This window comes from Columba livia, chromosome Z, assembly GCF_036013475.1.
Source record: "Columba livia isolate bColLiv1 breed racing homer chromosome Z, bColLiv1.pat.W.v2, whole genome shotgun sequence".
Taxonomy (NCBI): Eukaryota; Metazoa; Chordata; class Aves; order Columbiformes; family Columbidae; genus Columba; species Columba livia.
In genome coordinates, this window is record NC_088642.1 from 48,122,891 (window position 1) to 48,267,069 (window position 144,179).

Below are 144,179 nucleotides of genomic sequence, written 5' to 3' on the forward strand. Positions count from 1 at the left end.
CAGCAGTTCCCTGTCCTTCTGGAACTGAGGGGCCCAGAACTGGACACAATATTCCAGATGTGGTCTCACCAGGGCAGAGTAGAGTGGAAGGAGTACCTCTCTCGATCTACTAGCCACCCGCCTTCTAATACACCCCAGGATGCCATTGGCCTTCCTGGCCACAAGGGCATAGTGCTGGCTCATGGTCATCCTGTTGTCCACCAGGACCCCCAGGTCCCTTTCCCCTACACTGCTCTCTAATATGTAATTTCCCAACCTATACTGGAACCTGGGGTTGTTCCTGCCCGGATGCAGGACTCTACACTTTCCCTTGTTAAATTTCATTATGTTATTCCCCGCCCAACTCTCCAACCTGTCCAGGTCCCGCTGGATGGCAGCACAGCCTTCTGGCGTGTCAGCCACTCCTCCCAGCTTAGTGTCATCAGCAAACTTGCTAATAGTACACTCTATTCCCTCATCCAAATCGTTAATGAATATATTGACTAATATTGGCCCCAGTACTGACCCCTGAGGCACTCCACTAGATACTGGCCTCCAACTAGACTCCGCACCATTGACTACCACTCTCTGGCTTCTCTCCTTAAGCCAGTTTGCAACCCACCTCACTACTCTATTGTCCAGACCACACCTCCTCAACTTAGCTGTGAGGATGCTGTGGGAGACTGTGTCAAAGGCTTTACTGAAGTCAAGGTAGACCACATCCACCGCTCTGCCATCATCCATCCACCTTGTTACATTCTCATAAAAGGCTATGAGGTTGGTCAAGCATGACTTACCCTTGGTAAAGCCATGCTGACTGCCCCTAATAACTCTCTTATCCTCGATATGCCCTGAGATGGCACCAAGGATAAGCTATTCCATTACTTTCCCAGGGACAGAGGTGAGGCTGACCGGTCTATAATTACCCAGGTCCTCCCTGCTGCCCTTTTTGCTTTCTTCCAATCTTCGGGCACCTCTCCCGTTTCCCAAGACTTGGCAAAGATGATGGAGAGCGGTCTAGCAATGACTTCAGCCAGCTCCCTTGTGACGCTAACTCTTTACATATTTATAAACATTAATGAGGTCACCCCTCAGTCTCCTCCAAGCTAAGGAGACCCAGCTCCTTCAGCCTTTCCTCATAAGGGAGGTGCTCCACTCCCTTAATCATCTTTGTTGCCCTGTGGTGGTCTCTCTCCAGCAGTTCCCTGTCCTTCTCAAACTGAGGGGCCCAGAACTGGACACAATATTCCAGACGTGAAGTTGATTAGAATAAATGCCAAGTAAAAAAAAATTAAATAGATTATGAAAATTAAATATGTGCTTCTGGTGACTGATATGTGATTCTTTTCCTTTTCCTTACTTACCTCCCTTCCTACCATAAGGTACCTTAATAAGACCTAGCTTGCATGATGGAAAAGTTACAGCTTTTGTTACTTGAGAAAAGACTGGCAGTTCTTTATCAGAAGCATGGGAACTGGAACATCAGTTGGATGGTTCTTGGGAACAAAGTTGTGGAGGGAACGCAAAGAAAAGAGAAGAGTGAGTCAAGGAAGCCAGAGAGACAGGGGAGATTTGGGAGAGTGACAAGTACCTCTTCCTAGTATCAACCTCTACTTCTAACCCTAAATGTTCCCCAAACTCTTGTATGCTTCTCGAGAAAATTTCCAAATCAAAAGTCTAATTGCATATATCCTAAAAACTATGTTCATTTTGGAGACTCAAAAAAAATTACCTAAGGCAATTTTAATAAATTAAATTTCTGGGGGAAAAAAAGCTTATATTTTTACTTTAGTTTTAACTATTCTCTGCCAGTTTAGTATATGACATCTGCTAACAACATTAAATTTTAAATGGATCTACAAAGCTATGATGCAAGCAATTTTTGCAATAAAGTGACTATAGGCCTCCACTACTATAAAAATGCAAAGCAGTAATGGCCAGCCAGCTGCATAATCCCTCAGGTCAGACCAGGGCTGTGGTTCCATTCTTTTTACTGTGCCAAGTTCAGCAAGGCCCTGGCAGTAAAACCTCTTGTGAAGAGAGTTGCAAAGCTTCTTTGTAAAATGTTAATGAGTGAGCTTGGAAAGTATTGCCATTCTCAATTTACAGGTGGAGAAACAGACACACAGAGGTTAAGTGGTTTATCAAAAGTCTTAGAGAAAGCAGGTGGCAGAGCTGAGAGTGTGAGTCCAGGAGACTAAGTCTTGTGACCTTGATCTAAGTGACACTTTCTCTGGAAGACATCTCATTATTCACGTCTGGTTTTTTGTATAATAGAGATACTTAATTCCAGTAACAGGAAAGGAGAACTATAAGAAATGGTCAATTATGAGAATGAGGCTAAAATCACTAGTGAAACAGAGGAGGAAGTTTACTGCTGAGAGAAGTACAATGTTGAGCAAGTTGGGAGCATGAACACTATTAGTTCTGACTCCTATAAGCAGACTTTGTTAAATTGGCAATTGGCACAGGAGATCCTTTGCTGCTTTTCCAGATATGGGCTTAGTTTCCCCAGGGCTGTTTTCCATGCATTCATGTTTTAAACCATATAAACTATGACTTCCTGAAAATAAAAATAGCTTTGTCATGCTTAGACTTTCAATAAACTATGTCAGATTACATGAGACAGAAAAAGTATTTTTTTTGCATAATTAAAGTTTCTTGCTAGTAACAAGACATTTTTAGACTTAAAATCTATGCAATGTCTTGAGCATCCTCTGATGTTCCATAGTTTAACTCTGAATGGAATGAATGTTACTTCTCTCCACACCTACCTTTCTTCTCACACTGAAGCTTTTAACAACAAAAACCTAAACCCTACATCTGAATTCTCTGTCAGAGCAGCAAAACAATTTAGAGCAGCATTGGCATTTCATATTTTCTTCTCCATGCACAGCAGGACTTCAATCTACATGCAAATTCGTGAGCAGTCTCAATGAAGGCTATCAAACTGTTCCCATACAATGGGATAAAGAAGAAGAATCCATCTTTTTTGCCTGTGAGGCATATGCCATTGTAGAGACATCCATGGGTTACATGTTTGGTGAAATTGCAGATCTGGAGGCTGACTGCCAAGCCATGTAGGCAGGGTTTAACTGCTGGACCACCTGCACTCCCTTCAGACAATGCGCTCAGCAAGGACAGGCAGCACAAGGTAGAACCCTGTGACAGGGAACGCCAGATATTAATAGCTTTGCATTTTCAAATATGCTGAATGAATGAGACGACTCATCTGTATTAACTTTGACATGGGTGTGTGACATGGTTGTGTGAAGGGCTAAGGCCTTCATAATGTATTAGTTATTGCAATGATATTTTCAGGGAATAATTAAAAAGAAAAGCTAAATCCTACAGAAGTCTCCTGAGATACAAACATAAGCAACATGCTATATCATCTTCCTGAGTTTATTTGAAGGCCTAAATCACAGGAGAATGCTTGGAGTGTATTTTGTCTGTTCCCTGCAACCTGTGTTTCAAGTGAGTTGGGGAATGTGATTTTTATTACCTTTTTGTGATTAAAAAGGGACCCTTTGCATCACCAAAGACCAGGTGTTCATTCAGTGTAGATCAGCGAAAAGAACAAGACAGGGAGATTATTTCATTTCTTCCATGGGTACTTTCTGCAGCACCTTGCTGCCAGCCTAAGGAGAAATTATAAAGCTACACAAACCAATTTCTGCAATAGTTTTTTTATCTCGGGTCACAGAAACATGAAGTGAGAGAAAGTCAGCTTGCATAATTAGCAGCCTTTCAGTGTTAGCATCTTGTAGCCATATAAAGACAGCAATCTCTAAAATTGCTTCAGTTTTTTCTCCCAGATAGTACCACTGGCAATGACTCAAGAATACAAAACGAATTACAGCAGAACCACTGATACAAAAAGAAATAAAGAAAAACAATGGGGATGTTTTTAATGAACCACTTCTCCTGGGTCCTGTTATAGACAGTTCTCAAAAGCTATTTTTAAGATTAGTTTATATTTATACACTGTTATTAGCAAATCTGCTCTTGCTAGTACACACCAGTGACTCAGTCTGTAAGGCATTTCTCCATTTTTTATGCCCTCACAGGAGTTTATGGTTGTTGGAGACTCGTGGAACTGCTTCTCTCTTTCTGTGAACCACACATACATGCATGTCTGTTTGATGTAAATATTTATTAATTTTCTATAGAGAATACAAGTACAACAGTTAAACCATCTTTGAATGGCCAGGATCTGACAGTCTAATTTGTGAACAATATGGAAGTGAAATGTTCTATGCCCAGCTGTTGAATTTACATCTTTTGTTGTACGCCAGTGAATTCAGATGGCATAAGTTAATTTTTAGGGCACTTCTATATTTTGAGGTGTCTCTGACAAAATAGGCTTATCTGAAACTTAAACAAGTATATATGAATTCGGTTTTCTCTTCTGTATTGCCAAATGAAGATCCGGCAGTTATCTTTTTTGAACTAGTAAAATAGAAAATAGACAAATATCCTATGTCCAGTGTGCGATTGTAAGATCTCCTGAGTACAGGTTGAGAAGCCAACAGTCCTGAGTTCTGAGACAGATTAGAAGTCACTTTCAAACTTGGATGACAAAGTTACAAATGTAAATCCATACTTACGCATTATAATAGGGTACACAGTATGTCAGGGCTGCTTAGAAGAGCCAGAATGTCTGATCCACTCCGGCTAAATTTTATCCATGGGTTGCTACAGTCTGCTGCGTGATGTGCTTACTCTAAATCTGAAATAGTTCAGAAAGACTGTACGTGAGCAAGTAGCACGGTGCAGCAGCAGCAGCGCAGAGAGCAAAGCACTCAGTGCAGAGAACCAAATGTCTACACTTCACACATTTCCAAGGTTTTGGAAGACAAATGCAGGTGTGAACTAATTGGAAATTCCTAAATCCTCAGTACTTTCAAGGAAAAATAATTATAAGCAAAAAAAAAAAAAAAAAAAAAACTGCTGGAAAATATGTCTGTGGCCAAATTTTGTTCCTTTTTTTTTTTGTTTATTGTTTTTGTTGGGTTTTTTTTTAATTATTTTCTCTTTAGATTATAGTTCTGTATGGACTCAGCACCAGCAAAGACATTGTTTTCTGTGTCAAACTGGGTTGAAACAGACCATCTTGATAAAAACCTAGGGAGAAAGATTTGTCTCTCAGTGGGCAGCCTGGAACTGTCAGAATGATAGAAGGCCACCCAACTGGTTCTTTAACCATCCTCATCTCCTCCTTCATGATTGTTTCTTAGTTTTACTTCCTCTGTCTTGTTCTCCAAATTGACTGTGAACTCCTCAAGGCAGGATCTATTCCTACATATGTGAGAACTTTCTTGTGTTGCTTTTAAATATGATATAGTGAGGCTTTTGGATGCTGGCTCAAGCCAAGCAGTAAACAGCAACAAAACTAACATCAATAATATTTAATATCCTGAGCTTCCATTACATTTCCAGCCTGTTCTTCCTCCCTATTTTCAAAGCAGTTGACCACCTTGGGAAATTAATGAACACATGGCCATTTCTAGCTCCTGTAGATTCAATTTGCTGTGCTTGTAAAAATTGTATATGTAGAGGTCATATATAGATGAACTCCAGATGGACAGAAAAACCAAAGAAACTGGTACCTTATTCAGACACAGACATATCAGTAGTTATAAAATTTGAACTGATATTTGACAGTTGTGAGATTTTCTAGTATGGGACAAATAGGCCGTGTCTTCACTGTGGGGTAAGTGTGCTTTGTGGCACATCTCATATTCTGGTCCACCACGATGCTGAACATAGGAACTGCTGGAGCACATTGCAAGTCCCCAACAGGCTGCTAGTCCTGGTTAGCTCTGTATAACCAGCCAGGTGCAACCAGGAACTAGAGGCAGGTATGGTGTGTTCCCATATCTCTGGCTGTATCCCAGCTTTACCCTGGCATAAGTGTGCACTCCCAGGTTGAGACACTGTAAAGACAGTCATGACCCAGTTGGAATACATGAAATGCAGGTAATTGATGGTGACACGTAAATGTGACATTCTCAGCAAAGCTGTGACACTTCCTGAAACGTAATCTCACCTGTTCCTGGGTTATAAATTTGTGTGTGTGGAAGAACTGTTTGATAGAGAGGGAGATTTGGGGAAAGAGAGAGGAATTTTATTGCTTCAAGAGGAGGATTTGAGGTTTCGGGGGTTTGCATGTGTATGTGTGCATGTGTCTGTCTGTGTGTCTATGTGCAAGGAAAAGAAGAGCATATTTCATTGTTCTGTTCCCACACTATATTGTCTAGGCATAATAAACGGAACATGAGCTCCATGTCTCTAATTTGATACTAGGAAAGTCCCTCATTCTCTTTTTGCCCAAGGCAGACATCTATTCTCCTATTAAAGTTTCTCCAAAAGTAACTAAGCCTAATCCACCTTCCACTGAAGTCAGTGGGAATTTCTAAAATGATTTCACTGGGAACAGAAATAGGCCTCTATGATGCATCCTTGTATTATCACTTTTTTTTTTTTTTTTTTTTTACCCTACATTCTTGAGGAAGTGGTAAAGTTTCACTTCCCAGGAAATTTCTCAGTTTTTTCCAAAGCTAGACTGAGTTGGGGAAAAAAACTGGAACACCACTCCAAACTTGTCCTATGATCCATTTTTTTTGGTTCAAAGTCCTATTGACATATGCCTATATATTAAACTCAGTTTGTCACTACAAGTATCTTATGGATAAAGTATTTTACAGTACCAATCTGCAAACTTTTGCTAGAGCCCACCAAAAGTTTTTTTGGCAAAAATTTCCAACCATTTCTGAGTGAGGGGAATCTCCTGATGCAACATTACAGAGAAAGCTCTGGCAGCTACGTGCAATGGGTTTGAGAAGCACTGGTGGCCAGCAGCAAGTCTTTGCTCTTGCTCCCACTTGTTATCAACATTACTGAAGTTGCCCTTTAAATACCTTTAAACAAAAGCTTAATTCTTGAGTGGGTTTAAATGTTTTTTAAATGTGACCACACATTGCATGGGTAAATCGTGCTGGTAACTTTCCAGCAAGATTTTGGTTTAAACCCAGATCTGGCTATCAGCACTTGAACTGCCTTAGGCAGAGGGCCTCAGAATAGAACTACTATATATAACGAGATGGTGACAAACCCGTAAATATTCGGGGGAGTCACGAAGCAGGATGTTATTCCCAGTCCTCCACATACCAAAGCAAGTCACTTGCTTTTGGTGTCCTATAGACCTTCTTCTACCCAATAAAGCTACCAAAATAAGGCCCATAACAATGGCCTGTGTGATGCACTGGTGTTACTCCCTGGTCTGAACTCCTTGCTCCCTGGATAGGGCGATGCAGTGTGTTAACAACAAGGATGTCTCAGCTGGTTCTGGTTTTGTCACACAGGTGGGCTGCATATGGTCTCAGCAAAACAAGTGGTAGTTAACTTGCTTTCAAATGTGGATTTGGACCAACAAAGCTGAAAATACAGAAACTGGAAGGGAAGCAATCCTGTGGTGGACACAAAGCACCAAAGTACATACTGACTTTTCAAAATTACACACCCTTATATCCTCCACGGCACAGTCCTGTTTAGGTATCATTGCCAGGTACAGCTCAGCTGTGGGGTTTTTTCAGGAAAAGACCCTTTATGGTTTCAGTGAGGTATTCACCATATAAATCCTTGGAATGTTTTCCTAAATATATAAATGGGCAGGACATTTTATATAGTTTTTCCCTGCTGCTATCCTCCACATTTTCACTAGAGATTTTTATTTATTATTTTCTTCTTTATTATTTATACACACTGTAGTCAGTCTCTTTGTCAGGGGTTTTCATGGTGGAAAACAATTCATCAACATTTTGCTTGAACTATTTTGGGGATGTTGGAAAAGTAACAGATTATTTAGCAAAGGGGAGCCTGTCAAATTCCTGAATCTGGTGTGGTACCATGCTTGCTTTGCTTAAGAATATTACCTACATTAGAGTGCTTTGTTTACAAAATGAACCTTTTTTTTTTTTTTTGGCAATTACCCAGAATCCACCAAACTCTACTAAAATTGCAGGACATCCTATGCCAATTAGCAGTAGCTGAATGATGCTATTTACAGGATGAAAGCAGGTGCGTGTTCTTGGCATTTTTCACAGAAACTTACTTGTATGAATTGGTATGGCTGTTTTATTGCTGTCACCTCAAACATTTTCTTTACACAGACCCATAACATGATAGAGGTAAGACTTGGGTACAAGTGGTGAATTCTGATTGGCCCAAGATTTCTTTGAATAATTGCAAGTGAAGGTGTTTCTCCACACTGCCATTGCCTCCAGCTGTGCTACCATAGCTGTCCCACAAAAAGGAGGTTCCAGGAGTATGTGATATAGAATCATAGAATCATTTCAGTTGGAAGAGACCTTCAGCATCATTGAGTTCAACCATAGCCTAACTCCAGAACTGAACCATGTCCCTAAGAACCTCGTCTAAACACCTTTTAAATCCCTCCAGGGATGGTGACTCCACCACTTCCCTGGGCAGCCTGTTCCAATGCCTGGCAACCCTTTCCATGAAGAATTTCTTCCTAATATCCAATCTGAACCTGATGCAACTTGAGGCCATTTCCTCTCATTCTATCACTTGCTGCTTGGGAGAAGAGACCAACACCCTCCATACTACAACCTCCTTTCAGGTAGTTGTAGGCAGCAATAAGGCCTCCCCTCAGCCTCCTTTTCTCCAAGCTAAACAGCCCCAGCTCCCTCAGCTGCTCCTCATCAGGCTTGTGCTCCAGACCCCTCACCAGCTCTGTTGCCCTTCTCTGCACTCTCTCCAGCACATCAATGTCCTTCTTACAACGGGGGGCCCAAAATGACCACAGGATTCAAGGTGCGGCCTCAACAGTGCTGAGTAGAGTGGCATAATCACTCTCTAAATACAACACAGAGCAAGAAACCTCAGTTAAAACTACTTTCAGTGCTACGCCAAGCGTTGGTTACCATAATAAAGACCATCTAAGGTCTTGTTGCACTGAATGGAGGCTTGACACCAATACCGCTACAATACACAAGCACCATCCTACTGCACTGGCCCTGCCACTCACTGCCAGGTAATGGCAACAAGGTGCTTACAGTGAGGGCTCATGCTTCTGAAACTGCTGCTTGTGACTCTTCTCAGAAAGCCACACCTCAAAATCTTTTAGTTTGAAACTTACTGATAAATCCATACAAGTGAATCTTTTTCTTTTTTTTTTCTTTTTTTTTTTTTTTAAACACGACTTCCGAGGCCTTAAATCCCCTTACTGTGGAAATATATGTATATTTACTTTTGGCTTTGGATATAGCAGGGTTGTATTTAATTCAGGTTAGATATCCCAGTGCTCTGTCTGATATGTTAGACAGCAACATTGCTACAGAGAGCTCAACAGTTACATCTGAGGAAAGTTTCCTGTGTTTTGTGAGGAAAGGAAATAAATCAAGATTAAATATAGATTAGTAAATGGAAAGAAAATGGCTGATTAAATGCTGTTTTCTCAATTTCATGCCATAGTGAAGAAAACTATGTCACTCAAGACAGGGAAGAGATAGAGTTTCAGAGCATATTTTGATTTACAGTGTGATTAGCTGGCAGAACTTATTGCCACCACATATTGCTAAAGGCATAAAGCTGGAAAAAATGTATCCTGGCTGTATATGGCAGCTATGATTTTCATCACTTCAGTTGGGTAATTGGATGGTCCCATTTTCAAGGCCAATTCTCCCAAATACATAAATGTGAAAATCTGAGATTTCTCTAAAGCTATTTTCCTGTTATTCGAGTTGCTCTCTCTTTCAGTTTTGTGCCAGAGTTTCTCTTTTTTTGTGTGTTTGTGTAAAGAAGGTTCTTCTTACCTTAGTTCAAGTTGTGTATGCTGTGTATATCTGTATGTTTGTCATAAGAAGGTTAAGTCCCACCTTTGTAAGTCCCTACAAGTTGTGCTAAAGGAGGTAGCCCAAGAGATAGGAGAAACCCTGCCTAGAAGATGGAAAACTACAGAATATTATTTTCCTTTCTTATACTGTGGAGAAATCACACAGAAGAGGCTTTGTGAATATCTCCACTGTGAGAAAAACTTTGGTCATTTGACTTTTTATGAGACCTAGGAAACTAGAATTTACAGGTTCAAGCATTCATGGAAGCTCATACTATTCTCTTCCTGTTAGTGCATCTTTAGTCATATTTCAACCTGTACGCATACTTTTGCCCTTTTCTTTTGAAGTTTTTGCAGAGATTGAAATTTCACTTCCCATTGAAAATCTTAGACTAGAATTCAGAATGGATGTTATCATCCATTTACACTTCAGGAGAACATTCTACTGAATACTATAGGCAACATCCACGTGACTTGTACCTCATCATCAACGTTATTTTCTACATTGGTGGGCTTGTTCAATTCAGGAATGAAAAGGCAGGTGTTTGGGCCCACTCCTGTTCAATCACCCATGCCCTGTTGTTGCAAACTCTGTCTGGCAGTGCATGCAGCTGGATGTGCAAAACTGCACCTTCTCCAAGAATGAATCAGTGCGGCTGATGGCATGGTGATAAAAAAACCTTTAAACTCACACATGCATTTTCTGTGGCATGGATAGCATTTGAGTTTAATTTTGGATGCAAATTCATATATACCCTGCCTCTGGCTTGACCTGACAGTTTTGTGAAAAGCTCAGCACGTTTTTCCTAGCATATCATCTTGTTCTCTTCTGAGCCCCACCTCTTTTGACTGGTACTGTGGACACAAAATAAACGCCAATACTTAATGATAGTACTGTCTGAAATCCCAGTTGCAAGCTCAAAGAGCGTATGCTGCAGGGCACACACAGTCACTGTTCAGATGCTGAGGAAGGTTGTTTTCTTCTCATGAATATGAATGTCCTGTTCAAAACAAATATCGTCAATTTTTGGCGGCCTAGGACTGAAGGCAATTCCGAACTAATCCAGCAGGTTGGCAAGAAGTCAAAAATACCAACAGTATATGAGTTGATGCAACTTACTGCCAGTTATATAAACAAGGAAGGCATCGTAATGGAGTAGCTGATGGCACAGCCAAGTGCTGCTGCAAGCAGGCTTTTAGCACTGCTTATCAGCTGAGTAAGATTCTGTTCACTTGCTTAAAATTAAATGATTAAATTAAACTAGCTACAATAAACTCTGTACAATGTAGAGTTGAAAAAAAAAATAAAAAGGCAATGGAAAAGATACACAGAAAATTATAAGGTGGAACTGAATATGAAAGCTTCTGGTATAAAGAGAAAAGACCCAGACACACCAAGCACTGTGTTACAAAGCTGAGCATGCAAGGTAAAAAATTGTTCTCAATAAAGACAGTGGCATGTCATTCATGCTAAGGTCAGCATCAGTTTGAGGTACTTCCCTGTGTTTAGGAACCAAGAGAATATTTCATAGAGAGGACAAGATTCACCTTAGAATCACAAAATACCCCTGATACTGGATACAGCATCCTATTGTGCTTGTGGTGTTGGGTTTTTGTTTCTTTGTTTTTTAAAGTCACAAATAGAATTATTTTGAAAGTATTAGAAATGCTATTTTCCTTCTAATTTGTTTTTGGCTTTTTTTGGGGGGTGGACGACGGAGGAGGGGAGAGGCAAAATGGGTTTGAACATGTTAAAGTAAGAAAAAAGCAATGGGAATTTATATTGAGATGAAGAGTTGCCATCTTGTCACCATTCTTCAGTTATATTGAGCTGGTTCTGCTGCAGAGACAGGGAGGTTAATAGCAGCGACAATACGAGTCCACCTGATTTGCCACTTGGAACAGGGCTGGCACAGCACAGTCGAATTCAAAACACAGCAAGCATTAATTTGCAATGGAAGTGGCAATTACAAAAACAACAACAAAAAACTCTTAAAGAACAAAAGTAAGGGAGTAAAGTCAGCTTTCAAAGGGCTGGCTGGATGCTAGGAGGAATGATCGTAAATGGTTTAGAGACCTAATAAGTCACCCACAGGTCTTTCTGACTTCGGAGGACCTTTTCCCTGATTAATAAAAACTTCCTAGGAAAATACTTCAACCTAGCCAGCAGCACTAACAAGATAAGTCTGCAAAACTCTACATGCCATTAGCAAGGCATCTAGGAATATTAGCAGCAATGGGGAGAAAAATCAGACATTAGAGAGGAATCCAGGGGGTTTCCTTCCGTTCCTGGACCTTTCTACCCAGTTTTACAGTAGCATGTTGCAAAGCCCGTGAAAGACAAATCCTGCTTTATACAGTACCTAATGGAATGCCTCTGACCTCTGGTAAAACCAGTAAAATTGTATTTTCATAAACAGGAAAACAAAGTTAATCCCTAGAGCTTCTGAAATAATAATGAATTTTAAAAGTGTAGAATTATTGTTTGTATCACAATAGCAAGCAGAGAAGCCAAACAAATTGAGAGTTGCTTAATACCGGGCAATGTGGAAACATTGCACAAATGCAACAGAAGTATGCAACCTAGACAGACCAGACAGCCAGAGGGTGAGAGAGGAAACAGAGATGCATGTTAAATAATTATGACTTTCCAAAGCCACATACATGCATAGAATGAAAACTAACAGAAACTACAGAAAATATATTAGAAACCTAATTACCAGCCCTGGTTCTTGCAAGTGTTAAAACCCACTATTGTTTGTGGAGTTGCACTTCCATCAGAAAAAAAGGACAATGAATGAAGGTGTCATACAGATATTTCACTGCAGGCTCACGATAAAACAACTATATCCCTGCAACTATTTAGCGAAGTTCCTTTCTCATAGAAAGAGTACTATTAGCTATATTATATTAACAGTACTATTAGTACTATTAGTACTATCCCTTTGGATTTTCACTTGGTGAACTTATTTTGTTCAAGGATCTCTTTATTATGTAGAAAAGCTCTGATTTACTTTGCCAAGTTCAGGTCTTTACATGTTGAGTGAGAAGTGACTGAGTCAAGAGGACACACATTCTTTTCCATTCTCCCCACACTTTCTTGGTGAGTGGTAAATCTGCTTCATGTGACTTGGTGAAAAAATGAAACTTCTTTAAGACAGAGCATCTCAGCTTGCATTTCAGGCATCTGCATCTAATTCAGAAAACAGTATATCTTATAAAGCCATGAGGGAGCAGGCATGGTGAATCAGCTTCCACATGGATAGTTACTAGGTCATGTAGAGGGCCTTGTAATCCAAAATGCATCCAAAGTCAGAGAGTTTGCTGTGACTTGCAAGTGAAACTTCTGCCTCTTCTGGAAAAAGCAAGTTTTCCCCTTATCTGGACCCACTCATTGGCCTGAGCTTGTCTTAAACCTTGTGGTTATGACTAGACTCGCCTTCAGCATTGATCACGAACAGACCCTTGCAACCGATGGAAGGAGCAGAGCACACACGTTGCCTCTTGGTAGCTGAAACGCATTAGCAGACGGTACTGCTGGTTCCTTGCCTGTAGCAACTGCAAAACAAAACCTATTTGCCTAGACTGCTGTGGTGAAGGTACACAGTTGTCACAGATAACGAATGCAGGTCTGGTCAGCTAGCACAGTGCAGTGAATAGCTGCCTTAACTACTGGTAAGTGCTGGTCCACACCTTCACTGACTTGCATATGGCTACACTAGAAGTAGAGGAATCCCATGCTGTTCATGTTACACCCACACACTGCTATTTAGTCACAGCTAACATGTTCATTTTATTGTTCATTTGAAAAAGGGAACAATGCATTGTTAAATTTGGAATTGCAAAGTAATTTTTCCCTTTTAAAAAGCAATTCTTCCCCTCTCCCCCACCAGACATGAGCAAAGCCAGCAGTGATGGATTTCTATTTGTTGTCTTTGCTATGCTAATTAGCATGTATTCTGACGTACAGGGTGAGAAGAATGTAATTTATCATCAAAGGTTCACATAAATATTGAGTTAATTCTGCCTGACTATTTTTGTCATGCTTCAGCATAGGGCACTGAGGACCTACAGGAGAGGAAAAAAGTTTTTGAAAGATAACATTCTTGCCTAACACTGGGTGTGGAAGAAGCAACTAGTAAAAGCAGTCAGTAACATAGGCAAGACTGTCACCGGGGAAAGAAATCAGGAAAACGGTCAGAATTTACTCAGGACACAAGAGAGATACTTGGAAAGTGGTGAAGACAGTATGACTGTGCTTTTGAGGAACTAACCGTACTGAAGCAGAGTACAAACTGTTGGTCAGAGCACATTTGTCCAACTCCGTTCAATCTCTTGAAGGCTTAATTGAGTTTATTTGCAAGCATGGCTGGCTCTGTGCCCAGTTTGTTCTCTCACACAACATGATTAGTAGTCTGTTAGTAACTACAGAAGCTGAATACGTACCATTGCTGACAGAAGCAGCCTGGCACATGACTGTCTTCTGACAAGTATTTAGCACATGCTTTCATGATGGAGATGAATCTCCTGACTCTGCTGCTGGACCCAGTTTGGAGAGGTTCGCTTCTTATAGGTTTACGCTACTGGGCTGTACAATGTGCCTTTGGGCATCCTAGTGTCTGATGAGGCACATGGCAGGGGAGATGCCCAGAACTCTGATGACGTACTGGAACCATCTAACACAGATGACTGTGGATGCATGCACTTGACACATCTTTGTTCCTTGGAAAGGAATTGCTGTGGGGAGCAGTTCAAACCATGTGTTACCACAGGATCCGATGAAAATGCCACAACTCTTCAGAAAACAGTTGTACTCGTAATGTGGGCAGTCCTTCCTGGCAATCATTAATGCATTAGCAGCTTTGGCCCAAGATTCCTGTCGTGTTCCTGTGAGTCACTTGCTGCTGCATGAAATTTGGCCAATAAAAGCCAGGAATTATTACTTATATCACAGGTCTTACATGCACAATATTGAAGCAACGTGTTAACATGGTGTTCCCCTTCTTGGTTCGTACACTTACCAAACAAGTCTCATGTTTTTGCAAAAGATTTTCTGTGCCTACTTGCAACATCTCCACTTAATGACACTTTTTTTGCATGAGCTCTACAGTAGTTCTATCAGTGTGTCTTTTTCAATATTTCTTTGCTCCTTCTCCTAAGAAGTTTTCAGGTGGGGAGTCCTAAGAAACAGAGCTTGAAAAAGAAAACTTGTGGTTAAACTTACTTTATCTACACCCAAACTCTGGATTAAGTTTCTGGTTTTACTACATACTATATGTATGACCTGAGGCAAGATATACTGCTTATTAATGCTGCAATTTCTCATCTTGAAAGTGGGGATGATAATAGTACTTTCTCTATATCACAGGATTCTTATGAAGTAAAGTCCATTAACAGTAATGAGAAGCTTAAACAGAATGGAAGGAACCATTGCAGCTGTTCTTTGCAGGCATCAGATAGGGATGTTCATCATCTAAACACACACAGATGAACCACCATTGATGGGGTGCTGGGCCAGGACTGGTTTTCAGTGCCTCTGATTGTGCAATGGGAGATGAGTAGCTGGGTGTGCCTAGACGCAGACACCCCCCCCTCACACCGTGTCCTTCCAAAGGCAAATTAGATATAACCACATCTGGTAGCTCAGTGGGCACAAATAAAGACCTCTTAGAAAAATGTCCAAAATAATTAAAAAAGAGCCTGGAAAAAATAATAGAAACCAATCATGTTGCCAGTTGATGTATGTCTTATCAATAACAAGAAATCTGTATTGTTAGTAAGTGTAAACGTCAGGGATTCATACAGACTAAAAACAGAGATCAAAAGTTTTTGAAAGTTTTTTTTACAGGCTTGATATCTTTTTTGGACAGTTCTATAACAGTTTGTGGATTTAGGCATAGACAAGGAATTATCCATTCTAAAATTGCTCTCTCCAGTCTCTTTCTTTCTTGTCACTGGGTAGAGCTGCTAGCTGTACTTGCAAGGAACACCTCATTTCACATTTATCATCTTTCACATTTGAGTCATGCTTTTCACCTTTAGGTTTTTTTCCCCCTTTTTTGTTTTTTAAAAGATAATACATAGTCCAGTGGAACGGATTGAGCTCTCTTTTAGAGTCGCAATGGCACCATACCTATTGTGAATCAGTAAATCAGTTATGGGTGTGGAGCACCTGTGACAAGCAACCACCTCTTTGCAAGGTCAGGTTCATATTGCTGTCGTGGACTGAAGTGACTGAGGTGGGACGGCTGCAGGATGGCGCAGCTCACCAACACGCAGCCGGGGGTTGGGAGACTGAGACCCTTCTCTTTTCCTGGATGTCCGACCCCAACCACACCAGCTTTCCTGACCTGCTTTCCGCACCTCTGCGAGTCCCCTGCAATGCCAGCACAGGACTCTGGGCAGCCTGCTAATGAAGACTCAGCCATTTGCGCTGACAGCCCGGGGCGTGCTGCCTCCCCGCAGAGCCACGGCAGGAGAAGCGTCTGAGAAGGTGAGACGACCTCGCCGGCTTCGGAGAATTGCGGGCCGCTGCCTCCGCCCGCCTCCGGACAGGCAGAGCCCATGCCAGAAGCCACGCTGGCGCCAGCCCCGTGTGCCCCCCGGGGTGCGCAGCAGAGCCCCGCGGTCCGCTCCGTCCCGCTCGGCTCCCAGCGCCCGGGCGCGGCGGCCGCTGTCAGGGCGCGGGGCGGGCAGGGGGCGCTGCGGCGCCGGCCCCGACGGCTGTTTGGAGGCGCGGAGGAGGAGCGGGCGGCACATCGATAGCGCTGACGGGCAGCGGCAGCCGACTCGCCGCCGCCCGGCCTCCTTTGTCCCCTCCTCTCCCCGCCGCGCCCAGCCCAGCCGGCAGCGCGGAGCGGAGCGGGCCGGCCCGGGGATCCCCTCCCCGCGCCGCTGAGGTCGCCATCTTCACCCCCAGCCCGCCTCAGAACCTGCCGGCCGGGCTCCCGGGAGGGCGGGAGGGGGCCTGCGCCGCGCCCGCCCGCTGCATGTGACCGCCGGGAGGCAGCGGCCTCCTCCGCGGATCTCGTCTGCGTCCTCCTCCGCCCCCCAGCGCGGCGGGGAGGGGGCGCGGGGGTGCCCGGCAGCTGGGAACGGAGGTGCCGGGGCGCGGCGGGCAGACAAAGGAGCGGGCACCGCCGTGGGCAGCGGTGAGTGGCGGGGGCAGGGTGCGGGGGTCCCGGTTCTCGCCGCCTCTCTTCCGTGGCGTGTCCGCACGGCAGGTACCTGCCGGCGGGCCGGGCTGTGTCGCGGCCGCTCCCTTCACCGGGGGTCGCGGGGGCTCGGGCCGCTGCTGGCGGAGGAGGGGGCTGCCGCCTCTCCGCCGCCTCCGCTTGAGACCGCCGGTGTTTTCCCCACCGTCAGCCCCGCGGCGGGCAGTGGCGAGCGAGGTGCGCGGGAGCGGCGGGGGCCGGGCCGGGCCGGGCGGGGGCGTTGTAGGGGCAGCCTCCGGCCCTGCCGCCGCGGAGCGGGGCTGGCCAGTGCCGGGGGCGCGGCGGGCGATGCTCAGCGGTAATGCCGCCTGAGACTCGGACAAAAAGGAGTAAGCAACAGATTTTCTGGTGGGCGATGAAAAATTTCCGCCCCCCGCTTCCTTGGCAAGGCGTGTGGCGGGCGGGCAGGTGCCGCGGTGAGCGAGTGGGTGGGCACCGGGCGGCGGGGCCTGTGCCGGGGGTGCCGAGGCGCCTCCGTGTCCCCCGCGCCGCGGCCACGCGTGTCCCTGAGCGCCGTGGGGAGCCCCGCACAGCGGCGGGATGGCCGGGAGGCCGCTCTGGGAGGGGCGCTGGGGTGTAGCAGCTGTGACTGCCTTGCATATCCACAGAGGTGAAGCTGTATTTAATGGGATTGTTTGAAATGTGGTGCTTGTCTTCTGGGTTAAGTGTTTGGTGTTCAGGCAGTTATTCAGTGTGTGCAACCTTGTGCTCTTACCGAAATTATAAATCTTTTGTAGGTCAGGATAACATAAGCTCCTGCAACTTTTAACTCTGAAGTTGGATGTGCATTAAACTGTAAGTCTTCTGATTTTGTTTTTGAACTTGGATAGATGTATGGAATGACTATTTCACGTTTGTGAGACAAAAACTTCAGAAGTAATTTAAATGAAACCCCAAGCAGACTTTTCCTATGCACATTGCAAATATATCGATAACATCTCTCTTGGACTGTGATAACTGGTTAAAAAAATAGAAAAGAAAGAAAATCTGAAAAGCCCAGGGCGGGAGTTGCCTTAAGCTCCTTTTTTTTTAGTTTGTTGGGGGTTTTTTTTTTGTGATGTATCTTATCTTAACCCTCAAGGGCAGACAGTCACCTTTTAATTTCAAATCAATGTACAGGAAGCACCTGTAAGTGTAATACTAGTACATTTCTTTGTATTTGAGTTGAGATTGTATGGTCCTTTCTCCTCACTCATGAAGAATGCTTAGTCAATTAATTTGCCTAGGTAATCTGGTTAGTAATAGCTCAGTGAAGATACAGACATTTTTCTGAAAGCTGGTTTTATATTGTTGAAATATAGATGTAATTTTGAAAGATGTAAAAAAATACTAGATTTCATTGTAGTAATTTTTGAAGGATGAAAGAGACTGTTGTAGATGAAATTGTATGAAGTGATCAAGTGATTATGACCTCAGATAAGCAATTAGATAATTCATTGTATAAATTTTAGTATGGCTCTAAATCTAATTGTGTGTCAATAGGTGCATCATTGTTCTCTTAAATTTAATTTTTCCTGTTAGCTTGGGTGAGAAGCTAGAATATAGCTGTCCAAATATCTAAAATTAATTTGCTAATGGATAATACTTTCTACATGCTTTCTACTTTGAGAATCAGTTTTTCTATGTTCAAGGAACTTCTTGATGAAATTACTGTGTATTGAGACCAAAATTGTATATATCAGATTATAAAACATAATGTGTTTGTACACTAGAGGTGTGAAGAACTCCGAAACTGTTGTTAGATGTAGCTTATTGAGAAATGTTACAGCTGTTTCATATGTTGTCCTTGATTTAAAGGCTATTTTGCTGAAGAATAATGGACAATTTACTTGTTCTGTCATATAACCAGAAATAATAAGTTGTTTTGAAGCTTGCTAGTAATTCTAACCTTCCTGTTAGAAGTTCTGTGGTGGTTTGCAGCGTGGTGGTGTGTGGGAAGCCTTGTGGACATTGGCTTGTCACGATAGGGACAAGACAAATATTTTTAACATCCCATCGTAGTTTGTGCTGTCCAATAAGTAAGTTGAGTTGATTTAGAAACAGAAGAGAAATTAAGTGTGTGTTCCAAGTGTCTTTCTAAGTATTTTACTGTGACTTTTTTACTCAGGTATCAGAGCTTCTGTTGCAGTGATAAAACCTTAACTCTAGAGTAGTGTTGAGAAATCATATCGTGTGCTATGGAGGCATTACAGTAAACAAGAAGTATTAAATTTCTCATTTCATATTTTTTCCCCAGCAAGAAATGTAATCAGTACTCTCTTACATGTCTAGATGGAGTAGTGGTTTGTGGTGGTGAAATAACATTAATCAGCAGTTGCTGCTATAATTCATTGTTCACCAGGGTGGAGTCCCTGTAACACCTGGTAACTTGAGTAAGGCTTTTAGGGCAAACTTGCACAAACTCTTTAGATGTTTGTGCCAGACCTTTTGACCCTCAGAGGTGGGGTGTGAAGGGTTTTATATTTTTGTTGCTCTGGTTAGGATTTTCTGCTAGAATTACAGTATGCCATTAGGAAAATATTTTTTGTTTACAATATCGATATACGAATTACAAGGAAAATGAATTTCATTCTGTGGTATGTGAGATAGCAGGTTCTTGAAGTTCAAGTTTGAGGTTTTTTTAAACTATTAATAATAGCATTGAGACATTTATTTTGCTTAATGTGATTTATAGACCAACCTTTAAGCATGAAGCATAATGTCAAATCAAGTTACTCAGTAATGTACAAAGAAAAAGTACTTCCTGAAAGTACCTTGCTTTCAGGTCTTTTTTTTGTTTGCTTCACTTTTGGTGAACTTGGCTTATTGTGAAGTGGCAAATTACATGGAAGCTTGGCATACGCTATAGCTAAAGAAAATCTACTGGTCTGTTTTGAAAACTCTGTTGTGATTTATGTTAGCTCTATGTGCAGAAGCCCACTGGGTTCTGGTCAGTGTCACTGAGTACTTGCGTGTAACTAAAATATGACTAGCTTTCACTTACTTTTGAGTAATAGTTTGACTATTCAAATTAGCTTTCAGCAACTTAGTTGCAACTCCTGATTACACTTGTCAAGCTGAGTCCAGGAACTGAAGAGCAATTTATCATTAAATTCATTACGGCTACACATGTTTTTACTAGATATGGTTCTAGCTAATATGAAAGACTGTTGCCTTACATAAACATGTATCTGAATGACCTGTTTATCTTTGGTCACCACATTACCTCTGGGTATCTGTTTATTGCCGTACACCTCTCTGTGCTCAGATAGGGAAAATGGGTGAAGACCACTGTGGTCCTTTGTAGGGCCTTGTTGTACTGTGCTGCACTGCATTCATTAAAATGTCTTTGCTACTAAGTACCCTATTTATTTAATATTAGTCTTTTTGTGTCTGCTTAATATTGGCCTGTAAAGTAAATAACTGAGTTTTAAAACATCTGAAGGTGTTGTGAAAGTGTTAAGTCACTGCTTTGATACCTTTAAAATCCGAGAAATGCTTTCTTATATATGCGGAAGGATTGTGGTGAATTGGCTGCTGTTTACTACACAAATGTTGCTGGTACGTGTATGCCTGTCTTCTAAAGCAATTTTGTCAGTTCCAAAGTATACTTAGCAGGGTTAACATGGAGGAGTTATAGTTGTCTTGCTGTTGCGTTAAAAGTACTGAAGCTAAGTGTACATGATGATGACGGTCCAAGTAAATTATTATTTTTCTTCAAGGACAAATTTTTGAATAGCCTATTTGGAGATGTGTTAGAAAAACAGGGACACAGTGTTCCTTCCTGTGGCCAAGCCTGGCAGGAAAATGAGGGGGGGAGGGGAAGGAGAAATCCCTCTCTGAGGGATGCCAGCCTTGAGATGGGTGCATTGGATTCCTTAAAAAAAAAAAGCCAGTAAATATGAAGAGAGCCTTTTGAGTATTCCCAAAAACTTTAAGGTTTCAAGATATTTTGATGAAGCAAATCTGTCTTGGGTGATTAGTGTCTCTTGTTTTATCACATGACTAGTGATGATGTCAAGAGGTAATGGCAAATTCAAGGAACAAGCAACTGAAACACATGAAATTCGGTAAGAGAGCAATCAAACAGCTGCACTGAACATGTCGAAGCAGAGGCTTTGTGTAAAGAGTGGACTGAAGAGGAAGTTTAGCAGTGTGAAAACTGTCTGCTGTTAAAAATGAGAATTTAGTGGTGAGTGTTCTGTGAGAGGGTCTGTTCTCAGTGACTGTTGTGTGGCTCTGCCTAAGGAACCCTTTCGTCCCTTTCTAGTTCAGTGTTTTGCCTGTGGTTAGAAGTGGATGTGTGAAATGCAACTACTAGTCCAAGGGTAATTATTGTCTCAAGATGAACAGAGGTTTTTATTGATTGCTTCTTCTCAACTCAAAGAAGAAGAGGAGCTTCTCTTGTCTGTGATGAAGGCACAGTTAAGGGAGTGCAGACCCACTTCAGAGCAGTCTTCCATCTTTTTTGTCAGTGTCACATTAACAGAAGGGTTTAGGAGGGAGGCATAAAGAGGAAGACATAAGGTGTCAGAGTCATCAGCAGGTTTTGCAGGCTTCTTCCTGGAAACATGGCTATACTGTATTAGCTTCCTCCTCTGATTTATTTCATTTTCTGTCCTATCAGATTGGTAATGTTTGTCATGAGGTGTCAGGGAGAGAACTGAAACCTTGTCTGTGCATGTGCAGTAGTGCATCGGAGTGGTAGGTGGGAGAAAGCAAGCTGCTGACAGTTGTGCTGCCTGAAGAGCCAGGAACTGCTGTTCAGCTTGCTGCAAAGTTGGGCTTAAGGTAGATGCAACAAACAACTAAAATGGATCTCTCTGGCTTGTGTTTAATGGATAGCTTGCTTATTTGGCTGGTGTTGGAAGTATGGATTATGGTATAGGCCAACATCTAATAACAGCAAAGGTCTGTTGGGTGGCAGTTACCTGAGCACATGATCTGATACTGTGCTTATTTGAAAACTCTCAGCTCAGTCCTTTGCTGGACAGAGTTTGAATCTCATCCCCACTATATGTAAGTTGTAGCAGAAGTGTTATGACTCAAGATGAGGTTGGTTTCCACAGCACAAACCATTGCTCCATTGCCTCTACATGGAGGAAAGGTGCTGGAGGAGAAATGGCAATTCATCTTTAGCATAGTAAAGGAAAAACTTTCATCTAAATAATAAGGGGCTCCTAATGCTGGGAGAAGATTGCACATGGCAATGACCATTCTGATCCAAATGTTTTTCACACCAAAGCAGTTACAGTACTTAGAGTCACACTTCAGGCAAGCCGGGATAAAATATTGTAAGTATCTTTAACCATTTAGGCTAAAACAGAGAGCTATTTGTATTATCAGTATATAAATCACAGTACAAGGGCAAAATAATGCAGGAGCCAAATAACTGATTACAGACTGCATCATTGTTTGCTGGGTGTTTTGGTATCTTGTGCTTTTTTACAAATTATGATACAACTCAATGTGTTTTTTCTGACTGTACATGCTGTGGACTTTATCTGTTAATACACAGAGTTTAGAAATGTTTTCTTAGGAAAACTTTCTCTCTATGGAATAGAAAGTATGCTGTCACCAAGGCCTTCCCAGTCAAAATCGCAATTGCTCTCACAGAAGAAATAAGTGTGTCTGTCTTTTGAATGAAGCTAGCAATTTCAGTGTTAAATTTAGTGCCTGTCTTGCCCTAACGTACAGGCTTATCTTTGTATAGACTTGATATACTTTGGCCTCACTTCCTTCTTGGAAGAGGATATTTTGTCATCTTTCTTTGTACTCACTCACTGAATTTGGAGACCAACTGTTTAAATCTTGTGCAAAACCAGGACTTTATTAAATTGCAGTTGGATTCCTCATCAAAACAGTCATTCTAGTAAGTATTGAAATGTTACATGCAGAAAGCTCTTTGTTACTTTTACTGGTTGCTTTTATCTTATGGCTCATGTTCAATAACTCTTGTGCTGATGGATAACGTTTTTTAATTGGCCCCACGTGATGCAGCTGTTCTCAACAAACACCAGGTGCTAAAGGGATTTCACCTACACTTTTAAAGCTTCCTGAGAATAATTTTTCATTTGAGCTCAAGTACGCATTTTCCCTTCTAATCCTTCAAGTGAATGGTATCTTGCCCTGATTTGCAGTACTGAAGTCCTTTTCTAATAAGCTGAGCTTTATAAACATTTGTTCTGCCTTGGGATAATAAAAAGAAATTAAAATTGATGTAAAAAAGTAGTTGGAAGTTAAGAATAGTCCTGTTCACCTCAACTGCGTAATCAAATTTCAAGATACCATAGAGGCTGTTTTCTCCACCCAAACATATGTTTAAGTATTTCAGAGGAGGAGTTTACCTGTTTTTTGTTTGGTGGTCACATATTGAAGAAGTCAATCTACAGTGGACTGAAAGGAAAGTTTAGAAATACCTGTTTCAAGTAACCTCTAATTTCTAAGGGGAGGGAGCAGCAGGGAGTGGTCTTCAAATAATATTGTTTTGGTATTTCGTGCACTCCTTGCTCATCAGTTTGGTGTTGTGTTGGGGATTTTTTTGTTTCTTTGTCCTCAAGCATATGGGGAGAATAATTTGTGGAGCCAGTGGAGGGCTAGGTATCTCTGGTGCATTCCCTTTTTTAATTTTTTTTAATTTTGTTGTTGTTGTTGTCATATCAAAAATTCACCTTACACAGATGTTTAGACAGTGGGAGCATGTCTCTGATCATGTCGCTGGTACAGCCAGGGTATGCTGCATAATCAAGTCTTTTTATTTTAGTGTTGAAATAGTGACTTACTCTGAAAGATAAATCTAGGTGTGTCTAGCTCTGTTATTTGATGCAATTGTAGCTTGTTTTCTGCTAAGCTGTCTTGTAATGGGTAAAGCGGCGTGATGCTCTTGAAAAATGTCAGTTGGACTTAAGACTGAGGTGAATTTGAAGGGGCAGTGTGTCAGAACAGCCACTCTATTGTGAAACATGATTGAGACAAAAGCACGGACCGTCTTCCAGTGTCCACCATTGCCCAGCTTCCTGTGAGGGCCCTAAGGAAGAACCTGTAGGTCCCTGCACTGGTGCATCTTCTTCAGCCACGCATGGTTGTTAATCAGTGCTTAGACTTACTGCAGGCTTTTCGTGAGAAGTGGGTAGGAGTGGTGAGGGACGCCTTTCAGTTTAAAGTTAAACCCTGGCTTGTGATGAACTTAGTGGTGAACCTTTCATTGAGATCCTAAACTCATTACAGTTGAGTCTGTGAAGAAAGCGAACTGCATCTTTGGAAGAATACGTTTTCAAGGGTAATATTAGTCATTACCTGCAGATAGCAGTTGTGGTGAAGTCTTGTTCCTTGTATTTCTTCATTAGAATTATAATTGTGTTAGTTGTATCCCAAGGTGCTTACAAACTAAAGTATGAGACATTATCATTTTGTATACAGGACAATATACATAACAAGTGTTGTGGTGGATTTGCTTGTTTAACCTGTTGTTTGGTTGGGGCACAAAGAACCAAGAATTGTCGCCTCTGCTCCCAGTCCTGTGCGCTTTATGTTGTCAGGATATGTAACATTCACAGAAAGATGACCCTCATTTCTTATGATTTTTTTTTTTTTTAATTTGTTGAAAATCATAATAAATTAAAAGGAAAATGTGTGAGGAGTGATTCCACTTGTGGGAAACTCACAACAGGCAGAGACCTGTTGTAGTTCAAACAAGTGTGCATTTTCATGAAATAATATATAAATTAAGAATTCCTTCAAAGAAAATATGTTGTTCTTCAAGTGACACTTTACAGATAGCTCAAATGTTGACAGAGATAATGGTGATTCTAGACTATGCTTTTTATACTGAATGTATGCCATTTATTTTGTCAAATCCTTAAACTTAGTTCCCTTTGAGGGACGGAAAACATAATGTGAAACCTTTGTTTCTACTGGTTGAGGTCACATTAAGTTATTTTTGTCAATGCTCTTCTGTGAAGACAGCTTTACCGAACTATTTGTGGCTTATAGCCTCTTTAAATATAACTTAATTTGTGTTTGCATCTATTCAAAGATGCTGAGGACATTTCAAATACTGTACTGTTCCCAAATCCCAGACAGCAAATTTTGCAAATCACCATGGTAATGTGTGTGGGAGGAAGGATAAAGTCAGAATCTGCATTAACAGAATCTCTTAATATTGCATATGCTCAGTGCCACTAGCACTGCTTGTTCTTTGATGTAGATGCGTTCTTTGCTTAATTAAAACCAGAGTGATATGATGCAGCTAATACTGCATGTAGTCTGATTTTTAACCACATTTTTCTTGTGATTCTGAAACTAATCTAGTGAAATAATCAGATGCGTGGGTAATCATTGAGTCTTCAGGAAATGGCATATAAGAATCTTGTAATCTAGCAAAGAAACTTCAAAACTTCTTTCTTGCTTCTCTAAGAACTTATGGATAGGCTTAAAATCAGTGTTTTACAACTGGAGCTACGTACCAAGGACCCTTATTACTGATAGCTCGTGTCATGGTTATTTCTGCCAAGTCATTGTGAATGTTGAAGGTTCTTGTTTCTGGGTAAGCCTGTCTGGATGCTTTTGTACATGCTGTGTTGCCTTAGACACAGAATTTGTTCTGAAGTGCAGTCAATGCTAGTTAGCAAACAAACAAACAAACCCAAAGCAAACAACAACCACCCATACCAACAAACAAAACCCAAACAAAACAAACAAAAAACCCACCAAAACCAAATAAACAAAATCCTAAACAATTAAAAAAAATATTTTAAAGAGGAACTGTGTTCTGAGTGCTGAAACTAGGCCTTAATAATTACCCTTATTCAGTCAGTGTTGATGACAGATAAGCTTATAAATTTGTATGAGTTTATAGGAGGACTGGCTGTTGCTTGCTTTGGGGAACAGGAAAAGTTAAACCTGGAGTTTCTTGGCTCTTTACTACTGTAGTCTAAACAAACTGAAAAAAAAATAAAATAGGAGACTTAGATGAAGGATGATTTATTTACACTGTTACTATATCGATTGTTTCAAATTTTAGTGAGTTGGTGTAACTTTTTGGTTTAAAAATTTTGGCCCAGTTCTATTGAGAATTACAGAGGCATTGGTACTGGTTGGAAATGTAGACCAAGATGTAATGACTTCCATGCTAGGTGGCCTGAGAGAATGTGCTTCTTGACTCTTCCATTGCATAAATAAACCCTGTAACAAAACCATCAAGAGGGATGTGGAGTTGAAATGCCTTCTCTGCATCAGAGTTCAGATGAGCTGTCCGTGTCTGCATTCACATCACTTGGTATATTTTGGTTCTTCAACGCTATTCATTTGTTATGCACTCTGTTTTGTTTTGTTTTTCAAAATGCAAGGCCAGCTTTCAAGAGGGTAAATGTGGGAAGTGATGACATTGAAAGTCTTTGTCTTAGGAAAACAAGTTGTGTTTTTTCAAGGCTGTTTTTACGAAGGCAGGACTCTGCTATGCGGGCAGTGGAGCTGTTTGTAAAGGTGGTGATATGCTGGGTTCTGTGTTGGCTTGTTGAAGAAGTTGTTTCATATCCACTAAAAGGCTATCTCTCTTTCCAGTTCTTTAAAACACAAAACTTTAGGTTTGATAAGACTTCAAACAATGATCTGTTGCAGGTTTTTTTTGTTGCATTGATTACCTCAAACTGCCCATGTCTGTTATGTGCAGGATTTGTAGTAGCACGCAGGTTGATTGTTACTTGTGCAATTTAAAGCAGACAGCTGAGGGATTATTCATACTAGATTTTGAAGCAAAAATTAAAGTAAATTACATCCCCTGTCTGATAAATCAGTTAAGTTTTTCATGTCAGGTTCTCAAAGTCTGTGTTGGCAGATATGAAAACACAGTAGCTGCTTCTGAAAAGCATATTGTTAAATGCACCTTCCTCCCACCAAAACCCAAGACAGTATTAACCTTTTTCAGCCATTTCCTTATGAAGAAGGAAAGCCTTCACATACAGTGAAGGAGATCCCTGTTAGATTTAGATTGTATGGTTGTAAAATAATCTGAGAAAGAAGTATCAGTTCACAGATACTTTCTCCTGCTCTTTATGAAAGGCTTAGCCTCTCAAATTTTGTAATATATGCTGGGTTTCTTCATACTAAAATTCCAGTCTAAGTGCAACAAAATATAGGATTTCATGCCTTACATAGATGAATTTCTGCACGCCCAGCCTCTGACCCAGGTCTATTTCAGCCTTCTCCTTAGGATGTTCATACAGTGTTGTCCAATCATCATCCAATTAGACACACCTCTGTCACTGACAAACCAGAGAATTTCATTAGAACAGAGAAGAAATAGGAAAGTTTGATGCCAGCACAGGTGAACATGACCTGGAGGTCAGCCTTCTATGTCAATAGAATCACAGAATGTCCTGAGTTGGAAGGGACCCACAGGGATCATCGAGTCCAGCTCTTGTTCCTGCATATGACAACCCCAAAATTCACACCATGTGTCTGACTCACAGTAGTTTTCAAGAGGATTAATTGCTTTGTTTTTCTTGGGGACATTTCTGGAGGCCCATGGAGGTAAATGTAAACATTATAAAATACTGAAATGTCTTCATGTTGTTGTCTTCTAAGGATCTCTTGAAAACTGTTTAAGGTAGGGAAAAGGTATTCAGGTATAAGTTCAAGTAGGCTACTGTCCCAAGTCCTCTTCTAGGCTGAGCTGGTGAGTAGAGGTTATCTTCCTCCTCCAGACCTAAGTGTGCCATCTCTACATTGTCCTCTGAAGGACTCTAATTTTGAGGCGTAGATCCCTCTGATAGGAATGGGAGAAATTAAAATGAGCTTTTGTGATTCTTTGTGCCTCAACTTAGGTTTAGTGTTACATACCTTATGACTGTTTTGCTTCCAGATATGTACAGCTCTGAATTCTTTGACATTTATTAACTCAATTCACATTCATTATGGCTCTATTAAATGAATTGGTGTACCAGTTATAGGCCTCATAATAAAATTATAAAATATGTTCTACTGGCTATCTGTAATTTCCTGCTTGTATGTGACTTTACCATTGACTGAAATGGAAGGATGATTGTAAATCTGTGTGTATATACTATATATATGTCCATAAGAGAGATGAAAATTACTTGGCAGGTGCAAAACTGATCCTTGGTATTTTTTCCATTTCAGTTTTTAATAGGTTGCAAAAGAATTTAAAAGTCCAGTGTTCTAACAAAGATAACAAAAATAAAGTTTAGATTATTATTTTCTTATGGATAAATTGTTGAAAATGCTGAAGTTCATTGTCTGGTTTTATTGTGTTTTTTGTTTTGTGGTATATGTTTGTTTTTCAATGGAAGGGACTGAATGTTTGCAGGCTATTTAACTCATTGGCCTCTTTAGCTTAGATAATACTTTTCCTTAAGACAAAAATGCGTTTTTAAAGCTTACATTTTACATATATAGTGTCTTCACATTCTTTATCAGATTTCATCCTATTCTGTGTAATTAGAAAACAACTTAAGAAATATTATGAGGCTGCACTAATTATTTTTTCTCTGAATTTAATACATGAAGTAATAACAACATTAATTTTCTCAAATCTGTTAATGCTTTTGGCGTTTTTGTAGCTGCCTCATCAAAATAGACTTATTTGGCATTTAGTTTTTTTGAAGGAATGTGTGTCTCTTCAGTAGAATCCCAGAATCATAGAATGTCAGGGATTGGAAGGGACCTGGAAAGATGATCCAGTCCAATCCCCCTGCCAGAGCAGGAACACCCAGATGAGGTTACACAGGAATGTGTCTAGGTGGGTTTTGAATGTCTCCAGAGAAGGAGACTCCACAACCTCTGTGGGCAGCCTGTTCCAGTGCTCTGTCACCCTCACTGAGAGGCATTGTAGTAATAGATAAGTTTCACCTTTCCAAGGTAATTAATATGTCATTTATCATATTGATTTGTACTTTGTCATCTTTGTTTTCATATGCAAGTTTTATATTGAACTTCTCAAAAAGGTTAATATGACTAAATTGACTTAAGCTCTGATGGACTAAGTGAAATAAGAAACCATCTGAGCAGATAATGTTAGGATGATGATGAAATGCCTGGTAATGTTGCAATGTCAGCAGTTTATTGTAACTGGTTAAATCAAAAATTTAATTGTCATTTATAAGTACAGTAGTATGCTGAATTGTTAGCTCTGAAAACAAGGCTTCAGACAAGAATAAAGCTTCAAATTTTCATGCAAATGCTAACACTTGGAAAATTGCTGTGTATAATTGACATTAGTAATGAATGAGCAATGTCCAGACTTCATAGAAAGTGGTTGCAGCTTGATTAATAGCGTGCCTTGGCAGTACCTGCAAACAACTGCTCTTTCCGCTCTGCTGGTTGGTACTCTCTGCCAGTTCATTTAATAGCATTTCAAGCCAGAAGTCTACCATTTATAGAAGTGGTTTTGGTGAATTACATTGTCCATTAGGATGTGGGTTTAGTCTACAGACTTCATTCATCTGGGACTTTAAATAACTGTGACATGATGACTTAAACCTACTGGTCCAGAGCTCATTTGTGACTGGCTTTTCCAAATGTTATTGTACAAGAATGGCTTTTGTTGTTCTGTCCTGCTGCTCTTACAGTGTGGCCCAAGATTTTTAGTGCTACAGTTTAGGAAAGTGTAATTAATTTATTTTCTACTTTGTCTGTTTTTCTTTAAGGAGAGGGGTGGAGGAAAATATTTGGTTTAGTGGTTGTAAATGCAAATATTCTTATATCTACTCTTGCCTTATTTGTATAAGTATTGTTATATAATGAAATAGCTTATGCAGAGTTGCGTTCTCTACATGTTTTTAGGATGTTGTATGTGCTATTAATGTGTACTTGGTGCTAACTTATCATAATGCAGAAATGTCTCAGTTTTCTTTAAATAAAATTTACTAATACGAATCTTTCTCCACTTTGATTTCAGTTACATTGTGTTTGAGTGAGGAGGTCCATGTTTAACTTACAGTTAGATTATTTGTTTCTCCTATATACATATTAAATATTGTCCACAGAGTCTAACTAAAGTGTAGTCAAATGTCAGTGACAATTCAGTAACAAAAGTAACATCTACCCTAAAAATGCATGTTCGTCTAGCTAGCGTTAAGTATTTTATTTGCTTTCTTATTGAATTTGTTAGGCAATCAGTGCGGTGTCATGTTATAAGCTCATCTGTTTGGTCTGATAAGTTTGTGATACGGTTATTTTACCTGGGGAAAGAAAATCATTAGAACTCTGCTTACAGGTATTCTGAATATAGTTTATGTGGAGCCCAAGCATTATGATATTGAAGTGTTTTCCCTGTGTGCCTCTGGCACTATGTTGTTAGCCACCTGCTTTGCTCCAACTACATGTCCCATCTTTGGGACCTGTAGCTCTCTAGACCTTTGTCCAGTAACTCTACACCTTTTATATAGTATGTCAAGCTTATTGTGCTGTCCACTAAAGTTTATTTTTCTCCTCTTCATTATTCTGAGGTAACTAGAGATAAACAAAGAGTAGAAAGCTATTGTCTGGGTCCTTAGCCAAAGGAAGGAGACCCGGATCACATTCTTTCCACAGAGTCGTCTTGTGTCACTCTCAGGGCTATGCAATCATCAAATATAATTTTCACAGATGCGGTTATAGCTAATTCCTAACACTGTTCCTCTTAGCAATCCTCTGTTGTGAAGTCTTTCTTTTTTGACCACACAGATTTCTGTCCTAAGAAAAAAGGTGATCAAAGCTTTCTGTCTCTTGACATGTAACGCTGTCCAGGCAAGCTTCCCCTTTCCCTGTTTTCCTCCCTAACATTCTTCTCTTGATTTACCGTTTCTCCTCTATTTTGCTCTCATCTGCTTCAGGTCTTTGTTTTTAGTCCATAAATTTTCTGACAGACTTTTCTTAAAAGAAAAAAAAAGAAGAGATAGGGGTAAAGATAGAAAACAACAACAAAAACCAACTTAATTTTACTTTTTAAGTCTGGTTTATGTTAGTTTGAGAAAAAAACAGAAGACTCTGTTCCCTAGTTTGTGAGCAAGGAGGGACTGTAATATGATAAACAAGCCTCCAGTGAAAGTCAGCAAGCAGTTGTTTTGTTTTGTTTGGGTTTTTTTTAGTACAGGTTTAACAGATAAATAATCTGCTGCTATGTCAACAGCACATTCTAGAGCAGTCATTCTTCTTGTTGCTCAGAGCCAGGTCTTGTAGGTTTCCTTTCTGTTGCTGCCTGTAGTACTTACAGTCTGTCCTTTTACTGAGAACTGCTGGATTTAATAGCAGATGCCATGGACAATAATTCAGTTACAAATTTGTTTGCTAGACCTCACAAATGTCATGAAACTTAACTGCGAAGTTACACATTTTTACTGGGCACTTAGTTCAGGAAATAACTGGTCTGTACTACCTGGTATTGCCAGTGGTCTGAAGGCCAATCCGTAAGTGGGATTATCTAGCTAATCTTGCACACAAGTGTTGGAACATGCATCTGATTGAGGGCCTTTCACAGTCTCTGCTAATATTTAGGTTTGACTCTAGCAAAGGGAGCAGCCAAAATTAAGCAGTTACTGCTTTTGAACCCATGCTCCGCACTTAGTTGCTTTAACTATGGCATACATATATATGTACACACAAATAAATTACAAATATATATTTAAAACAGTGTGTAAACATATTAGAAGAAGAATAAAGAGTGCCATAGGGTGCATAAGTCAGTGAAAGTTTCTTCCAGCACTGCAGTGAATAAGGTAGCCTCTAATCTTTGAATTCATTCATTAATGGCAGCAGCTCAACCGTTCCAACGTCTGTGGTGCTCTTCAAAGGAGAAGAGTTGGAGAAACTCCTGACTGTTCCTCTTGGTAGCTCTTTACTTCCTGCTAGCGTGAAGTTACCATGCTCTTTGTTATAAATAATTTGCATTAGGATAATTACTCATGCCATTTTTTTCCTCCTTCCTTGCTCTTTAGAATTGGGGATCTCTTCAGTAACTTGCTGCTTGAAGAAAGGACCAGAGTAACTGAAGTTTTACAATTCAGGTAAGTAACACTATCAGTTTACTTTTTACTTTAAATATTGAGGTAAACACAGATGACAGATCTATGAATATTCATTGTGATACCAAAACCATCAAATCATGATAGGGATTTTAACCTTAAGTAGATTGGATCTGGTTTCATGGCTCATCTCATGAATTCTAAGCAGCAGTTCAAGTGCCTCCCTGGTGGTGAGTCCCTGAGGAGAAGTCCAGCAGAATTATGATATGCAAATATCCTTTGTGCTTGTAATAAAAACAGATTGATTAATATTCATGTCTGACTCAGACTAACTTTGACAGGAGGTCCAGGTACTTTGTGATCCTCAGTTAATTTAACAAATTATTTTTGACAACATTAAATTGTGTTATTGCCCCAACAGACTCTGGTATTCAGGGTATGTGCAGCCATGTATACTTTATCAAGATTTCCTTCCCTAATTTTCTTACCAAATAACCTCAATGGATTTGCTAATTATGTCAATTTCACATTCCTTTTCTTCAAAGTAAGGCTTCTAGATAGATCTCCAGTACCTAATTCTTCAATAAGATGACAAAAATCTCCTTTGGTTTTGTGTGGTAGCTTTCATGGTTTTAATAATTTAACTAGCAATTTAATATCGTATGATACTGATTATCATGGTTTGGTCAGGTTTCAAGGACCCATCCATCTTGACTTTACTGCTTTTTAACTCCCATCAAGTACATGTGTTTTCATGTGGTATTTAATAATGCAGATGAATGGCCAGTGTTTTTAATCAGCTGAATTTGCCTCCAGAAAAGTTCTAGTATAGATTTATTCCTGTTTGATTTTAGTAAGTGATACAATTGCAGCACATTTATATAGAGTTGATTTCTATGGATTACATAACTACTAACAGAACAGTTAAACCCTGAAACTACTGCTGGTTTCTTATGAACTCAGTTCTGTACAGAAACTTTAATTTTAGAAGCTTCTAAATTCTATTTCAACATTCTTCTTTACTGTTTCGTATTTTACTGTCTAAATACACAAATGAACTGTGGAGAAGGATACTGTTAGGTAACAGTACTTTAGGAAATGTGCATAAAAGTCTCTTACACATGCTGCTTCCTCAGAAAGAGGTGTAACTTGTGGAACATGTTGCACAATTCTCTGCATTGAGAACTAGCCCTGCAAACACTGTTTCGTTTCTCAGGTACTCTGTAATAAACTTGTGTTCTACCTTATTCTCTGTGCTTCTGAGCATCATTCATGAGGTATGTAATTCAAGTAGCAGTCAAACTTGATGCTTTACTGTAAAGATACTCAAAGTATGCTTAATTTCATTTAAATACTGGTAAACTGCTAACATTACATTTTCTGTTTCCTTCTTTCTCTTTCCCTTCCCCCATGTTTCTTTGATGACTTTGAAGTGTTTTCAGTACCACCAGACATGTTTGGACTTATCGTTCATGTTGTGCATTTCCTCTCTATGAACACACCTGGTTTTTTTTCAGCTCTGATTTCACTATTACTTGTAAAACCTTTTTGCCAGAGAGCCTGGGGAAGGAATAGTCTGCACATGAATTTACCCTGGAGAAGTATGTGACAAGGAGGTGGTTTTATTACTAGCATGTGAAACTAGAAGTGTAAGTGGCATCCCAAAGCAGGACCAGGAGCCGCAGCCTGTCTTGCTGGCCCTGCAGGTCCTTCTCTGGCCTGCTTCTTGCTGCTATGCCTCAGGAGTAGTGCCAGATGTTTATATACTCATGCTGTGGAAAACAAAACAAAACAAACCCACAAAAAAAACCCCACCACCAACAAAAAACATACCATGTTTCATTGCAGAATGAGAATGGGATGTGGGAGTGGGGAATATCTGTGCTTGAGATTCTGTCAGGAGTGGGAGAGAGCAGGAAGGTATAGCCCAGTCAGGTAATTTTAAAATAAATTTTAAAACTATCAACACCATAAAGCCTCACAACAACAACAAACCACAACACCCTGTGGAGGTGGATGGAAGTGGGAGAAGAGTGAGTTGGATACCAGATGTAGGGTTGATAAGGGCAGGTAAAAGATGGTGATATCTGTTTGAAGAAGAAGATGGAGAAGAGCAGAGGATGAATATTTACTATCAGGGGAGAATAAGGGCTGTACTTCAAGCAGCAGGAGGGCAGGGATGAGAGCTGATACAGGACAACCAAGTGGAGAAGAGGCATGGCTTCTGTTGGAGCACTGGCATCAGTCAGTATTGATCTCCCCTGGAGCAGGGAGAGGCAGGGAAAGAAGAGAACTCCACAGTGTGAAAATATGTGTTTCATTCTTGTGCCAGAGACAAGTGAAGTGCAGTGGGTGTTCCCAACATGTTGGCTGCCCTTTCTGTACGTGTTCCAGGAGTGTCTGGAGGAAGCTTCAATCACAGGTCAGGAAGTACAGCCTTCCTGACTTGCCTCCCTGGAAGTAATGGAACTGATGGGTTTAAAATCTCAATGAACGTCTTACAGTACGTCCTAGTCCAGCCTAAAAAAAAAACCAAGCAACCGAACAAACAAACAAACAAAACCAAAAACCAGACCAAAAAAAAAAAAAAAAAAAAACAAAACACCACCAAACCCCAAATTATTGAAGTCCTAATATTTTTCTTCTTTTTTCTTGAAGGTTTCAAGGTTCTGAGTGACAGATTGTAAGACAGTGATGCAGGACAGTGCACCAGGGCCATTCCCTGCTGCCTCTTCATGTAGAACTCTGCAACATTTCCCTCCCCTGTCCCCCTACAGTTGTGTGGCTGGACTTGCATCTTCATTCACATAGCCAGTGTTTCTTGTCGCATGATTTTGACCACATGGTGGGTGGATGTACTTCCAGTCATGTGAAGAAGGCGCCATTAAAGCTTGTGGCTCTTCACCATAGTTAGTGTATTTCTCATCTGGTCTCATGATACTCTGAAACATATACTTTCCAGCTGCTTAGAGCAAACCCAGAACAATCTGGGGGGAATAATAAACAGGATAAAAATGTGTTTTCCTTAACTTTTCCGTTCTAGTATTGCTACTTATCATTTAATTCCCTAAAGATCTACAATACTGAAGTCGGGGAGAAAGTGGGGAAAAAAAAAAATATTTTCTCCCTTATGGAGGTAATATCAAAATGGTAGTGAATTTTAGATAAATGCTTTTACATCAGCAAATGGCTTGAGTTTGTCAAGGAAACCCTTATTTCATTCATGTCTAGCACTAAAAGCTTCTCCAACATTTCTGCAGTATACTTTTGCAGCCAGAAGTCCTAGCTTAAAACGTTAGCGGATCATTCATGTGTTGTGTTTCTATCTGGGTACCACCACAGAAAAGCCTGCATATCTTCAAAATCTGAAATATGTCTTTTCTATTACCTGGCTTTTGTAGTATATTTTTTCAAATTGGGTTCATGGGCTGTCTTTTCTGAGCAAAATTTTAATGGAATTTAGTTTCCTGTGGAAGGAAGTGTTTATACATCATTCATCGCACTTTCATCAATTCTGAATGGCTTGAATATTCAGTTTAGTAATTGATTCATGGAGTTGGGGCAATGGCAAAAAGAGAAGTTTTAGTTCCCTTATTTAATTGCTCTAAGGGCAAAGGAAAAAAATTCACATAAGATGTTGGATTTTATTTTCAGTTTAGCTTCTACCTGCAACTCCCGAGTTCTGATAATTGCATTAATCCTGTAGAATAACTGGGAAGTAACACAGGTGCAGAACTATGCTCTGCTGTTACTCCAGATGCCCATTTGTACAAATACTTGCATTTCACTACTGTTGTCTCTTGCACCAGCTGTGTTTATATCTGACTGTTCTCCACCCTTAATTGTAAAGGTTGACTCAAATCATTGGGATGCAGCTGGATTTTCTGATTCAGCTTCTTACATAGGTCTTGAAAAACAGCTGGTGTTTTTTTTCCCTGAAACATTTTGTTTGTATTTTGAAATAGAATCATAGAATGTCCTGAGTTGGAAGTGACCTACAAGGATCATTGAGTCCAACTCCTGTCCCTGCACAGGACAACCCCACAGTTCACACCATGTGTCTGAGAGTGTTGTCCAGTCTCTTGAACACTGTCACACCTGGGGCTGTGACACCTCCCTGGGAGCCTGTTCCAGTGCTCCAAGACCCACTGGGTGAAGAACCTTTTCCTAATGTCCAACCTAAACCTTCCCTGGCACATCTTCCTGACATTGCCTTGGGTTCTGTCATTGGTCACCAGAGAGAAGAGATCAGCACCTGCCCCTCCTCCTCCCCTTGTGAGGAAGCTGTAGCCGCCATGAGGTCTCCCCTCAGTTTCCTCTTCTCCAGGCTGAACAAACCAAGTGACTTTGACTGCTAGTAGAACACAGCTGATCCAATTGAATGATATTAATTCAGAAGTCCACAGTGCAGCTTTTGCTGTCACTTAACAGTAAAGTGGACCATGAAGAACAAAACCACTAAAGCTTCCTGCAAATGGAAACCATAAAACAGAAGAAATCTAGAAGTTGGAGAGCATCAATAAGAAAATTACTGTAATGGAAGCCAGCTTTCATTACACCTGTCTGTGTGAAGAGAATAGTAAACAAAAAAAGTAAAATAGGAAAATCTGTTGGGGAATATTGGGTGAAGTTTAGACTGCTTTGTCCTCCTTTGTGGGTAAGCCATCTTGCACTGTAATGGGGAAGAGAAGGAGAACACAAGGCCCACAAAGAAAGGATGGTCGGAGGTATACCTGCATGCTGTTTAGTTGCCATAGTTTGAAATATTGAATACATACTCTGAGATATCTTTCATTCTGAAGGTTTTATATTTAGACTTCTAGCTAGCTATAGAATGTACTTTGTAATGATATTTAAAGTATCTGTAACAGATTGGGAAGTTCTGTTCTGTAAGATTTTTGTTTCTTTTCCTCCTTTCTGGAAGTACAGTCATGCTGTAATCTTTTCCTTAAATTGGCTAAGCTTACATACAGTGTGAAATATGGTATCCTGAAAAACCTGTAAGTGCTTCCTGCCCTCTCATGCATGTTGTACTTTGCAATCTTTTTCTTTTTTTTCTTATATGTGATTTTATGCAGGGAAAAATCTGCCATTTCGTGATTAAGGCACAAAGCCTAAGAAGCCTAAAAATGTAACGGGCTTTTAGCACCACGAGTAATCATGTCACCACAGAAAGTGCCCCAAGCCCATGTGGTTCATAATGCTCAGGACAAAGTGCTCTCTGCAGTGAGAATGCCAAGGACAGATGTCCCGGGACTACTTGAATGCTGGCGTCCTGTTTCCTGGGAGGGCACAGGCTCTGTTCATACACAAATTGTTAAGTGCTTACTGTCTGTTTTCTGTACATCAGATTTGTCGTTACCCTCCAATGTACAATGCCTTTCCATTCAGAAAAGCTACCACACAATGTGCGTACATTATATAATCAAATTAGATCCCTGTAGGTATAAAATAATTAAGGATCCCTATTCTACAGCATGAAATTACCTGTGGTACTTAAAATCTAGTAAGTGAGGTAGCTCAGAGGCAGACAAGCTCATACGAAGTCTAAGAATCTGATCTTCACAGCAGGCTGGATTCAAAAGTGGAAGACGAGATATGTTTCCCTTACTGTATCTAAATTTTGTTATTGAATTCCGGGTGGAACTTCTAACTGTGGCAACTGTCTCTTTTCTTTGAAAGAAGAAAAATAATATTCTCTTCTATTGATTCTTGGTACTATTCTTACAGTATCAAGAAGGAAAGAGGAACTAATGAACAGACTTTTGCTAATGGCCCAATTTAACTTTCAGATTAATCTTTGCCATGGAAAATACTCCTCCACTCTCCTGTCTTCTTTTGGACCAAGAGTTGCTATACCACACTGAAAGGCATAGAATGGATCATTTTCTACACTTGTTTTTTAACATTATCTACAACTTACTGGGTACTCCCTTAAGAGGAGAAGCAGTTCAAGCATGTCGCTTGGAGGAGGGATGTGTTCCAGTAGGAACTTATTCAGGACTTTGGCACATACATTCAAAATACTGTTTTGAAAAATCTTACTAATATTCAGCCATGGACATGCAGATTTCACAGGTGTCTTGCTTCCTTTCTGTGGTTACACACACACACATGTAGTCTGCGTGTTTACTCATGCTCAGAATTGTTGCAGTTTGATCAAGCCGTTTGGATGCTACCCTCTGTCCAGGAGAGACTGATCCAGTGTCTCGGAATATGTTCCATTCCAGTTATGCTAGGCTTCTCACGAGACAGGATTCTGTGATGTCATTTCCTTTTCAAAATCTAATTAGTATAATAATATCTTGTTGTTCCTTCCTCATTAAGCATGAGCTAGTAGCTGCAAACTGCAACGTTGTTCAATAATTTGGTTTCTTCTTTTGATGGAGGCAATTCAGAAGAAGCACATCTTGTCTTTGCCTTTCTCTGTATTGAAATGCGTATCAGTCTTTAATCCTTCTAGGCTTTTTTGATTCTTGGTTATTAATCATACCAGGAATGTTACCTGTTACTAACTAACTTGGGGAGGAAGGGTAAGCAAGCCAGTATTTCTATTATTCCCGTTGCATAGTAGATCTGTGCCTCTCTCTGGCTGGGTTATGCATGACCAGCCATTCTTTTGAGGCTGGTTTGTTAGACTTCAGTCCAAGTATTTGTAAACAGTTATTCTGTCAGTCAAATTGGGTCAACCAGCCTTTAGTATGAATTATGTTCGGAGGCTGAACTGCATTTACACATTATGAGCACATTGATTGGTGGAGGAGTCTGAAGAACTGGAAGAGTGCCCTCAAGCTGTAGCTTCCTTAAATCCCATTGACTGGCAGAAGGGGAATGCTGCTTTTGAATTGACTTGGGCAGGAAAATAGTGGTGGGGGAGGTGCAGTGGCTTCACTGGCATTTTTGTTTGTTTTTTACTTAATAAGAACGAATTAAAAAATGAAGATGGTAATGGCAGCTTAGCCTCCTTTTAAGAGTAGTCTTGTCAAGATAGTGCTAGTCTTGGGGAAGATGCTCCTACTGTGGTCGGATGGAAATGTAGAATACTCTCAAAGAGGAATGCGTGGGTGATATTTAATTGCAATATACATATATGAAAATATGTTAATTTCCTTATGCAGAAGAGGGAGTGGAGACACAGGGAAACATTGCACTTAATTACTGGAGGGCAGGGGTGCTGGAAGAATTGATTTGTAATACAAGAAGCCAAATCTGTAGTTGAGTAGCACCTGCTTCTCAAAAATCTGGCAGGCTTTGATTGGAAACTGCTGGTTACTTGGCACTTCTGAAAATCTAGCTACCTAGCTTTCCAGTTGAGTTTTGAGAGGCCTCTAACATAAGGCTTCTAACTTGAGCTGCCATAAGAGACTGGCATGCTGCTGGATTGAATGTTTTCTGCCTTTTAATGGACTGTGACTTAACAAGTACATGAAAAGCCAAACTATGACATCAATCTCTGTAGTCCTAGATGATTTTGAAGTGCAGATTCCCCAGACTAGTTTGTACACAAATGTTATGACTTGATTTATCTGTTGTGGGGAAAACAAACTCATGGAAGATCACTGAAATTTCTCATTGTTAACACTTTCCATAAAAGAAAAACATGATTTACTGTCAAAATTTCATTATTTACCTTCAGAAAAGGCAGTCGAGAAAATTATTTCGTCAACAAGTGCTCTCTCATAAACACAATAGTTCATTTCTGTACCCTGTTCTGCTCTCCATCTGTTTCCTCGATATCTTCTGCATGATCTTTGCCTCTGGATATTTAGATATTTTTCAGCAAAGCTTCTTACTGCAGTGGGTTATCTGTTGCGGTATCATTACAAGTGCTTTTACTTCCACTTTTTTCAATTTTTTATTTGTTTAAAAACAAATCTCCCACCCAGTTCTTTTATATCGTATGTATACTCCAGGCTTGTTTTGTAAGTGTGGTTCTTTTCTGCTGTGCCTTGCTTCTCTCCCTCTCTCTTGCCCCCAACTGTAACCTTTCCTGTTACCTTTCTGTCTCTTCCTGTTCCTTTCCGCTGCTTGTATCTCAAAATAGCTGTAGTGGTCGTTACTGCTGGGGTGATGCTGTTAGATGGACCCAGAATTTGAAGGTTGCTGGATGACACTACATTGTGAAGTCTTTCATGGGATGGCATGGGAGGAAACTGTAACGACTTTTGTTTTAAGAGCCTTGGAAGAAGTTGCTAGTTCTGCAAAAACTGACTGTGGTAGGGTCCTGGTGTACGTTACTAAAGTAGTAGTGGAGGCTCTTGGATGCTCTTTGTTAACCTAATATATTGCATTGAGGTAGATAGAAACCCCTTGTAAATAGGCATCAAATTCCCAGCTGTAAAGCTTTGTTGCAGAAAAGTCTGACTTTGTTATATGTCCCCAAACAAACTGTAACAAAAGTATATGCTTGTTCCAGTCTCTGGAGACTGATATACTTTCATTTCCATATATGTTTAATGAAGTCACATAGTGTTTACTTACCAGAAATTTCTACAGTAGTGTAGCGCTACAGCTATTACTAATTTGGTAGTTCAAACTGAACTCAAGTGTGGAAGTGGTTTTTTGTTTGTTTCACTACTTTTTTTTTTTATTATTTTTTTTTAGACAGCTGAGAATCCACTAGAAAAAAAAAAGATACATTCACAGATATCCAGAAATAACAGCTTATTTTGCAGAAACTGATTATATTCTGAGGATGTGTTCAATAACACGGTTATTAGTAACAAGCAGCTATGAAAAGAAGAAGTGTCTGTCATTTGACAAATTAAAAGCAGTAACTTCTCAAAAAAGCTTTCTAAACGCTTTTCACTTTTTCATTGTCCTGCTATTTGTATTTGTACATTTTAGAAAGTACTTATTTTTTGAGATATTGAATTTTCAATACTACAGTAAAATAGGATATTCATCATGAAATAGAAGAAAGTTTTTTAGACTATTGTTTTCAGAACTTCCGCAAAAATCCCACTTTGCCTCTTTACCCATGAAAATACTGGTACAGAATTAATGAATGAAAGCTGATGACCAGTATGCACTGACTATTATTACTGGTATTACCAGTGCTGTCTAAATTTTGCTGCTGTCTAAATTTTGCCACTGTCTTGGATATTAGTATATTATAAAGGAAGTTAAATCAGCGTTTGATTTGAAGTCTTAGTCTCAAATTGAGGGTGAAAGCTTTGTGCACATCTCACTAGAGCAACTGAACCGCTTGAAATATCTATATATAACAATATAATGTACAGACAACTAGTTAATTTCGGATGTTCAAAGATGGATGTACTAGTGACATAAAAAGCAGATTCTCTTTTGATGGATATCAGCATTATTCACTACAGTGCATGTCCAAGAACTGCAGTTACTTCAGCAACACTGCTGTTCCTCTGACTCTTACCACTCTGTCCTTGTATTTCTTGCTTGTGTGCTGCATAATGTGAAACGTATATATTGGTGTTTTGGTTTGGTATGGTTGGTTGTTTTTTGTTTGGTTTTGTTTTTATTCCTTGGGCTCCAGCAAACAACTGTCTTTAACACAGAAATTGAAGTTCTTCCTATCAGTAGTTCTACCATCCCCATTACAGAGCTATATAACAGGAGACAAAGAGAAAGATTAGGTAAAAGAGCAGGTGGAATCAAGTATTAAAATATATAGTACCACAAGTAAGCATGGTACATGTACCTTTTTTGATCTTGTGTTCCTACTTCAAATATTTATGAGATATTCACATGGAAGAAGGCCCACAGTTGTGGGTTAGGGCATCACAAATTCTGGATTAGAAGAACAATTAATTTGCTGTTGCACTAGAAATATCTGAGTCATGGTCATTGAATAATGCCAGTTGTATTCTTCAGGATCTCTTTATTTAAACTCCTGACATTTTCCAGCCCCAAGGTAGTTTAGTACTTTAAAAAGAACTGAGACAGTTAACCATAAATGTGCTGCTTTTTCAAAATTTGAACTTTTAAAGAAATGCCCTTTCAGAAATTAGGCTTATTCATCTCTGCCTTCACATGGGGCTCAAAGACCTCAGCGGAACTACCAAAATGAAACTCATTAGGGAAGATCTAACCTGTTTCTGAAAAGGTTACCAGGAAATAGACTAGACTGTCTGATACGTGTTGATACGTCCCGCATCAACACCGAGTTAAAGTGTTATATTTCTGTCTGTGGTCCTTCCAGTGTTAGATCACAGGTGTCAGCTCATGGGATAGGTCGCAGCTTTTTAGTTTCAGGCTTTATTTGGAAGTCCTCCTCTGCTGCCTCTTTGGGAGTGCAGTAAGTGCATAACCTTGCCAGGATGCTCTGGTAACCTTATGGGCAGAAATTCCTATCACCTGCTATGGAGACATGGGTTCCTTGGAGCTGGCAGAAATCCCAAATGTTTCCTCTGCTGTTGCTAAAGAGACAAACCTGCACGTACAGGAGTCCTGACCTGATAAAGTGAAAAACTAGTTTGACCTGTAGGCGAGGCCTAGAAAAGCTGTGATTTTCTTTCTACCTCTTGCTGTGTCACAATCTGACACCCTGTGTGACAATGTTTCTACACCCCATGTACTCTCTGCATATGCTTATTAAGGTAAACCTAATGGTCACTTTGGGTTAATTTGGGGCAGTCAACATGGCTTCACCAAGGGGAAGTCGTGCTTGACCAACCTCATATCCTTTTATGAGGACATAACCAGGTGGATAAATAATGGCAAAGCAGAGGATGTGGTCTGTCTTGACTTAAGTAAAGCATATGACACAGTCTCCCACAGCATCCTTGCTGCTAAACTGAGGAAGTGTGGCCTGGATGATCGGGTAGTGAGGTGGACTGTGAGCTGGCTGAAGGAAAGAAGCCAGAGAGTTGTGGTCAGTGTGGCAGAGTCCAGTTGGAGGCCTGTATCTAGTGGAGTGCCTCAAGGGTCGGTACTGGGACCAGTACTGTTCAATACATTCATCAATGACTTGGATGAGGGAATAGAGTGTACTATCAGCAAGTTTGCTGATGACACTAAGCTGGGAGGAGTGGCTGACACGCCAGAAGACTGTGCTGCCATCCAGCGAGACCTGGACAGGCTGGAGAGTTGGGCAGGGAAAAATTTAATGAAATATAGCAAAGGCAACTGTGGAGTCTTGCATCTGGGCAGGAACAACTCCAGTGTCCAGTATAAGTTGGGGAATGACCTGTTAGAGAGCAGTGTAGGGGAAAGGGACCTGTGTGTCCTGGTGGAAAACAGGATGACCATGAGCCAGCACTGTGCCCTTGTGGCCAGGAAGGCCAATGGCATCCTGGGGTGTATTAGAAGGGGAGTGGTTAGTAGGTCGAGAGAGGTTCTCCTTCCCCTCTACTCTGCCCTGGTGAGACCACATCTGGAATATTGTGTCCAGTTCTGGGCCCCTCAGTTCAAGAAGGACAGGGAACTGCTGGAGAGAGTCCAGCACAGAGCCACGAAGATGATTAAGGGAGTGGAGCATCTCCCTTATGAGGAAAGGCTGAGGGAGCTGGATGTCTCTAGCCTGGAGAAGAGCATACTGAGGGGTGTCCTCACTAATGTTTGTAAATATATAAAGGATGAGTGTCACGAGGATGGAGCCAGGCTCTTCTCAGTGACAGCCAATGATAGGACAAGGGACAATGGGTGCAAACTGGAACACAGGAGGTTTCACTTCAATATGAAAAGAAACTTCTTCACAGTGAGGATGCCAGAACACTGGAACAGGCTGCCCAGGGAAGTTGTGGAATCTCCTACTCTGGAGACATCCAAAATCCACCTGAACACATTCCTGTGTAACCTCATCTAGGTGTTCCTGCTCCGACAGGGGGATTGGACTAGATGATCTTTCGAGGTCCCTTCCAATCCCTAACGTTCTGTGATTTCCGTGAAATAAATGTTCTTGGTTTCCATTGTAAACAGCTTATTTGCACATAGCCTCAAAAGGCATGATTTATGAGTTGCTTTGTATTGATACTCAGGGTTCTCATGGAGAATTAATTTCTTTCTCTATTCATTTTTTGCTATTCAACAATGATTTCTTTGTGTTGAGGAAAAGGAGTCCAAAGTGAAAACCAACTGATTTTGTGATTTTGTCTCCTTTCCTCTGACACTGGAAGTGCTAAACAACTTCTTTTATAGGAAGTTGCTAATAATATACTGGCACTTACAAACAAGATGATACCAAAACCAGTCCAAGAAAAAATAAGTTTTTAACTTTTTTTTTTTTTTAATTTATGTATTTATTTTACTTAATTTTCACAATGGAAACACTGCCCACATCCTTCTCCCCTTCATAAGTGGCGCTACCCTGTAAAAGTGCTCGCAGAATTATTCCATCTGTAAATGCCAGTAAAGATTTTAAGTTTAGACCTGGGAAGGTAGTTCAGTGTGAACAAAAAGCACTTTAGACCATAGCAGTGTGTGCTGACTTGGTAGTCATGTCCTTTTGTGTTTTGTGTCTTCAATCTGTATGTCCCAGAGGGGGCCAGGGCTTTTAGACGCAGCTCCTTCTGGAAGGTTAGAAATACTAGGAGACTGTTTTTTACTGGTTAAAAACAAATCAACCAATGCCCACACAAAACACAAATCTCATTTCCCCAGTTCTTAAGTCAAACTGCAGTGTGAACTTCCCATCAACTCATGATGACTGGATCATACCGGAGCAGCTTCTGGGGACCTTCCCTGGAGGGGGCAGCCTGTGGTCATGGCAAGTGGCTTGGGGACAGTACCAGGTCCCCAGTGCAGCTCTTCAGGTATGGTTGGTTGGGATGGGGTGGCAGGGGCTGCCTGCCTGCTCAGTGCTGGGGAGAGAAGGAGAAGCAGATATTGGAACCCTTTGAAATGGTAGTATAGTCATTAGAAGAACCTGTGTGATTTCTTTTGGTTGTGTTTTGGTTTTTTTTTTTTTTTTTTTTTTTTTTTTTTGTAATTTAACCTTTAGACTGAAATTGATCTATGTGTTTTTCAATACATAGATAAATTAATGACTTAATACTTTCCAATGTCTTTTTTTATTTCTGACTGCATATTGGTTTGGGCTTTAGGAGTTTCTTGTATTGAAGATATGCCTGTAAGTTTGTTTTTGTAACAAACTTCATAAAAGCCTTGATTATTTTTTTTTTATTTTGATTTTAGAGTCTTAATTTGATAGCATATTTCCTGTTTAATACAGCACCAAATTAATTGTCACCAGTTAAAAGCATGAAGGAATTTTGTTCAAACTGACTTTTGTAGCATAGAGGCACAAAATCCTGAAAGCAGCGGTGGTTTGAGAAGCAAATTTATTGTAAACAGTGCGTGTGTGTATTTATCTGTATATAGATTTGCATTGGTTCTTCTAAAGTGGTCATTCTTGTTGTGACAGCTGTTTTCTAGAGAAACTAAATGTTTCATTTGTAAGATGCAGCAATCTGATCTATTTGCATGGGGAGTCCCATGAATGAATTGGGATAACACCGGTGATGTGAATACAATAGGGTTCATTAATTACCCAGCTGTGGATGGTGATTCACCAGCCACAGTTCTGGCGGCATGTCTGGGAGAGAGGGGGCGTTTGTTTGAGGCAGAGTCTGAGTAATGAATACCTTAAACCAAGTGATCTATGGCTGAGTGGCAGACAAAGGGGGCTTTGGGGAAGTGACTGATTGTGCTGTGTGAAAGGAGCGCAGCCATCTCTGGCCTCATGCTGAGCCTCGCATGTGAGCCATTGCCCCTTCTTTGGGGGAGAAAAAGGGGAAATCAAATCCACTTAGGAAACAAGTGCACCTTGCCAGTGAAGGTGCTGTTACTGCATCGTGCTGATCTAGTTACTGTAACATAGAATGGTGAACTAGAAGGTTTGGTTATTTTGTTTGTTTGTTTTTCCAGTAATTTCAACAAATGCAGTAGACATTTTTTTGGCAAAATAGTTATAGATTTATTTTTGTTTTCCTTTGTCTTCCACTTTCTTACCTCTATCAAGAATCTGCAATGTCTGTGCTACAGGCTGGTTGTGAGTCAGAGCCCAGAGCAATAGGAGCAGCAGATGTGATGGTTCCTGGATGTTCTCTAATCAGGCCAGTGTGGTTATCTGGGGCAACCACGAGTCAGGAGCACATTCCCTTCTGCTGACTGATATATAGGCCAAAATGTCCTGCTCAGGAGCTGGGTGGAAAGCTAGAACAACATCATCTTGAACTGTTCAATCACTTCATTCAAGCTTGATTGTAGATGGGATGAATTATGCGTTTAATGGCTTTTCTTTTTTTTATTTTTCCTCTTCCCTCACTTGTTCTATATTCAGCCTGAGCAATGAAAGAGGACTGAAGGTGAAAGCTAGAAAGAACACACCTCACTAGGTGTGTTTGTTGACTTGTTGTAAAGTGCAAAGTGAAAGGCCTGGCACCTGTAAAATATTTGGAGACACCTCGAGTCTCAAGTTATAGAAATATATGTATTTTTGTGTGGCGTACAAAAAATGAAGGAAATGTTTTGGTCTGGCATAGGATTTGAGGCTTTAAATGCTAGATTTCACAGCTGTATCTTGTGCTCTTTGCAGAACTTGCTAGCGAAAGCAAAGTTACAAATTCAAAAAGCTTGACACCCCCTTTAACAGCCCTTTCCTTTATTTGAGAAGGAGCAACCAGAATGGAAAAGTACGTTAAAGAGCAACTGTAACTTTCTCTAAATGTATACTTCTTACACCTTAATCTTAACTTTCAGATAAAAATTACTATCCCAGGCCAAGGAATTATTGTGAGGTTTGGGTTTTTTTTTTGTTGCCAGATACATACAGAATACTTCTGTCAGCAGATTCAAGGAAAATGTCTCCCATCTCACCCAGATACCAAAAAGAACTAAGAGTTGTGTGGCATTGGAGGAGGTAGGATCTAATTCAAAACAGGGAAACTTTGTATGGTAAACTGAATTGTCACCTTACAACTGTTCAACAATTTAGTCAACATAGTTGCTGTTTGTTTTTCATTTCAGTTGATTTACTTACATGGAGACTTGATTGTACCCTCCAGCAAAACCCTAGTGACTCATTTCCAAGCCTTTCACTGGAAAGGATTATACAAATGAAATACTATGATGTTATTAAGTAACTTACCAAAAAAAAACCCCAAACAGAAATAAGAGAAATGTGAAGGCAGAAAAGACCTTTTTTTCCCCCCCCCGCTAGAACAAGAGACGATTCTACTGAATTTTATAGCTTAAACTTTCGGTGGTAATGGAGTGTGCCAGCAGTTCTTTAGTGTGCAGAAAGAGCGCTCACCATGAAGTTTGTAAAGATCAGTGTGAAGATATTTACCAATTGTATTTACTTAAAAGCTATTACAGTCTCTTCTTCCAGTGTGGCTGCAAAACTTCTTAGGAGTTCAAGGTAACTGGGGAAAGGGGCAAAAATCTCCGTAGAACTAAAAAAAAATAGTGCACCTTCTCTCAAAATCAAAAAAATCTGCCATTTTACCTCTTTCATAAAAGGCAGTGTGCTAGTTTGGGCTATTTTTACCTTTCCAAAACTTGTCTGTTTCATTCCCATTTCTTGGTCATTTGCCATGGGAATTTGTGGGAGAAAATGAAGCTGTTGTGCTACTTAGTGCTTTGTATCTCCAAAATGCTGGGGTACTGGCCTAGGACAAAGTTTAAATGTGTTTAAATCCCAAGCATAGTCTCATTTAAAGGGGAGCATGTACCAGCATCCATAGGCTCTCCTGACCGTGGCAGTACCAGAAGAGGTAGTGGATTTGTATGTTAGGAAACATTAATGGTCTCTCATGTTTCTCCATAACAATACTTGGACTCAGGATGATACTTCTGAATAGGTAATATATATTTACCTTGTGGTCTAGGGAACTAAGTATTTGCCAAGAGAAGTCAGTCTGATTAGCTAAGTTTACCTGTCGAAAGAGTAGAATAACAGAACAGGCGGTCGAGAACAGAGTGGGTGGTGTTGGCAAAGCATTTTTTCAAGCTTAAATTTGGAAGCATCTGATGTTAAATCTATCATGAGATAAGCCTTGTAATTCACTTCACTGTTTGTGGCTTGTTCTGCAGTCTTCATCAACATAGTTTACGAAAAAGGTCCTAGAGGAACCTGGCAGTTCTTCCTAATACAAAGAGCTGCAATGGTTGCTGTTGCTGTTTTCCCTATGGCTTTGTTATGCACATTACAAAAAGATTGCCTGTTGCGTTGAGCTGTCTGGAAAACTTCCGTAGTTGATCTTGAGTAAAGGAACTTGTATTTCCTTGTTTCAAGTGGGCAAATGGTTTTGGTTGACATGAGAAGCACTTGAGTCTTTATGCTTACATTTATAGAGATTCTTACTCTGTGTGGCAGCAGCATTCTTTTCATTGTGAGGAAGCACAAGTATTTTACTTCATATTTGTTATTTAGGACCTTTCACGTTTATCAGTAAAGCACTCTATGTCTAGTGATTGTTTTGGCATGAGAAATGCCATGGTCAAAACACTTTATTTTTCAGGCTTCCATTAGGGGTTTTGTAGAGGTCAGAGTGTTGGAAAGAAGGTGGCAGTGTTTTGTACGTATTTTGTCTCCAATACATACCTGTTTGCAAGCAGATGGATAAAATAAAATAATGTAGGAGATTGGTTGGAGATGGTATGCTTCTGACCCATACTACAATTGCTAATGTAGTTTCTTGTAAATAATCTCATTTGTTCCCTTTCCTTTCTCCCAGAGAAATTCTCCAGAGCCATGTCTTTGGGCTTGAAAGTGTTCATTCGGTACGGATAAGCGAATACTGTCAGGTAGCGTGACAGTGGAGTTGAAGTGCCCACAATGGGAAAAAGAATGTAACTTCATTGCTGTGCTATCTTAGAGTGATAAGATTTTCATGCTGCTAACGTCTGCTGTTAGCATGTGCTATTTTGGCCATTTCAAAATGCATTGTTTAGTGTATCTTTTTTCTTCACTACGTGTGTGCACGGAGAAGAGAAGTATCCCTTAAGGAAGTTATGAGAAAGCCAAGAAGTAGGCAGGGACAATGTCTGAAGACTGTACCAGGCCATCGTGGGGACCTGGACAACACAGGACAAGAGCAGGAAGCACAGCTGCCTCTGTGAACAAAACTTCTGGGAACCTCAGTGTAAAAGGACTCTGTAGCAAGAAGCACTTAGTTGGAAGGGCTACATTTCGCCTTCACCATATGGAAGAGGTAGACTCAACACAAAAGGGTTGCTTGGCTTGTTCCTTCTATTTTGTTTTGTAACTTCAGGCTCCTGTCCTGGGATTCGACATGTGAGCCTTGCAGTGCAGGACTGCAGGGAGAACAGAGGCAGCACAAAGAGGAAAAGCACTGCAGCCTGAGTATCTGGCAGTTTGGCACACCACAAAGGTGACTGCATTTTTTGCTTGAAATAGTGGCAGAAAGATGAAAAGTGCACAAAACTCTAGCTAATATCAGTTTCAGCCTTAACAGCAGCTAATAGTGCAAGTATCTTGAAGGGAAAGGTTAAAAAGGAAGATGTACATAGATTTGGGGTTCACCTTTCCTAAATTCCTGATTCGTTTGTCACCTTAATATCTTTATTCCTTTAAGATTTGAGCTGTACCAGGTAGATTATCCTATGGAATCTAGATACGTGAACAAGAATGACAGAATATTTTTTAATTAAAAAAAAGGGAGAATACGTGCGTGACAATTGTCAAGGTGGATTGTGAAGTATGGAAAATTTCCACAAAGCCTTTGATTAATTTATTTCAAAAGAAAACAATATGTTATATGTCTCTTCTTGGAATGTCATACATAATGAAAATAACAGTAAAGGCAAGTGATGTATGGTCTCCCCCCACGCTCATACCTTCCAGATGCTTATTTGTACTGCTTCCTGTATTTTGCCTTTTGAAAAGCGAGGAGGTTGAGAAAATGTTGTTTGAGAAAGGCGGGGAGGGATGATAACGTTTTTGTGTAACTCTGAATTATGTGGAAATGAAGGATCATACTTTTAAGGCTTAGATTACTTAATCATTAGAATAACTTCCTAAGGGTACTAGTTGATTCCCTTTAACTTGTTTTTAAGTGATATTTGAATGCCTGTTTAAAAAAGAAATAAATCACAAAACAGACTAGAAGTCAAAGATCTTAGTTTTCATTCAGTTGTGTAGGATATTAGATAACAATATTTTAGAGGCCTTTTCAGGCTGGAAGAACCAGTAGCTCATTTATCACCATTATTATTTGCATCTAGAAATTCTAAAAAAAAAAAGAAAAAACACCCCCCCAAAAAAAAAAATCAACCAGCAAAAAACCCTCAAAAATTGGCTAAATGCAAAGCAGTAGAAGCATATTAGTGACTACAAATCAGCTGGTGGCTTAAGTATATGCTTATTTGTTTTTTTGACTTGTTAAAAGTAATTATTTACTTCCAGCTTAATAGTGCTTGACAAAGAAAAATCATGCAAAGAAATGCATTTTTTTGCCATGATGATGTACTACAAAATACATGCATCAGTAAACAGGATGGTGGTGTTTCTCCAGGTAACTTCTGTAAGTCAGCATTAGCAAATCATCTTTCTTTCCAAACCTTAATTTGTTTCTTTACCTTATTTTTCTTGTATAACTTGTCTTATCTGCAGGGCTTTTGCCTCTTATTTGTAGTCTCAAGCCTAAAGTATAAAGTCTTTATCTTGAGAAGATCATTAGGCATTTTAAATTCCTGTTACATTAAAATCCATTCAAAACAAAAGACAAAATTCTAGTGATTTATGCAAAATTGTGTATTAATAAACATTTAAAAGTGCAGTGCTCTGTGGCACACTTACAGTCCTGTGCTGTTGCCTAATTGTTGCAAAGATGGCAAATCTTCTCTTAAGTGTTTTTGGGATTATCTTTGCTTAGTGTGTACCTGGCAAGAAGGCATTCATAGGTTTAAGAACTGCATATATGATACGTTGATATGTTACCAAAAGAACAGACTTGCTCTACAGTTGTGGATTTTTAAGAAGGTTGTACAATGATGTTTTGTCAAAGAGCTGGTGAGTATACTGCAAAGCTTTTACAAATACAGAAGACAAGAGAAACAAAACTACTAAAAGTACAAAAAGCTTGATAGGTCTTAACTCCGATGTGGATAGTATCGTTTTGCACATCTAGTAGAGAAGTAGTTTCTGTGGATACTGCAACCACTACAATATATTCATAAAATAGCTTTTCTTGAAGTGATAATGTTAGCTGAGAACTGACATGTTGTATTACTGTCAGACCTGCAAAAAAAGACTTCTTTTGTTCGTTCTGAGCAGCAAAACTGAGTAACTGAAGAGATTCCCTTTAAAAAGATTGTTGTGATATCATCATTAAATGGTCTGGATACTTGACTTTATATTTACATTGCTAGAATGCAGTGAAAGCAGATATCAAGATAGATGTATAGAGGTTTTTAGAAATTCCTAACAGATAAAGTTAGCAGAAGTGTATATTCAATGTTGTTGTTTTTTTTTTTTTTTCAAGACAGACCATTTCTGGCAATTTCAGAGTTCTCCAAGCAGAGTTGAGAAAAAGTTGTGTTTAAAAACCCGCCTGTTGCTTTATATTAAAAGATAACATATTTTTATCTCGTTCTTCCAATGCCTGCTTATAAAAATGGAAAAGATTAACATATAGGATTCTAAAAACTAATAAACATTTGTTGGCCAGTTTTACAGGGCAAAGGGCTGCCCTCTGTGTTTAGCTCTGTGAGATGTCCTGGCTCTGTGAGAAGACATACATTGAAATCCATAAACTGGTGGAAATGCATGTGCTTAGAACTAATTTGAATAAGAATGTCCTTGGCTATCTTGAGTTATAAAATAGTATTGTCATTATGCCTCAGTTTCCCACACATATGAAGTGGAAGATGTCAGGATCCTTACTCAGCATCGGAGTGCTCACTGCAAAGCCCATGCTTACCATGAACTTTCTAATTGTGCCTTTTTTTTTTTTTTTAACAGTTAAACTAATTCCTGTTAAATAGTTAACAATATGATCACAGTAATGCATTATCCTCAATGAACTTTATCTATTTATCTATATATATACACATACATGTTTGGTTGTTGGGTTTTTTTGCAGTAGTTCAGTAATTACCAGCCTTTGCTATGGCAATCCTGACACAAAATTAACTAATTATATCGATGAAGTCACCATGGCCCAAGATAGAAGAGTTACGCTTGTGGTAGAATGCTGGAAGTATATTACATTCAGGAAAAAAAGCTGTAGTTCTTTTACCTACTTCATACTAATTTTCAAAGTTTTTCTAAATGTACGTTAAAGACCTTTTGATTTCTTTCCCACAGAATCATTAAGAAAAATGGGATGGAAAAGATCTGCTCATTCATCTGTTAATTTCTTTGCCAAGATTTGACTGTTAATGTGTGGGGTTTTCCCCTTTCTCTTTTTTTTATCTAATGCTCTGTACAGTTTAGTACTAAATGTCTCATGTGTTGGAACTTTCACAACTTTCCTACTGAGACTATGGTACAGTTTCAAATAAAAACTAGGAAGTTGGGTTTTTTTAATAATTGCCTTCCTTTTTTTCCCCTTATAGCTTTTACGGTTAAGATATAATCTCATTTCACTTGGGTTACATTGGTTAAATCTGTGTTAGAGTAGGAAGGGGACCTGGACGCTGGCTGTTAGAGTACAGAAGTGCTGATTTGTCAATCTATTTTAAAAATGTAGTTATGCAGTTATATCAACAATATCATTTGTGCTTTTGGACGTAATTTTTTTCCTAATTAAAGGTGTATTTTATGCTTCCATCTATAATCTGAAAGTATGACCATACAAATAAAAAACTGCCATATTTACTAAGCTAGATTAGTTTCTCTCATGTTTATGCTTTGTTAATTTACCTTTGATTTTTCATTCATTGGTGAAAACACTGCACTGGTATCTTAATTGCTCTCAGTGATTGAAAATACTGACTTAATACATACAGAGCTCTCTAGTTGACATCAAATAAACAAGAATTTCATGTCTATGTGCAGTACAGGCACCTTTCTTTCCCCTCAGTGCAACAGAATCTTTCCATGAAATGAGACTGAAAGAGTCATACAGAAGTCTCTGAGTTGGCTGTGTGCTCTGAGCTTCTCTTGAATTAGTACATACTAGTTATTGACAAATAAGTAAATGTTTTATAATAGCACTGTACCAGTAAGTTCATTTAATGCGTCAAGTTTTTAGAATAAAAAGGTGAAAAAACAGATCCTTTAAATCCAGATTTTTTTTTGTTGCTGTTACAATAACCTGAAAATAGTCTAGTTTTAACATGCCGCACCTTTGATTCCTTCATGCAAGACAATGCACTGCTTCTAGTCTGAATCTCAAAAACAAATTTAGAGCTAGCTCTTGATGCCCAGCTATCAACTGTGCACAAATCAATCCCCCTTTCCACACAGAAGCCCATGCAGGGGGTGAGGTACAGAGTATAAGAGGCAGGGGGGAGACATTTGGTGAGAGGCCATCTCTGAGGTCAGGTGGGTCTGGGTCATGTCTATGTGTGGAAGTTGCAATAGCCAGTCCAGACTTTGTTTCTGTAGTCTGCTCAAAAATCCTGTCTGGCGTTGGTACCACTACTCCGCTTGTGAGAGTCGGGTCCCCCACGGGCAGCCACGCTCAGCACCTCTGGAAGTGCCCACATGCAAAGTGGATTCGGTGCAGCAGTATGATGGTGCATTAAATCACATCTCGGACAGCTGAGCACCAGTCCCTTCCTTCTGTAGACATAGTGTATGTGAAAAACAGCAAATCTAGTTTCATATTCAGCATGTTCTTTGTTGTTTTCTTTTTTCCTTTCCAGAGTAGGTGTTGTGATTTCTTGTCTAACAAGGTCGTTTGTTCTTGATGTAATTGACAGTTTAAGAGACTTTCAAAGGCAGAAGTCATAGTGTAGGAACATAACTGTAACTGAAAGCTAATGGAAGTAAGCAGCAAATGCTGTCAGGCTTTAAGCTAAAGGACGAAATACCTTCATCGACAGAGGGGAGGTTTGTGGTGTGATTGGTTTGGGAATTTGGGGCGAGGGAGGGTTAGGATTTTTTGGGAAGGTGTGATGTTATTGTAGCTACTTGCTAATCCAGAATAGAGCTCTCTGGTCAATTGTGACAATCCAGCATAATAAGAAGAGCTGGACAGCTTTTTAATTTTTGTTTAATGAAATCAAAACCTAATGAAGACTCCAGACAGCACAAACATTGGAGTTGACTGCGTGTTCACAACATGTGTTTCTGAACACTTGGTAGCATGAGAGAAAGTACTGTTTCTCAAACTGTGTTAAATTGAGAGGCAGATAGCTTTCCTGCAAGTTGAGTTTTAGTGTACGAAAAACATGTTCTACCAATCAGGTTAACAATTAAACCAGTGACTGTGAAGGTAAACTGAGCAAAAAATGTCATACTATTTAAATCTTCTCTATTGCTCTGGATAGAAACACAGAGCAGATTTTCAACTGTGTGTGCTCTTTGCTTTAGAATGTCTCATTTTTCGTGCTGCAGCGTGAAAACCATTTGCAGGGAAGTAGGCGTAGTGTTGAAAACTGCAGCACTGAGATTTTTGGGAGGAAATGTCGGTGGCAGTGTGTACCTTCCCTTCCAATCCACTGGTTGGGTTGAGATTGGAGCCTGGAAGTTGGTATCTCTTCATATGATACTTAATGTCAGCCAAGAAGCTGCTCCACATCTCACTGAGTTACCTGCTTGTCTGGTTGTTATCCCCTGCTGTTACATAGCCCAAACCTTAAACAAACCAAACACTATTTCACAGAAAACTTTCAAACCAATGGTGAAATTGACACAACAGACAAGGTGGTTATCTTGAGGGTGGGCAAGAGACCACCTGCTGAATCCAGATATATCCTGAAAATTTTGTTGGACTGTGTCCTGAGGAACAAACCAGAAGTGCTGGGGTACTGATGCAGTCTGCTCTTGCATGTTAGTGTAATATATACATAATATTTCCTTCACATCACAAAGAACAGGAAGGTCTTTAGTTTGAGAGATATTTGTAATTTTCACAGTTCATTCCACAGGAGTGTTTTCTTGATGTTTTTAGAAATTGAGAGGTTTTTTTTTTCTTTAAAAAGGAAGCCCCAAAATTAACAATTTACAAGAGCAGTTGTTATGAGCATTTTTGCATACATTCTGTTAGTAGGCTCTTGGATAAGACTGGATAGTTTGTGACATAGGATAGTCTCTGGAATTTATGAATGAACATTCTTTAAATTGTTGGCAGATTCAATTTACATCCAGAAAATCATATCATATCTGTAATAGGCTTGTTTAAGAAGACATCTGTAAGTAAAATTTCTAACTACATGCTATGAGTATTGTATGGGAATACAGGTTTGAATGGCTGTAATTAATATAACTGGAAGTTAATTGTGGAGTTCAAATAGTGTCATCATATGGTTATTTGGTGTCAGAGTACAATTTTCACATTGCCTATTTACTTCCTTATAACAAGCCACTGACAAAGAATCGAGATATATAAAGCTTCTTTCATATTTAGTTGACAGGCATTGCAAGTTGCTTGTGGTTTTATTAGGAGCTTTCAGTTTGGCGAGCTGAAATTAACCTGTTTAGCATATACAGCTACAACAACTTATTTTAAAACTCATGGGAAAAATGATTCTTAGCCTTGACATACATTTATTGTAGGTTTTTCCACTCAGGGGTTACTGATCAATGTAGATAAGCCATATGCTGCTGTATGCATGAGTGTTTCATAGGACAGCCAAATCATTTTGAGATTTACAGTGGTTTTACATTGGCAATAAAGCTCCAGGTGACTTAACTACCACTGAGGTATGACCCACAAGGCATTTTCCAAATGGGCGTTTTTAGCAGTAACGGCCTTGGATGTTTATGTGGGTACACAGGGAACACAATTCAGTGTTCTTGGCAAGATAGGCACGTCATTTCTGAGGAGACAATTTAGCTTCCTGTGCGTTCACTTTTCAGAACAGCAGTAACTGTTCTGCTGAGAATACGTACTTTGTTAAAATGTTTCTGGAACATTTTGAAACACCCTTTTTTGTACAGCACTTTGTTTCTTAACTAGGTCAATAATTCTGGTATCTCCATTGGAATTGCATTTCAGTGTTCGAGATTGTCTTGTGGACCATGTATTTTTATTTTAAGATTACTATATGCTTGGCTATTTTTCTACGTATGTTATGGCATATTGTTTTTTGGTTTTAAAATTGCACACCTCTCTACTTGATTTCTTAAACTTTATTAACTTTTAATTAGACTTTACTTGGTAAAGTTGTTCATGTGTCTAGTGTATAAAAGGAACGTGTTATAGGTGAATTATTAAATGAAGTTATCCTTATGGAGTTAACTAAAAGGGTTTTATCAACTATTAAATGATGATCACATGATAATGAATTGATTGAATGACAATTAAATGGTAATCAATTAAGCAAAATTTAATGGTAATTAAGGAGTGATTAAACCAAATTTTCAAGAAGGGCAAGAAGAAAGGTCCTGGTAATAACAGGCCTGTCAGTCTCACTTCTGTGCCTGGCAAATTTATGGAGAAGATTATTCTGAGAGTTACTGAAAAACACATGAATGACAATCCAGTCATTGGTCACAGCCAGCACAGGTTCATGAGGGGAAAGTCATGCTTGACAAACTTAATTTCTTTCTATTGCAAGGATTTCAGTAAAGCCTTTGAAACTGTCTCTCACAGTTTCCTCCTGGACAAGATGTCCAGCATACAGCTGGATAAACACAAAGTGCAGTGAGTGAGCAACTGGCTGACGGGTCGGGTTCAAAGTGTTATGTAACTGGGGTTATATCAGGCTGGTGGCCAGTCACCAGTGGTGTTCCTCAGGGCTCAGTTTTAGGGCCAGTGCTCTTCAGTGTTTTTTGAAAATTGGATACAGAAGTAAAATGTACATTAAGTATGTTTGCTGCTGATACTAAATTAGGAGGAGCAGTGGACTTCCTTGAGGGTAGAGGGGCCTTACAGAGTGATCTGGCTACACTAGACACTGAGCAGTCACCAACAGTGTGAAATTTCACAAGAGCAAGTGTCAGATTCTTCACCTGGGATGAGGTAATCCTGCTTGCACATACAGGCTGGGGAACAAGGTGCTGGAAAGCACCTCCGCAGAGAGGTATCTGGGGATTCTGGTCAATGGCAAGTTGAACATGAGCCAACAGTGCCCTGGCAGCCAAGAGGGCCACCCGTGTCCTGGGGTGCATCAAGCACAGCATTGCCAGCCAGGTGAGGGAGGTTATTGTCCCGCTCTGCTCTGCACTGGTGCGGCCTCACCTGGAGCACTGTGTGCAGTTCTGGGTGCCTCAATATTAGGACACTCTTAAGGCGGGCAGTGAAGGCAGAGGTGCTGATGTCCTCTCACTGGTGATCAAGGGTAGGACATGATGAAGTGGAATGAAGCTGCATCAGGGGGAGTTCATATTGGACATTAGGAAAAGGTTCTTCACTGAGAGTCACTCAGGAGCAGTGGTCATAGCACCAAGCCTGTCAGAGTTCAAGGAGAACCTGATTATGTCATATGGTGTGGTTAAGTAGTCCTGCAAGGATCACGGAATTCGACTTGATGATCCTTATAGGCCCCTTCCAAATCAAGATACTCTATGGTACTTTTAGGCCTAATATAAAATATTGTTTATCTCATTAGAGATATCAGATGCTGGATAAGAGGTCTTTTGACCTTGCAGAGTAACCTGGAGAGGTGTCCCTACTCAAGGGGGAGATCACTGTCGTGCAGCCTGCTGCTGTGCAGAAGAGTTCAGTTGGCTGGTGGGGACTACAGATATTTAAAGCATAAGGTGACTGACTTGTAGTCAAACCCTGCTGTGGTGTACATACAGGTGTGCGCTGCAGCAGTTTCAGATTTGTCTGGTCCCAGCTCAGGCTGGTACTGTTGGCTCCTGATAAGACATGCCCTAGATTCCTTAGTCCCTGTGAAGATACAGCCTAACACATTTCTCACGCGTTACACAGAGGGGCTGTCTTCAGTCACACCTCCTTGTTGGCGATGCCTGAACCAGAGTGCTGTTCACTCAGCATGGGAGAATGCATCACAGACTTGTCAAGCAACAAACTTGACTTGCACTTAAACCCCAAAATCAGTAAGCCAGTATCTATCACAAAAGGAAAATCAGTGAGGATTTTCAAGATTTTGTTTGCAGTTACATTTTCTATAAACTTGCCTTTGATGAACATTTTTTCAGTATTTTGCAAAAGACATACAAGAGATCTCTGTGGTCAAGTATTTCTTCCAAAGAGTAAATACACAAATTCAGCTGAATATTAAACATAATTTGCAGTGACTATCAGCTTGGAGGAGAGAGAAGGGAAGAGCAATGTTTCCTCCTAAGTAATGTGTGGTATCTGAATCGAGGTGCAGTCTGAAGATTGTCCCAGGACAGGATGTTTGATTATAGGATTTCTTATATGAAGCAACCTTGTACAGGTACTGGTGCTTTTGCCACTAGTGAGCTGCATCTATGTCTACATGTGCAATGGCTTAGTATGAACAATTGCAGAGATAAAAAAAATCTCCTGAAACATTGTACTCCCCTCCCTATATCTTATTCTGCTTTGAAAAATAAGTGTTCTTTTCAGGAAAAAAAAAAAAAAAAAAAAAAAAAGAAGAAGGTAAGAAGGTGCTGTGGACCTGCAAAATGTCATTTCATACTGACTGCAACTCCAACACATGAAATTTCTCCATATCAGCTCACCTTAGAAACTTTTTCCACGTGGTCATTGTTTTCGTTATTGCAGACTGCCTGAGGTTTGTAGAGGTAAAAGCTTACTAGCTTTCATGTTATTTTTATTCTTGCTGTATATAGCATGATAGCCTTAGCCATGAGAATGGAATACTTTGTGGTTGCTGCAGTTACTGACCTACACTTTGTGTGTGTGGCTTCACAGAGACATGTGCATGCACACACAGTTATGGTATTTGGTAGGCTTTTTGTGTGTAGAAGTGGTAAGAGGGGTTATCTGTGTTGTGGAAGCGTAGAATCTCTCTGTGCATAATTCTTAGTAGTTATATTTCCATTCATTGTTTTCTTTGCAGTTGTTTAAGGCTTATAGAATTAGGACACCCTTCTGCATTATGGCATATTTAAATTAGGACACATGAACCCAACTTCTTTGTTGCTACGGTTACATTTAGGTTTTCCTTTCCCTTAAATGGCTTAAGAAATGTCTCGAGGCAGAGGAAAAGAACCTCTTCTTGCTGTGTGCTGCTAGATAGAGATGAAAGGTAACCCTCCTGTCCAGGTGTCACTTTGTGCTGTGTGTTACACAGTAATGCTGGCAGACCTCTGGCTATTGATGGGAGAAGACGAGGAAAATGCCAGGCAATTTATGCTGCTTTGCTTACTGTAATTGGTCTCATAATTGTTTTGTACTTGAGAGGGAAGTGAGGGAGCGACAGCAATAATCTACTGAAATGCATTTAAATGTCTGTAGATACAATGGCAGACTTCTGTTGCAAGGCTGTCTGTCTTACAATACCAAGTTAAAATCTGCAGTAGCAGTGTGCCATGTTGATTTTTTTGACATGAAACACTATACTGGTGAGAGCTGGCCTCTGTGAACTCCTGACAGTTTTAATGACCTTTCTCCCTTTGTTCCCACTTATTTTCCTCTACCCTAAACCGTCCTTGGAAGTTGCTATGGCATATTAGTTTTCTGTGGAAAAATAAATATGATAAATGCTATGAATAATGCTTTTCACCTGTTACCATACTAAAAAAAAAACAGGTAGGGGTCCCTTGAATATCTTGTATGGTCTGTCACATAGTTTGTCACACGTACATTATTCCCCATAGACTATTCCATTCCTTTTAATGCTACACTGTTCTTAAAATGATGGACTCTCTGGAGGTTCTAGGTTTTGGGTTGTGTTGTTTTTCTTGTTTTGGGGTTGGTTGGTTGGTTGGTTTTCTTTCCTTTCTTTATGGAAATTGAACCCTGTTCAGAGCCCTCCTTGGACCACTAGTTTGCCTTGGGTTTTGTTTTGGTTTGGTTTTTTTCCTCTCTGACTAGTATTACCTGTTTAACAAGGAGGCCAGCTGAGAAAAGTGTTCTTTTGCGTTACTTTCAGTAAGGCTTGCCACTTAAGAAAATAATCTTATTGACCAGTTAGAACTTTGACGAACAGGTTTGGTTTTTTTTTAATGTGAATGGCAGGCAGTAAGAAATCAGATCTCCTAAACCATAGGAGTGGATTCTCGAAGGCTTCTTACTTTCTCTTAACTGACTGTTTTTGTCGGTAGAGCAAAAGATATTATGCTTGGACTATGTGTTGGGTAGGACAAAACATATTTGTCTTTAGTTTGTCTTATTGTTATTTAGTAAATAAATTTGGACCATTGGTTTTCTGTTAGTCATTCTGTATTTTCACAGTGTAGAGCTATTAGATGTTCTGTGCTGTGGTTTCCATAGAAGTAGGTTCCTTGCCTACATGTATGTGTGGGAAATGCCATAAGCTACGTATCGGAACGCTTCATTTAACCCATAAATACTGAAAGCAATTATTAATTGAAGACAGAGGAAGCTTTGAAATGGCAGTGATGGAGAAAAGGTTACTTGCACTGCTCAGTCACTTGATACAGTATTGCCTGTTAAACTTTGTTTGAGCCCAAAAAACTATGCTTTTATATTTCAAATTGAAGATGGGGAATTTTAATGGGACACATGTAATACTGTCAGTTTCATTTGTTGGTTTTGTGCACAAAATAATAAGGACCTTTCAAGAACCTGGCCACTTACCTGAGGTAATTAAATTTAACAGAATGGCTAGAGACTCAAACTCAGGTAATTGGGAGTGGATGCTGTTTGGAGAGAAAAAAAGGCGGGAGTGAGGGGGGCAGGACCCTTGTCAGTGACTGAACAAATGTTTGAACTTCACACTATCAAGATGTTTTAGTGTTTGAAGGCTCTCTGCTTTGAACTTGCAGCTTGGCGTTGCAATCCAAGGTATTTACTGTCACAGTGCATGACCGAGTGGTGAGCTTTCTTCCCTCTCATGTCATCGGTGACCTGGTAGGAAAAGCCATGTATTTCTCCTTACCATGGAATTGCTGTGGTTCCCTTCCTGTACCTTTTGCTGCCTTCCCATGTATTATCTCAGATGGGTACATTTCTTAAGGGAAACTTGCGGCAGCTTCCTACAAACTGAAAACATGAAGAGAAACTGAAAGTGTTTTGTTTCCAGTGAAAGATGAGATTGTTCCCAAAGCTAGACTCCCTTCTATTAAAAAATAAAAAACAAATGCCACATCTTTTTCCTTCAAGTAAGCGTACCCTCATCCCACTCCACCATTTTCAATATTCTTTGACATTTTTAATTCAGAAGCAAAGCACTCTCATAATATGTACTCATTCATGGCTAATAATTTGTGTTGAGCTTGACTTGAAGTACAACCTATTACTGAGTTAGTTAATGAAATCCACTGATGAAAAGCATTTCAGTGTAAATATGGGGAAAAGAAAGAACTGACTCCAAATAACCAATGATCCCAAAATACAACACTATAATAAAATCTTATAAATAGCTCTAGTCATTATGTTCAAAACTGTATCATAAAGACATTAATCAAATACCATCTTACAGAGTTTGAAAATGCACAAGAAAGTCTAACTCAGACTTTGAAGAAGTTTCTTCAATGTCGTGAAACTAAACCGCAAATCACAGGGTGGGGGGTGGGAGGCAGAATAGAAATTGGAAAGCGAAAAAGGGATTTCAGCCTTATTCAGCCTGTGTGGATGGTGAATATAATCCTTTGTCTGGCAAGAGCTACTTGCAGCTCAGGTTTCTCAGGATCTGAAAGTGCAAAAGATAATTGGTGCATTAAAAGCAGTGACAAAGTCCCCAGAAGCGCTTGCTCTGCATGGGGGAAGGGCAGAAGAGTGCTGCTGCCAGTGCACTGCCCTGTAGAGGTGAAGTTCCTGATACACAATTTAGGCATGAAGGAAACTTTCTCTGTAGGTAGTGTTTGTTTAAAATCTTGATTGGTTCTTGAACAAATTGTTTTATTTCAAAAAACAAGTCTAGCCAGGGCGTAAACACTTTTCACTTCCTCTGAGAGCTGGAGAGCATCCTCCAGTTGCTACAGCTGTAAGTGTATGGGAGTGTGCACCAGTGGAGCCTCTGTTGTGTGGACACACCTTAATCCACCCTTCTCCTCACTTCTTGATGCCACTTGGCTGTATCCACTAAACAGCAAGAGGAAATAGTATGGCTACAAAATGGATTTAAAGTGAAAAGTATGAGGAGAAGTCTTAAAAATACACTCCAAAATTATAATTTTCCACTTACAGCTTGCAGGATTGAGACAAATGATAAGTGTTCAGAGACTTCAAGGCAAAAGAAAGGAAAAAAAAATCTGTTACACAATAATACTTCTATATCAAGAATAATTGTAAATTTATTTCATATAAAGTACTTGCAACTAAAAACTAGTAGTAGTCATGGTTATGACTTTGTTGCATACATGTGCATGTCGTGGTACATCATGTCATGATATTCTGTGCCTTTGTGCATGCTTCACTTTTTTCTTTTTTACCTTCCCCCCCACACACACTCCTTAAATAGTAGTCTGAGCTTTGGATCAAATCTAGTTAAATTCAGATATGAACACCTGCAGTCATTTTCTTTCTCTTCCTGTGGTTTTATTTGCTTCAAGTAATCGTCAGAGTGTTGTTACCACGCTTCCTGTTTGAAGCCATAGTGAACAGCGTGCAGTCAGAGGATATAGAGGAGTCACCCTTAAAAGGAACTTTATAGATATTTTTTAAAAACAGCAGGCTGTTCTTAAGCTATGTAATTAATAACTAGCTTTATTCTAACTGACACTCCAGAGCATGCAGCATATTCCTGTTTGGATCAGATAAGGTAAATGCTCTCTAAACCCTTTTCTGCCAGTAAAACATGAAGAACTTATAGGGAAGATCGATGTCTTTTTTTTTTTTCGCCTTCCTCCTTTTCTGCTCTGTTTATTTCCTACAGAAAAGTTAATACTGCTTTTATAAGAAAAAATTGCTGATACGGTAGGTGAATGTGCTCTGTCCCCACTGTCCATTAATGATTAATGCAGGGTTTGCACTTACTACCTTTATGACTGTTTTTTTAACAGTCAACAGTAGCTTTGCTTTTTACATTAGATCAGCTACTGTGGAATAAACTTTGGAGAAATAAAAATTACCTTAATGTGTTTTCACTTAAAATTTTACACAAGGTATCCTTTTGAATATCTTCACTTCTTCCTTCTACTTAAAATTTCTATGAACTGGATGAAATTAAAGTCATACATAAAAGCCTTAAAATATGACAAAGTCCTGTTTGTTCTTGCAGTGTGGATCATACACTCCGGAATAAGTTGCATTCATAGTTCAGAAGGTTTAAATGGGGAAAAGGTAAATAGATGTTTCACCCTTCACCACTCTGAGTAACTTTCTGGTTCAGACAGAATAAGCATGTTTTTTCAACATGAGCTGTACGGTGTTATGCCACTCAGAGCACCATGAGCTGCTTAAAGAGCAAAGACAAAGAACGATGGAGCTGTTGTCTTGAACAGTGTTCTTCAGCCCCTGTTGTCCTATTCATCTGGCAAGTGTGCACAGATGAATGCAGCAACACTTGCAAACAGCTTGATCCTACCACAAAGCAGAGAACTAGCTGTGAAGCATTGCATGTGTTTTGGGATCTCATTAATCATGTTTAGGTTTAGGGTGCAGCCCAGGCTTTGCAGGAACACTTTCTCAGGAGATTGCTAGTGGCCTGATGCTACGTAATTACCTGACTGGTAGTTGTAGGTGAGCATGGTGCTTTTTTCGTTCTCTCTTCATAACCAGTAATTTGGAAAAGAACAGCAGAATTTTCTTGTTTCAACTTGTTCTTTAAACAAGCAACTAGCAGTGTAACAGAAGTCCTAGAGTGTTGCAGTTGATATTGCAGTGCCAATGTGCCTTTTTACATTTGCTTTTTCTTTCCGTTTTGGTGCAGCAGCTTTACACTTGATCTTTTATATCAGCTTGGCCACTCTAAAAATCAATTGTTTAGCAGAGTGGGGTGTATAAAATTCCAGTGCTCTGAGAAATAATGCAAAGCTTTTGTTTGCCGATTAAGAGGTGCAGTTACTGTCAGTTTTCTCCAGGGTTACACATATGTACTCCCACCACCTTTTTTTTTTTTTTTTAATTAAAAGACAAAGGATTGAAAAACTGCTTGGTGCTGATTGCAGAACCATGAAATTAAAGGCAAATGTGGCACTACACAGACTATAGAAGGTGAAATACGTTTTTAAGAATGAAGGTGTTATCAGAGACTGTCATTGACAATCTGTAGCTTGGCTTTGTCACTCAGCAGCTCTTGATTTTATGGAGTGGGACTCAGTTTCAATGAGAACTCTATCCTGGAGGGCACAGGTCCTGCAGGCTGAGAGTGGCTGGGTGGAGGAAGTCTTCTGCACCCTGGAGCCTTTTGTAGCCAGGAGGAGCTTTCCAGGCTCACAGGAGCCTCCACAAGCCCTTTGGGTTTGTCCCCAGGGCTTCAGCTCAACACGGCGCTCAACGCTGCAGGGAGCTGGAGGGGCGTGCCAGCCATCAGTGAGCAAATGAGGAGGTGGATCGGCAGACTAATTTCCCTGCCCTTTCCATGTATGTCTTATATACATGACTGTAACAGCAGGGTAAAAGTTAACTCTCTGTGAGTTTGGTATGTTAAATCTGAACTTTGTCAAAAAGAGATTGTGAGCATCAGAATTTCAGGAGCTGCAAGTCAGAATATTGGGTCACTTGTGCAGCAAGAGAAGCCCACTGCAGTGTATCAGTTTATAGCTCTGGCATGTTACAATGTATTAGGCTTAAAAGGGCTCTAACTTTGAGTACTTGCTTTCTTGCTTTCTTATAATCTGAACAGCTAGCATATGCGGAGCGTTTCAGAACAATTTAGAACCTGTCATCTCAGGCATAAACCCACAAAATTTTAAGTACAGATAAACTGTACAGTTACTGGACTGGAATTTTTAATTGTTACATACTTACCAGGAGTTAACCATGGTTTAGTTCCAATTTTGTTACATATTGAATCAAGTTTGGAAAATAATTGTGCAGCATGCAAATTCTGAGACTGCAGAGAACAGTGGTTTTTCATCAAGCTTTTTAATGTTAGTCCAGCTCTTGTTATTTATAGTTGATCAAGCTTTCAATAACCCAAAGAACTGAGAAAATGATGCCAAAGTACCTAATTAGCAAGTGAGAACTTTTTTAAAGACTTTTAAAGTTACTTTCATTCTTGGATGTCACACTGTTGGTTGATAGTTCCCATGTTTCATTGCAGCTTCTTGACACATACATGGGATTTAGATTATCATCCTTGAGGTAGAAAAAAAGTCCTCTTTTAAGTAGTGAAAATATGTCATATTAGCACTGTTCTAAGACCTTTTTTTTTGAAGTGTGTGACAAAATAAAGGTTGTGTAAAAGGATTTTTGGTTTTGTTTTAGTTTTTTTGTTTGTTTGTTTGTTTTTGGTTTTTTTGTTTTGTTTGTTTGGTTGGTTTGTTTATGTTTTATCTTTCCCTCGAGGTGTTCTGTTTCATAAAGCTGCCGTGCTCTGCGTGGTGTTAGAAAAAGCTAGCAAAGCATTTTTGCCTCCTTCCTATTCTGATCTTTAGGCAAGAAATGCCACAAACAGGCATATAAACTTAATTTAAACGCTACTGATAGCTATTTCAAAGCTAGGAGAAGCAAGAACTTTTCCTGGGGATTTGCTATTCAAATGATATTACTGCAGCAGTGTTTATTTCCTGAACATCCTCTGTTAGTCTCTTAAAAGGTAAGAGGGAAAGCTTCCCAGAGGCCTTGGACTTACTACAGTAAAGGTGCTACTGTATGTCTGTGTGCGTTGTAGCCAAGAGTCCTGGGAAAGTACCTGGCGGATGGTATCTCCACAGTGCGGTAACTTGGTTTGTGTGTAGTAAATGAGAGACCTCATCGCTGACGTGCGTGGTGTGTAGAGAACTGATGAGGGCGGTAGCTAAGTGAGGCTGCTCTGCCACGGTGCTTGTGTGTAGGTACTTACATATATGTAGTTTATGCATCCCATGGATGCATACTACTTAATACTGTAAAGAATTGCATACTAATAATGGTGCATAGTCATGCACACATTTCTATGAATGAAGGTGCAGTTGTATATAGAATTATTAAGGAGTGTGCATGTAGAAACTTATGAATATTCATTATCTTACTTTCTCTGCAAGTAAAGTTTGTGATAGATGGCAAGATAAACAACCACGTTGAAATCTCACAGGAATTTTTATTGCACTTACTGAAAGAAATGGGGTTGGAGATTAACCAAGGAACATTATTTTACCGAAGGAATGGTTGGAATGTGGAGCCTCAGTTGGTTCCACTTGAGGAATTTTAGAGGTTTAAGGAAACAGTTTCAAACTCTGCAACTAATCTATTTTGAAGCCAACTGTACATGAAGCAGGAGAGAGTGGAAGGAAAACACCTTGAGTTGACCCAGTCCAGCCATTTTGCAAATTTTCCATTTACAGAAACTTGTTTCCTCAATATTTAGAAAAGTGTGTCACTACTCGATAGCTGTGCAAAAGGCTTGGGGTTAAATACTATTTAAACCTCACACTGAGAATGGGCTGCGTTACTTCTCCATTGAAAAATATGAACTGTCAATAGGCACAATTCTGTAAGAAGTTTAGAGTGGTGTGTGGGCAGTTGTCACTTTCTAAAATGACATTTGAAATTTAGAAATAGATCAAACAGGGGTGGCTGCCAAGAGATTGAACACCAGTTCTTGATACCACTTTATCTAACCAAAGCTGGAATGTAAGCCTCATATGGATTTCTGTTGTATGCTATTTTTGGTGGTTACTCTAGAAATAAGCATGTGGCTTGTTTGCTAGTGTCTCTTCTCTCTGTGGTTCACTAAGAAATAAATCACTGGTGTGGGTGACTGTCTGGGAGCCCAAGATTCTGTATATTCTTTATTTTTGATGTAATGTACTTCTGTTTTCAGGTTCACGTAACGCTAGGGACCAAAGAAGCATATGTAACATTTCTGTGGTGCTGGGACCAACCTTCTGAAAGAAGACTCTAAAACAACTATTGCCTTCAAGTTATTTGCCCTGGGACTGCCTTGAGTTTGGAGAAGATATCAACAGAGAAAAGATTTTCACATTTGAACAATTACAAATAAACCTATTTAAAGAACTTAGTACAGAACCTGGAGACAGATTTATAGAGGTTGAGTCCTGCTTTTCATCTGTGAAACTTCATCGCTTCAGACTGTCAACAATGAGTGAGTTTTGGTTGTGTTTCAACTGCTGTATTGCAGAACAGCCTCAGCCTGTAAGTATGAATATTGGCACTGCTTTATTTTTGTATGATTAAGTACATCATTCACGTTTTCTTATGGCTTTTTACATTAGTGCTGTTTGGCCACACTCAGTGAGAATTAAGGAATTAACTAACATCCTGGCTTTGTGGGGATGTTCTAGACTGTTGTCATACAGGTATCTTCCTGTCCTTAAGATCAAATCTATCCTAAGTCTTTGGCAAGAGCTTTTATTTGTTTGAATTGAAGGGGAGGGGAAAGGAAGGGAAGGGCGTGTAGGGCTTAAACCATCATTGTAAAATAAGTCATTTTTTTATATGGAGATCTGTAAATGTCCTGACTTCTGTATGGCTTAAGGCCTGCCTCCAGGTGTGGCTGGACAGTGATGAAAGCAAAAAATGATTCTGTTAATAAGTCCAGAGTGAAATCCAGTCTTCCCCCACCTTAATGCAATTAAGGATTTCATCCTTTATTGTTTTGTTAATTTTTAGATGAAATCTTAGCAGAATGAAGGGATGCACTCATACCATAAATACTTTTATTTTTTAATAGAATTTGGAATGACTATTCTGGGAAAAAGTACATAGCAAACACTTGAATAAAAGAACATTGCAAAGCATACATAAGGAAGAGAGAAAGTACAGAAATATTCTTGGGTTTCATATATTCGAAATACATCTCAAGTATGTTCCTGACTCCAGCATTGTTGGGAGAAACTCTGCCTACATAAAGGTGGAATTAACCAGGAATATGGTTAGCATTGTGAGAAAAATCATTATATGGTGTGGCATCCAGATCAAGCTAAATGAATGTCTAGAAAGGACAGTCATCTTGCAAATAGATGGAAGAGAGCCCAGTTACTACTAAAGGATATGCTGGAATTACAGTTACTAAGAGAATCCCAGAGTGAATAAATTCACATTAACATGCTCAGATGATAATATTTGACTTTAAGGAAGCCAAGGAATTAAAAAAAAAAATCTGATGTTAAGCATTTTCATTGCACAGAGCCTGAATGCTAGACTGATCCTTGGGCAGCAACATAAGTATTAAAGTGTGACCATTAACACTTCTAACAAATGAATGAAACTTTATCTCACTATTAGTCAAGTAGAGTTGTGGTAGATGAACTCTGAGTTACCATGGGAAACTGCAGTCTTCCGCTGTTGCTTGAATACCGTGCAGTCCTTTAAAATGCTGGTTGTGTCCATATATAGCCAAAGTTATTTGCCTACTTTTTGGAGCATATATTTCTAAGGTGTGACCGTTAAAAATCTTTGAGATAGAAAATGACATATTCTGTTTGTTTACAAGAATCCTGAGGCTCAGTCCTCATAAAATCTTGACTCAAGCTTTATGACGCAACGAAGTTATTGCCCACAAAATACATGGTATGTTAATACAGCATATAATGATCTTTGGGTCAACTCATAGAAAGGGTGGAGAATGTACCTCAAAAGTGGAGAAAAGGGAAACAACCCATTTTGTATGTTTCTGCTGACATGGTGGTATACGTTGGCTTAGAAATTTAAAACTACCCTTATGTTTAAGACACAAATAGCACATGGCTGAGCATTGACTGAGTTCCTAAAATCTGCTTTTCAAGCTTGTTTTGAAGTACCAAAATTTTCAGGATGCAGCTCAGGAAAAGGAGTTGTGGTCCCTCCTTGGCATGTGTGGCAATAGGCTCTTAGCTGTCCTTCCCCTGCCGTTACTCAGCTCATTTTGCTGTGCTGTGTTATACAGCCATGGTTATGCCACGTGCTGTTGCAGTAAGTGGAGTATTTAATCAGATACATGCTAAGCTGAGTAAGTACAGGAACGTTTTTCCTCTCTGATGTGTAGCAAAGCATGTACTGTCAGTGTGAGCAAACTGATGAACCAGACAAGTGCAAAGGAAACAGTTTTTCTTTGTCTCTGCAGGCAACATGTGATTACATGTTTGGTAGACTTAGATGCTGAAAAGCATGCTAGTTTTTAGCCTCAAAATACTGGTATGTATTGCCCTGTTATATCAGAAGATAGGTGAAACATGCAAACTTGTGTGAAACTACATGTCTGTCCCCTACTGTGCGTTAAATCTGTCAGTATAGTCCAGTTTCTCAGGAGAAATGCCTTATCTGCCTGGTCTCAAATCTTTCATGTGCCTTCTTTCATTTCACCTCCTGCATCTCATCTTCTTCACTGCTTGACTAACAGTGTCTCAGCTATCACATATTCAGCATGCTCCTTCTGTAGAAGGACTAATATGGTCTTGCAATAATGCTGACAACCACCAGCCTCACCAAATAAAGAACTTGCAAGCAGGAAGTAACTTCATTTGCTACTTCTTGTGATCAGTGTTTAAAATGTTCCTTTTATTTTTAAACTTATATTCTCTGAAATGTGTGGTTTGTTTTGTTTTTTTCTCATTGTCAAGTGCTGATGTCTGGAACACCTTTATTGTCATGAATGTGACATTAAGCCTCTTCACTGGAGAAACCAAACCTGGAACAGTTGAATGCTGAATGTTGAATGTTTCTACAATATCTACAAGCTTCCACTGATCTAAAGAGTTTTCATTTTCTCCTGAAATCCAGGATGCAGGAACTCTCTCTGCTTTCTTCTGGCAAAATTCTAGCATTCTTCATTAGGAATCTTCAGTATAGCATCTCTATTCTTTGCAGCTATAGAGCATTTAAAATGAAAAGTGTGTACATGCACTGAATCATTTCAGTTAAGTTTCGAGAAGACTATTATTCAAACTGTACACAAAGGCATTTTCTAGGTTATTGCCAGTACTGTCTGAGCCTTCCGAACTTGCATACTCGTGCTTTCCAGTGCATTTGCATGGTTTCAAACCATGTCTTTTTAGATAAGATTTGCAAACTTCATGGCAATACGAATGCATGATTTTTCACTGCCATCACTTAACTAATACCATACCCCAGAGCAGAACAGTAACAATGTTGCAGTTGTATATTAGTAAACTTCTAAGAGGCTTCTTAATTAAAAGACAATATTCAGGTATCACCATCAGCTTTCATTGCAGTGTATCACAGCACAGCTTTTTGTCTCTTGTCGGTGCTGAATGGATGCACCGTTTTGCTGTCAAATAACTTACACGTATCTGTTGTGGCTTAACCTGAGCTTGCAATATAACCACAACAGGGACTCACTCATTCCCCCTCTCCCACTCCTGAACAGGGGAGAGAAATGAAAGGGAAGGGATAAACTAGTGGACTGAGATAAACACAGTTTAATAAAACAAGAAAGTATTACTAGTATACTACTATTATGACTAATATATGTAAAATGGAAATAGAATATAAAATAAAAGATATTCAATGCAATTCCTCATGAACCGTGTCCGTACCGAGCAGCCAGTCCCGGGCAGCAGCACGTGGTCCCAAAGCCAATCCCAGAGAGAGAAGAGAGGAAAAAGGAAGAAAGGCCCAAAGGCCTCTGCAAAACAACAAAAGGCAAAAGGCCAAACTAAAGAAACTGCCAAACAGAAATCCACTGAAATGGATCAGAACCAGGAAAGGTCTCTGTCCCTGTCCATACTGACTGCCCCGTAGCCAGAAGATCCCAGCTTTCCTTAAATATGATGCTAATGGGATGGAATACTCTTATTGATCAGTCTGGATGTCAGTCAAGCTCTGCCCCATCCATGCCACCCTTCCTCGATGCCTCACACCCATGGGCAGAGTGCTCAAAATGTCCTTGGCTCCCAGACAACAATAATTTAAAACATTAACTCTGTCCTGGGGTGTTACCTTCTTGTTCTCAAACTAAATCCAGACAATGACCATGCTGGTTACAGACAAGAAGGGTTTCTAACTGCATGAAGAAAATTAACTCGCTTTTGGTCAAACCAGCACACTATCTTAGAAAGCAGTGTTCTGCTCTCTCCTCTGATGTTACTTTGGTTGCTAAATATTTTCACCTGGTGTTTCCAAGACTGCAGTACTCATAATAAGATCATGGAAGGGGTATGTCTGAACATAGGTCTCTATGCTTCTCTGAAATAGGTTGATAAATGAAGGAACTGAGTATGCAAAGAAATGAAACTAAGTAGTAATACAGTTGAAGGAAGGATGTTCCTGATAGTGGCTTAGGTCTTCATTCTTAATAGCCTGAGGTTTTAGCACAGTAGAATGCAAACAAAAGCCAAGGGAATATTTTCTCTTATCTGCTCCTAGTTTTCTCTTGTCAGATTTGAATTGATAATGTATTTTACCACAATGAAGAATTCAGACAAGTTCCTTTCATGTCTCTTTTCATGATACAAAGAAGGTGATATCAATCTCTTAATAACTATGTTCAACTTTTCTTGGTTGTTTACATGACCTGAATTCAATTTTTTATGTTCTGACCCAAACTTTTTAGTATTTTGAGAAGAGTAGCACTTTCTGTGATTGCACCAGGTTTCTTACACTTCCCACCAATACCCTGTAAAGGGTTTTATAGGCTAATCTTGCACGTCTCAGTGACGAGTCTTTCTTCTCATGCTTCCCATGTGCTACCATGCCATCCACTGCTACATTTCAGTAAATTCTGCCAAATCCCCACTACCAGATGCATTGCTTGGTGACAGAAGCTTAGAGAGCCTTTTATGTTGCAGGTTTTCAGAAAACACGTGCATGGTTTCTTTCTTAGGCTGAGCTCCTCGCCTACAGCAGGAAGCTGTTATTTTCCTCCACTTCTTTTTTTGCATGTTCTGTCTGTCCATTTTTAACTTGCAAAGTTAATTTTTGGTCTGAGAAGCCTTTGGTTGTGATACGGTGCACTCTCACCTGGTTTGGGCCACCACCCAGTACAGCTGAGCTCTTCATTTTCCTTTGACCTTGCAGTGAAATTACTGCTGTGCTATAAAAAATAAACTGTCCTCTCCTTTTTCTTGCTCCAAGCTTCCTTCTCTGGCTAATTAGTTTCTGGTTTGCTGCTTGTCTCTTGTTTAGATTATTTCCATTTTGTATTTTGTCAAAGGGCTATTGGAGGCTTGCTGCGTGGTATCCCATAAATGCTTAAAGTGGTTTAGAAAGTAAAGTTTCCTTTGTGTATTTTATGATATATGAAAGAGGATTGACAGATCTGTATTTAGAGTGGGGAGGTCAGTCTTAAAATACAGGCAGAAAATACTCTGCACATACTGCTGTATTTGTCAACTGAACTGAATACTGAATGTTGCAGAAGACTCAAATGATCTTGACTCAGGTTCCTTAAGGAAATCGACCACTGATGGTTATTGTCAGGTCTAGCTTTCTTCCTGGAGAAGGAGTCATAGGAATAGCTAAGGATACATCTACCACTGTGATTCTTAAAAAACTTAATAAAGATAACGAAGCAGTCAGTATGCATAACAAATGCCAAATATATCACCCTCAGTAGGCATGAACAGTAGTGTTTGCCACTTGAAGAAATACTGGGCCAGGCACCCTCTTCAGTGTTGCGGCAGCGTTGTGCAAGCACAGCTTCTGGCTCAAAATCACTAAAACTCAGGCTCCCTTATTCATTAAATTTGATCAGACTACCATATTCCATAAGCCTATGAAAGACTCGAATGTAAAAGGTGACAATTCTAGAGAGCCCTCACATTTCAGAGTTGTCATACTGAGTTACGTATTGATCTGCCAGTTCAGATGTTTCTAATTCCTTCTCTTTCCTGTTCAGTGCTGTTGTTAAAGTAGCCTGAAGGAGCACCTTATCAAAGAGGACAGAATTAAATAAGCAACAAAATACTTGTCTTTTATTTCTCAAACCTGATCTATTTTACTTTCAGCCTGATAGAACTACTTTATTTTTTTTATCTTTAAATTAGCCCACACACATCTTAAAATATCTGTTGTCATGTTCAAGTATTAAAAGGTTTACAAAGAAAACCAAAAAGGCAGTATTTTGTGTTTATGTATGCATACCTGAATGAAGATTAGCTGAATATTTTGCAATTCTTTATTATGGCTGTAAAATTTTTAGGAGCTCTTAGCTGTATTGATGCTGTTTCTTTAATGTAAAACTAGTTGATGGGTTTGAAAATAGCTCTTTGAGGGACTGGAAACAAGAATTATGCTAACTTTCTTTTTTACTGAGAATATGTCTTGCATATATCAAAACATGAAAATATTTGAAGAAGGATGTAATATGCTTTTAATATCTATAGGCCATAGGCTCTACAGAGCTTAGGCTTTCTGCTTAAACATGGGGAGGAAATAGATTGTACTCTTGATCTGGACACTTTGAATCGCTTGTGGCTTTTAAATCTCCAAATTTTTCAGTGATAAGACATCTTCAAGAGCAAAACCCAGTATGAGTCACTGACAAAAGGAGCTGCCAGAAGAAATAGTTGATACTGCCTAGCAAAAGTTGGTAGTTTTGCAGCCACCCTTGGGGACTGTGCTGAAGCATTTCTGAAATTAACAAATCCAGTGTGATCTTTGTAATTTGATTTTTTTTTTAGGGGAGGTTGAAGTTGCAAAGCCCTGACATTTTTGGTGTGCCTCAATTTCGATGCCTGGCAGTTCAACTGTTTTCCCCTGCTCTGCTTTTTATGTCAGAGCAGGGGAGGTGGGCAAGCATGTAGGTTTAGGGGCATTTTGACTTGCCAACAGCTAGAAGCAGAGGTGACTTGCATATAGCCTTAGAGATGTGCACATTCACTGACTGTATAAAAGTATGATATGTGTTACTGAACAGAGAAGTCAGTAGTTACGCTGAAGCTCAGTGTTCAGCCTTTTACCTTTAGCTGTTTCTGACAGGAAAGAGAGTAGAAGCTTCCTCTGCTGCTGTCTTATTGAATTGTTGTTGTAACTTTTCTGTAATGGATCTGAGATATCATGTTGGAGGTAATTCTTATGACCAATATGGAGCTTACAAAATACGCATTTTTAAATGGCTGTTTGGAAAGTATCTGCCTGCACTTACATTTTTAATTCCCAAAATCAATATTTCATAATGATGAAAGTTTTCCTTTTTCAGACTGTTCCTCAAACAGGAGGTTCTGCAGTTTCTGTCATGACTCTTATGTGTGAGACATGCATGATGTCAGAGTTCCTCTTGAATTATGTGATCGCTGTTCCTCATGTATCCTCAGAGATCCTGAAATTATAAGGCACCTATTAAGCCATAGACTTGAATACATAATCACTTGCAATGATTTTCTCACTTCCATCTTCAGAGTAGCTTAGCTGATCACTCTGAAATGATGCCCTGTGGGTTAGTCTCTGCATTAGTCTCCTGCCACAGAGTGAGGAGAAGAATAGAGGAGTGGAGGTTGGACAGAAAAACTGAAGCTGTGGACCACACTCTGATGCAGATACAGCACAGTAACACCTCTCCAAACCCATCGGTTTTATTTTTCTTTTTAAAATACTTTTAGAGGGTTTTTTTAGCTACTTGGGTGTACCCTCAAGAGAGCTGCAGTTTATTGTAGCTGAGAAAGATACCATCTGTCTTTGTGTTTTGTCCCTCAGTGTGTCAAATGTGTCACACTCTGTGGTTTGTTGACATGTCATGCTCTGAAAGTGACCTTACTTCAAAAGGGAGAGGCTCACATGGAATCTTTTAAGTAGTTTTAAGCTACCTTATCTCTCTTCCTGCAACTGTAAATTCAGCTCATTCAGTCTTAGAAAAATAATGGGTGTTTATAGTATGTTGTCTTCAGCAAGCACAGGGTCTTTATAATTCTTTGTTTCTCTCGTGTGAGTATGACTTTTTCAGTGTGAACATAACTACCCTTTGTGTTCTGCTTGATGGTTTATCATAAAGTGCTACTTTGTTCATGGTTTGTAAACTTTGTTGTTACTGGGATGCTCTCAAATGAGAATATTTTAATTTTGCCTTATCTTTGGCAGGCCTGTATTATGCTTTAGGTGTTTCTAACAAGATGGTTTCAGGTTGCTGTGGCTGCTTTATCTCTGGAGACTGAGAAGTAAATTGGGACCAAATTGTGATTTGACATCTAAATTTGGCCAGACCAGCACTTCTTTGGTGGTGCAGCATGCTTTACTGCTCTAGTGGTGGCACTGGCCTGCTGGAGATCTCTGCCTCTGGAGCCGAGGTGTGGAGCTCATCTCATCACCTTGCACAGCAGGAAATACTGTTGGTTGTGAGAGGCTGCCTTCCCCCGGCTTACATCCATCTCTCTCAGGGCTGTGGTACAGCACAGGGATTTGTTGTTTCACTTAGTAAAAACAAATAATAAACTTTAAAATTCTTCTACTTAAACAAAACCAAACAAATCTGATGGGCAGTGGCTGTGGTGACAGCTGAGCACAGGTGAATGCTCTGGAAATTTGTGGTAGTCTTCTGTTCTGGCCTCAGACTGCATTAAGCACAGGCTAAAGTCTTGCCTCCACTGAAATCCCAAAGTTACACCACTGATTTTGAGTTCAGTTTTCTTGCAGTTCAGGCCTGATTCATTTGAGAGATTGGCATTTCTGTCCTTGTTTTGTAGCTGGAAGGTGTCAGGCAGGTTATTTGGGGAGCTGTGGGTACCCCATTGGTGGCTTTAGAGCCTCTGACTTTACATGACAACAGAAAAATTCTTTGGGGCATATAGGATGATTTAGTGACTAGAGAAAAATGAATTGGATTTGAATAAAACGGAGGAAAATACTTCAACAGGATTGATGAATAGATGTTCATTGGGGATTGCACCAGAATGGTAAAATTTTAGAGGTAATGTCACACCAGGTTTTTCAAAAAGACAGTTGTGTAAACTGTAGTTATTAATCTTTACATCATAATGCATATGTGCGTAAAACTTGCCTTTTTGGGATGCTTTATCAGTTCAGTGAACTGAAAAATTGATGCTATCAGAACTTGAATTATCTAAAGAAATCACACGTGATTGTGTCTATCTGGGAGCTGAAGTTGTGTGTCAAGGGAGTGTGTTATCATCAAGTTCCTCGAAACCTAGGGGGCTTCCAAGCCAAGTCTACTTCAGGTAGATTTCTTGAAAGGCTTGAGTAAAATTAATATAGAACAACACGTTAGTTAACTGTTTGGAACAAATACTGTTTTAAATACAGCTTTCTGTACCACTGTTACTTAAAAAAAGAAAACATTTAATTCCTAGACTCGAGGATGGTGGTTAAATAATAGATTACTGTTAAAATGGGGCAATAAATCCTGCTAGGCACATATGCCAAACAAATCTGCTGGGATATGTGAACATACACACATATACGTATGTGCCTGTGTATGTAACATACTGGATTGCTTCTGTTTGTGGTACCAGCTTGGCATTGCTGAACTTGTAAAGAGAATAAATGCCAAAAGAAGAATAGGTGTGCTGATCTACAGAATAGCAGGCAAAAGAGCCTACAAGGCCTTTTATTCTCCATGGAAAAATATCAAATGCATTTTTTTAACATCAGAATTAAGCTTTGAAAATGAAATGCCTCTTCAATTTTTAATGCAAAGAAAGGGAGATTTGGGGGAGAAAAGAGAATAACTGCAATGCATGTACTTCAGAGAATAAAGAAACGGGACATATATGTGAGAAGAACTGAGGCTACTTAATTATTGCTTTTAAAAACTTTTAAAACCTGACAAAGATTTCTAAGCCCATTAAACTATGTGAATATTATCATTCCTGTAAGCTAGCCATGAAGACAGTGCAATCTGTATAACACTATGCAGCCAATACTAGGCTGCTACCAGTAGTGACTGTGAGGGAGAAGAGATGATTAAAGTGGCCGTGGTGAAAGCAGTGTGGATTAAACTGACTGCTGGAAGACTAGGAAGGATTTAATCAAGGACTCTTTTGTATGGCCCTGCCCCTAAAGAAATAAATGCACATATCCCCGGTCAGTGAGATTAAACTGCTCTTCTTAACTCAGGAATAAAATGCCAACATTCCCATTGTAAAAGATTAGTGTTCCTACACAGAGAAGATAATGAAGAGGAAATTTACACATCTTAATACATACTCACCTAGGTCAAAATCTGCCAAGAAGCTGACTGATGTGTGAAGATAGATGTGTGTTAGCTGATTTAGTGGTTAAAGAACTGATTGTGGGGTTTTCTGCAGGCTACTACGCTTGCTGTTTTTCAACATAGCAACAGCATACAAACTGTAGTTCCTAGTTTATCTGATTTGTTTTGGTATTTTGTTTGTTTTTTGTTTAGTATGTGTGTGTAGGGAATAATATGCTGAATTACAGAAAAAATCTACTGCTAGACTATTTTTCTGAGTGCTTTCCTGGGATTCTGCTAACTGTGCTGAGATCCTCTGAGGAAGGCCACTACCAACTAATAAAAAGTACAAAACTCTTGGATGTTTATTTGTAGGTTTTTATGGGGCATGTGTATAAGCATCATGATTTTTTTTTATTTGAAGGCAGCACAGCTTAAATGTTAAAGCAAAAATTTATTCTAGCTAGATTTTTAAAAGAACAATGTCAATTATAGATGACCTATATATTATTTTTTTAGACTTAACTCCTTACTTGGTGTTCATTGTATATAGCTCTTCTGTATTCTCTAAGGAGAATATAATGCAAGAAGAAATTTCTGAAGTGTGCAATACTTGTGTGAAATAACTGCTTCGTAATACCTGCCATGATATTTTAAAAATGTGAGGGCATCCTGATCATCCTTGGAAGACAGTGAAATTAGTCTTCTTGCATGCTGCCAGTAGCATGCTTCAGGTCACCAAAATGACATTTTGTGATATCTTTGTCCCTTGCTCACTCTCTCTGAACTTGGTACTGGTGTAAATACTTTAGTAAATAGTTTAGTTAGAGTGAATAGAAGAGCTTGCATCAGTATGATCTACTTCTACTTTATATAATATGGAAAGTGATCAGGTACTGTGCATTACATAATGACTTCTGTAATTCAGTATTCCAGAATTAGTCACCTTGCATTATTACCCAGTGAAGAGGAAAGAAGAATTATAAAGGGAATGAGAGGATTTTATTTGGTTTTGATATCCTTGTATTTTTTACCTAAAAAGACAGACAAAACTTCCCCTTTGAAGCATGCTGTGAAGTGCAACTTGAAAACCTGTTTTTCAGTTTAGTTGTTTATTGAGCAATAAAATGTACATCAAGTGATCAAATTTTAAAGGAACCATTTTTGAAAACAAGTAAACTTCCAGTTGCTGGGTCTACAAACTCATTCTGGGTTCAGAGAGTCAAGCTGAATCTTTTTCCCACGCTGGTACAGTAAGTTTTCTGCAAGTTAATTCCTTTGCTTCAGCTCACTGGAATTTAGTAAATAATCTGGTTGTGCCCAAGAAGGAATAGAATTTGACTGAGGCTCTTAGCAATGTTGGCTCTGCAGGCATTGCAGGAGTGAGTATCACTGGCAATTTAGTTTTTGTAACCAAACATAGCAGACATTTATATCTGCAATGCATAAGACAAGAAAGAAGCCTGCAGAGAAAAATTTGGGAAGGGCAGAAAGGTTTGGGTTTTTCAGTTTTTTCCTTGGTGATGCCAAGGAGGGAATGTTGAGTGTCTTGATAGTGCATGCATCTTTCCACTTTCTGACTTCATTAGCTTTGCAGATGGAAAACAAAACCTATTTGTGCTGTTCTTAGTGGAGAAGTTTATGTTTGCCCTTGAGTTTTAAAGAATATTAGATTCATAATGTGTTACAATACGTTAAAATTAACATAAAATTAAGTTCGAAGCTTAAGAAATTATGCTTAAAATTTTCTGGAATTATGTGATGGAAAGAACTAGGGTCACTTCTGAAGCTATAATGTTTGGCTTTGCATAAAAGCAGCTGCAGTATAAACCAAGTGTACATTTTTTTTATGAAGACAAGCTTTTTAAGCTTATGAAGAGCCACAGCAATTCACTTTTTTTAGGAGAGACTTCAACATAGCTGTTACAGCTGACTTAGGACAAGGAAAGGCGAAGGAATAGCTAGAAGCTTAACATGGCAGAATTTCTTAATACTCTATGGTCTTCTAGGTATGCAGCATTTGGGATCCTTTATCAAGGTAATTTGTAAATCAGTTGTTCTTTCTGATAAGAAAAAACAGCAGTAAAATTCCTGCCTGGATGGCTGTCAAATTATGAAGTTGACCGATACCTTTACGAGGACCAGAACAGAGGTTAAAGTTGCTGTCACAGAGCAAAGCAAAGGCAGGGAGGACTCCTGAGAAGTGAGTGTGTGGCGGGCTGTGAACACCAGTCATTTAAAACTTGAAATGTCTCTCGCGTTCCAGCAGGCAGTGAAGAAAGGGATGTGGAGCCACAGGGACAGCAGCACCACCACAGCCTTCTGATTTTCAAACGTATTTCTAGTGCGCTGTTTCTAGACATCTGAAGTGGAAGGTTAAAGAGTCTCTGAGAAGCTCTCCATAGGGTAACTATAAAGTGACAAGTGTTTTACCAATTCCATGGTAGACAACTCAGATTCTGCCTTAAGTGAACCTTTAGTGTTGATGCATCTCTTGTTGTCCTAAGCTATTTTGATGTAGTATGCAGCTCTACTTAGTCTGAAACTCTGGAGCTATTGAGAATCACGAAGGTGGCAATGTCTGTGCAAGACAGCATTTGTAGATGGCTACACTAATGCCTGTGTACACAGAACTTCGCAGACTTCATGGAAACTCGGTGAAATGGCATAGCAAGGTTGAGACATAGAGAACATGCAGGAGATCTGGGAACAAAATGAACTTCTTGCAAATTGTGTGCCTTGATCATGGAAGCATGTTTCTGGGTGGTATAGCCTGATGACATTGTGGCATAGGGAACTCTTAAAATAATCTGATGCGATTGGAATTTAGCAGTTGTCATGCTGGTGAGCCAGCTGTTCAAAACCAACTTGTTTTATTGGTATAGTTGCCAGAGGCCACTGGAGACCTATGTGTTATTAAGAAGTACCTGACACTCAGGCCATGAAACAGAGTGGTGGTGGTGGTGTTTTAGCTTAGCTGTGGTTTTTTCTTCAATTTAGGAACAATAGATATTTTCCTACCAACAGTTACTAGTCAATTTTGTATTCATAGCTCTAGTTGTTGAGATGATGGAGTTGTGTACCTGTATTTGTAGGTATTATATGGTTCAATTTGCTGAAGAGTAAAAGGAAAAAAAAAAAAATTGTTATAAATCATCTACACTTACTACTATGCACTCAGTTTAGAAATTTACAGCCTGAAGCTCTTTACAAAATCTGGGTTTGTTCTGTATTTTTATTGCTTTTTCTCCTTTTCATTCTGACTTTTTTAACCGCCAGTGACTGTAAATCTGTAGCCAACAGCTACTCTTGGCTATATATTGTTTACGGTAGAAGCTGACTACACTTGTGGAAGCAGAAAGCAGTTTCCTAAAATTGCCAATGATTCAAGAACCTGAAGGAGTCAAGAGTTCTCCATGGTGCTCAGTGTTGCAATGACAAGCCTGTTCTGCTAAAGAACCATGCTTTCCTATTCTTCCTGTCTTAAGAAGCTCCTAAATATGGCTTGTTCTGGCAAGACCAGTAAATCTGACATGCTAAGAAAGCAAATATATTTCCTGGATTTCTACAGTGGATCCAACTTTCGAATTGCCAGCACTAGACTGAAGGAATAGCGTCCAAAAGTATGCAAGTAGGAGACACAATAATACAGTAACAGAAATTCTGCTCTCACAGTAATAAATTTATCATAGATAACTTACTGCAGAAGACCTGCATTACAAGGAGGCATGGGTTACCACAGAAGTGGATTAGTAAGTAGAAGGTTTTTTCTAGACATTATGATCAGCCAACACTGCCTGTAAAAATGATCGTATGGTTTGTTGTTGATCCTACTTCTTAGTCCAGCAGTGAATTCTGAATAATGAACGTACCTCAGTCTTTATCCTCAACAAAATTTGTGTCTATTCCAAGTGCAGCTAGTGGGAGAATAAGGAGATATTGCTACTGCTCTTGACTGGTTCTTCTCAACAAGGCTGGATTTAGAAGAGTAGAATTTGACAAATGAATCAGGAATATAGGACACTTTCTGACTTGATGAAATGCAAATAGTTAATGATTGCTTATACTCAAGACCTGTGGAATTGAGGCATACCTTAGCTAGACTATGCCTGTACATGCTTGGAACTGGTATTTTCCTTTTGATAGGAGGTTGGCCAAGGCAGCAAGGATTCCTTTGTTTTGCTAGGGAAAGCAGAACACTTCTTGAGAGGACTCAATTTTTATGTTCCTTGTTGAACTGAAATAGGTAGGAATACTGTGCTTGACTAGAAGTTTTTCTCACAATGGTTGGTCTCCTTTATCTGTCTTGCGAGCCTACTGGTTTGCAACGGCACACCATGTTGCTCTTCCATTGCCCCTGTGCTTCTGTTGTAACTTGTTAATTGGCTCCTGAACAATTTACCTTCCAACTTTCAGGGGTATTTGCTACACTTTGTGCACAGGCATTTGTGTTGTTCCTCTGTGTCGGATACTGTTCTGAATACGTCAAAAGCTGAGCAGAAAGCTATTTTAAGTCTGAGTGCAGCTGTTGATTTGAGCATTTCTTAGGAGTTACTGGTAGGGTACTCTTCCAGAGATGCTTCTAGCCATGCCATGTGTGGGCTCGGCATCTAAGTAGCTCTAAAATATGTACTGGGCCATCTGTTGCTAAATTGTCTTGGATGCTTGTTGTATTGTCTTTTTCAAATTTTGTATATGATGCCATCATTTCCACACCCACTACTGGAATCACCTTTCAAATGAGTGGCTGTTTTCATAGTATAGGAAGAATTTGGGAGGCTGTTTCTGCTTCCCTTCTGTAGGTTTTAACTACTTTTTGCTTTCAAAAGCAAGCAAAGACACACTACGTCATATTGTATTTTGAGATGCACTTGTTCCAGTGCCTTACCTAAAATGAACTGGATGAACATGACAGCCAGATTTGGGAACTTTGCAGAAGTTGTCACAGGAGCAAGAAGTGGGATGGCCACTGAAGCAAATTCATGATTCGGTGGTTATGAATGCTTCTCACCACTGGGAAACAGGGCACCCGAGGCCATGTGGCTGCTTATATGCTGACGAGGTAACTGGTCAGGGTGCCTTTGGAGCAGCAAGGAGAACCCAGAGATAATGATGAGTTCACACAGGTGACAAATAACTTCGCAACAAAATGCCGATGGGAAGATTGCCAGAAAGGTCAGCAGCCAGGAGTATGTCTTGTTGTCCTGACACACACAAAACTGAGATGGGATTAGTTGCTTCTAAAAAGGATTTGTACCAGGAAAAAAAAAAAAACAAACTATCTTCATTCAGAGCAAGTTCATTTTGATAAAACTTCAGTGGGAAGTAAGTAGTGCAGTACACAACCAGAAGACTGGGTGAATATTTAGGTATTTAATTGCATACATATATAAACAAACAAGACGCTGCTGCTATTTGGGCCGACTAGTGTCAGGCTTTGAAGATGACATTCACAGAGGTATTTAAAAGCTGATGAATTCACTGTGTCTGTGGTTGTTGACTCTCAAGGATATTATTATTAAATGTTATGGCTTTTTTTTCCCTGCGGCACAAGTACTAGAGCTTCCACCCATTAATTCTACAGCTAAAAAGGATCAGTGCTATAAATCCTGAAGATCCCACTTCTCCCAGTAAAGGAATTACTTATGAGTTGTATGTGGAGGTTTTCGGAAAACACCACGTGTGCCCTGATTTCTTCTCATAGTCGAAGGTGAATCACAGTGTGCAGTACCAAACTCCTGCTAGTGAGTACGTATGATAATGCATTTAGAGCTATTATATCCAGAGCAGTAGGTGTTTTAACTAGCTAGTCTAGAGAAAGTGTTAGGCTTATTAAGTGATTGGATTTGTTTGGTGTGTCTTAGGATCCTCTATCTGGCAGTGGCTATTATCTGTTTGGAGGTAACATTTCAGTTTATTTTTTTGTTCTTGTACTTTTCTGTACTGGTGTTTAGTATGTGCATATCACAGAATCACAGAATGTAAGGGATTGGAAGGGACCTCAAAAGGTCATTTAGTCCAATCCCCCTGCTGGAGCAGGAACACCCAGATGAGGTTACATAGGAAGGTGTCCAGGTGGGTTTTGAATGTCTCCAGAGTAGGAGACTCCACAACACCCCTGGGCAGCCTGTTCCAGTGTTCTGATACCCTCACTAAGAAGTTGTTTCTTCTCAAATTTAAGTGGAACCTTTTGTGTTCCAGTTTGACCCCATTACCCCTTGTCCTATCATTGGGTCACCAAGAAGAGCCTGGCTCCATCCTCGTGACATTCACCCTTTATATATCTGTAAACATTAATGAGGTCACCCCTCAGTCTCCTCCAAGCTAAAGACACCCAGCTCCCTCAGCCTTTCCTCATAAGGGAGATGCTCCTCTCCCTTAATCATCTTTGTTGCCCTACGCTGGACCCTCTCCAGCAGTTCCCTGTCCTTCTTGAACTGAGGGTCCCAGAACTGGACACAGTATTCCAGATGTGGTCTCACCAGGGCAGAAGGGAAGGAGAACCTCTCTTGACCTACTAACTCCCTTTCTAATACACCCCAGGATGCCATTGGCCTTCCTGGCCACAAGGGCACAGTGCTGGCTCATGGTCATCCTGCTGTCCACCAGGACCCCCACATCCCTTTCCCCTACACTGCTCTGTAATAGGTCATTCCCCTACTTATACTGAAACATGGAGTTGTTCCTACCCAGGTGCAAGACTCTACACTTGCCCTTGTTATATTCCATTAAATTTTTTCCTGCCCAACTCTCCAGCCTGTCCAGGTCTCGCTGGATGGCAGCACAGCCTTCTGGCATGTCAGCCACTCCTCCCAGCTTCATGTCATCAGCAAACTTGCTGATAGTGCACTCTATTCCCTCATCCAAATCATTGATGAATATTATTGAATAATACAGGCCCCAGTACTGACCCTTGAGGAATTCCACTAGTTACAGGCCTCCAACTAGACTCCGCCCCATTGACCACAACTCTCTGGCTTCTTCGCTTCAGCCAGTTCACAGTCCACCTCACTACCCGATCATCCAGACCGCACTCCCTCGGTTTGGTTGTGAGGATGCTGTGGAAGACTGCGTCAAATGCCTTACTCAAGTCAAGGTAGACCACGTCCACTGCTCTGCCATCATCCGTCCGTCTTGTTATGTCCTCATAAAAGTCAATGAGGTTGCTCAAGCACGACTTCCCTTTGGTGAAGCCATGTTGACTGCCCCTGATGACCCTCTTATCCCTGATATGCCTTGAGATGGCACCAAGGATAAGTCATTCCATCAGTTTCCCACAGATGATAGTGAGGCTGACCGGTCTATAGTTACCCGGGTCCTCCTTCTTGCCCTTTTTGAAGACTGGAGTGACATTTGCTTTCCTCCAGTCCTCAGGCACCTCTCCCGTTTCCCAAGACTTGGCAAAGATGATGGAGAGCGGTCCAGCAATGACTTCAGCCAGTTCTCTCAGCACCCGCAGGTGCATCCCATCCGAACCCATGGATTTATGGATGTCCAGATTGCCTAACTATCATTCCAGTTTAGAATATCATATAGAGTGTACCTACGAGTACAGAGGGCTTATATGTACTATAACTTATGAAACGTGCATGCTTCCATATATATGTGAATATGTGCTGATGCCAGCATGCGCAGGACATAACAAATCCGTTTATATTAGTCACCTAGCTGAAGGAGGTGTTACTGCAGAATTTACGAGCATGAAGTATTATTTTTAACAAAAGAATTTCAATATGCAGCATACTTAAGGACACCCGAAGCTTTTGTTTATGTTGTAGCTGGGGGGGGACACATTCATTTGGCTGAGCAGGATGGGGCTACATGTTGTAACCTTGACACACATCTTCTAGAGATCTACAGCTCCTGTCATGCCAGATGACCTTTCAAGTATTTCCTGTGTTCTTGTTGGAAAAGATCAGCAAGTGAAAGGAAAGAGCTCAACGTGATGCAGATTGCAGTGTGTCCTTATCAGCACTTCGGAAATTTTTGGTTTTAAGAAGCTGTTAGAAATTTCCAGAAAGTTTTTATTGCAGTGTATCTTTACATCATTTGTTTAATGTGTCTTTTAACATTAAGTTTTTGATCACGGGGGAGAATATACTGCATCTGTGTTACAGAAAAGTCAATTCTAGCCCACTCTGCATTCTTCCTCTTCATCGTTGGTTAATGAGACTTGACAAATAATCTAGGTGGCAAGAGACCTCTGAATGTCATCTAGTGCAATGCACCTACTCAGAACAAAACCAACTGTGGGTTTTGTGGGGCTGAAACAAAGAAATAAATTTAACAGCAGAGTCAGTTATACTGTTAAGCAGCATTCTTTAGTTATTCAGTGCTGGGCAACACTGGTCATCGTCTTCCATAAGTGCTCCAGTGACTGGATGCTCTTGCATTGCTTATATTCACATAATTATTACATATGCATTACAGTTTTTGAAAAATTTGACATACAATACATCTGTAGTAAGAAATAATGGATTGTGTTAGTTATAATTGTTTAGTTTCTTACTTACAATACACCTATTAATTATTAGTAAAATATAAACTAAGCACTCTGCTTCTAAACAATGTATCACTTAATCTTCTGTCTCCCTCTTGTCATGCAGAAGGATCTAAAACTTGAAAAATATCTTCTCATCAGTACTTTCTGTATTGAACTTCAGGCTGTGACTTGTCATGCTATCCCTGTGCACCTCTGAGTCTGTCTGTCTTCTGTATGCTCCTGGTAAGCAGTGGAAGACAATTAGGACCAAAAGCAGATATCTCTTAAGGCTGAAGAAGCCTTCTTTTTCAGTCTCTCCTTCTGTACCATGTGCAGCAGAGTTTTTGTCCCTTACCTGTGTCACAGCTCTGGATTTACTCCAAAAGATGCAGTGAGAAACTTTTGTTTCTAGCTGTGTGGGCTGGTAGTAAGCACGTTGGAAATTAAGCAGCTTGGCAACTGTAAGAAATATGTTAAATGGTAAGTTCTGATTTTTGCTGAGATACCACAAGCAAGCATCACAGACTTGTTCCTTTCACCATGCCCTGCCATCCTTTTCATTGATGAATGACCTGTTACTCTACAATCAGACTGCATGGTCTGTCTAAAGACATTGAAGAAGTATGGTTGCTGTAGTAGAAAACCATATTTTTATCTTAGATGACTGTTTTGGTTTTTTAAATTATGTTTGAAGAGGCATTAATCACAAAAAGTAATGAGAATAAACTTACTGGAAAGGGAAGTTAGTTTGTGATATAATGTGGCAGTCACGTTACAAGTTGTAAATGTCATCCTAAAGTTGTGCTAATGTGTGTTTTGAAAGGGACAGTGCTTACTGGCTATACCAAGGAATCTGGCTTACTCTGTGACTTAAAGTTGGTTTAAGCATCTGGCACAGAACAAGTTCCTATTAATGTGTGAGCTAAACACATTTCTTAAAAGACCTATTGTCTTTTGGAGTCATTTGACCTCATCTGGCAAATTTTCCTGTTTATTTAGAAAATGGGCTAGTATTGCCAGTTTTGTCATATGATGACTAACGTCATCACAATATAAGGGAATATTGTGCAAACAGATCAGAAAGCGCACACTTCAAAAGACTCAAGAAGGTGCTAAATTTGCTAAAAGGAAAGGAACTGATTGACATAACAACATGCAATCCAGCTTGAAGTATTCATTTACACAATAGATTAATTCAATGTGAAATTGTACTTAATATTTTATAAAATCAGCTTCTCTTCCATATTAAATATTTTATTTTCCCTGTGCTTTTTTTCTTTTTTTAAACAGTGACAGAATTGCTTGAGAGTTCAGAAAGCAGTCAGGTTTGCTTATTCTCTTTTTGCCACGTGAGTCAGTAAATCCCAAGTGATTTTCTCTAAAGGCTAAATCCAGTGTACATTTGATAATCAATTTATTAGATGCTAACTATAACGGCTTACATTATTTTAAAAATTGCCTCTTTTCCATCCTTTGTCTCAATTTCCTAACTCTCCGTTAGCTAGAAGGGTTGGGCAGTATCCTGGATTTTTGGAAAACTCATGGAAAGCTGAGTGTGCTGGAGGCCTCTTGCTTGTTGCTGTTGCTAAAGCGCTGGCATGAAAACCTGGGCTGTGTTCCTCCTGCTTGTGTTCTGATGAAGCCATAGTTTGTAAGATCATAAGCAATCAACTCTTTAAGCAATCTGCTGGAAACTGCAGATGTAAGGGACTGAGAAAAACTTGTTAGTAGTGGGATCAGCTTTGGAGTTTCACAGCTGATGAAAATCACAGCACTGGTCAGAACGTCATTACGCTGGGCTTAGGTACCACATGTTACTGCTTTAGAATAAATCTATGCCTGAAATATAGTGTTTTGCAGGGAGTGGGTAGCATTTTAATTTACCTTGCATATTATCTTGGTTGTGCTTCTCTGTGTTTCTTCTGTTTGATAGACCTCTTAACGTAAGGCATTTGAACCCTAAAGATTACTTCTTCATCCTTTTCTTGTCAGAGAGTATGTGGTCTCCTGCAGTTCCCTATAGTCAGTGTCGCTCTGTGGTTCAAAAAATAAATTAAATGTTAAAACTTTAAACACATGGTCATGCTTAACTGGAATTTTAACATTACTGTGCGTGATGTCTCTTTGATCAGCTTCCATATAATAATTACAGATTATATAAATATTGGAATTTGCAATGTAAGCTCATGGGTTTAAAAATTTGAGAAAAAAATGGATGGTACCACAATATTCAGGGAAATGTTTAGGAGGCACAAAGCCGTTTCTTCTTCAAAAGTATCATACTGGCTATGTAGCGATCCTATACATCCAGCCACTAGTTTCACAGTACTGGTTTGCTACATAATAATCCAGTTGCTAGAGATGGGAGTGTATTAGCATTCCAGCCTTATATGTGTACATGCTTTTCATTTTTCTTTACACGAAGTTCTAGGTTCTTAGTTAGGGAGGAAAGTGTAGAGAAAGGCATCTTAAACACATAATGCACAAAATCAAAGACAAGGGACGTCCTTGCCTCTGCAGCCCCTTTACATATGGTTTGGTGAAAGACAACCTTTAAGACCTTCTTTGGTAATTTTGATGGTCAGTATTGGGAACCCAGACATGTGTCTTTTGAGGGACAGACAGCCAGACTGTTCTGGAAGCAGAGCAGCATGTATGTGGGAGGACCAAATGCCACCTTTGCAGGATGATATGATAGCTCCTATTCTGAGCAAGTGCCCGGCTCCTCCTGTGCGTTAGCCTGTGGAGGATCAGCTGGGTGGCACAGCATAGGGACTCCTCAGTTGCAGATGTAAAAAGTAAGAGAGATCAAAGAAGAAAAATAAAATGAAGGGTGCTTTCTCTTTTTCAGTGTCTCATGTAACCATCCAAATCCCTCATCTTGAAATGGTTTACTATCTTGTCTTTGATTAAGTCCTTTCTTTAGATTTCTATCTTAGTTTTATCTTCGGCCTGCACTGCTTTTGAAGTTTCAGCTGAGTTCTTGAATACAAAGCTAGCAAGCAGCTCTATTTCAACAGAGAGTTGTATCATTGAAAAGTTTAATAGCTCACTTTTGTCCTCAGGGAAAAGTTATGAAACAGCTATCTTGATTGGTGGCAAAGATCCCAGAGAGTAAATTACCAGATTAAGAGTTTACTTTTTGCATTGGGTTAGCCTTACATTAATGCTAGAATGAATGCTAACAGAAGTTCTCAAAAAAAAATTGCTTTTTGAGGATTATTTGTGAAAGAAGGTGAAACGCAATAGCTGTGAGCCTCCATATGAATCTGATACTTCCTATTAAAAAAAAAAAAATAGCAAATCACTTACTTAACTATAACTATCTTGAAAGTGCATCTATATAGGGTTGGATGTATAAGCAGACTAGCTCCTAATCATGGAAACAAATGTTCTAGGTTGATACAGAGGAGAACCAGAAGTATATTTCCTGTTGCATTTGTCCTGTTCTACCATAAGAGCAGCGGTTTTGGTGGCTCTACTGGGCTTTATTTTTCTGTAGGAGAGGTTGGATCTGGATTGTTTTAGTATGGAAAGATACAGGAGCTCTAGTGTGGCAAAGGATTAAATGATGTAGTTGAAAGTTATTATACTTCATGATGCTCAGATTACCCTGCTGCTACTTAAAAGTCAAGCTTGCAAAGAGCTATCATAGAGAGTGAATTGCTTCTTACTGTATTGGATGCCGTTTTAATGACTGAAATAGCAGTGACCAAGCAGTTTGGAAAGCTAACCCTCATGTCGTGGAGACAAGTTTAAAAGCTGTGTAACTTTCTAGTGTTTTACTTCTAGTGTGCTAGTGTTATCTTTCTGCTTTGACAAGAGCACAATTTTTAGCAGTAATAAGTGTAAATGGTCCTTCTCTGACCACAGAAACTCATTCTGCAATCCAAAGATCCAGCTGGATCGTTCCCTTCTCTGTTCACTAGGGAGTTTTCCCATAGAGAGTTAGCAGGTAAATTTATTAAGTCTTGAATCAGGCTTCAGAGAGGAATTAAGTGTTCTTCAGTTACCTTCTTGCCAAGAGAGATAAGCCTGTTTTACAACAGTGATCATTTAATAAATGGGAAAAAAAAACTGTTTTTCGTCTTAGCCAGGTTACTGAGCCTGCAGACCAGCAGTAAGCATTGCTGACTCCATGAAGGCAAACCTGGCACATGGATGGGGACCACTAAAGCCTCAGATGCTGCTGCCATGGCACATTCTACTGTAGAATGTTATTAATACTTTGATTTACACAATCTGCACTCCTTTTAAATAATCATTTTTATTTTAAAAAATAGTCTGAAATTAGAAAAGAAACTGATGCAAGACTGGAAAATTAATCTTGGGAAATGGATGCTTTTACTCTGCATCAGATGAGATGCCAAAGCATGGTGTTTTGGTTTTGCCTAATTATGTATCAAGGCTGTTCCGAAGTTAAAATACAAAAGATGTTTCTCATCATTTTATTCAGAAAGGGAGACTATAAAGCATAGGGATTATGCCTCAATAATGTTACTTTTTAGATTTTTTGCATGTGAGTCTGTAGCAAGCTTACAAATTCTATATTGAAATAAGAGAGGCCAAATAGCATCTCATGAAAAATAATAGAGGTAATCTTGCAGAATAATGAGAAATTATGACAAATTTGAATGAAAGTTCCTCTTCTACAGATAGACAGAAGGAAAGGAGAAAGGAGTAAAGTTGCCAGAACTTTTATTTTTTATTTGTATACATAGAGGCAGAGAACTTGTCTAATTCAGAACTGCTGCCATTGCTATGGAGTGTCTTGAGCTAGAGAAGCACAGCCCAACCTCTGGAGAAAATTTTGAAGTAGTCGAAAAAGACAGCTTCTTCCCTGCAAGCCAAAAATAGAGGGCAATAAAAGAAATTTTACATGCCTCTGGACCCATCAGTGGCAATTATTTGTTTAAAGAAACAAATTACAGTTTTGAATTTCTTGCAATAAAATGTTTGTGGCTTTGCTGAAGGGCAGGTTGAATATATGGTATAAATAGTTTAATTTTTTTAAACAGAAGGGTTTATCAAAAGTTTCACGAAACTTGCAGGCTTAAAATAATTTCTGTATTGTGTTAACTGTTGGTGGCTTTCTGAATTCTGATCTTTTACTTTGAAATAGATGCTACCCTGTGTGGGTGCAAAGCATCACTTGCAGATTAAGAATAGAAGAGACGTCAATTCTCTACGTCAGTACTGTGGTAGCTGAAATGTGATCCATTGCATCTAGTACATGTTTAAAGCTTCCGAGGTGGGTCCTCACGTTGCTTCTGTTCCTTTCAAACATTTAACACACAGACCTGCATCTCTTCTGCTTCTGTTTAAAGATTATTGATTTTTTTTTGTGGTGTAAAGATTACCTAGTGCGTACTTTGCAGTACAGGTTCTGCAGATTTTTGTCAAGGGAACAAACCAAGTAAAGCTATTAAACAGTGATGTTTCATATTCCACTTCCAAGGTGCCTTTACAAGTCTCTTCATCTCACCTCACTTCTGTTGTGCTCCTTGCCACCCCTGCCCCCCTTAGTAAAGGGGGAAATGCTTTAGGACAAGGCAAGAGGGGGAAATACTACAATTTGGATTTTGAACTTTTTTGCCCGTCAATACCAAATGTTTCAGTAGTGACCCAAGCTAACAAGAAAAGATAACAAACAAGTTAGCTAATAATAATGTGAGCTTTCTTCTACTTCCCCTTGCTAAGAAAACGTCCACAAGAAACACAGGTACAGCGCATAGGGTCTCATTGCATTTAGGCTGACATAGTTGCAACATATGTGTTCTGCCAGAAACATCTTTAAAACAAACCTTTAGATGATACAAGCGTTCACACACACGAATGCTGAAGTCCTTTGCACTAGCATCATAAACATGCAGTTGTTTTCTAGATCACCTTTATAGTCAGATCTCATTACTGCGTTGGCTAGTGGTGTAGATTCTAAAGCTAATTATTAATGGTATGTTATCAAGTGGAGTTTGTGCCATGGGTGCAGGCTGGTGGGAGTTAATTTTCACTGGGCTCTGTCAGCTCAGGCACGTGACTCGCACTAGGAGCAAGCATGGAATGGAACAAGTGATACAGAGGGAAATTAGCATCATTGTACAATTCATTTCTTAAGTAAGAGGTGACTGTGTTGCTTCTCAGCTTCTTTAAATTACATATGCTAAATTTACTGAAGAATCAATCTATGTGTTAATTCTTGTTGTTTAAAGACAGTGGTATTGCATGTATTCTCACAGGTACAGGGCCTCAGAAAAAAAGAACTTCACAACAAAACCCTGGCAAAGCCAGTGTTTATTGTGTCCTCTCTAAAAGCTTTGTAACCTTTCCTGGCATGTTCCCCTACTCCTGTCCCCTGTGTTACATTCCTCAAAAAGAAGTGATTTCTTACATCGTTCCCCATGCTAACTGGTCACTGGTTCTTGCTGAAGTTGTCTACAGAAATGACACATCTTGGTAGGAGCAGCCATGCACTGGAGCAGAAAAGTTGGTGTTGTGGAGCCATGGTGTGCATTAGATCTCTTTTTGCAGCCTGCTTCAGACCAGCTTGCCTGGTCCATTAGCCTCAATGTCTGTTAGCAGTAAGAGTGCATCAGCAAGTCTTCCAGTTCAGCTTCACCCAAAAGAAGTCCAATTTGTACACTCCGAGATTGCTCTGAAATTTAAATTGAAGCATTGTAAATAGGGACTGGCAAAGTTGCTTCAAAAGCGTGCCCGTGAGCCAAGCTAAAACACTGATGTAAATGCAAACCAAATGCTTCTGCAGAAAAAAAACACAAAGATTTGCTTTCAGAGTGAAATACTTTATGGTCTTAATATAGCAGAGCATTTAAATATTGTTCCATTGCTTCAAGGAGATCACATGTGTGGGCACGTGCCCTGGTGTGGCTGGTGATGGCCTCTGATAAGAAACTTGCTTGACATAAGAAAGAGGATTTGATGGCAGTTCACTTGAACTGGTGGTTACTGTTTGACTAGCTGATGATTAAGGGAGAATTATTTACAGTAATTCACAAGATGCAGCACTCTAATTCTGTTACTGGCCTGCCAGTGATCTTAGCAGCCCCTAAAGGAGTAAAATAACTTGAGTCGCCCAAAGAAGGAGTTTGGTTTTTTGCGAAATGATTAAAACAAAAAAATTCCAAAAGCTCTGAGATTTTCTACATTTTCTCTGCATCAAAACGCTGCATTTCAAAACTCTGCTAAAACTGAGAGCCCATGGATATATTGTTTAGAAATATAAATGTATCTGACTTCGGCTGGTTTTGGCTTTGTTGTTTGTTTTTTATTTTAAAAGGGGAGAGGGGCCACTACTGCAGACCTGAAACAATTTTAAATGTTCTAATTGGCATGGTGTGCTACAGCTCTCTAGAGCTTCTTTCTGTGTTAGAGTCACAGCATATTACAATTCTATATTGTGTAAATACAGCAACGTGCGTTTAAAATGATCGTCACACCTGGTGGAGATGCTCCTCATCCTGAACACATCAGATGAGCAGTTCTCATCCAGTGGCAGCATAAGCCTGGTATGGGGTCTGTCCCCCCAAGTTAGTCACATATGCTTTACTAGCTGATATCATGCATAAATTAAGAAATTGTTTGCTATGTGTGTAAATGAGCTTGAATTCCAGATTGACATATTAATGCATTGGTGGGACATGGTAATAGATTCTGTTGTGGCTTTTTATGGCTTTATGAACTCTACTAATGTTTTTCTGTAATTGAGAAATCTTGATTGATTTCCATAAACATTTTCTCTGTGAAAGCCCTTAAACTACAGGAAGATGTTTTTATAGCTATGATTATTTTATTTGGTTGATTTTGTCAAGTTTGTTGGGAGTAGAGAGTTCACTAATAGTTTTAGAATAGATTGCGTCATTTTGTTCTGTTGTTTCACCCAAGCTATTAATATGATTCAGTAAGGTACTGAAACATACTGAAATCTGGTTTTAGTAATAGGGAAAAGGTACCGGAAAGGATTAAATGTGTTTGTACTTGCTGGCTAGCCCCCAGGATGTATACTCATAGCTGTGGGCTCTGATTCACAAAGATGTAATCTGTAGCTGTGTTTCAGTAGCAGCTAGCCCATATACCTTTGTGTCTTGATTCTGAGTGATCTTTGGATTTCATTGCAGGTTGGAAATGGAGATCCTTTTAAAAATGAGACTGAGTGGACTTGAAGATGATGGGAAGTTTTTAATTCAGCTCAAATAGTTTCTTAGTTATTACACTATATTTTGTATGACACACCTTGAATTGAGATATTCATAATGTGCTTCATGGCTGTTGTTTCTTCTTTAAAATACAGGATCTGGTGACTGTACACTGTATGGTTTGCTCTGTGTAGGCTCCCTGGCTCTGGCCTAAGAAAAGAGGATGGGATTTTTTGTTTTATTCCTTTAGAGGCAATGCTTAGCCAGAGGCAGACAACCAAAGCAGCTTTAATTAGAGGAAGTCCTTACTGCCTCCAGTTTTTCATCTGTGTGTTATTACATTAACAAAAAATAAAGCTGTGATGCTGAGAAAGGGGAGGCGCAGGAATCAGAGTCCCCGTTCTGGCGTCCTGGTGTACTCTCAAACTGCCCCATTTCAGCTCACGCTCTGCAGCCGTGCAGGCTGGAAGTTGTCTGTGTGTACAGGTTTCAGCAAAGACATGTCTGTGATTAACCCTGATCAAACTCAAGGCATTCTGAAGTGAAGTATATTACAAATAGCGACAGAAATTCCCATGGCATGCAAATCAGAAATTCTGTTAAGTTCGAGGTTTCATAGACTGTACTGATGGTCTTTGATTCTTAATTCTTTTTCTGAATGACTAAACCTCAAGTATCATCTGTCACCTCACGCTTTAAATACAAATATAGGCAGAAGTTACTGTTTAAAACCTTTCAAATATTGCAACCGTGGAATGTAGTAAAGTAATTTACAAAGATCTTATTGGTCTAGATGTTAGCAGTGGTATCAGTGTTGGTCTAATGCTATGCTATAGATGCTCTAAGTAAAAACGGAGGACAGTATTATCAATGTCTTGGTTAACCTGGGAATTTGGAGTCTGCTTGTTGACTCTATGAAAATATCATGGTGTATGAAAAACCCTGTGGACAATTAACTCGTACATTTATGACACACATTGTGTTTGCCTTTTTGAGGACTCTCAGTTAGGAGGTTTCTTTACCTTCCTTTCAGAAAAGACGACGGCGGATTGACCGAAGCATGATTGGGGAGCCAACAAACTTTGTTCACACAGCTCATGTGGGATCAGGAGACCTGTTCAGTGGAATGAATTCGGTAAGCATGAGCAGATGAAGAGTATTTCATCTTGGAATACAGGAACATTGTGTATGTATATCGTGGCTGAAGCAAACAGTCAGCTCTAAGAAAGAATCTTCATAAAACTGAAGGCCAACGTACTAGTATCGTATTTCCAAGTACTAAACATTTGTATTCAGGATTATGGTATACCATTTTTAAAATTCCTGTGTTTATTGACAATACATAGTAGATGCTGTATAAATTGTACAGGGTATGAGTAGAATACTTTTAAAAAATTCATTGTGATGGCATGTATGAACTAAAATAGTGGTATATTTTAAAATATACTAGAGTGTTTCAGAGAAAACTTTTAAAAGTATCTTATAATTGACTAGATTGCTCACCTTAAATTCTTTTAAGCTGCTTTAAGTATAGTTCATGCAAAACTCCAACTTGCCTTGGTTTATGGTGCACACAAATATTTTTGGATATCCTTGTTGAGGTTTTTCTGTCTTCTGTAGCCATATTTGCAGGGTGAATTATTTCCAGGGCAAGCAGTGATGTCACAGGCAAGGTTTTGTGGCTTTCTGTAGATGACAGGAGCAATAAATATTTTTGTCTCTCTGAAAGTAAAAAACAGAGGCTAAGATAGATACTGAAAATTGGCTTATGAAGATAGATTTCTTCTGTACAACTTTGTATTTATGCACAATGTCAATCTGTGTTTAAGGTCAACACTACACAATCTAGAAAAGGGTTTGCATAGATAATGATGAAAAATACTTAATGACCTTAACAATCCTCTTTAAAGGAAAAAAAATGTTTTGAGATGAAAGTGATGAGAAATAACTATTTGACAAAGGAGAAGAAATAATTCTGTCAGAGGTATCGAAGTACAGAGGAGAGCTGTAAAGGAATTTTAATGTAGTCAGGTGAGGCCATTTGTAGTTTCAACTAGTTTACAGCTTATTGAAATCAGACAAAAACTTTTTTAACTCAGTACATATTGAGGATGGGCAAAGCTAGAAAATCTGACATGACAAACAATATGATACGTTTTCCCAGAAACAACATGATAGATTGGAAGTGACATCTACTAAAACCTGTGTAAGCAAGTTAAGTGGCCAAACACAGCTTCAACTTGATAAAATTGAGTTAAAGCCAATTACTTATTTAATGCAATATATTACATTAATATTTAAAGCCATTATAAACTGAAACAATAAACTGATAATAAAATGAGTTTTCTTTTTATTTCTGGGGGTTTGTTTGTTTGTTTAAAGTGTGTCTTTTTGCTTTTTAAATGTTTGTTGTCGTTTCTGTGAGAACCTTCCTCATTCTCACAGCTGAGCTGCCTCTTGAGGTTTGTGGTGATTGCCTGACGCTTGTCTCTTTAACCTCAGACTTTACCCATGCTTGCCATCACCTTTGACGTGCATAATATCCAGTTTATCTCTGAATAGTATATAATCATTATTGTCCCTCTATATAGACTTTTTGATTTTGAATGCTCATGAATAGCTCTCTCTTTCTCTCACTTTTTTTAATTTGGATAATGTGCTGCATCATTGGCCAGAGTGATTTTTCTGATCCCAAATAGAAAGGATCTATATGCAAAAAATAACCCTTTTCCCCCCCTCTCTCTCTTCAGAAGCAAAAATCTCTACTTTTTCACACTGCTTATCTTCCTCCTTCTTCTGCGGTGACTTACTGGGGTAATACTGTATCCAGTCTCCTTGTTAATTCTTCACAGCATAAACTCCAAGATTACAGTGTTTAAATTCCACATGTTTTTCTGGGGCTTAATTTCCGTTATAGTGTGGACATAATACTCCCTCATGAACCTCCTTGTCGCTTTTCTCTTTTGAATACTTTAGGAAGACCTCCTGCATTTTCTTTAGCATTTTCCATATAAGTTTGAATCTTCGTCCACTGTCTGATCTGTGCCTATTTTCATCAGCATTGTTCTTCACTACATGTCCTTACGATTCTGAGGACAGTAGTTTTGACTACTGAAATATTTTGCTTTTTGTTTGCCTCCTGTGGAGCACCTTGCTCCTTTTTTTAAAGGTATGCTTAAACAGTAGAAGCCCTTTGTACACTATTTCTTTCTCATTCCCATCACTTTCTTCCTTATTTTACCTTCATATTCCATGGAGAAATTTCACTTTCTTCTTCTGCTTCATATTCCTCAGTTTAGCCTTTGATCTCATTTATTCTGTCCTTTTCTTAGTTTTCCCTTGTTTTCTTTCTCAAGGGACCATCTGTGCTATATCCTAGTTTTGAAAGGGAGGGAAAGGAAAAAAAAAAAGAAAGGAGGAAATTAATGAGATAGATAAGTAGCACAACAGATTGTGTGCTCTTTAATTGGTGGAATCTCTTTCCCTTCCAAAATCTTTAAATACTGATTCTATCTAAATTAGACATAGGAGAGAAGAACCTTGCTGTTATGTATGATCAAAGGAAGGCAATGTCATCTTTTAGAAAGAATTTCTAAATTTCATTTCATGGTGCTTGTTCTTGCAGCTCAGACTGTCTCAAAAGGCCAATGCTTCACAAAGAATACCACCTTATAATCGCACAGTTGTTAGACCTGCATTTTGCTCAGTGTTCTTAACATCGTATATCTCCTATATAAGTTTTCATATACAAAATAGCTACTGAACTGGTAAAGCAGTCAAGTTTAGTTTGCTGAATTCTCTTTGCTTCAGGTGTAACAGCCTCTGCATTTTAGATTGATATTTCCTTACCCACTAATACAAACATCTATATGTGTGACTCAAGCACCAAAGAAATTATTCTAACCTTTAAAAGAAGTGCTCGTAAAAATTTACACTGTAGCCTGGCGATTTGTGTTGATTTGCTGTGCTTCAGAATTTTAAAGTAATACAGGCAAGTTGTCAGGCTGGCAGGTGACATGGCCTGGAGATGTTTTTCTAGCTCTTTTTCACTAGAGGCAGGGTTCATTCAGTTGAAATTAATGCCATCCTCAAGTCATTCTGGTGAATGCATTTACATGTAGATTGATTATTTTCTGAGAGAAAAAAAGATTAAATTCAAACTCCATTTATTCCAAAGAGCAACAGAAGATGCTTGGTGAAGAAAACGATGAGCTCAGTGAAATGCAAAAGTTCTTAAACACACGGCATGAATGTGGTTGCATTTCTCCACACTTCCCTACTGACTTTGTAGTCTCTGATGTCAGCCCTACTACAGCACTGGCTCTGAACACATTTCCTTGAAGAAAAATGTAACTGTAACATTGCTTTGCTGCAACTATATTACTTATTTGAGCAAGGTGCCAAGGTAGTAAATGGCTTTACATTGCACTGCTTAAATACATAAAAATAAGGTCTTATGTGCAGCACTGCAATATGCCATACTGTTGAAGACAAAGATCCTAAATCAAGCTCTCTTTTCACGTGGGTTTGAGAAACTCTCTAAGAAGGAGTTATGCTGATTTTGTGTGTGTGCATGTGTTTTGCTTTACTGTGGAAAATAATATATTTATTTTGTCTTTTTAGACAGGGAAAATACCGTGCAACCTACTTGAAAATATTTCTCCAGTGCTGTTTCAATACAGCTTTCTAGTGATGTTTTGAGGTCTCTGTGAAGGAACATACCTGTACTAATTGCAAGCAGTGCCCTGCAGGCATAGACTTTACTGCAAGTTCAGTTTCAGAAGCTGTAGCCTTGAATGACTTATGTTATTTTGTACTCATTGTGTACTTGTTATTTATGCTCTGGGGTGCAGAGAGAAAAAGGCCAAACCTTTGAGGTTGGAGTTGTCTTCCTGCAGGCACTTGGAGATTATTATTTTGACTCATGCAACACAAGCAGGAAAGAACTATGGGTTCCCTTCCTTTTTGTCGATAAAGGCAATGAAAGCCATAGAGGGATGTGCGTGTCTTGGGGGTGGGGAGGGATGATGTCCTTTACATATTTATTTGCACCATGCTAAAAATACTTTCAAATAAGTTGTTTCCAGGGATGTTGATAGATTAAGTATGATTTAAATAGTAATGGCCCTGCCATTGAAAAGAATAGTAGCAATTAAGGAAAGCAGTGTATGCTGTTACATAAATAGATAAATAAAAAACCTTCCACAAACCAAAAGCTTGGTTTTGGTTTAGAGAGTCCTTTTTTAGTCATGTGAAGTTAGCCATTCAGTGCAGATACTATCCAGATATTTTTTAAGTTGTCTGTTACATTTTTAACATATCCACTTCTGGTTTATCATACTTGGCAAAGAACACTTTCCATATAATAAGATAAATTATAGCTTGTCAGATGGAGTGGAGTGGAATACCAGTAAGAAATTTGATCAATTTTTTCTCAAGTAATCAAGCGGGTCAGTAAAAGCCTGAATCAGCTAGTTTTCTTCAGGAGAGAGGAAGAACTTCTGCCTCAGCACTAGTTCTTCCATCTCACTTGTTCAGCTGCCTGCAGGAGTAAAAATTTAATCAAACCTACATTGCAGATGTCCTCATGCAAAAGTAATGTAGTTTAATGGTACAGGAGCACTTCAGAACCCAACCTAAACAATAAATGCAATCAGAAGCGTTTGGTGCCATTCTTATTTTCTCTTCCTCCCTTTCCCTTTTGTCTTCAGGTCAGCTCAATTCAGAATCAAATGCAGTCCAAGGGAGGCTATGGAGGTGGCATGTCTGCAAATGTTCAGATGCAGCTTGTAGATACAAAGGCAGGATAGCCTTCGGGAAACCCTTCCAGTAAGTACTGCATGCTGCTTTTTAGGTACTGTTAGAGTAGTAGGAAAATAAATCGTACTACTTTGTAATTAGCTCCCTATAAATAGCCATGTCTTTATGATGCCCGGTTTTAAAATGCATTTCTGAGTAAAAAATTCAATATCATGTAGAGATGTTAATTTTTTTGCCCAATGAACAAGAGATTGTCCTGACTGCATCAGTCTGTTTGTGTGTTTTATACCTAAGACAGTAACGTAGGCAAATATTTGCAAGTAAAGTTAGTTATGTAATAAATTTCAGAAGAATTTTTTTATATTATTAATATACCATTTTTGCAACAGTTCTATCCGTTTAAGTATAATGTGTGTGGTGTTAATTAATAGCAATGTTACAGTAGTAAAACGGTCACTCAGAGTGTTCAACTCTGTTTACTGTGTTTTCTGTCTTCCAGGTTTATGTGAGTTCCTGTATCTTCTTCCCTGTGTCCCCTCTTTTGCCTTGGTGACTGCTTTCTGTGCTTATGACAAGAGAAGTGATGGCTCATTGTTCACCCTTTGTGATTACTCCAGTGAAGATTTGCTGTTCTGCTCTGATGATGCCATTTATCAGATTGGTCTGACCGTGCCTTTTGGTGGCATGCACACATTGGCCTCTACCAGTATCATGGACATAGAGCTGTTTAGGATGGGTTTTAAGTTTTTGTTTGCCTTAAGGCAAGTTAAAGCACCAACCTTATATTCCCTCATCCCTCAGAAATATTAATGCACAAGATTTGGTTGCTTTTTAGTCTTTAAATTTTTTTTTCACTCAAGTAATTTAGAAACAAGTGAGTTTCCACTAATGTCTTCAGTCATCTGTTGTTCATACCCATCTTTTAAAGGTCTGCGACCTGCAAGCACAAATGATTATTTCATACAAAATCAGCAGAGTAGATGACTGCATGCTTTGTGAAGTTGCTTTGTATGGTGGCCTGCTTGGTGCTAGGAGAAAAAAAAAACTTGCCTACTGCAGACTGGTGAGAAACTTTGCTGTGGCACCAAGTCATGCCTGTTCCTGAAAAAGGACTTGTAACTTAGCTGCTTCAGAGTTATGTCTTCATTTTAGTTTTCATCCAGCTGGTCTTGAAATAATAAAGAGAGAGCTTGCATTCATGAGGCATTTGTTGTAAATGTTCGGTATATTTATTTTGAAAGAGCTGATCTGAAGACTGTAAATCAGTGTAGTACCGTATCTAAGTGTTGTGGAAACACTTCAGTCTGTTTAAAAAGAAAAGAAAAGCATCATGTTTGGCTGCTCTTTTTTCTTTTTACCATTTTTCTTAATTCTGGGCTGTATGTTTGTTTCCAGCAACAGCATGTCAGACTGCCTGCAATATTAGCTGAAAAGTTTAGTAGACCTCTCTAAGTAGTTGGCAGTTTCTGTGTACTAAATGTTTAGGGGCCATGGGAGTTGCCGAGAGCAACATACTAACCTGGCAGAACAGATGCCGATTAAAACAACATACAGGGTGACTTTTTACTAAGTCAGTAAAACGCCTTTTGCTCAGGTTCCAAAGCATGTTTCTTTCACATGTTGTGAAATTGTATTTTAATATTGCACTGTTTTCAGATTATTGCTGTAGATTGTCCCTTTTTTTCCTCCTTGTTGGTGGTTTGAGCGAAGTCAATGATTGAGTCCTGGTTGAGTTAAATTTTTATGTGGTTGAAAAAACCCACCCAAACAAATAAAGCATAACTGAGCCTAGTCAAATCCATTTTTATACACATACACGCATGTATTCATAAATACAGATTGCCGTCATATATGATTCTTTATTCTTTTTCCATCCTTTCCCTGATTTCACTTTGCAACAGCTGTCAGGTTGATTTAAACATGTATAAACCTACCAACTCTGCTCTCACAGTTTGCAAAGAACATACAAAATGCAGGGCCGTGGAGGTAGTTTGCCTTCTCTCTGTTTTCCTCCAGTGGCAGGTGTCAGTTGTCTGGTTGAATAGTTTGAACTAGGTTGGATAGTCTTCACTGATAAAGGTACTGATTTGTCATGACAGAAGATCAAGATGTTCAATTGTCTGGGTGCATAAACATGTGGCAGTGCAGTGAGTTTTGTTTTTTTTTTTCCAGTGATCAACATGTCCAGTGCCACTTTATCAATGAGTCTTAACTACATTTTGGTTATGAAATTATTTGAGCTTTGTCACTGGTAATAGCGGCTTAAATTGCTTGCCAAACATATCTTGCACTTGTCAAAATGTTTTTGGCTCAATAGCCAGGAAAAAAAAATTGACATATTTTTATAACAGACATAATTTGTACATTGTGTTCATTCTTGAATAAAGTCAGTTCAGTGTTGGCTTGTAGATATTAAAAGGAAAGTATTGACTTTGATTCAATAAATGTTTTCTTTCAGTTGGTGGCCTATCCTTTTTCTTTTTTATAACTTGCATTAGCGTTAGAAAAACACTTGCAGCCTACAGATAAATTTGAGGTGTTGGTAAGTAATTTGCAGGCTTGAGGGTTTTTTCATACCACTAGACCCTTTTGTTGCCAAGTGGATTAACCCATAATTTTATTGATAGTTTTGTTGCCTTGATTCAGTGTGTATACCAGGGGTTTCTGCAAGGATCTTCAAGGGAAGGTTTGTTAAAAAATATATTTGAAACCTTCATATACAAATTTGCTTTCTTTTTGACTGCAACTGGTATGTGCGTTACTTTCTTGATCATCTTTCCAATTACTGTGGTGATCAGCAGAAGACTTAATCATACAACTAGTAATTGTAATATGCCTATCTGCATTAAATATATCTTCAAGGCACAATATTGTCTACTCCCTATTTGACTCAATTAATTTTTATATTTTACACTCTCAAAGTTAAGTCCTTGAGCACTGATTTACTACTTCAGACTTCATGCTGAATTGTTTTAAAGGATGGATCATTAATTCTTTAGGTCATGGCGAGACCTTAGTTGCCATCTGAGGAAAAAGGATGGTTCTAAAGGGTAAAGCCATGAGGGTTCTTTTCTTTAATTGTTGAGGTTGTAGAAGCTTAGTACTATCCATAAAGGTGTTTACTGAAGAGCAGATGTTCTAATATAACCATCTATAAAAATAAAGGGGTTTGATCTCTCAAAGAAGCGCCAACTTGTGTACACTTAGTCCTTAGTGTGTTTAGCTGCCTAAAACAGTTGCATGAGTCAATTCACCTGTTTTATGCCTTTTTAAATTTTGAAGTGAGAAGGTGCTGCATTAAGCAGCCAAGTCTCTGAACATAGTCTTGGTCCCAACTAGCACTGTGCTCTGACATGATTTGATATACCAAAAACATCCCACCCTTCAGATCCAGAAAATTGTTAGGAAATCTTGCCCTGTATACATGATAACACCTTCTTACCAAGTACATGTTTCATCACAACACAGTTATTCTGATTTCAGTATTCCTTTTCTCTTTTTTTTCAGTCATGTTTGTTTGTTTCCCCTGTGGTGAGGGGAAGAGTTAATTGAATACAATATTGATTTTCAAAGTCTAATTTTTAAAGCTATTCCTACTTTGTGTGTGAATAGGACCCCTTCCTAGAGAAAAGATAGTTACTTTTAGAGCTTTATAAGGATTCTGTAGATCTTCAGCACTTCATTGTATTTCCTGATCTCCATCTTCTATGAAGATCTGTGTGCATGCCACTCAAAAGACTTAATGAATTTACTTTAATTTCTTTATATGCCTTAAAAAAATAAAAAAGTACTATGTCCCCTTCTGAAACTACTAGGAAGCAGCATAGGGTTTACCAAAGAAAGTTTATTAGGTTTTTGTATTTGTGAAAAAGTCCAATGGGAGAGGCCTCTCCTCAACATTTTCTTATTCCTTAAAAGCAGGTGTTAACATGATAGAACAATGAAATCTGGACTAAGTTGCATATTTAGTGGTACATTGCAATTCCATGAGCACAAACAGCTACATCAGGGCATAAAACACTTCCACAGTAAGACGTTAAAGGCTCAGGATTTGGGATAAGAATTTCATGTTTCTTTTCTATTAAGTCTATAGAAACATGCTGGTTGCATCCACAGGCTGCAACTTCCCTATAAAACTATTCTACTAACAGAAGATGTGAAAATTATTTTTGAAGAAGTGCACCTGCCTGAGACTGATGACACATGCAACATGTGCCGCTGAGAAGCCAAGAGATACTGGATGAGTGAATTGCCAAGCAGTGAGCAAGATTCCCCAGAATGAGACTTAATAAAAATTTAACCATTTCCTGCTGGCAAAAAAATCTCTGTTAAATTAGCAACAGGTAAATTTTAGATGGTTCTTTCAGTGTTTGCTGTTAGGTGATTAGGAGCAACCTCTGTGCATAGTTGCAATAAGCCAAAGTAACTGGAAGTTATCATGAACTCGAGCAAGTAACACTCTCTTAAGCATAAGCCATACTCAATCATCACTGTGCATGTATAGCTCTGGCTAGTTTCCTTAAAAATTGACAAAATACGGTAAAACATCCTCCTTACTCTTGATGTTCTATCTTATGAAATATTGGCAGATTTTAAACTGGCATTTTGGTGACCATATTTTAAGCTTATGTGATGGACAAGAATCGCATGTGCTCTTCAGTATTTCCCAAGAAGAAAAGCTATTTTCTTTCCCTGTATTCATGGCATGAAGCAAAGTGCCCATAAGAGTGCGCCTCATCACTTACCATTACTAAATCAGCTACAAATTATTTTAAAATGTGCACTACTCAATTAATAAATTGACAAATATTTAATTGTATTTAACATCCCAAATAATAATGATGCAGTCCTGACTGTAGATCCATATACAGTGGCTGTGATATTAAAGCGTATTGAAAATGTTGTCCTGGCTCTGCTGATGATTAGTACAAGCACTTCTAAGGCCTATCAGTAAAACCGATTTGGACTGGTCCTATCTACTTACTCTCGTAGGCCCTGTTAGTGCTGATACTAATTTGGCTGCTCAGCTGACTCTGTTGGGTACTGATGTATAGTACAGGTTGTGGTTTTGACAAAATTGGTTAGTTTTAACTTGGATCAGTTTCTTAACGCTTATGTAGAGTAAGCATGGGAGTTAGCAGCACAGGATCAGAAATCATCTGTTACGGGGTACGTTGATGTCTTAACCTGACTGTGGAAATGCATCAAGCTTTCCGAATTAAAAAGCACCTGACATTCAACTTAGTGACAATGCTTGGCTACAGCTGGGGCTGTGAATATGTCTGCTAAAAAGCTACTTCTGCTTTTTGGGATTTCTATTTTCGTGCATTGGGTTCACCAGCTTTGCCCAGGTTATTCTGTTTGGTTTGGGGGCGCAGAGCATGGTGAACACATTGCCAAATGGTCAACTGCATAATGACCAAGAGTCACCCAACCTCAGGCAATACAATTAATTTCTGCCATCTGTGTTAAATCCATCTATGCAAGACATGACTTTCTGCTTTCACACAAGGTAACAGGAATAATGACTTCAGACTTCAAGCACATTTCCTATTAAGACTAGAAAATACAGAGTGCTGGTGGAGTTGGCAATAATTTGCTGAATACTGAGCTTGCTTAGCTAAATATGATGCAAAATGGTATAGCCACATTTATGAATGAGCTGTCATGCAAAAGGAATATTTGTTTGTATAACACAGCTATTTAAGTATTTGTAAGCATTTGTGGGAGCTCTTCATGGCATGGATTGTCTACAGCCAAGTTTATATTTTCTTTTTTTTTTTTTCCCCCAAAAAAGTTTGGTGATCTGTTTTTAGACACACGATAGTATCAGAGGCTATTAGCAGAAAATAAAAATATGTTTGGTTTATCAGTTCTCTCAAGTGAGGTGGATGCTTCACTTTTGGACTTCGCTTGTAGTAGAAGACACTCCTGGTATGCCGTGACACACACAAAGCGGGGCTGTAGATCTGGTAGGTAACACTGAAATTAGCTTACTCTGATTTTCCAATAGTTCAAGAAGGTGTTGATATATGCAAGAGTTATGATAAGCTTTATCGGTCCAACAGTGACTTTGAGGGCAGGAGATGTTTCAGCGTGAAACAGTGAGCTGGTCACTATGGATACCTGTTGTTTCATGTGTTGATGTCAGTATTCAGGTGGTGCTGGTGTTGTGTCAGTGCTCTGCATGTCAGAGTCATGAGCAATTGTTTCCCAGGAATGTGCTTTCTTTCACCTGTGCTATGTTTTCAGTGCCAGGATGAGGCTGTTGGCTTTTGTTTGGTTTGGTGGTTTGTTTTTTTTTTTTAATCTCTCACCATTACATCAGCTTTTGTAGTTATAATTGATTTGAAATATCTGCTAGAAAATATGAATGTATTTTGCATTTGTGCATTTTGTGGTGGGAAGCTCAGATGAATGATTCCTGTTGATACAGCAATGGTGTGAGGAGCTCTCATGCACCACGCAGGAGCTGAGGTTTATCTTTTCCACCCGCTGTCACTCACCATGATCCCTCACCAAATGTGTGAGGCAGGCCATTACACAAGGCCAGTTCTTAAAACATCACCTCTAGGAGTAAGATCAGTATTACTTGGAATAGATTTTAAGTCCTCAAATTTCATGAAATGTGACCACACTAAGGCAATGGCTATTGTGAAACAGTTTTCCTTAAGAAATGGTCTTTACAGTACCAATAAAACAGGCAAAGAATCTTAATCCTTGGAGAAGAGTATACTTACCAGGTAGTTAATGCTAATGTACATTTAGGCACTCTGCCGCTTTTTCCACTTGTCACAATTTCACCTACTGGAGCATTAACAGACATCTCCTGTGTATGGTGTATGCATTAAGCAGCAGAGATAATGCATGGATGTGTGTGCATTGTGCAGCATTTTGATTCATGTTCATAAAGCAGAAAAACATTTCAGAAGGTGGAAGTAAGGAATCAATAATCACAATTCAGTGAGCAGCTCTGGGTTTGGAAGGATGGAGGACTGAGGAGGGCAGATACTGAGGGTGGGTGAGTGAAAAGAAAAGAGGGTAAGTGGGGGAGGAGGGTAAGTTTTGACAGGTATCCAAGCACTGTACCCAGGCCAATTCCCCATGGTGCTCTTTTAAAAAAGGAGCTATTGGCAACAGCCACAAAACCAGAGCCCAGTGCAGAAAGGCTTGCTCATTTTTCAGTTTTAGGTAGGAGATTCAAAGCCGATTACTCTGTATGTTGCAGCAGAGATTTGGTTTCCAGCTGGCATAAGCAGAATTCATCGCAACAAGCAGCGTTGGAGCAGACCAGAGGAACAGGGCTGCATAGTGAACAGAGCTGGGAAATTAACATCTTTTTGGGAATTTTCAAAGTCTGTATTAAATGCAAATGATTTTCCTTAATGTGAACATACATAGAATGGAGCAATGGATGCTCATGCAGATCCATGTCTCTTAAACATTCAGAATTCTGTTTCCAAACCCATTTGCTGGAGCTGGATGATAGCAGGATGATATTGCTGCTATAGGTCCAAGTCCCAGTATTTCTTTTTATTGACTATAACCACCAATTTCTGTCTCCCTACATCCACTCGCAATTGCACAGATACTCTTTTCCTCAGAGACTGACAAAATGCACCCAGCCCATTATTTGGATGGGAATTAAATTGCCATGCCATGCTTTGGTTAAGACCTTCTTCACTCATTCTCTGAATCACTACCAGAGCACTGGAAATACATGGCAGAAGGAAACACTGCAGTTAATTCAACAGCTTTATAAACCCTAGAACTGAAAAGTTACATCAAGATGTCTGCTTACTAAACCATTTTTAAATAGGATTTTAAGCCTCTTGTAACACACTGGCATACCCAAACACTTAGAGCAGTATTAAACTGTTCTGACCTACATAGATACAGTGGCCCATGCTGTCCCCAAGGTATGTGCTATAATGAGACATAATGATTTCTTCTCTAAGACCAAGTGCCTGATGGTTTCTGGGGCATGAGGCCCTTCTCAGCTGCTGTGCAGGACATCCACCCACCTCCTGCAGAGCTTCAAATATCCACGATGCTGCAATGCATAGGCCAGGGCAGCACTGATAAGACAGACAACTCCAGCCTCACCCCAAACTGAACCAGCCATTTGCATCACATTCCTGGGCAGCTCTGCCACCTTCCTAAGTCCAAGTTCACATAGTATTGCCCTGAGTTAAGAAAACTCAAATCGGATTTTCCATGTAAGGGCACTCAGATTAATTCTATGCGAAGTCAAGTCCTTGTCCTCCCTGCCCCCATCTAGCAGGGTTATGCCAGCCCGGTCAGCTAAAGGAAGGGTGACTGGGGCTGGTTATTATCAATACAATAATCAATGCTATCATTGCTTGGAAAATTGTGATCAAATATGTGCAGCTGCTCATTTGGATAGCTTTCTTCAGTGGGAAAGCTGTCCACACCCATGAAGGAAAACCCTCCATGGGACTGACATGCCTTCTAAATTTAAGCTTCTCTGTAAGTAAGAAGTTTCCACAGTCCTGTCCAACAAATCATGCCATAGGGCCCATAAAGGCCTCCCTTCCGCTCAGTATTAGCCATCTTGGTGTTCACTTTATGAGATGTAACTGGCCTCCCTGGATGGGCAATTGCTTTACGTAGCTCATCATAGCATGGTAAAGCCACTTTCACAGCACACTGCACTATTCCCCAGTTAAGAACCTCACAGTCCAATTCCCTGACCATAAATGAATCTGCGAAGAAGAATGGCCTTTTCTAATCAGGCCAAAAGGACCCAGAATCAGAAGACTACAAAGAGTTTCAAGGGTTTTACAAAGCTAAGAATACACTTGCATGGCTCAGGATTTCATTGCTTTGCTTCTTCCACTGCACAACCTTCTGCCCAAATTTCCAGTACACCACATCATCTGCATTTTTATTCCTCCACTGTTTACTACTTAAGGTTTTGGGCTTCTGAGAACTGATGTTCCTTGTTTCCCACCTGAGGTCAGTCTAAATCCTCCCATCACAGCGACATTTACATAGATTATCAGGAATATGCAGCAGAATCTAATGAATTTAAGTGAGACTTGAAATAACAAACGTTGGAAAATTGCCTCTAAGCATCTCCTAGCATGCTCCTGAAGTAGCACTAGCAGTTTTTTGATATTTGGCCAGGGGCTAACATTCTCTAAAGGGTAACAGCAGTACATTTTGCTTTTGTAGCTTTGCATCAAATAATGGCCTGCCAGGCATCACCTTCACTTCAGTCAGTAATACTTAACTGAAAGGTCACTTCAGAGTTTTCTAGTGGGGCACACAACTACACAGGATATAATAGACACACACACACAAAAAAAATTTTTTTTTAATGAATAATTATATATCAGTGATTTTTTTTTCATAAACTAACTGCCCTGTCCCTTGCCTGTGTTCTGCACTCAGAAAGATAAGACTACTTCAGAAGCAGCAGGGTAACAAGAGAGTTCTCTACTGTTTCAAGCAATTACCACAAGGTAAGAAAAAATAAATCTTCTGGGAAAATAAAAAAAGGGTCATAGCAGCCTTGTCAAAAAGCCTCATTTGTTTTAATGAAATAAATTTTTTGATCAAAGACTATAGCAGCTAAGCCAGGATGGGAGAATTTGTCTCATCAGAGATCACAGCGACTTACTTTTACTTCGCTAATTTGTGTCAGCAAGAGCACGTAGGGTCACCTGGGTGAGCAGAGAGAGAACCTTTCACTTCAAATTCAGTTTCAGATGAAACTTCTAGTCGCTTCTATCACAAATGTTCATTTGATGGGACATAGGAACAAGATCTGTCTTCTGCCAAGCTGCTTGAGAGACAGTCCTGATACCAGCATATTGGCATGATGGAAGAAACACTGAACCACAAGAGGAAAGACTAAGGAACTTGCACAGATAGATGGGATAATTATTTTTCCTCTGGTTCCTATAAGCAACACCTTCAAGACGAGTAGAGAGGAGAACAGAAGGGGAGCTGTTGCAGTCATGCTTGCTGTAACTGAGAGCTCTGCCCATGAGACTCCTCATGTGGCGTTTTGCTCACACACTGACCCGGTACAGCTGCTCTTCACTAGAGGCAGCGATCTCTGACTGTGCAGCCTCTCATTGTTTCACAAATATACCTTCCTTCGTGAGTGTGCCTGAATGTGACCATCAAATAGGTTTTTTTACAGCACTAAGATCCCCCTTAGTCAGCCCCAATGACACAACATGTCACTCTGATGTAATACCATCTTGAGCCCCTTACTCTAAGAATAGAGGCGTCAAAAACTCATCATCTATTTTCTTTACAGATAGGGAGAATAATGGAAGAATTCTTCTGTGAACATACGACCTCATGAAAGCTGAATGCTTCGGGTCTTGCTATTTTGCTCCTGTGGTTAAATGCAAAGTTAATATTGATTTTGATTGATTGTGGTTCATTAATCAGCAAGTGTGTTTGATGTTTGCATTTATGGGTTATGGGAAGCAATAGCAAAATCCCAACCTGCCCGAAGGTGAAAGTGCACAAAAAGGCGTGTGCAGCAGGATCGGTGGTTCTATTAAATCCAGACACACAGTGTGGCTATCCAGCTGTTCGGAGGCTGCCCACACAGCTCAGCATACAAGCCCACAAATACAAGCAGGCCTTGGCAGCAGTTCTTGGGAGTGAGAAAATGAAAATTCAGCAGCTTCTGCACCTCCAGGCTCCACTAGCTTTCTTTGGTCAGATAAACCTGCCTAGATAGAAGAAAACATGAAAAGTCTTTGGAGTGGTCCCACAGCTGGTCTGTGCAGGAAGGAGAACCTTTGGGGCAAACACCTAGTCCTTCTGGGCTGATGAAAACATGGCAGTGTGCAAAGCCTCACCTGGTAGATGACTGTCAGCACCAGGACCCAAGGAAGACGGTTGGCTAGGTGGTGTGAGCTTATTGTGGCTCATGGAAAACTGATAGCTGGCTTTGAACTCTGTAGCAGCCTTCTTCAGAAGGGGAAAAGGGCTGGGTTTTGGTGCAGAAGTGACTAAGTTGAATGACACAGTGATGCCTGCTGACGAACTGAAAGATTAGCCCATTGCAGGAGCCCTTGTGCATCTCAGATTTCCTAATCAACATGTCTCTCATCTTGCCATGTAGTCTGATTCATTATGCTGAAAACCAGCTTCCTAGTCCTGCTCCATTCCCACTGCACTTGTGTCAGTGGTGGGTTGACTGTGGCTGGGTGCCAGGTGCCCTCCAAGCTGCCCTGTCACTCCATCCCCAACAGGACGGTGGGAGAAAATACTATGAAAAGTTCATGGTTTGAAATAAGGAAAGGGAGATCACTCAGCAATTACTGTCACAGGCAAAACAGACTCAGTGAAATGAATCTGCTTTGTTGCCAATTAAACAGAGTAGGATAATGAGAAATAAGAACAAACATTAAAATAGCTTCGCCCAACCCATCCCATCTTCCCAGGCTCCACTTCACTCCCAATTTCTCTACCTCCTCCCCCAGAGTGGTGCGGGTGGTGGGGCACAGGGTTTGCAGCCAGTTCAGCACAGGTTCTGTCTTCCACTCCTTCCTACTCATACTCTTCGCCTGCTCCAGTGTGGGGTCCCTCCCACGGGAGACAGTCCTCCAGGAATTTCTCCAACATGCGTCCTTCCATGGGCTGCAGTTCTTCAGGAGTGGACTGCTCCATCATGGGTCCATCATGGAGTGACAGGTGTTGCTAGCAAACCTGCTCCATTGTGGGCTCTCCACAGGGTCACAGCGTCCTTCAGGTCACATTCACCTGTTCCAGCATGGGGTCATCCCTGGGCTGCAGATGGAGCTCTGCTCTGCCATGGACCTCCATGGGCTGCTGAGGGACAGCCAGCCTCACCATGGGCTGCAGGGGAGTCTCTGATCTGGTGCCTGAAGCATGTCCTCACCACCTTCTTCACTGGCCTTGCTGTTTGCGGAGTTGGATCTCTCACGTATTCTCGCTCCCCTCTCCAGCTTCAGCTGCTGTTGTGCAGGTTTTGTTTTTTGCCCAACCCTCATTAAATATGCAGTCACAGAGGTGCTACCAACATCACTGGTGGGCTCAGCTTTGGCCAGTAGTGGGACCACCTCAGAGCCAGTGGGAGCTGGCTCTGTCTGACATGGGGGCAGCTTCTGGAATTTTCTTGCAGAAGCCACCCCTCCAGTTCTCCCACTACCAAAACCTCACCACATAAACCAAATAGACTAGTACATCCTTGGCATTAATCTCTCTCCTGAGAGTTTTTTTGAAAAAATGTGGTGGGCAGACATTATCCTCTTTCACATAAGGTACACTGGTGAGTGCTAAGCCTTATTGTCTTCAAAACACTGCACAGAACAGGTGCTGTAAGGTGCCTGCTGCCCCCGTTCACACTGGCTAACAGCTGACCTCCCTCTGAGTGGGTACTGGTGACCACCTAGCAAAGCGGCGTATGAGGATTTGGAGGACTCCCAGCACACTGCGAGTAGTGGCAGGAGTCACCATGTTAGTCTCGCTGACGTTCTGCTGCCCTCGGTCCTCCACGTGTGTCTCTGGGTGGAGGCAACAAGAACTAGTGAGAAGCACACTGACATGGTTTCTTGTTCCAAAGTAGGATAAAAACAGAAACACATGAATCTAGACAAAAATAATAAAACTCTGTATGCTTTCCTGCCCCCTCCACCCCCCGCCCCCAACCTACACACTTTACTTTTCTTTCTTGCAATTGCAGTACACTCTGCAGCTTCGATGAGGGTTATCTCAGATGTCAAACTTAGGGAAACCCCATTTCTCACTCAGCATTTGGCTGTTGGTCTTTAAAAAGTCTGAAGTCCTGAAAAAAAAAGACAGCGTGCCATTGCTTTTCCACTAGATCCGGAACACTTATTAAACCTCTCTCTGCTACAAATCAGCTTAAACAGGTTGGCTTGGTTGAGCTGAGTGAACCTGGGACTCCCGCTGTGCTCCCATCTGCACTGTGAGCCCCTCTTCCTCTGTGGTGTGTCTCTCAGCAGAGCAGTCATCCTTTAGCAACCCACTGTGACTAGCTCTGTCACGATGCTCTTGGAGACCTCAGATCACAGGAGGAACGAAAATGGCAGCAGGAAACTATGTCCCCTCTAAAGGTTAAAACAGTTGCTGCTTGACACAGTGCCATTGTGCTGGGTTGGCTGAGATAGGGTTAATTTCTATGCTGCCAGGAGGGCTGACCCAGGACTAGCCGAAGGGGTGTTTGATACGATATTAGGTTATGCTCAGCTACAAAGGGAGCAGGCTGGGGTGCAGTCTTTCTTTCTCTTTCTTGAAAGCCCTCAGTGCTGGGAGCAGGGTGGTCAGGGACACTTGGTTCTCTATGGACCATGCATTTGGTGCTTTTGTATTTAAGGCACAAGCCGCAGTTCAGGGCGGGGGGGGCAGTTTCAGTGCAAACCGTGGCGGGGTGGTGGGAGGTTTTGATGTAGGCTGCTATGGTGGGTGGTTGGGCTGTGTGTCCATTGCTTTCCAAGTTCTCTCGTTGTTACTGTTTGTTCGTTTTCCTTCCTCGTTCCATTAAATTGTTCTTATCCCAACCCATAAGTTTTGCCTTTGTTTTCTGATTCTCCTTCCCCTCCCACCAGGGGTGGGGGAGCAGTGAGCGAGTGGCACCTGGTTCTAGCTGCTGGCTGGAGGGGTAATGGAGCTAAACTCCGACAGCTATATGTGCCATATTACTGTCCACTGTATTCTTTTGCCTCAGCTGGAACTGAAAATCCCAATTGGCAGTGCCTGTGGTTTTCTGCTAGCAACCCCACCTCCTGTTGCACTCTATATCCTCACTTCTGGCTGTGAGCCTTGCTCCTGGGTGCACTGGTGCCAGCCGGAGCCCATGACCTACCCATTTCTCGCCAAGCACTCTGAGATGAAGCATTTTACTGCCCTAAGTTAATTACCACCTCAGAAACACAAAAGTCCTTCTATGGGTCTCTTAAGACTGTCACAAATCCCTGAAGACCAAACCAGAGAAGTGGCTAGAGACACTGCGTTTTCTCCCTGCCCCAGAGCAAGAGAGGAACAAGTTCTAACAAATACGTAACCAAGAGAAAAAGCTACATGTTTTCTGCTGCATTTGTCACTCAGAAATAAGCGCTGGTTAGTACAAAAATATGGGTGAGGGAGAAGAAAATGCATAACTCAGACTACAATACTACCCTCTCTCATCAACAATTTGGCTAAAAATTGTGGATCTCCTTCTCTTGCCTCCTCTTAGACCTAGCAAGCAGCTGACCTGGCAAGCACTGTTGAAAACTACTTGTTGGTTTTGGACACTTTCCATCTCTGTTACTTCTCTATAAATAAATCCAAAGAGCTGTTGCATGCAACTACCTTTATTCTGCCTAGGTCGGAGAAAAGGCACTTCTGAACTAGATAGGAAATATACTGGTTTTGAAATATGCTGTTCAAGATGAGCATAATGCAGGACAAAACAGTACATGAAAAAGCATGCCTGGTTCTCAGGTCATGCTCCAGCCTGGTATTGGTTTTCAAAATATTCATTGGCTCTAAGCTGCTTGTGGGAGAGGTTACATGAGATTATATTAATTAGTCAGCACAACTAGCTTCCAGCCTTAGCTCCAGTCTTCCTGCAGTGCTTTGTTCTCACATTCCTCCCCACTTTCTTACCCCAAAGCTGATCCTAGCACTGTACCACACAAAGTAGCAGAATGACATGAACAGCCTGAAGCGTGAGGAGTGGGCACCACACGGTGGAGCATGTCACATCCATAGTAGCCCCAAGGGCCTTGCACTGCCCCTGCACTACTGTTTCCCTTGGGAAGGCTGCAGCCCCTCTCTGCCTGGGGATGGCAGAGGGCACGAACCTTTCCCACTCTGGGTCCCTGCGTTTGCTTTGCCTGACAGTGCTTGTCTACAAGGACAGAGAGAGCAGATGCAAAATCTGCATACCCAAATTACAGGGCAATCACTGTTGTAATTCTTGTTGAAGCCATTTACATTTAGGATATTCTGGTCAGCTACAAAGGGAATATCTGCCCTGTGCTTTATGCAGCTCTGTTGCCTGGGTCGTTTACTGCACACTGGTGGTAGTGCTACCGCTGGGTGAAATTGCTTCATCAATCTATGCACCACCCAATCTTCCACTCCCTGTTAAAGACATGTCTGCATATCTTAGACTGTTAGAAGGTGCCAGGCACATTTGTCACACAGATGAAGCCTCTGGTCCCTGCAGTGAAGAGAAAATAAAGATAGCACACTGTAAAATAAGAAGCAGAGCGATGTATGCTGCAAATTTAGGCCATGAAAATGTCACACATGCTTTCAATCTACCTAGAAAACTTGTTTTCTTCTGCCAGTCTGTAGCAAGGCAAACTTCAAAGTATCTGCGCAGCACTTGTTTTCTCCTTCAACGTCCTACTTGCTCCCACATTCCTCCTACATGGAAAACCAGTCCAATCCCCCTCTCAAGCTGCATAGCACAAAACATGCCTGAAGAGGCTTGAATTAAGACACCAGAACCAGGAGCTTTTAAAAATCTCTGCTGAGGTCTGAACCGCATCTCTGAGCTTGGATTAACTGCATCAGAAGGAGCCTCTTTCTCAGTCCCTCCTAGTCCTTGTGTGTTGCTGCTGCCCTGTGTGTCTGACCTCGTGTCCAAAGCCCTAGTTAGGCTGCAGCTGCCTTACCCTCTTTATGCTTTGCCTCACTGCTCTGATGGGCCACTCACTTTCTTTTTTCTGAATGTGCTGATAATGATGATTTTGCTTTTCCCCTCTTTGGCACTATCTGAGCCTTGTGTTGTTGCTGCACCCTTTGGTGTGTGTCCCCCTTTCCTGTTCCTCTGTACATGGCCACAAAAGGGTAGTGCAAAGCGCACACTCTATTTCTCAACCTTTGACAGAGAAAAAATATAAACAAAGAGCAGGATGAGGAATAATGGGTAAGCATATGGACAACACACCTGGAACTACAATTACTGGTAAGATGTCCCTTAAGTGTGATTATCCCTATATACATAGATTCACACCACAGCTAAGAGCAACTATGTCCTCTAGGGTTCAGTGATTAGATTCTCTGGAAGAGATGGTCCATGACTCTTTCTCATATAATGCAGGTTTTAATGACCATGATGAAGTACTTGTCAAAAGCTGCTCTGCAGAAGTATGGAAGAGAAATATTTTAGCTACCAGTACACTTTGAACTCTGATGAAACATGTCCTGACCTCTGATGTTAGAGTTATTTCCATAGCTCATTACCTCATTTGGGTAAGCTTCTCTTGGGTCCCATCTGCTGAAGAGCAGCTTCTTCAGGCTGGGAGGTCTCAGGAAGTGGTGCATATCAGGGGCGGAAATTTATGGGTGTCTGGACCGCCCATACCAAATCTGTGAGTTTTTCATCAGTACCTGAGAAGTGGTTAGACACTTGAGGAAACATCCAAGGACGATGAAGTTTTAGTGTTAAGAGCTCCCAAGTCCACTGCAGACCACAGAGACTGACAGGACAATGGCATTGTAGATACTATTTTTGCACTTGAACTTCAAGCATCTGTGCAGAATATGGTGTTTTCTTCAAACACTGCAGACTGCTTCCACAGGCAGTAGTGGTGGGAATGTGTCTGTTGCAAGACAACTGCTAAATATACAGTCAATTGTTTTCCTTCATTTTCTTTTTTCTGGTTTTGATTATTTAGGTAAGTTTTACTAGGGATGAGGAAACAGCACTCTAGCAGCATATTTTACAAGAACGAATAAATGAGGCATAATGCAGAAAGCTCACAGGGCAGCTGTGAATGCAGGTGTGAGGTTGAGGGTTGTGTGGAGCCTGATGACAGCTAACAGAAAATAGGGACTGGATGCAGCCTGCAGCTACTGACACCAAAAACTTCCAATATTCACAATGCAAACATGTATATGTGGACTCAGTCAAAAGGTAATAACCAAGGGCAATATTCTGACATTTTCTTGTTCCTCTTGCCATCAAGGATAGCCAGGCTACTCAAATTCCTTTTCTGTAGTTCATATATGGATGAACTTCATATACAAATAGTTTTGCCAACATAAGCTGGGATTGAGCAGTTTGGCGAAGAGTGTGCTCATCAGCCAGTAGCTGATGAGACATTTCAGGTGCTACATGACTGTATTTGATATTTCTCTGTTTGGTCTTTCTGTCTTTCATGAGATGTTCACCCACTGTATCAGACTGAAATTAACCTGCCTGTATACAATATGCATATGCAAGCAGTTACTACCAGCAGAAACTCAGTTGCTGGAGTTTTGGACAATATGCTGGAGCACACATTCATTTCTTTTCCATGACTCACAGCAGTAAACACAGTAAGAAAGAGATGTGTGTGATCCACATAAATGCTGAAGTGGTTACCTGCCAGTGCTGCTGTATACCAATATATCCTAATTATAGATGCTTCTGAAAGTGATGCACACCTTTTGTGAGGTTTTTGGACACGGTGGCAAGAATATGCTGACAGAAAATTCTGTAATAATGTCAAAAGAGAAGCCAGAGAGTCAGAAAACTACATGCATCACAAGAATAAAGGAAGTGTCGTTTTGGTTTGGTTTGCTCTTTCCTTTCACAGTATCACAGTATGTTAGGGATTGGAAGGGACCTCAAAAGATCATTTAGTCCAATCCCCCTGCTGGAGCAGGAACGCCTAAGTGAGGTCGCACAGGAACATGTCCAGGCGGGTTTTGAATGTCTCCAGAGAAGGAGACTCCACAACCTCCCTGGGCAGCCTGTTCCAGTGCTCTGTCACCCTCACTGAGAAGGTTATTGTTCTTTTTTTAGTTACACTTTCAATGTCTGTACTAACAAATATCTGTAAAGCTCGTTACCAGTCTTGCCAAAATAGAAAAAAAATCACTGCTATATGCAAGCATGAACACTACAATGTTGGCTCTAAAACAAGAGCAGATTGAGAAGGAACAGTTATTTTGAAGTGAAACTTGGAGGCCGTTTCTTGTTGACAGTTTGGGAACAACTGAGGAGGAAGAAGAGAGCGGAACAGAGGTTGTATCTGGCCAGCTGACCACAACTCCAAGGCAGGTCAGGCCACTGTAGCCTTTTCTGTGTTTTTTTCCACTTTTCCTTTCCATTTAATAGCAAGCACAAAATACGAGAGCTTAGTGTCACAAGCCGATAATTAGCTGGTAGGCTTCTGAAGTGTATGCTCATGTAAAAATCTGCCTCAGCTGCCCAAGCAAATGAAATTTTTGAACATTGCCAGAAGAGTAGGCTGCAATCCCGACTTACAGGCATGCATAGTGCATGCAATCCCTCAGGGACAGAGGATGCGTGGGACAGAGAAGTGTATTAGCATAAATTCTCAGACTGCATCTGTGAAATAATTAATGCACTTTGAAAATACTCTCAAGAGAGAATAAGGGCCTTAGGACATCTACAAAATCATTCACATGGACTATTTTTTGTATTACAATTATGCCTGGAGGCTCCAGCTGAGACTGAGGACCCCATTCAGTCAATAGGCTCATAGTCAGAATAGTCACTATAAGCTCTCCAAGGAAATCTGAACCAACAAAGCAAGAGATAAAATATTATTTTCAGGTGTCAGCCAAAATACCAAAGAAACCCTTTTTTGCCTCCCCTCCCCAAAAAAAAATCTTGAATGCCTTCAGTTTGTGGCAGAATCTCCTGTGAAGAAGGCAGCAGGCCAATCTGAGAAAGATTTCTGCAGAAATAGTTGTAAATTCCTTTCATCTGTCCTTAAAACATGTTGCATTTACAGGCTTTGTCGTTCCTTTCTATTCTATCACAGAATATAACTGAAGCTCACATTAAGCAAGAACTGCTGGATAGTTAAGTTTTATATCACCACAGGTTTTTCTCTAGGTAAGAAGTGTCCAAGTCCAGGCTTTAAATTTGCATTAATCTTGTTTGTTTGTTTGTTTGTTTTCCTTAAACCAACTCATAGTAATGAAATAAATACAAGCCAGGGGATTTAATATATTATAGGTGGCATCTGATGTAATTAAAAACCTAGTTTAGAGGTTTCTCTGTCATTTATCTTAGAAATAGCTCTTGGGGAACTTTTCCACTGAAAAAAATATTTCTTAGAAGAAGGCTACTAAAAAGGTAGGAATTAGGTATGAGAATCTCCATTCCAAGTTGCTTTCTCATATTAAAATTTCCTGTGTTCTTCAGAAGTACATTATCTGCTCGTATCTGGTAGGCCTGGAGTACAAAAGATGCTTCATGCATTCACTCCACACAGAATTTCCTTATATTTTCTTTCCTTATGTTGCTAAACAATAGTGTTAGGATATCTTCATAGCAAAGAAACCAAATCCACTTTATCTTCCTCTTCTCTGTCACCTTGCTACATCGGGGGGTCAGAGGCACCAAAAGCAATTCTGTCCTTCCAACAACTCTTTGCAAAACGAAATTGGGATTTTTGCCCAGAACGTACAGGCTCATCCATGCAGAAATGGTACAAGCAAGCAGTTTCTGCCATAATAAGACCAGGTGAGAGTAACCATGGCACTTAATGAGTCAAGTCCTAAGGCTGAAGAAAGGATCAGCAGTCATATGTCAATTTTACTCAAATAAGGGAGAATATGTACAGAAAGGCAGAAGAACATTCACTTAAAAATGTTGTGGTTTGTTTGTTTGTTTGTTTGTTCGTTTTGCACCTTAAGTCCTGTTGACTGGAAAGTTTGTCACTTGCTGGAGAAAGCCTGTCTAATGTTGAACCTCTTGGTCAGCAAAACAATGCTACTGCAAGCAACAGATTTAATGATTCCCATGTACTAAAAGAGGTAGTTTCCTTGCGTGTAAAAAATGCTTGATGAGCGCACACAGAGTACGTTGGAGAAACACAAGCTTCTCCATACATTCAAGTATATGCCTGACTACAAATGCACGTGGAAATGTACACATTTCTAATTTGTCGGGGAAATTATTAGCAACTAGCAGAGGAGAAGAGGTAATAAAGGCTATCACAGTTTATTCCAAAGCATTGCATTAGGTCATTCACTAAGTGTTTCATATTCAAATCTCCAAGATTAAAGAGATTAAAAAAAATTTTATAAAATCCCCCTTTCTCCAATTTTATTAGACATAATTCAGAAAATATCGAAAAATTTTATTTTTAGCATCATCAAGAAAGCTGCCTTAAGTCTAGAGATACATTGAGTTACTAGATTTGCTGCATTATGGGCAAGAAACCAAATCTGTGGCATTTGGTGAAGACAGAATTCCGGAGGAATAAGCTGTCTGGGTTTCTGGTTCCTATGTGGCAACAGAATAATGAAAAATAATATGGATCAGAGAACCAAAACATTAATGGAGTTATTTATCTTGATGGACAAAGATATCAACTTTGTGGTTTAAAATTATGTAAAAGAGATGAAGAAACAGTGATGGTTTTCCCCAAAAATGTCTTTTCTTATTGTGAATTACCAGCACCACTGTTAAAAATTGAGCATTTATTTTCAACATGAAAGATAAAAATGGGGATATTAAACATGTTTTACCCAGTGTCAATTCACTCTTATCACCCAGCATATACTGTCTTCCAAGAACCGAGAGAAATTTTTGACAGTAAATTTTTTCAGTAGCCCTGAAGAGATGTTTCTGACAGTGAAGATGGCAGATCCTTTTTTTCTGTACACAGAACTTATCAGATAAAATCTCATTCAACAGAACTAAATCTGTATTCCATGTTGTAACCATATATGACACAACATCTGAGAATTAGCAGAAACTGCTGATTTAATGAAACATTAAGGAGGGGATGGGAAACATGTTTACTCCAAAACAGACGAAAGCTGCAGCAAGCTCAGCAGGTAGCAAGAATTATATCTTCTGTGTTCAGTTATTGAAAAATAAGGTATGTCACAGTATGGAATACGCACTGGAAACATTTTCCCATTGGTTACTTCTCTGAAGCACAGAAGTGCTACTGATAGAAAATTGGGTAAGACTTTAAAGCAACTGTAAATGCAGATTTTAAAAGCATCTGACAAAGCACCAGTTTGTCTTTGTATGCACCACAGGAGTTCTTTCCTTCTTTGCACTTCCTGATTAAAGAATTCGGCCTAGCATGAGACGGGAAACTTGGTAGCAAAGAGAAGTTTGCATCTCAACATGAATGTGTTTGGTCTCCAAACAATTTATGGTATCTGTCTCGTGTTGTTAAAGACAACCCAAGTTAATAACTCATACAGAGTGTGGAAGATCAATTTAAAGAAAAAGGCTTAAGGTATACTTTAAAGTTTTGATAAAGAACATCTTAAAGGCTTGTAAAAGCAATTAAGATATTTTTCTTCAATGGAAGAGACAAAAATTTGGAATCATTACTGTGTTCTGTGGTATAGCAAGAACACACGATGCAGACTGAATATTAGTCATGCACTGTCCTTTTTTGCCTAAAGCTGCAGCTGAGAGATTGCCTGGACCCTCATTACATATGACTTTCCAAGAGCCTACATGTTTCCATCATTCCACTCAAGACTGAACCACTAGCAGCACCACAGGAAGACTTTTGCCAGGGAGCATCTAGAGAAGATGTGCCAGAAACAATGGATTATGTGCTGCTGTAGCTATGGGAGCAGCAAATCACTGTGCAGAGGGAATCTGTTGTTTTGCATAGGATAACAGTAGCAGCATCAGAAGGAAAGCAACAGAATGAGATGTCTGCCCAAGCAAACCCTTTTCTTTTTGGTTCTCTTTTGGTATAGATCACTCTCTTCAGGGCTTCTGAGCATCTCTGTAACTCAAATGCCCTGTCCTAAATCTTTCTGAGGAAGTAAACCACACAGAACTGCAATTTGCTGGCTCCAGGCAGAAGAGTGACAAAAGCTACAAAATATATTGCTATGCTGTTTAGAATTATACAATCACAAGCCCGAGGGGTCTTTGCTTTAGAAGTTTCCTGTTGACAGTCTCAAAATACTAAATAGGAACAGTGCTCTGCTGACATAGGAACTGAAACATTTTGGGGATGCTTCTCTGAGTCCTTTTGCTTACTGACCTCAACAGACTTCTCTGTTACAGAGACATCACTCCAGTTTTTCTGGATTGCCAAACCAGTCACAAATTTCCAATTAACCTGCTGACCTAGCACTAGCAGATAGGATTGAATTGCTGGTCAGTAAAAGGCTTTGATTGGGACACCAAAGAGTCATCTTGTGGAACCACATACACGTTACTGCTAACACTGCACTCATTCCTTATATAGATAAATCAAAGCTCAGGGCAGCACTGTGAGTTAAGAAGGCTTGTTATCTAGCTTCTGTATCTTCATGTGTACATTCTGGATAATTTTTGTGGTAGTGCCATACAGCAAGATAGATTGTTTCCTGCCAAAAAATGTGAAGTAAGCATTATTCTACCCAAAACACTGAGATCCAGCAAAGGGAATTGACAGTATACTTATTTAGAATGGCAATTGTTTTCTCAGCAGATGTAAAATCCTCCTTGTCCTCTGACTCACCTGTAGTCTTTTTTTTTTTTTTTTTTGCACAATTTGATATCTAGACCTTTCCAGGTGATGTAGAAACAGGACATTTTCTCATGAGTAGTTGCACGGCAATTGGTGTCTTCATCACCTATACAGTGGGGAGCAGCAATTAAAAGGGGCAATACATCTACTTAACATATATGCAAACCCAGGAGTTGTTTCTGCCTATCCTCATTTCTATATCAGCACAATGTAGTATGCCTTGCTGTGGAGGTCAGATAACAGGCCCCAAGAAAAGGGCATCTCTATGTGAGAGCACTTCAGCATCTACATGACAGACAAATTCCCCAGATCCACAGGTTATAGGAATCTGGGTTGGCAGAGGACTCTGTAACAAAGTTTTGCCGTATTAACCAGGGCTTAAGTTCTCAGGAGTAAAGTTAAATTGCTTAAGAAGATTAAAAGTCACTCCAGCATTCCTGGATAGAAATTCAGACACTTCTAAAAATGGAGTTGCTTGTATTTTAAAATGAAGCATTTAAAATGATGCATTTTTTGTCAGCGGTCTTTTTTCATCTGTATTTTAGCTCAGTGCAGATTTATGTACTGATAACGGCGACTTTAACATAGAAATCCCAAAGACAGTGCAAAAAACACCCAGCTTCTGAATTTGATATAAATGGAAGCAGTTTAACACCAAGAAGGCACTTGTGAATGTGGCTAGGAAGATTAACAGGGTATTCTGCAGAACAGCTGACTAGACACACAAGTTGCTGTGGACTGCTGAGTTAGTTCATCCTTGAGACAAGTGACAGAGTACACATGCTGACTAGACAGACAGCATTTGACTATACTTGCAGTAGGCTCAGCTGCTCTCACAGAAGCAGCTCCTGTCGCCCACAATCAACATTGTCCCCTGCCCTGGTGCTGGCTATGGTGATACAGATGTTTCCTGGCAAAACAGATGCAGCAGTTCCTGCCTCCCTGTCCTCAGGACTCTCTCCCCTGCCATGTTCTCCTGCACTTGTGGTAGTTATGAAGTTTGTGAGACTGCTTCTATAGCCACAACTTAATGAAACCAAGGAACTAAGATTAAAAATAACTACTAAATAAGCAAATATAAAGCAGCAGCTTTGCTCTGGGTTCAGATATTCATGGGTCCACAGTTTCTATAGTGAGGATGGCACATGCTTTACAGTCCTAGCAGTGCTACCAGTCTGACATGTATACATTGCTGGTGACCTTAGTTTATATTAAAAACTGAGGAGAATAAAGAGCAGATATACGATCTTGATGGCTGCCCCTGCAATGCTGGGGACAACAGCCTCTGGCAAAGGCTGAAGAGAGGAAGAGAAATCAACTGCTGGAGCTGAAGTTCCTTGTGATGTTGAGTCAGCGCTCTTGGGCTGTAAGTAGCAGTATGCATCTGGTTCAGTTTCTCACTTTTTTTTTTTCTTTTTCAGAAACATAAGTATGAAAATGAAATTTCAAATTCTGGAGTGCAATTCTGTGGAAAGGGCTTGTGCAGAAAGCCAAGGAGACTTGCTCAATTAATTGGGTAGGAGTCTGTGGTTATTTGCCTCTGCAAATGTTTTATGTCCTATCACTTTAGAATAATTCTGGCTTGGTTCTGGGTAGCTTTTGCCAGATTTTTTTATCCATTTAGAACATAAGACCAAACTAATCTTAAGGCATTCAGTAGTGGTGATTTCTGTTCCAGTTCCTATACATTCAACAACAATCAAGTAATTATTCTTGCTCACTCTCATGATTGATCAGGAATCTCTGGGGTTTGTATGATTAGTTTTACATTACAGACTTCTGTCACTTAAATGTTGCTCAGGTATCTGAAGTTCTTGTCACTGGACAACATAGGTAGGTCAGCAACATCCATGTATGAAGGTACCATTACATTAGTCTCTCTTGTTTCTGCAGGAGATGAGGAAAGAAAAAAAAAGCTTCTACATTAACATTACCTTATATACTTTTGGCAGTATGGCTATTTCTATGCTAGCGTCATTTTCCTGGCACTGTTCCCCTTGTTACTGTAAAGGATAGACCTTCTGTTAAGCACCAGAAGAATTTTCACTAAGTAGCATATATCGCTTTCAGTACAGCCTGATGCTTTTAATATATCAAAGCATACCTTCTTTTTTTTTTGTGAAGATCTATTAACTACTTTTGACACACATAGAATATCTAAGGAAGAAGCAAAAAAAAAACCCAAATAATATATCTTGCTTCTATCTAGAACTAAACAATTTAAATAACTTACGTATCTAACTTAATTTTTATAGAAAAAGTGACACCACTAACGTATTTAATGTCCTAGATCTTATTATTGGGAGTACAGCTTAAAAACAAACATCTCCTAATGCATACTAATCAATAACATCAGTTAATCACTGTCTGAAATAATATAATTAAAAGGTAAGCCTTCACTGACTAACTCCAGTGCATTTATAGCAACAAGCTGGTTTTACTTCTGCAAATCTGCTTTGACAATGTCTCCAGATTTCCCTCTGCTGGGATAATGACAACATTGCTCACCAGAAATAAACCACTGCTACCTGTTTGTGAGAGTTTTGAAGGGAACACTGGTTTTAAGCTTAGGAAGATGGTCCAACTTCCCTTGTACATGTGCAAAGGACCACAAATAATCAAGGTATTACAGTCTTGTCTCTGATGACAGCTTAGATAGCCTTGGTCACTTTAGTCTTCCAGGATGTCCCTGGCTGTTTAGGGCTTGAGAGCAGACATAGCAGAGGAGGTGCTGAGACTCATATCTCAACAACGCAGTCCCTTCGGGGATTTTAACTTTATGTTTTCATACAGGTGCAGCATTAGCTGCTGCTCAGCACAACACTAAACCCTTGCTGTCATGATCATAGCATCCAGTCTTTTCAGTGTCCTAATCTCCTGTGGGTCTTGCCCTGGAGGTCCCGTATTTGTTCATGTTCATGCCACCAGAACTGGCATCAGCAGCTCTGGCTTTCATTCCCATTAAAGCAATTCACTACTGGTACAAGAAGGTAACATTACACATCAAAAGACTGATTGAGCTGCAAAAAAAAGGGAATAACAAGCTAGGTCCTGTTCTGCTCACTGGAGCTGGAGAGAACAGGGTAAAAAGGCACAGTATTCATCTTTGTGATACACATTTGCTTGCTCTATTGGAGAAGAGGATAGTTAGTAAACTCAGTGAGATTTCCAAATTTTCTGGTTCAGCATGACTGTAGAGGACCACATGTTAGAGAATTTAACACTATGTGGGGCAAGGAGAAGCAAATAGAGTTCATTAAGGCCAATTTGACAGCTTCCAGTGAGAAAAACTGTAAAAATCCTTTGTGTCTCCATGAAAGATCAAAATAGCCATGCTCTGAACACAGGCTGGGAAGCTGCTATGTTAAATATCAAATTAGGTTCTCCATATATGTTTTTCATGTTAGATAGTATTTTGCCTACCCTTATTTTGCAGTCTCTTTCAGACACTCTTTTTTTCCCCTTAGTCTTGCATTTTCTATAACAAAACTTGTAGATCACTGGCATTACTCTTATTCCAAAGAGGTCAGCAGTTTTGACTTGACCCTGCACTCCCATCAGCTGGAAGGTTCCTCTACAGCTCTAGATCCCAGTACACACTGTGGTCCAGTTCTGTTGAACGGAGACTGCATTTGCACTGCTTGGAAATCATTTCAGTACTGATGCATGAGGACAGTATTATGTTCATACAACTTGATACCAATCATCGCATTACATAACATTTCTTTAGTTACTGCTAGAATTTTTGTATGATTTGCTGTTACTCTCAAATAAAAGACCTTGTTCAGTTACAGTGTGGTATGTTTGATTCCAGGATATGGATCTACTAATTCTTCCCTATACTGCAGCCTGTTGCAGAACTATACTACTCAAAGTAATGCACGCAGAAAACATTATTTTCAGCTGATACTTTTCATACTAGGTCCCATACCACCTCCTCTACCCATTCTTTAAAGATGTATGAAATTTATAAATTAATTTTTGGATTGTCTAGGAAACAAATTTGTCTCAACTGCCTGGGAGAATTAATCTTTCACAAAACTAGGCAGGTGAAAACTAAAACAAAATTTATTCAAAATAAACTCCCCACACTGACTCACTGCTGTATCATGCACAGCTGATGTATTTGTTTCTGGTGAGGATGGAGTTAACTTTCCCCATAGCAGCCCCGATAGTGCTGTGCTTTGTATTGGTAGCTAAAATGATGTTGACCACACACCAGTGTTCTTGCTACAGTGTTGTCCTAACATCAAGGCTGTCCTCCAAACCCTTCCCTTCAAAGGCCAGTAGGCTGGGGGTAGGCAAGAGCTTGGGAGGGTACGTAACCAGGACAGCGGATCCAAATGACCAAAGGGATATTCCGTAACACACTCAGCAATAACTCTGCTCAGCAATAAAAGCTAAGAGAAAGGGGTGGGGGGCATTGGTTATGAAGGCATTTGTCTTCCAGAGCAACTGCTCTGCATTCTGAGGCCATACCTAACTCAACATCACCTGCTGATAGGAGGTAGAGAATAAACCTTTCATTTTCCTTTGCTTTCACACGCAACCTTTGCTTTTTCTTTATGAAACTGCCTTTATCTTGACCCACAAGCTTTTTTCATCTCATTTTCTCCCCTGCTGTCCTGCTGAGGAGGGGAGTGATACAGTGGCTTGATGGGCACCGGGTATCCAGCCAAGTTCAACACACCACAGGTGGTCAAAAGCAAATTTATTCCTAATGTTGAGGTTACATTAACTTTCACAGCTTACTCTACCTTTCATCATTTTACTCGGATTATTTAGGAGTTAAAGCTACCTGATTTACTGTTCAGATACCTTGTTCAGGAGAACTGAAATTGCTCAACCTACCCACCTAAGCTCAGTTCATAAGCAGTTTCTGATAAAGGAGCCAGACACCCCACAAAATCCTCAAAATTGGCACTATGTAGTTTGCTCTGGCTATAACCTGGTGATCTTATCTAGGGCTGCTCCTTAAGTGGAAATATTATTGCTAAATATTTACAGATACATTAACTTTACCCATCTTATAAGTGGATTTTACAGTTAGTCGTCAAAAATCACAGTATACACAATGGTAGCACAAAAAGAGCTTGCATGGTAATCTTGCTGTTAAAGGAACTGACAAAGAAAAAGCAGAGAATCAAACACATGACCAAGTGCTGTTGCATATACACAGACGTTACTTATTCTCATTCTACAATTAAAGAATGAAAAATATTCACATGCCTTTGGCTGGATTTTCTGTAGCAACATTGAACTAACATTAAGATATACTGACATTAACATTTAATTAAGCTTTTAATTGGCACCATGCGTAACACTCCAGATAGATTTTTTTATTTTCTGCCCTGCATATGCCATTACAGTCTACCTTCTGTTTTTTTTTTAAGATGTTTGATATAAAACAATTATGTCCCAGAATGTTTCCACTAGCAGACTGTAATCCACAGGGCTGCTTCCTGCCCAGGAATGCTGTGGTACACCCTTAGCAGTTAGGGTGAAGTATGGCAATCTCTGAAAGAGTGGTTTGTGCTTGCATCTCAGTGTCCATTCTCATACACATCAGAAAACCAGATTCCATTTGGACTCTTATTTAAAGCTATTGAATAGGGAATTATTTTATTGTTGCCTTACAATCTAGAAAGCACTCTGCCATTTGGAAAGGAGAAAATCATGCTTCCTACAAGTGGATCTATAAGGCAGAATAAACCTGAGCATATCTGAGATCCAAGTTTTGTCTCAGCCACATTCACATTTTCTGCATTGCTAGGTGACACTGAAGGCACAAATCATCAAGTTTAGAGGACAAAATTTGGAAAACAATTTCAAATAGTATTTTATAATATCAATTCCGTGCTATTAAATGATCTTGCTATAAGTGCTTTATCCATTCAGGGATGAGAAACAACAACATGACTTCTCCAGTTAACTGAAGAGAAGTGAACAGTGTTGCACTTCCAACATTCATATAAACCATTTGTAGTGAAGAGTGCCCACTGTCATGGAAGAAGAAATTGACACTATTTGCCTTTCTTTCCTCTGCAAGTCTACAGACAAATTAGATTAAATGTAATAGAACTCCATAGCTTTTAAGCGATATGTGGCATATATCCCCAAAGTAACGCTGCCTACCATTCCCAAAGTAATACTGCCTATCCAGCTTCTCTTTTGTAGAGAGCTAGAATTTTACCCTACAAAGCTCCAGAATCCACATCCTTAAAAAATTCACAGCATTAAAATAAAATCTAAACTGTTAGGCATCATCCTTCCTCATAGATCGTGTCTCCTTCCTATGCTGCTCCACAGCTGAGCTAAGATCAAGCCATACCCCAGCTGGCTATGAAAAGAGAATACCTGAAAGGCATCCCTCTCTCGCCTCCTTTTATATTTATTTTGGCAGGCACAGCCCCAGGCGAAGCAACTTCTGTCCAAAGCGTCCTGGCCAAGCTGTGAAGCACTTCTGGGGTTGTATGTGAGAGAGGGAGGGAGGAAAAAGGGGAGAGACAGAATGAGACAGAGGAGTTCTGGCTGGCACAAGGAATACTGAATGAAATGGTACAGTCCTGGGAGAAGAAGAGCAACAGAGTTACAAGGGTTATTCCACTGATTTTGCTTCCACAAGCGTTCCTGCATTGTGTTTGCATTTAAGGGAGACATATCACTATTGATATGTACGGACACCCCTCAGTACCATTCCTTTCCCTCTCTGACCTCCTGCAAATGCACTTTCGAGTAAAGATCGCACTCAAAATTCTCTTCAAGCACGACAAGGTGGGAAGATAAATGGCTTGGATTTTCTTTAGTTACTCATAAATTATTCAGAAGGAAGGACACGTTTTAGTGCACTTAAACCTTCATTTTGTTTCTTTCCTAAAAATACAAGGGCTTGAACTGCCACATCACATCTTTTCAGGCATATAAAAAAGAGTAGTTTCCTACAAACAAAAATATGTCAGATTGAACTTATCTCTCAGAGAGCAGCTACAACTTCAGCTTTTGTCTACCCCAAATTTTATAGGTATTTTCAATATTTAATCCAATAATTATTATTAATTAATAGTAATAACAGTAGTAGTAATAGTGATAGTAATAATAATAATGGCAGCATATAAATAGACAAGTTGTATGTACAATTGGAAATATAAAAAACATCTTTCTGAAAAAATACGAAGCTAATGTCATTTTATAGTTTCCAAAATTATATTTTAAAAGTTATGTTTTATTTCTATTTCTATTATTGATAGTTCTGAAACTATTTCAAAGTACTTTTAATGAAATCAATCCAGAAAAGGAAAAGCTGAAGACGTTATACATGAAAAAATGTTAAGGACTAAGTTTTATGTAACAGATCAGTTTAACCTGATACTTAGTAACAATCCCCTTTTACTGTTTGATACAGAGTAACATGGTGTGGGTTTTAGACCTTCTAAGGCTCGATCTTTAAAATTTGTGGCTCGAATAGTAGTTCCACCCAGAGGCAAGGAAGCTTTTGCTCTCCATTTGGAGGGATGTTTAGCCACATTAAGGATGGAAAAACAGATTAATTTAAAATTGGATGTACTCTAGCTTTCTAACCAAACCAAGCTACCAAAGCTGTGCCAGTTCTGTGGCATCTACCATAAGGTATACAGACTCAAGTTTTCAATTTGTAAGAACAAGCAAGCATAATGCCAGTAATTGAGACTTTTTTTTTTTTTTTATTTACAAGATTCCACAAAATCCCTGTGGTGGTGGTGGTGTGAGAGGAGTGGGAAATCAAGGCAAATGTGTACTAATTTTCTCATTTCTTCCAAATTATGGTGGAGTTAAATGAGTTGCTGGTATTCTAATAATGGTAGTTTACTTAAGAAAAAGAGTAGAGAAATGAATGTTTCCCTGTGTAAATGCTGAATTTCTCAAGCTGAATATTTTATTATTTTTTTCTTTAGAAAGTAAGTTATATTGAAACTAGTACAGATTTGCACTGAAAAATTCAAATGCAGGACATTATCAGTGAGAGAGTGACAGAGTTTCCCCACACAGAACTTAGAAAACACTCAGCTGAGGAAGGAAGTCTGAGCCATGTAGGGAAATGCAAGCCAACTTTCATCAATGAGCCCACTGGTAAACAGCCAACTACTATCTGCAATTAAAGTTCACTAGTAGTAAATCAAGGCTTAAAAAGTACAACTGGCTGAGGCCCATAATCTGAGCCAGCTTAAACTTTTGAAGTTAAGGAGTTTTCAGTAGTATTTTGGAAAAACAAACAAACCAAAGCAAAACCAAACAAAACAGAACCAAAACAAAAACCCAACAGACCAAACCAAACCAACAAACAAAAACCAACTAAACAAACAACTTTACAACCCAGATACAAATTCATGGATACCGTTGATTTTCAGCTCTCTCATGCTTATCTAACCCCTGCAGCAAGTAAAGCTTTTTTCCAATAACGGTTTCCAACTGACGTTATAATTTGGGGGTTTCAACTACATTGGTCAAAAAATTGTTGCACTGACTTGACTTTTATTAAACTTGGCAGCCAGGGTGCACTCCCTAACCTAACACAAACCATATGCTTGGAGAAAGTAGCTCATAAATATGAATATAAACACATATAAAAATGTAAATGTAAATGTAAATGTAAATGTAAATGTAAATGTAAATGTAAATATAAATATAAATATAAATATAAATATAAATATAAATATAAATATAAATATAAATATAAATATAAATATAAATATAAATATAAATATAAATATAAATGTAAATATAAGGGGGTTTTAAAGTTTGTTTTAGTAGAATAAGTCTACCTCTAAAAGTCTGACTAGTTGATTTTTCTATTTGGCTGACAACTGCCACTTTTTCTAAAGGTAATGAAGAACATGAGTCATGTTGATGCAAGTTTGTATTACTAAACATGAACAAAATATATTCAAGTGCATTTGATGCGTAGTTATTAAATTATTTCAGAAATCTAGATACAAATATAAATGGCTGTGCAAGTGATGTAGTCAATTGACTATCCAGTCAACTGCTATCCATATGCAAAGTTTAGCAACCTACTGGGAAAGAAGTTAATTCTCTGATGGGATGTCTGGCTAGGTGACTGGCTTAGTCAAATCTTCAGGAAACATCACAGCCATTGTGCTGCTTGTACACACATTCTGCCTCGTTCAGGACCTCTGTTGCCAGAGATTAGGCATAAAGGAAACAACATGACTCTGCAGACAGCCAACAGACTGGAGAAAATGTAACTATTGAAAGTGAATGATCCTGGTGAAACAAATTTATTTTCTGCAACACGATCTTTTCATGATAGAAGTTTAAAATAAAAGAACTGGCAACCAAAAAAACAAACCCCTTCAAACAGGAAATTTATGCCCACCATGTGTTCTGGAGGTGCTTTCTATATGCACAGCCACGTGCCAGTTTTCATGCTGGCAGTCTATTGTTACTGCTTTGGTCCAGCAGGAAGCAACCAACTCACAGAAGCAGTGTACTGCACAGCAAGAATTTAGGCAGGAACAGATGATGGATTGCAGATTGCAGATGAGCAAAGACAACAAAACAGTTAACTGGTGGAAAATTGAAGATGCTGCTTGTTACTACAGGGTAAGATGTATCTGGGAAAAGAAAACTGGTACAACCATTTAGGATGGGAAAGACACAAAACCAAATTCAACTATCTCTCTCAGATATAAAGACATAGATATTTGATCAAAAACTTCTGAATGAGGAAGGGAAGCAGAAACAGCTAAACTAACCCTTGTTCTGCCTTCTGGGCTTCAAAGACAAATACCAGCATTGCAGACCAAGGTCCAAGTAGACTTCACATCTATTGCAGTCAGTAAGAGTAGAAGTTAACTTTCTACTAAAAGGACCAGCAAAACACTCCAGGCAGCTAATCTCTCATAGCTTCTTATGCATCTCAGGTGGTTCAAGTTATTGCTCTTACACCTCTTGTTTCAGAAGTTAATTTATTGAAATAACTCACATGAAGTACACTTGGCTTTTTTATTGCTTAGCTAATAGAACAGGCTTTCCAACTTTTCTAACAGCCATGTTTGACAACAACGTATTTCTAGATAACTGCAATTTAAGACTTAAGAAATCTTCTGAGAAGGCAGACTTATGTTAAAAAAACTGCCTTGCTTTTTTAGTGACTTCCTTTGTGATAGAATTCCTTTAGCACAGTCCATAGCCTATTGTATAACACAACTCACAGCCAAAGTAAGCATAGGTGCATTACTCTCCAGACAAATCAACAAGAGAAGGAAAGGACATTTGAGATTTTTCGTTATGAGGGAACTGAAAGCTATGTGTTTTTTCCCTCATGAGGCTAATGGCTGGAGCAGTTCCCTGTATCTGTTGCCCTCTGGAACCCCAAAAGGAGACTAAACCACACTGCTCTTCATCTGTCTAGGACTCAGGCTGGTCACATGCTGCTTTTCTCCCCATAAGGTGTCTACATGGAACTAGTTAAGGTTATGGTATTGGGCCTATGTGAAGGATGTATGCACATAAAAGATTCTCTTCTTTTACTTGCCCCTCACCCCTCCAAAAAAGTTAAATTCATCAGCCCTTTGTGTTTCAGAAGCAGTTACGAAGAAGGTAACTTTGGATTCCTTTGAGTTAGGAATCAACTCCAGCACTGTTCAGACATTTTGCAATGGGTTTTGGTGTTTTAAAATACGCAACACCTATTTTAAAATAAAATCCCATTCAGTCATCAATATCCTTACTGATTCACAAGTTGGACAATGCCCTACTCTGGAACAGAGGAGAGATGTCAAAGATACCTGACTAGAAGGTTTAACCATGCTATAGGTGCAGCTGATGTTTGGGTGGACTAATTGAGGATGCGTTTGTTTGAGTTAAATTACCATATGCTTCACTTAAATGGGCGTGAATGAACTATAAGAAAATCTGTTTGTATTTGTTGATTTATTTGGGTTGTATGGTCTTTCCTACCACTCAGTCTCAAATTTAAAACAAATTGCTCAGAAACATTTTCATGTCAGTAGTATTCTTGTCACCACTCCAGGCAGGATACACCAGTTTTGTATCTCTGTTCCAGTGCTTCTCCCCTTTTCTATATTACATCTTTTGGGATAGGCAGTTCACAGACCACTTGCTTGGTCTGATTTCTACCAATTTGTCTGTTACAGCCGCCACTTGAACAGAGTATTCATACATCAGACTCAAGAGCCCAGCCTTTTGATGGATGCAGACTTCTTTCCTGACAATTCTGCACTCAGACAGTCTGAAAAATATATCCTCTGCTTCACAAAAACTCACTCTTTGCAGCAAAGGCTTTCTATAGTTCAAGAGAATGTCTCTCAAATTGTGTTGAAGTGTTTATTGAAAGTAATCCATATTCCAGCAGTAGGCAATTAATTTCTAGTTCTAAGGCCTGAGCTCATTTAAGGGAAATCTGAAGCTCTGTGCTCCATCACACTAAACGTATGTGCTTTGCCAAGAATGGAAACGCTCTACATATTTGTCATTGTATACCATATACAGTGTAAGAAACCAAATCCCTGGTCTGACACCCACCCATGTTGCTTAAATGACGATATAGGCACAACATGCACAGATTTTTATTTAGGAAAAACCTAATTTGCCCCTTTCAAAATGTACATACAAAGCAGGCACCTCCACTGTTTCACCATTCGTGTAAGACTGCCTAATTTTTAAACTATTGCTTATGAGAGTTTGTAGTAACAAATCACTCCTTGTAAACAATCTTTTTTCTCCTGATTAGACTGAGGAAGGTGCAAGAGATCTTTTTGCCTATACAATGCTAACTGATTTTCTCCTGCAGTAGAACACCACCTTTTGGGATCCTGAGAACAACATCTAAAACAACAATTGACTGCGACTATAAAAATTCAGCATTATGTTTAATTATTTTATTTTTCTGACTAATTATCTGAAAAACAGATGTCAGTCTAATTCACTGGAATTAGGAACTTTATTGTATTTATTAAAAAGTGAGACACATCAATGCAAATCAACAGTCACACTTGCCAGTAAAAGTGTTTTCCACACAGTGGAGTGTGTAAACACAAATGGTACACACACATGGTAACACACCAGCATTTCCTGGTATTTGATGGAAACTGAATTTCTTGATAGAGAAGTGAAAGGGCTGGAGTTTGGATTTTCCAGGCAGTTTTCTGTGTGCATCTGAAATACTCAATTTTCCTGCCTGTAGGGCATGCATCAGGCTCAGTATAAGGCTGGTACCCCAGCATATGCAGCAGTATGTAGAAAATCAGTAGTGCTGCAGAGACACTCTTTGAGGCTTTTAGGCTGATATTTCTTAAGAGCAACAAAGATGTCTTCTAAGCAGCAATGAGAACAGCATGGGACACAGGCTGAGGAGACCACCCTTCCAGCCAAGGATTCTCTTGCCACAAATGGAATCAGGAAAGAGGCATTTTTTACCTACGAGTTTCACTATTTACTAACTTTAAAGTGGTTTTTCTTCATGGGTTTCCTATTTACTCTTTTCCTTTTCTATTCTTTAAGCTTCCTTCTGTGGTAAGCTCAGTGTGAAACCACTAAAGAAATAATCTGCCTTTTGAATCCCAGGTATTAAAGTGGCTTCCAAATTGGGTAATACCAGTTTGCAGAGGCTTACTGTCAGGCAAAAGAAAGGTGAAGGAGACAAATGCAGGACTGCTTAAAAATATATAGATTGTATAAAAAAGCATCTGAAGGTTACTAAAGCACAATTGTACCTCAACCTGTGCTACTCCCACAGTTTTCACTGAGAAGAGACATCTGCAGATTTTAACAGATACCTGTTCCTAGACTATGTGACTAATAGGGAGAAACACTCTGTGCTGTGAATAAGGAAACAAGATATGAAAGCAGCAATAAAAACTGCCCCTTTTCTCCTTGCTCTCTGTTACAGAGCTAGAGAAGACAGTAGCAATTGCCCTGATTTATTCCTCTTCAAGTGGAATGGTACTGTAATTGGGATTGCCTCAATGCTCCAAGTACAGCAAATTTAGTGTAAAATGCAGCTTCAAGACAAAACCACCCTGATACTGGGGGGATTATGAATCAGTTCTACCACTTCAGGACACCTGGGAGTTAACATTAAGAGGAAGAAGGGCATGTCATTAGCAGCTCTTGAAAAACAAGAAAACACAGTTGGGTGTATCTGTCTTAAACAATTAGCAGTGAAACTGCAGTAAAAGTTTTGTCTTGCTGGCACACATAAAAAGCCAAATAAACTCTCAACTTCTCTAAAGGAACAGGAGATCTATACCCAACCTACAGACTCTGTCTCTACACTGAGCATCCAAAGTATTCCCTTAACCAGTTATTGTTTAAAAGAGTGCTGTTTTCTTTTGGTAGAAAGCTAAGTACATAATCATACCAAAGATTAGTAACCACAAAAGCTGGAAGTCTTTTCTAATTCAAGGATTTTTTTGCAATGTTTTCTTTTAAAAGTCACTCTGGTAATCCTTGTAATTTTACTTAAAAAAATGCCAACAAGCCTTTATAAAACATCTGAAATTTGGTCACTGTCAGTTGCAATTTAAATACTTAATAAAAAATATTGAATATGCAAAAAATTAATATGCTAGTTTGCTAGTAACATGCTTGTATGTTTTCCCCTCAGCTAGCAGCAGCCAGTTGCAAAAAGGATTTTGCTTTGCCCTGTAAAGTTTACCTCCAGACAGGACTAGGTCAGAAGCAGAAGCAACTTTTTCTTGGGAGGTGTATGTGGCATAAGTAGTGGCATATGATTAATTTCACCAGGCATTGATTTTGCAAGTTATTGAAAGAAGCAGAAATGGACTTATGCTTAGAATTAGGTGTGCAGCTAAGCATTTTGCTTCCCTATATTGCAGAAGAAAACCAAAAAAGTTCATACCTGAACAGTAAGCTCATATTCCATCGAAAAGATCTCATAGTTTACAAGAAGGTTAAAGACTATTTGTTATTCAAGTTACTTGATGAACATGTTGTCTTCACCCTGGATCAATGTTAGTTATAGAATGATAGAATCATAGACTGTTTCAAGTTGGAAGGGACCTGTGATGTCCCACTCACTGCTCCTCGCAAGACTACCTAAGGCTAAAAAGGCTAAACCGTACCACAGAGAGTGTTGTCCAGACACTCCGTGAAGATGCTGTGGCAGGCTGGGTGCCTTGATGCCCTGGGGAGACTGCTCCAGTGACCAAACAGCCTCTCAGTGAAGACCCTTTTCCTAATGTCCAATCTGAACTTCTAGGAGATGCATTGCAGAGATAGAACCTAATATTGGATGGACATGAGCCAGTCTGGTATGACCATGTTTAGATAAGCATCTAAATAGCTAAATAGTTACTACAAGTTGCTGTAAGACCTTACATTTATAATTTCTGCCTTTACCAGGACCTTCTGGGACATTAGTTTTGGGTGTTTTTCATATTTTCTCTTCCCACCTTAGTGTTAATTTTTATTTTTACTATTTATGTTTTAAAAGTTTAGGTTTAATTATTTATTTACTATTTATTAATTTTTTATGTCTTAAAAAATCTCTTTTAAGAAACAGTAAGTAGGCATAATGTATGATTCCAAGTCAAGAGCAGTAAATTGTACATCAAGAAAAGTTTACTTCTAATCAGGTTCAAGATTGTAACTTTGAAGTCTGCACATATCTGTGTGTATCAGTTAAAAGAAGTGCTAAAATTCATTTAAACAGAGATTTTACTTATCATAGCTTTATAACAAAGAAACTAATTCCGTTCTCATAGTTCTAGCATATGCAAAACTCCTCAGTTAATTAGAAGTTTTGTATTGGACAAACTGCAGGGTAACTCTAGTCACATCTTTTGTGGAATCATCCTGAGAAAGCCAAGGAGGGGCACTGGGAACCCATGTAGCCTGTTGGCTAAGATTATTTCAATTAACTGGTGATTTTAGAGATTCCTTGAAATTGTTTTCAGGCAATGCAACCAGTTTCTGAAATAATAATTTCAAAATTTCAGGTAGGACAACCCAAAGTGATACTACCTCTACTACAAAAGTACCGACCCAGTACGAACATATTACACCCTATTGAAAATAAAGAGCTTGCTAATAATTTTATGGTGGAGGGGAAGAATCCCTTAAAATATGGTTAGAAGACAGACTCTCCCCTTCCATTATACAAACTATTAACATAGAGGATAAAATATTCATATGAATCTTTTAAAAATAGCTGAAGCACTTTCTTACGGTATTATAGAGATCAGTTCAAAGACCTGACATTCTACAATGTTTGTGCATTATTTTCTGCATATTACAGTTATGTCCTGAAATGTATACTATAAAATGTCAAGAACTGTAAATACAGGGGAGTAGGGGCATACAGCACACACTTTCTTTGTTGGTGTTAAAGACTGAATATGAGACATCACTACAGTAACTGTTTTCTGAAGCTATTTCTTAGCATGTTATTGGAGAGAAAAACAAAAGCCTTTTACATAATTGGACTACATCTGCAAAGATCACCAGTGGAAAGAGTTCAGCATCTAGGATTTTGAGGAGCCACGGGTCACACACAGTTCTTATAAACTAGAAATAGCTTTGAATCAAAATTCTACAGGTTTTGTTTCAATATTTGCAGTTGCCAAATAACTGCCACTTGGGCTTTATATACTCTTACGTGAAATTTAGACAAAAAAATATCAGAGCAGTGTGAAAACAAAATGTTGTTTTAAGTGCTATTTCTTGGTGAAAGTTGGAAAAGTAACATTGAAAACATTAAGTCCTTAAAATCCTGTGAGTATTAAGACTTCAAAGAGGAGCAAACCAATCTGAAAGATCAAAATTAATCAAAAATACAACAATTGCATGTGTAACAGAAGGGTAGGGAAAAAATCACCAAAAGCTAGCAGGTAAATGATGCATGGATAGAAGAAAGGATAGGATAATGTCCTTCAGCTTCCAGTAGAGGCTTTTAATTGCTATGGAGTATTGCAAAATGATGTTGTGGGAGGCTTGTTTGTTTTGTGTTTTTGTTTGTTTGTTTTTCTTGTTTTGTTTTGATTTAAAAAACACCTGTATAAGTGTACAGTTTGTAACTCCATACTGGAGTCACATTGAAAACATCATATTTGTCATTTGTATGCAAAATTGTACTGTGACCCTACATATAAACTTAATGTATGCACAGAATGTACATAAAAGATAAGCATCTGCAGTTTCTCATACCATATTCCAGCAATAGCTCCAGTTCTATGCACATTAAGTCAATGGACCTGGAGGAGAAGCACTTTTAAGCTGTTGCCTGCACAAATTATACAACATGCTGCCAGATCAGTACATTTAGTGAAAAGTTGTCCATTGCCTTTAAACAGAGACTTAGCTAGCTTTGAAATAATAACTGAATTGTATTCAGAAAGGACCTTTGTAGACATGTAATCCGGCAGCCTGCATAAATACAAGCCATAAAACCTCCATGTATTAGGTTCTGCATTGAATTTACTAGATAGTTTAATGTAAATTTTTTTGCAAAAAAAGACAATATTATTGTTAACATTGCTAAAACTTCTTGAGACAGCCAAATGCCCAGAAAGTCTATGTGAACATGTGTGTACTGAGTTTTTGGTTTGGGGGTTTGTTGTTGTTTTTGTTGTGGTTTTTTGTTTGGTTTGGTTTTGGGTTTTGGTTTGTTTTTTTTTTTTTTTGCAAGGAAGGGAAGGATGAAGCATTTTCATCTGACTTAATGAAGTCCTTAAGTAAAACCTCTTAGAAGAAAGTTGTTAATATATTCTGTGATGAATTCTCTTCCCCTCCTGCATCAGTCAGCATAATTGAGGTACTGTGAGGCAAAAAATGGGTCCTGCTACTTATGTCCTATATATATTTATACCAGGCAACTAAGGAAACTATTCTGCTTGGAAAAAAAATTCTCTGATTTTCTGTTTCCACTTCCCACAAATACTGCAGTAAAAAGAAATAATAAGCAGGCCAGATTCCCATCTATTACAACATGGTTGATCTGAAATGGCTCCATTGTGGCTGACAGAAACCTTCTGGGTTAGCAGACTTGTCACTAAGATCAGCAGCTGGCTGTTGGCCTCATAGTTTTTGAAATGAAGCCTGAAGTCAACAGAGTCAGGTTTGCACACTGGCAACTACAATACTTCGTGTTTGGCTTAACAGAAACTTCTTGGGAGACTGGCAAAACATACCAAACAAAAAAACGGGGAGAAACCCGGGGAAGATGAGTACTTGCATGACTCCTCTTTCTTCCTGTTTCCCACTGTAATTTCTGGGCAATCTATGTCACTTTCTCTAGCTAAGCTAGAATTTAGGAAATTATTTCACCATTAAAAATGCTGACTCATCTTTGCTGAGACAAGGCTATAACATAACAGTGACACAATTTGGGAATAACTTGGTGTAGCATTTAACCCAGCATTTCATGTGGTTTGGCTAGGATAAATAACGAATAGACAGACAGCCTTGTTCTCTGCAGTATTTTAGGCTGTGGATTGTGCATTAAACAGTACTTACAATACTAAGCATTGCCTGGTGGGAAAGGCCGTGTGCAGTTTAGCTAATAACCCTGACTTCATTCTGTTTAGGAAAAGAGCTTGACTCATCAGTACAAGCTGAACACAAGATGTTAAAGAGTGAGATGGCTATGTTTGTTCTACTAGTTACTGCCCCTGCACACTTAACTAGAAATGATGAGTTTCTCACAGATTTCTACCAAAATTCACAGTATTCTGATGGACTATTTTATCAGCTCCATGTAGCAATTGCTTGTGAAAACTGAGATAGACAACAGATTTACCAAGAGTATTTAATCTTAATCTCAGAGGAAGAAAGGCTAATTAAATGCTTCTGCTAGACAAGATTCAATTCCAGCCAAATATCCTTTCAAAAACAGGACAGGATGGAATGCTGCCAAACAAAACATGTGTTTGGTACCCAAGAAAGATGGAAGCCCTTAGGATAACAATGCAGTAAACTATACTTTTGATAGTTTCTCTAAGGAACAGGCTAAAGGACACAAGATTGATCCTATTATTTTTTTCTGAAATAACTGACAAGCTTTTAAAAAGTAGGATGACAACCAAAACTCTGAACAGTTTTTAGTTCCTCTGATACACATCAAGGCTTTAACATGTCTTCAAGCTCACTCTGTCCTTTATAGCCCAATTTAACACTAAAATCTGATTTTTGGATCAGACATTTCTAAAAACAAAACCAGAGCTTTTTAAAACCGGTATTATACAACAGTCATGATCCTACCCGTGCTTTCTTTTTGCAATAATACATGTTTGCCCTTGCTAGTGGCAGCACCAGACAATGTGGAAGAATACTCTGCATTCAGTGTGTCCTTGTTATTTTGATCTTCCAGGAGCTACAGGGATGATGTGGTGCTGAATCTCTTCTTTATGACAGCTTTCACCAACACACCATTCCAATAGCAGCCAAGCAGCACCAGCAACCCATACTAGCTTTGCTGCTTTTGAGTTGGCAGAATCCTCTTCCCCACTGATGGCTACAGTGAACATCCCATTTTGGCGACCACTTCAGGGTGTGTTGCTATACTGCCCTACTTCATGCATTTGCTTAGCACAGGAAGTAAATAACTTTAGGAAGTTTTGGGGGGTTTTTTTGAGACCCATAAAATTGAGGAGGGGGTGGACCTCAGTATCACCAAGGTAGAAGCCACCCCTGCTTTCAGCTGGGCTGATGCTACAGTTTGCCATATACCAAACATTAACTAATCTCGGTGTAGGTACACCATGCCCGGCTTCCCAGTTCACTTCAATCTACCACCTGAGCCATTATGACTGGTCCATTTTTGAATGCATGTTCTAGTTTTAAAATGTTTCATTGTGAAAGCATCCATGAGGTCACCTTTTCACTTTTACAGCATTCAGATGCAGGTGACTCTGTATTTTAGTGCTAGTCATGTTTAAGTCTCATTTTAAATACGATAAAGGGCTAAAGCATACAGCCATGGATTCTCAAAAAAAACTACAATTTTGCAGATCTCTGGTTCAAGTGAGCTCAATGCTAATAATGATTTCTCTCCTACTCTACTCTGCACTAATGCAGCATCACCTGGAGCAGTGTGTGCAGATCTGGGTGCCAACTATAAAAAGATATAAAATATATATCTAAAAAATATATAAACCTACTGGAGAGTGTCCAGAAGAGGGTTACAAAGTTGGTGAAGGGTTTGGAGGGGAAGCCATATGAAGAATAGCTAAAGTCACTTAGTTGGTTCAGCCTGGAGAAGAGGAGACTGAGGGGAGACCTCATGGCTGCTACAGCTTCCTCACAAGGGGAGGAGGAGGGGCAGATGCTGATCTCTTATCTGTAGTGACCAATGACAGAACCCAAGGCAATGGCAGGAAGATGTGTCAGGGAGGTTTAGGTTGGACACTAGGAAAAGGTTCTTCACACAGAGGGTGGTGGAGCACTGGAACAGGCTCCCCAGGGAGGTGTCACAGCCCCAGGCCTGACAGTGTTCAAGAAGACACTGGACAACGCCCTCAGACACATGGTGTGAACTGTGGGGTTGTCAAATGTAGGGACAGGAGTTGGACTCGATGACCCTTGTGGGTCCCTCCCAACTCAGGACTCTCTATGATTCCATGATTCCTTTTCCCAGGTTTGTGTAAATGAATCATGATCATGAATCACTAACACTGCATAGTACAAACCATCTCATTAGTAAAGGATATTAACACCCACAAGGGCCTTTTTTCCTTTTTCATCTTTATTTAGGGGGATAAGTACAAGTTTACAGTGACTTTTCCAGAACTATCTGTGTAGGCACTTGTCCTTCCTCCAAGGTCTCTTCTGGAACAAGTGATATAGGCAAGAAAAAGCAGAATTGGCTCTGCAACATATGGAAATACAAGGCGTATCTAGAAGAAGAAAAAATCTTTCAGCTTCTAAAGTTATGAGTCAAACCAGCAGGCAGAAGGCTTTTTATTTCATGAAATCACTCTTTTACTACACTTTAAAAATACAATACATTTCTTCAAAGTTGCCATTACACAACACTAAATACTGTAAATCTTAGGTTTAACAAGTGATAAAAAGAACAGAGATGTTATATGGAAAAATTGAGCTAGAATTGCTTGAAAGGAAGCTTCCAGCACTTTTAAAATATCTTACTGGTTTAAAAATAACTCTTCCATTAGCTTCAAAGGAAAAAGACCATGACATCTGAGAAATGCATGAGCAGTACACAAAGTACCAAACAACTTCAATACTATGCAATTGATTAAGTCTAAGGTACAGAACAAAACTATAGCCTAGATTCTATTTTCAGGCAAAAAATGTATATAATTCTAAGCTCACATAAAGAAGTAAATGGTGAAGTGAATGAACGTGTGCTAGGAATATGACTGCTGGTGATGGCAGATAACACTACTTATTTGACCTTATTTGAAATTGTCCTAGGATGGAAACATTTTAAAAATATTGCCAAGAAAGCCTGCTGTTAATCTTTAAAAAATACCGTAAAAATATACTTCTATGTCAGGTAAACAAAACCACAATTTTCTTTTTGTATGCTATGAATGCTAAGAAAGTTTGCAGAAAATATATCATCTGTGGAGATATTTATTCTCACAGTTAATATAGGAGGCTTATTTCAAAGTACTAAACTCTCTCAAAGTACTTAAACATCTATTAACTCTTCTGCAAAGATATTTAAACTGTGTAGTCAATGTGAAATATCTTTGCTGCTTGTTTAGCCTGTGAGTTCGTCAAAATCATACAATGTATCTCCCCAGAGAAGTAAAATTATTTGCAGATCTCTGAGAGAGAAATGAGATTGAGAAACTTAAAAGTGCAGCTGTGCTGAAAATCAAACCTCAGTTTCCTGAGTTCCAGCCTAATGCACAGCAATTTAAAGCAGTATCACATAAATAACAGACCTTCTTCTATAGAATATCAAAGTAAGGTTAAAAAAAAAAACCAACATAATCAGTACTGTAATGAAGTAATGCACTATATAGAGATGTTTTCCAAAATTCACTGTGCTTGGGGACTGAAGGCCTTCAGAGGAGGGCCAGCAAAATGGCTAGAATCCTTACTTATTCTACTGGAGTCTTCCCTGGTTTAAGAAACAAACACAGATGACAACAGTCAATCAACCCTAAGAATCTGTATAAATCGTATCTACTAAGTTTTATCTATTGTGATTAAATTTGAATATCTCCAACACATTTTCCCTAGTTAACATATTCCAATAGACTATACATATTACATTCCTAGTGTATTTTTGCAGTTTGGCATTTTAACCATAGAAGTACCTCAAGGTGTCTTGATTTGATTATCTTAATATTAGTATTTGAAGATACTCTTGAAGACCACCACTCCATAAAGAGAGACAAGGTTATAATTTTTAATTTCTGTTATTAGGAGGCTCATAACATACTGTTTTGTATTGTGGAACCATATATCCAAAGACAGAAGCACAAAGTCAATGCTATGACATATTCCTAGAAATTTCTTGTGCATAGCAAAAGCAGTAGTATTAGAAAGAATAAGAAACTGTTCAAGACTGTTCTCAACTGGAACTAGGTCAATGGATGATAGCTCTTGATTAACATTCAAATGTTTAAAATAGTCCCTAGTATTTTTTCCCTGAATCTCAAAGATTATTCTGGAACAGCAAGAGTTGACACTACAGGAAAGGAAGAAATCGCACTTTCCTGCAATGAGCAGAAGCTTTTGACTAGTTACAGATCTATTTTTCCAAAATCTGTGGGTGTCTGAGCTTGGTATTTCCATTTTAAGCCCATCTTGGGACAAAAACTGCACTAAGGAGGACAGACAAAAGTGGCAAATGGAGCAGAAGGAAGAGCAGCAAGAACTCCACCTTCCTTCAAAACTTGCTGCACTTTCCATGAACCACTGTGTCTCAGTACTTGTTGTCACTCTGTGTAACAATGTACCTTTGCCTAAGTTGTAAATGTGAATATCTAAACAGTAAATTAACCTAGACTGACATTGCTCTTTCAAATGGTAGAAGATGTATTCTGACTTCTAGCAGCTTTTAAAAAATTGCTGTGTAATGTCAACAGATCTGAATCATAAAGCTTAGCATATTAGCTTCTGCAAAGTAGCAAACATTGGAAAACGCAGCTGGATAGTGTAAGACAAGAGGAAGTTGTGTTTTGCTTCCTTTTTT

General features: G+C 39.5%; 1 protein-coding gene across 9 annotated transcripts; it reads left to right on the top strand.

The window, feature by feature from the left end:
* Positions 1–15,136: 15,136 nt before the first annotated feature.
* CDC42SE2 (CDC42 small effector 2) lies at positions 15,137–102,044 on the top strand. 9 transcript variants are annotated; one of them, XM_065045727.1, is made up of 8 exons: positions 16,596–16,989; positions 17,790–17,847; positions 31,965–32,033; positions 33,208–33,268; positions 66,978–67,309; positions 94,861–94,962; positions 99,539–99,656; positions 100,087–102,044. In XM_065045727.1, exons 5-7 carry the CDS (start codon positions 67,256–67,258, stop codon positions 99,635–99,637), a joined length of 255 nt encoding a protein of 84 aa, XP_064901799.1. In that variant the 5' UTR covers positions 16,596–16,989; positions 17,790–17,847; positions 31,965–32,033; positions 33,208–33,268; positions 66,978–67,255; the 3' UTR covers positions 99,638–99,656; positions 100,087–102,044. The 9 variants fall into 9 exon arrangements, with proteins under 9 accessions (XP_021143672.2, XP_064901796.1, XP_064901799.1 ...); XM_065045726.1 differs by lacking the exon at positions 33,208–33,268; XM_005502784.3 differs by lacking the exons at positions 16,596–16,989; positions 33,208–33,268 and adding an exon at positions 17,269–17,381.
* Positions 102,045–144,179: the final 42,135 nt, after the last annotated feature.

Excerpts from the sequence above, each read along its gene's own strand:
- CDC42SE2 (XM_021287997.2), top strand. Across the intron at positions 32,034-46,730 it reads ACTGAAGTTTTACAATTCAG|ATACATACAGAATACTTCTG; the intron begins GTAAGTAACACT and ends TTTTGTTGCCAG. Across the intron at positions 46,828-66,977 it reads GTTGTGTGGCATTGGAGGAG|GTTCACGTAACGCTAGGGAC; the intron begins GTAGGATCTAAT and ends TTCTGTTTTCAG.